Source organism: Plectrocnemia conspersa, unplaced genomic scaffold (assembly GCF_051122295.1).
Source record: "Plectrocnemia conspersa isolate PC_06_02 unplaced genomic scaffold, ASM5112229v1 ptg000011l, whole genome shotgun sequence".
NCBI classification, from domain to species: Eukaryota; Metazoa; Arthropoda; class Insecta; order Trichoptera; family Polycentropodidae; genus Plectrocnemia; species Plectrocnemia conspersa.
This window is the reverse complement of record NW_028277175.1, coordinates 27,689,464-27,833,642: the sequence shown is the minus strand read 5'-3', so window position 1 is coordinate 27,833,642 and position 144,179 is coordinate 27,689,464. Positions and strand designations below refer to the sequence as shown.

Below are 144,179 nucleotides of genomic sequence, written 5' to 3'. Positions count from 1 at the left end.
CTTAGCTTTAATATCTTGGGTGTCTGTCCATTTGACACAGTTTTGATGATCTCTCTTCCATTGGTTGCAATCTAATGCTTCACCGTATATGAAATACTGATGTAATCTGCCTCTCACGCTTGTACATTCTTTATATTCTTCTTTATATATTCTACACGGTCGTATCTAAAACCGTGTGTATTCATTTTCAACTTATAGGTTAAATGTTTTAGGTTAGTTTCAACAATTCAATTTATTTCAATGCATCAATACCATCCATTCCTTGTCTTCCGATGGTATCGTAACTCTATCAATAGCGTATCTTCTAGTAATTTTTTCATTTTCTTCAGTCGCCTTTTGCTCAGCTGTCATGATTTAAGAAACAATTTTGGTCTAAATACTATTATATTCGAGCATAACACGGAATGCAATTAAGTATACGCAATATTATTAATGTTTAATTGTGTATTTATTTCATATTAAATTCGAAAGAGAAACACGTAGTTTTAACCTATTTAGCTATTTTAAAATTTATTTTTTAATGATGTATATATTATGTCACTGGTTTTACGTAATTTTTTATACCCCCCCCCCACCCCCACTCTTCATCTATGTCACAAGTTTTCATTGAGCCAGATTCCTGTTTGTTTTACAAAGATTTAAAGGTATATCATGCATTCCCATTTTAATTTTATTTTAAACAACTTTTGTTGTTGTTGAAGTTTATAACGATAATACACATGAATAGCAAACGCATTTTAACCGTGTAATTAAACATATTTTGATTGCAAATGATATATTTGGTGCCATCTTATAGTCTTCGTATAGAAAGCAGGGACATAATTTCAGATATTTCCAACGGAAGACGAAAGTTGGCGAGTCAGTGGTAATTTTTTTAATATTTTCATTTCATTAAGATTCGTAGTATTTAATTAAATGACATGCATTTTCATAGCCAATTCATTAACCCCCCCCCCCCAAATGACGTCCCTGATAGAAAGTAGCGAATATGTGTTAGTAGCAATTACGCGCGAGTATTAACTTAAATAAAGTTGCTGGAAAGCAAAAAAGTAAAATGCCTTTTCCAAAAAGAAAATAATATCTTACAGTGTACCACAAGGGTCCAAATTAGAACCATTGTTGTCTATAATATATGTACATATTTTATTGATATGATTAATATTATAAAAAATATGTAAAATACATCTGTTGGCAGATGACACTTTAATTTGTTGCATAGGTGATAATAAGAAAGTTGTAGATAAATTAAATAATGAATTACATATAATAGAAACATGGTTAAAAAATAATGTACTTAAACAAAATGAGAATAAAACTAAATGCATGTTTATTAATTGTGAATATATGTCAGATAAGAATATAAAAATTGTTGATAATATAAAATATTTAGGAGTAAGTTTAGATAAAAAAAATTTGAAGGAGCATTGTAAATACAGAAAAATAGCTATATTATCTAGTATGAGAAATATGTTAAGTATAAATACAAAATAAATAATCTATTAAATTATTATATTGCACCACTTATATGCTTAATAAATTAGATAAGATAATTTAAAGATAGATAAGTATATGAAAACAAGTCCGTCAGGGAAATATTGTACGGAGGTGTGAACTTGTATAATTATATTCCTAGGACAATTCGCAAATATAAAAATGTAGCGGGTTTTAATGGAATAAAGAAACTCCTTCATGCATTAAGAAATCAATTATAATAATTAAGTGTCTTTTTATATTATATTTGTTAAGCGTATAAATAATTAGCTATATTAGCTAAATAAATTAATAAAATAATAAATAATGACAATGTTGCATTCATCATCACTACAACGTGTTCTATATCAACACATTATGTTTAAAAATAGATTTATTATGCATTATCATGGTGACACAAACTATATTTTTGAACTCAAGCGTAAAAACTAATCTATTACTTTTATCTTTATTTCAGATAGGTTTACTTTGCCTCATTTCTAAATAGTCTTCATTCTTATTCAACATGTGTATTCTATTCATCTATGTCGGAGGTGAAATGAATTGCAAATATAAATTGATCTTGGCTAGTAACAGGGATGAGCATTACAATCGCCCGGCATCCGTGGCTTCACGGTGGCTTGAAGATAAATCTGTAATTGGTGGTATGTCTATTTTGAGAAATATTTTCTCTTCACTATGTTCACCTAAATATTTTTTAGGAAGAGATATGGAACCGGGACATGAAGGTGGAACTTGGCTTGCTGCAAATACAACTAGAAAACGTGTAGGCGTTCTTTTAAATTTACCTGGTGTTCCATTCAATAAAGACGCATTAGGTAAATCAATTATTATATCAATAAACATATATTAAGAGTAATTATTATTGGTTTATCCATCATATAAAAGGTAGAGGAGCCGTTGTTTCTGATTATATCCTCGGAGAAATGCCCACTAGGGAATATCTGCAAAGATTCATAGATATTGAATACCGTCCGTTTAACTTAGTTACTCTAGAGTTAAAGTATGTATTATTAGGTATAATTACATTAAATTTATAAATGTTTTATTGTATTATATTTTGCAGTGGAAACTCTTGCGGAGTAAACTTCTTTTCAAACTTTGATAAGAAGTATTTAACTTACAATAAAGGTGTATTGGGATTCAGCAATAGTTTGCCCGATACTCCGTTGAAGAAAGTAACAGCAGGATGCAAAAGATTCGAAGATGTCATGAAAGAGTACGGCGATAGTTATAGCAAGAAAGACGATATGATAAACGAGCTATTGAATTTGCTGAAATGGGAAGAGTTGTATGTATTATTTAACACATTTACCACTAACTTGAAACAATAATTATTTATGTGTAGACCAGAGAACAGTGAGCCAGTCGGTAGTGTTTTTTTTTTAAATATTTTCACTTCATTCGGATTCATAGTATTTCATTAAATGAAAATTTTCTAGCAAAATTTAAGGGAATCCCTGATTAGAATATACGTCAAAAGCAATAAAATCGTGCCGTCGCCTTCGCAGTAGAAACGCTTCGTTATCTAGACTTTTTATAACATTATTACGACTTACAATAACTGAGAATCTAATGAAGCATATCTAAACAGACTTTTGACCAATAAGAGAGTGCAAAAAACAATTATCCCTTCTCAGAAGTCAAAAATTCACGTCAAAAGCAATAAAATCATAACGTTGCCGTCGCAGTGGTAACGCTCGGTAACGAGCGTTTCCACTGCGATGGCGGTTTCTAGCCCAAGTCGTGAAAAATACTTTTATTTGTAAAAAAAAATATAAAAATGAAGATATTATTTTCAGGCATTTACCAGATGAAGTATTGACGAATAGGAGTTCTTCAAATTCTAAAGAACTAGCGGCAGTGTTCGTTAAGTTGCCTGAAAAAGAATATGGAACAAGGTAGGATTTTTGCTTTATCAAGTATATATTTTAAACTAAGCATTTTTTAATTCAGAACTCATACAATAATTCTTATCGATATGGAAGACAATATGGAGTTTTGGGAATGGACAAAAATTCCAGAACAAACTGAATGGTTAAGTACTTATATTAAACAAGTATAATCGTTCTAGTAATTTTAAGATTTTCTAGTCTTGATAAAGACTGAAAAATATATTTTTTTATATTCTTTATTATTTTATTAGAGGGAATTTATGTAGTGTAATTAATAATACAATCAATCGTTGTTAATAAAGTTTATTTTATAAAAATGCTAACATTGCTGTTTCGATCCTAAAAAACATCATCAAATACAGTAGGTTTATTCAAATTAGTATCCGTATCAAACTCTAAAGCGAACCCGAGCAATTTAGGCACTGATAAAACAGTGCCTGATATGATCTTCAAGAAGAGAGTTTCTTGTCTATCTTTATAAGTAATCTGAAGCCTTTTACTTATATAATCATCGCTCACCGATACATTACCAATTTCTATGTAAGTTTTATGGAAAGGTGAATACATTTGAAAGCTCACCCTCAAACTTTCCCATTTGTATAGTTTATCTGCTGATACATAACATACTCTAAACGGATAATCGATCTGTTTATAAATATCTGTTACGTCAGATATAATTTTATCTAATTCTTTGTTTAAAACTGTATCATTATTGGCTACGGCTACGAATATTTCAATCGCTGATGCTTGACTGACTTCGAATAAACCTAATCGAGATTTTTCAGGCACTGGTTTGTATTGTCTGCCGAAAGAATAATACCGCAAAGGCAGTTGATTAAACGGTATTATGTTACGCATGAAATAAGCTGCATATGCGAATAAAGAACTTCCACCGGTCAAATGTAACCTTCGACTCTCTTTCATTGGTGAATTTTCATTATGATGCAATATAAAAACATCATCAGGATTCAAATGATCCGTACCGCATCCTTCGACTATAACACTTTTAACAAAATCAGGATTAGAAAATTGAACATAACCTTTATTTCTCAAATTATCGCTGAAGAAGAATTTTGCCTGTAATTCATATAAAGCGGCATCGTTCTTTAAGTAATAATTATAAGGACTTGTGAATGATATTAAATCAAGCTTAGTGCCAATATCTAAATGATTATATGATTTAATTGGATTAGAACTTTCCTTATGAGTAGTTATAATTGTTTCGCTATCGGACGTTCTAGGATGTAAAACATTGGGAAAAGAAAGCGCTTGTAACATTACATCTTCTTCGACCGACCAAAGTGCATGTTTTAAATTTTTACAATCTTCCCTAACAATCTGCAATTGTATTTTATATTTTTCAATGTTTTCAAGATCATTCGCATTTTGTAACTCGGCTATTGTATCATCGATTAAATTCTTACGCTCGATCAAATTGTTTTTAATATTATTTACCGTCAAGAAGAAGTTAGCCAAATCTTTAAACTGCTCAAGTTTAACATCACATTTACGCAGTTTAGTATTTTTACCAATGTTATCAATATCGTTTAAACAATGTTTTAAATCGATACTCGGTCTAACGGTGACACACGTATCAGTAGCTTTACTGCCGACTATAAACAACGCAGAGCAATAATTCCTACAATTAGACAGCAACAGTCTTTTAAATGCAACACCTTTATAAAGAACCATTTTTAAACGAATGATCACAGAGTCTCCTTCTCGGTCACTTCCTCCATCTTATTATCCTCATCTTTGGATTTAGATGGCTGCGTTTCAATCTTCCTCCTCTTGGCGAATACGAAATTTCCGTGTCCGGCGGCTTTCTCCGATTCTTCAATGCTATACGGCTCTAATTCCAAAGCTTTCAATCTTCTTTTGTGGACCTTGGTTTTGAAGTGATCGTCAAGGGCGTGCTGGTCGATAAAGTATCTCGCGCAATGTAAACAGTAAAACTGTGCGGCTCCAGTTTTTTCAACATCCACTTCTTGATTAAGCAATTTCTCTGCGGTATCTAAAACAAAATTTTAGGTTATGTCACGTCGATCTCGTGTCGGGAAAGTTTTATCGACCAAAACGACGATTAAATAGAAAAATGTGTTTATTTACCTTTTGCTAAGTCTTTATCTATTTGATCGAGGTCCTTAGTTCTGTTCTGGACCTTCCAGCGCTTTTTCAGATGAGTATCACCGAAGTGGTATTTCTTACGTTTATATGTCATGGCGGCGAGTTGACAAGTGCCCTAACAAACATTTTGTTGGCCATATGTAGACAAAAAACACGGATTTAAAGCAGTTTTTGACATTTTTAACCCTCCGATGGTCGCAAAACTAAATATAACACCTCGGGTCACAATGCATCTGACAGATACACTTTTAATTTTTAATATTATTCACTTATAAAAATAAAATCACAATTATTTACTATATGATTAACTTACAATCCTAAACTTAAAGAAAAAGAGAAACATAATTAAACTTTTGATAAAAACTAACTTGTACATTTTAACATTAGTCTATGAGCATTTAAAATATTTACACAAGTATTTTTATTTATTTTAATCAGAATCAATTTTATCTTTTAATTCAGAAACATTGTAGCAGATTTTGCAAGCATTAACAGTGTTTCAAGCACATAAATATACTACATTTTTTACATCTATATTTTGTCATTCGTGATATTTTATTTTTTTTGTATAAGGTATACAACATTTTTTTCTTACTTTCGGAAACATTTCGATCGTCTTTATTTTTAGTTTGCTTGCTGGTTGATGTAGAAGGATTTATTTTTTCTAATTTTAATTGGAGATTCGTCTGAATTCTAGTTTTAATCCACTTCGTCGTTGTAGATGACCTTTCGTTAACTCATTGGAAAGTTTTCTTACAAAATATATCTTCTACTTTTTACAAGCTGATTATTTCCAAAAGAAATATATTATAAGAAATAATATTTAATATTAAAAATTGAAAAAAAAACGCAAATCACAAACATATCACGAACGGTCGCACTGCATCTCACAGATGCTTTGCACTCAAATAACCCACGGGTGATCACGCAACGAAATCGCTATGATGACTAACAGATGTGTTATCCAGATCTAGGAAGCTATGAAAGAATGCAGTATCATAGGCAAAATAACATAAGGGTGGCAACGAAAACACATGCATGTATTGAATGCATTGCGATCATCGGAGGGGTAATTACAAAATTTTATTTATTCAAATATATAAAATAAGACATAACGATAATATAATCAGGGACGCCCCGTGGGTATTAGCAAGTAGGCTGACTAAGAGCGGCAAATTATAATAGAACAAGTTTTGAAAATGTTAAAATATTCTTAACTCACGAATTTAGTTTACAATATATTGCATCAAGTAACATGCATTTTTTTAGTCAAATTCATGGAGAAAAGAAAATTCCGTCACCGGTACCTTCTCCTTAAACGACGTCCCTGTTTAGAATTTATGGCAAAAGCAAGAAAATCGTTGTGTCGCAGTGGCTACATTCATATTAAGATTTTTTAAAACAATATTATGACTTACAATAAGTGAGAATCGAATGAAGCATATCTAAACTGAATTTCGACAAATAAGAAGGCGCAAAAAACAAATATCCACGTCAAAAGCAATCAAATCGTGCCGTCGCCGTTGCGGTGGAAGCTCTCAGTTATCTAGCATTCAAATAAAGACTTTTTATAACAATATAACGACTTATATTAAGTGAGAAACGAATAAAGCATATTTAAATCAAATTTTAACAAATAGAAGAGCGCAAAAAACAATTATCCTTTCTCAAAAGTCAAAAATATACATCAAAGGCAACAAAATCGTCCCTATCACAGTGGAAATGTTCGGTTATCTAGCGTTCATAATAATACTTTTATAGCAAAATTACAACTTACAATAAGTGAGAATGTAATGAAACATGAAGAGAATGTAATGAAACGAATTTTAACCAATAGCAGAGCGCAAAAACAATTTTACCTTTTCAGAAATCAAAAGCCCACATCAAAATCAATAAAATCGTGTCGTTGCCATAGCAGAAATAAACGCTTGTTATCTAGTTTTGATTTTAAGACATTTTATAACGATATTACGACTTCTGATCTTACGACTATATTACATTCCCCATACGACGCAGACGGCACGATTTTGTTGCTTGTGACGTGAATTTTTGACTTCTGAGAAGGTATAATTGTTTTTGCGCCCTCATATAGACCAAAATTTGGTTTGAATATATTTTAATTTGAAATGATTTTTTTTCAATTATTAAAGAAAAATAATAAAAGAGCATATTATTTTGATAATTTATTGATTATTTATACTACAAAAAACGCAAGTATAAATACAAAACAGGAATTGTATAATTATATTATATAAATAAGAATACATCTTATATTTTTGCTATGAAAAATAAGTTAAGGACGAATGGGTATATTTTCAATTTTCTTAGTGAATATTCCTGCCGTTGAGCATAATCACTTGCTTTCTTTTGATGTTGGCTTAATTGCGAGTTCATTCTCGTCTTTTCGTCGACTACATTTATTATTTATTACCGGAAAAATATGATGGGGTTCTATTAGTTGATTGTTTAATACATTTTCGATTGTAATATCATATTAATGAAATCGTTTTCAGGGTTTTCTTTATTAATTATTTTTGTATCAGATTCAAAACTATCTAAATTAGAAAAAAAACGTTCCAATAAATCTTGCTTATTATATAAATATAGTTTTTGGGAGCAACTTCATATATATTATAGGTTTTATTAGCAACGTAAATACAAATGAACCAAATAGAATAAAGCAAAACAAGAATTAGGTATCAGAAAACCACTGAAAAAAAATACAAAGCATACATATACTAGATATAGTGAACTCAAACTGGCAAAAAAACTACAAGACTATACAAATTAATCACAATTACACTACGAATAAAAACGTCATTTATGGATGGGAAGGAGGGGGCTTTTGTCCAAAAAAATGCATGTCATTTAATAAATCTTAAAGAAATTGAAACATTAAAAAAACTACCACTGACTGACTAAATTTTGCCCTCCCCCGGGAAAAAGCTGAAATGATGTCCCTGATTCTAAGCCGGAAATTCTCGGGTTATACTTTAAAGAAAATCTTAAAAAAACAGTCTCAAATCTAATCCGAAAATATTTTTAAAATATGTAATTTTATTTAAATCATACCAGAGTACATTTTCACCGGTAGAAATATATTTTCATCAGTGAAACTATAATTTATCTGGAAGGTGCTAGTAAAATTATATGATTTTAATCTTTTCATACGTAGTAATATTTACATTTACATACTTATTTATTTACGTGCGATTTATAAATGTTACAGTGAATGTGTATTTTTCAGTGAAATTATATTTTCACAATGAATTCATAGTGAAATCTAAATACATTTTCACCAGTAGATAAATATATATTTATACAAACGAAAATATAATTCAACTGATATGCTGCTCTAAAATTTCTATAAAACTCAATTTGAGTCGTAAAACATTCATTTGCTGTTCAAACCCAAACCAAACCTAATAAAAGTTCTAGAACTTTCATTAGATCAAGTATAAAATACAAACTATGCCAACTCATCTCTCAGGGGAAAATAAGCGGAAGAAGTACAGACAGACGCCTCTCTCTGGAAAAACTGAGATAACGTCCCTGACTACGAATTTATTATAATATTAAAATATGTAATAAAAAATATAATCTTTGTTCAATCTCTGTTCAAGTTTTTCATTACTTTTGTTTAAAGCGTTGATCAGGTTGTCCCATTTGTCTTTACGTATTTTTGTTACATTTACAAAAATGTATAACTAAATTAATGATAATTTCACTGTTCTTTCGATGTTTGTTAAAAGTAGTCACATCAATGATGCTATTTAGTAATGGGATATTTTTTATTTCGATGTTTTCAACCCTTCTGTATTCTTCAAACATTGCTCCAAACGACTATAATCTATTTAGTACCCTGCAACAGTTGTAGGGTGGAAAAAAATATTTATAAAAACGGATATAAAAAACGCCATCAAAGAATTCATTGAGTCCAAAAAATACATTATTTTTCGAATTAATTAACATGTTGAGAATACTTGTAGGAAAAGATGGAGAATATATAATTTAGTAAAAGTATTCAACGATTTAATTTTTTACTCATTTAACCTGCACCTTAAAAAACGCAAAGACTTATGGAACAAGTTGATACTTTACTTCTAGAGTATGTCTTTAGAGTACTGTTTTTTCGATACATTTGCCAGTGATTTATATTTGAGTGCTTTTTCACGTTCAAAATCACGAACAACACTATGAGTTTTCATATGGTTTGAAAGTTTGCATTTATGTTTGAAGGCTTTTCCACATTTATCACATTCAAAGTCACGAACATCGCTATGAGATTGAATATGTTTCGAAAATGAGGATTTATGTTTGAATGATTTCCCACATTGTTTACATTCAAAGTCACTAACATCGCTATGAGTTTTAAAATGTCCTAAAAGTGAGGATCTATAATTGAACGCTTTTCCACATTTGTCACATTCAAAGTTACGAAGATCATTATGACTTTTCATATGTACTGAAAATGAGGTTTTAATTTTGAACGCTTTTCCACATTTGTGACATTCAAAGTCACGAACATCACTATGGCTTGTCATATGTCGTGAGAGGTGGGCTTGACATTTGAATGCTTTTCCGCATTTGTCGCATTTAAAGTTACGAATATTACTATGAGTTTTCATATGTACTGTAAGGCGGGCTTGACATTTGAATGCTTTTCCACATCTCTCACAATCAAACCCACGAACGTCACAATGAGTTAGCATATGCATTGCAAGACTGTTTTTATACTTTAATGCTTTTCCGCATATCTCACATTTAAAATCACAAACATCTTTATGAATTACCATATGTCGCGAAAGAAAGATTTTATATTTGAATGCCTTTCCACATATTTCACATGCAAAGTTATAAATATCATTATGAGTATCCATATGTACTGAAAGCCGGTCTTGAGATTTGAATGATTTTCCACATTCTTCACATTCAAAGTGAGGAACATACCTATGAATTTTCATATGTACTGAAAGACGGGCTTGACATTTAAACGCTTTTCCACATTTCTCACAACCAAAATCACGAACATCGCAATGAGTCAGCATATGCACTGCAAGGCTGTTTTTATACTTCAGTGCCTTTCCGCATATATCGCATTTAAAGTTACGAACATCCACATGAGTTACCATATGTCTTGTGAAATTATTTTTTTGGTAGAATCCTTTTCCGCATTTTTCACATTTAAAGTCACGAACGTCGCTATGAGTTTTCATGTGTTGTGAAAGATGGTCTTGGCATTTGAATGCTTTTCCACATTTTTCACATCCAAAGTCACGAACATCGCTATGTGTTTGCATATGTCGCGTAATACACGTTTTTAAATTGAATGCTTTACCACATTTGTCACACTCATATTTACAAGAATCACTATGCGTAAGTTGAAATTTAGTACATTTTTTCTTTTTTGGTATCTAAAAATAAAATTTTATTAGATATGTTGTAAAAATCGAAATACATTGAATTCAATATCTATTAAATTATTACTTTAGTGGCGTTGTCAATTTGATGAGAAACGTTCACTTCAGTTGTATTCGACTTGAGCACGTCTTTAATATCGTGCATTTCTGAAATCATATAATAATTAATAATTTAAATGTATCGATATGCTGTGTTATTCTAACCGTATTCAAACATGTTGTCTACGTTATCTATGTGTGTATCTTCGCTGCTATCGTATTCGCGTTTTGCATTTGAGGGCTTGAAAAGGAAATATTATTTAAGATCACATGTGTTAGTTAACAATTGTTATAGAAACATATCATTACTTCGACTTTACACTGAATCGTGACAGTGGGAGCAGATGTTTCTTCGTCATTCTTCATGTCAACTTCTGCAAATACAAAGTTTAATACTTCAATTTTAATGATGAAAATATAATAGGTTTCATTCTAACTTTTATTACAACGAATTATAGAATGTAACGATTTATGGCTTTTGTATTTCTACTATAAATCTATCTAAAACATATTCAAAGAAGACAAAAATGGCTTTTGTTTTTTCACAAACTGACATGATTTTATTGTTCTTTAAAATGTAACTCCATCGTTTACTACAAAAATATAATTTTAGTCCTCAATTCGCAAGTTTGCGTTTCCTGAAGATATGTTATAAAATATCAAAAGAGGCAATTAAATAAAAAGGCCATATTGGAATTTTTGTTGGATGAAGATATCACGAAAGTCATCACGAAAATTGTTGTTCAATGAGGACAAAGGAAGACATTTTTATGAGGAAGACGTCTGATCACCAAGTTTAAGAAATAATAACCAAATTTGAAGTAAATGTAGAAATAAGAAAAAAAACATGTGGAATATAATAGTCCTTCTTGCGGCCAGCTGTGGGTTGATTCCATCAGAAAATCAAAACAAAGCAATTATTTACCAGTTTTGATAAACGCCATTATTATTAAACGTCAAGCTGACAGTACACGTCAACAATGTTTGATCCATAAACTACAAATTCTTGAGCATGACAAATATTAAGGATATAATGTGTTTCTATTTTTTAATTTATGAAAATACATTTATTGCAAGATATATTTTTTTATTTAAAAATACATATATAAAAGTGTGTTTTTCGAATTGGCTACATTCTTTCCAGCGACAGCCAATTTGACAGCTGACAGCTGGTTTGTGCGCATTTGGTTTGCCATTTTACCATGAATAGGCTTATGCCAGAACAATGCTTGCATATGGAGCAAATTTATTTCGAAAATCGTGGTTCAGTTCGCGAAACTTACTGCGCGCTACGTACATTTTACGGTCGACATAAACGTCCATACGAGCAAGTACTTCGTATAACCATGGATCGTTTTAGCACCACGCATACTCTAATTGATAATACGTATCCGCAGAGATGTCGTACAGTGCGCACAGTAGTTGTTTCTGATGTGGAGCGTAATATTGAGGAGGACCCGAATGAGTCCACAGAAATTGGATCTGTGTCCATCTATTTTATGTAAGATTTTATTTTCAGATTACAAGATCCAGCTCATGCAAGAATAGAAGCCACTTGACCATCGCTTGTACGTTCGGTGAATGGGCCGAAAACGAGATTTCTCTTGATTTTCATTTTCACCACAAAATTTTGTTCAGCGATTAGGCTTATTTTTGGTTGAATGGCTAAGTCAACAAGCAAAATTGAAGCATTTAGAGTGAAGCAAATCAACAAGCCATTATTAAGATGCCGTTAGCTCCACAAAAAGTCACTTTTTGGTGTAATCATTGGTCAATATTTCCTAAAAAAAATTATGCTAGTCAGAATGTTACAGTCATTAGAAAGCGCCGTAGATCCATAATTACTAATTTTTTCGTTTCCTAATTGAATAGCATTAACGTGATAGAGCTTTGGTTTTAACATACCACACAGTGCGCAACACAATCAATTTATTGAAGGAAAAATTTCGCGTAATGGACCTATGAAATGGCCTCGAAGATCGTATGACGTAACATATGTAAAAATAAATGTAAAAATAACCAAAATAATATTTTTTTAGCTGTCCCGGCTGTAGGGTATCATAAATATGGTAAGCCTATTTATGAGGATTTATGTTATTATCCTTTTCTTTTTCCCAGGGCTTTTTATTAAAAACTGTTATGAATATATGTTCTCGTAGAAAATTGTATAATGCCAAATAGTGGACAATCTTTTTACTTGTGAGCATTTCCAGTTACAGGTTCTGGAATATCATTGAGCAACCTGTTCAAAGCGGGTTTTTATGTCAGTTCCAGCAAAAACAAACGCAATTGCTATCTCGCTATATCAGTATCCTTCTAGTTAGTTTGATTAATTTTGTATTCTTTAAGTAGTTTTTTAATTTGAATAAAATATTTTATGCGTAATTGCGTTACTTTTGTTTTATATCATTTTAATGCATAGTGTGTAATCTGTATTTTAGTAAAACAGTTTTTTTTAATAAAACGATCGATTATTGAATTTAGCGAAAAAGTCATCACTCGTTAGCCTTGCGCGAACATACGAAATCCGACCTTACAATTTAGAGGTCAGTCGAGTCAAAGCTTTGGAGTTGTCGGTTCCTCTTCGTCTCTCTGCGATGGCTACTCACAAGATTGTTATGGTTCGCCACGGCGAAAGCCAATGGAATCAGAAGAACCTTTTCTGCGGATGGTTCGACGCTGACCTCAGCGACAAAGGTAACGAATTTACATCGAAAATCTTACAAATTCGCCGGTGAATGATCCTACATGCTATATTATTGCACTAAAAATAAACCTAAAACAACCGATATTTAAAGAAAATGTACGTGTCTATAATCAGTAATATATTATAATTCATCATCATACGTGTTTGACCCCAGAAGGTCACCGATATCATGTTTTTCATACACTTGTATGGAAATAGTTCAATGTTATTGATGGATAATAAAAATTTTATTTGATATATTTGAAATATATATATTTTTATGTACAACTAGTCATGAAATAGAAACATATAATATAATTTAATATAGCTATGTAGTTGAACTCTTAGAGGAGATTAAAAATATAAAGGTCATTATTGCTGCGAGAGCTAAAAAATGTCATTTCGAAAATTTTGTTCAAAGACTGAACATTTTTTGAGGAGAAGAAATTGTTATGGAAGCTCAAAAGAAGTTTTTTTTTGGAAATTGTTGTTCGAGGAGGACGTCTTGTCACCTTATATCATATAAGCGATAAGCGCAGTTAATGTGTTCTCTTCTTGCCAGTTATTTTAGTTTTAGTCATTTTTGAGTGAAACAAAGATTAATTTTAAAGAGCATACGAAACTTAGTCTAATCGATATTATAACTCCTTTTTGAGCATAGTGTTAGATAACTCTAGTCAAAACATAAGATTCTAAAATCAAAATGTCACTATTCGTCGACTAGATATCGGAATTTCAAATTTATTGTGTGTGCCTCAAACACACACTAACTCAAAATGCGGAAGACATATTTGATCTTGCCTTGTATTATTATTACCAATTTTTTTTTATACAAGTCAGTTTTATCACTGCCACCACCGAGATCGCACACGTTTACGAACACACATAATGACACAATTTGGCCCTTACATAAAATTCATCTTAACACTCAACGAACCGACGGGTGCTTTATTTGTGAAAGCTGCTGTTACTTGCTGAGAACCTTGTGCAACATAAGAGTTATTACAAAGAAATATGAAAATAAAATATGAAATATGAATTAAAAAACCAAAAAAATTTCATATACTAAAATTATTTTATCAGTAGTTTTCAATCTAATATTTAGAAATTCAAATAAATAAAATAAAAAAGATACTTATTAAGAATGTTGGCGCTATGCTCAGAAACCAATGAATATGAACTCTGCTGCGTTAGGCCCTAGGGCTACGAAAGTGACCACAAAGTTTTGCTACATAAGTATCTTAAAATTTAAACTGGTTAGGTGACAGTGAGCGAGTGTTGGTCAGAACATTTAAATTATTTGTGTAAGGTAAATTTTATTGTAAATTTTTATAATCCTCTTTTTAAGTAGATATGCTGCTGAGAGTTATTCACGGGGTGTTCACTGTTCTGGCCGGCGTTCGCTCACACTTAATTTGTTTAAATTTTAAAACCTCGGAAATGTGACGCAGCAGTTAATTGTGATTTTTAACCAATGTTTGGGGAATAAATATGCGCATGGCGATAAAACTGAGTTTTAAATTTTAAAATGTATTAATGTGGCAAAACGTTGTTGACCACCACAGGGTGATCTGTCAATAGAGAGTATTTAATTTAATTTTATATTATACAGGAATAGCCGAAGCTCACGCTGCTGGCAAAGCTTTGCTCGCCGAAGGAATCAAATTCGACATCGCCCACACCTCAGTCTTGAAGAGGGCTCAAATCACACTCCAGACAATTTTAGAAGAGTCTAACCAGACGGGCCTTCCCGTCAACCGCACGTGGCGTTTGAACGAGCGTCACTACGGTGGACTCACCGGTCTCGACAAGGCTCAGACGGCTGCAAAGTATGGAGAGGAACAAGTGCACATCTGGCGTCGCAGCTTCGACGTCCCCCCGCCAGCCATGACTTCCGAACACGAGTATTATGACACCATCGTTAAGGACGAACGCTATAAGGACTTGCAGCCTGAAGAGTTTCCCATGTTTGAGAGCTTGAAGCTGACGATTGCACGCACTCTGCCATATTGGAACGACGTGATCGTACCACAAGTGAGTATCCATTCTTGTTACTCTTTCTGAAACTAGTGGTTGATAGTTGATACACTTACAATACTCTCCATATCAAAAGTACCACTGTTAATGCAAAAAATACACGAATGACTAAGCTTAGTGAAAGACCGAAGAGTGAAGGAGTAGGGCAGTGATGGTTTGTTTAATAGGACAATTTAAATGAGCAGTATATAAAATAATTGTTCCATAAAACAAATTTAATAAAAAATAATAGATTGAACAACATTTTGTTTGTAGTGTGCACTAAAACGAATGATTTGTGCATTGGCGTTTAGTTATTAAACTCTTGTTACCAATTTATATAATCCTCTTTTTAAGTAGATTCGTTGCAGTTATTCATGGGGTGTTCACCATTTTGACCAACGCATCATAACTTGTCACGTTATGGCCAATGCCATCCAGTGTGTCACCCATCCAGTACTTACCATGCCCAATGGTGCTTAACTATGGTTGTTGGCTACACCAATGGAATGCTAATGCACAAATCATTCATTTTAGTGCACACTACAAATAAAATGTTGCTCGCTCTATTTTTTATTAAACATAGATACATTTATTTAATGCTCATTTTTTATTATTGTAATGCAGAAACAATTCGTTTTAAAGGATTTATTTAAATATACACATCTTTTAAAATAATTCTCTGTTAAATCACACCTTTGTATAATTTGTGCACACAGTTTGTTGTTCCTGACCTCTCTTTTAAATGCTATATTTATATATTCAGATCAAAGAAGGAAAGACTATCATCATTGCTGCTCACGGAAACAGTCTTAGAGGAATCGTCAAGCATTTAGATAGTGAGTATTTTATGTAATTTTTAAATAAATTTATTTACAAAGATTTTCTCTTTGACTTATTTATCTCTTATTTTTAGATATCTCCGACGCTGGAATCATGGAGCTGAATCTCCCGACTGGAATTCCATTCGTCTACGAATTAGACGATAACATGAAGCCCGTCGTTTCCATGAAGTTCCTGGGAGACGAAGAGACAGTCAAGAAGGCCATGGAAGCGGTCGCCGCTCAAGGAAAGGCCAAGTGAAGAATCTAAGTCATAAAATCAATTATATTAAATGTTGGCATTATAGAATTTAATTTATTTATAATGAAGAAGAAAAAAAAAACGCATTTGACATTCAAGTGTTTGCTTTATTTATTTGTAATAACGTTGAAATTTCGTTGTGAATAAATGTAATAATAAATATTACGCCTCCGGTAGATTTTCTTTCAAATCCACAATCATTTCTTCGTAATCCATCAGTTTGGTAGAATCCTTTGGCTTGTTTTCATCATTGAACTTCTTACCGGTGTATGCCGAATCTTTGAAACAACGTTGTTTCGAGTGACTGAAGTTGAAGTTGAAAGTTTTGGGTTTATCGTTGATATCGCTATTCAACGATTTTTCAGAGCTAACTGTACTTTTATGCGATAAATTCTTTTTTTTAAAATCTTTTTTATATCTGTGATCAAATCTGAAGTTATGCGGAAACTTATGCACTTTCAAGCAGTGATCTTTCCTCTCTGCCGGATTTGAAAATTTGATCTTGCAAGTTTCCAAGAAGCATGCATACTAAAAAAATGTTGTAAAATAAGTTTCAAGTAACATTGATCGTAAGATTAAACGTTAGGATACTTACGGAAGGTTGTTCTTCTGCGAGCACCGCAAAGAATGAATCGTGATTTTCAGCTATATGCAAATCAAGCAGATGTGATGTTGGTAAGCTCTTTTTACAAGTGCAACATTTATAACGATGAACTGAAATATAAATAAAGCTGTTATGAAATAACATATTGGTTTGGAAGAAGACGCTCATAATTTAAAAATATGAAACAAATGAAAAGTCAGTGTTTTAACGTTCAAGAGAGAAAACAATAATTTTCTGTATGTATATTTATATCCATATCTATCTGACGCTGCTTCACTTAACGAATAAGTTTAGATGATAAGACTTAAAATGAAAGATGCTGTCGTTTTGAATCAAAACAAATCCAGCAAAGGTATGTGACTCACCAGAATTGTAATGCGCATCAGAATCGTTCATGCTTTTAAATTCAAATAGACAACCAGGAACACTACATGTTATGCTCTCGCTAAAAAAATACAACATATTAATTGTTTGCAAGATTAAAATTATTCAAAATTTCTAATTACGACGTGTTGCTCTCCGCTCTATCAGTTTCGTATATTTCAAAAGTTTTCTTCATCTCGTCGAGCGTTTTGTTCGATTCGAAGAAAGGATCATCGTAAAATCTTCTACCAACTCCCAAATTAGATAATATTGTGCATACATCAGTCGGTACATTCATTTTTAACAACAATCTGGAATATAACCGGAATAAGTATTATAAAAGACTTCTTTCTTTGAAAAAGTATCGCCAGTTTTAGCTACATACCTGATTTCGACAGTGACAATAACTCGAGGTTATAATGACATTTGTAAGTTTAACGATAATGTTGCCATTAAAAATATATATGTGACGTTTGATTTTAACGAAAATATTAGGTGTGGCATAAAAAGTTTTATAAAAGGTATTATTTATTATTGAATATTATAATTGTAATTCACCTCTACAGTGATGTAATATCAAACTATTTATGTAACGAAATATTAGACTCAAATAATACGAACCAAACCAGCTCTTCGTATCTGACATTAAATGTATGGTTATTATCCGTTCTTATATATCAAGCATCAGAGCCTTCTTTTAGGAGCGTTGGGATACGATTCGCTGAGTTCTCGCAAAAAGTTGTGTATCGCTAAGCATTTCTTCAAACTACTAAAGCGTGCTGTCGACAATTTAGCTATTCTCAAGGAATTCCTGTTTTGGGTTTCAGAACGTTTTCGAGAATCGTGATTGTGTTTTTTTATAGCCGTTGGGGCTAGGACGTCCGCACTTGCAGACTCGCTTATGGCTGTCGCCATCCGGCTTCTAAATACGCTGACATTGCACATTGAGCTGTATAATGTCAGCTACGAGGAGCTGGTCCAGTTAATATAATTTAATTTTGATATTTTATGATACTTTTGGTTGCTTCTTTATATGTATTATTTGAATTACGTATATTTTTTGTGTATTGAAATAATACAATTATTGTTTTCGACCATTTTGACACATTGGGGTAGACTGTTAGGTTACAACGATCTTAATTTAATTTAAATAATTTAATGCAATGTGTACTAGTTATACATCACAGAAAAAGCAAGGTTTATGTTAAAAAGTATTAAAATTTAGAACATCATGGCCGTTTTTTGATTTGTTAATCTGTACAACTAGCATGTCCGTTTTTAATGGTGTTATTGCCATAATAGCACCTGTCAAAAGTCAGTGTCGTTGCTCAATAAAATTGCACAAAAATGCATTTCGAACAAATATGTAGAATATGCTTAGAAGTAGGCGAAATGAAGTCGATTTTCACTACAAATTGCACAAGACAACTTAAAATATCTTGCGCCGAAGCAATCATAAACATTTCGTCTGTCTCTGTAAATATTTTCTTTTATATTTATGTGATGTATATGTATATTATTGTTAAAATGTATTTATCAACGCAGGCGAAAGAAGACGACGGCCTACCGAAAAACATATGTAAAAAGTGTTTGAACAAATTGAAAGTAGCATATAAATTTAAAATTTTATGTGAAGAATCTTATGCTAAATTGACCAATGGAGTGCTTATAAAGTATGAACTAGATCTTAATGCGGATGTTAAAAATAATTCATCGGACGAAGCTGAATTTCCTATAAACGACCAAAGCGACTTTGAAAGCAATGAAAAGACTGAATACTCAAAAGCTAGCGATGGCGATAAAGAAGATATTTTAGAGAGAAAGTCGAAGAAGAAAAAGAAATTGAAAAGATTAAACAAAAATGACGAATCGTTGTCGGATAATATTAATTACTTTTGTAGAGTGTGCAGTAAATCGTTTGCTAACGATGCAACTTTAAAGAAACACGAATTGACACATTTACCGACAACTCCTTATTTTTGTGATATATGTCAAAAAAGTATGTTTTATTTAATATTATTTATGTGCTATTAGATTAAATTAATTTTATTTATGTATAGCTTTTCGTTCTGAGCTTAAGCACAAAGAGTTACATTCCAAAGATAAACAACTTCAATGTGAGATTTGCGCTAAGGTATTTTTGAGAGCTGCTGCTCTTCGGATGCACCTTTTGGCACACCGAAACGAGTTACCGTTTAAATGCACGTATCCTGATTGTGGAAAGTCGTTTCCGCAAAATAGCCGACTTCAGCTTCATTTGTTCGTATTCAAATTGATATTATATTATTAAGAATTTTTATTTATTATTTATAATATTTTTAGGAAAGTACATACCAATGAAAGAAACTTCATATGCCATTATTGTTCACACGCCGCTAGAGATAAACAACAGCTGACTGTTCACATAAGATATTTTCATACAAAAGAGAAGAACTTTCTTTGCGGAGATTGTGGAAAAGCTTTCGTATCTCCACAAGCTCGATACTATCACGCAAAGAGGCATCAGAACATACGTAATCATCATTGTCCACATTGTGATAAGAGTTTCATTTTTGCATTGTAAGTATAAACTTTATTGCGTCGTTATATTTTTCTATATATGGTATCGCTTTAGATTTCATTAATTTTGTTTGTGAAAATTGTGAAAAAAAATACAGCACAACAAAAATAAAACACCAATGAGTTACCCACTCTGTAATCATTTTCATAAAGCTTTTTAGAATTTAATGAGTGCTGGCGAACTTTCTGATCAATTTAATTCCCTAATAGCTCAATTAGATTTAAATCTGGCGATTGGGGTGGCCAAATTATATTTTATAATATGAGTTTTTCTTCTTTTATTTGTAAAAATCCCCTGCACAATTTAGGAGTGTGTTTAGGAGCAGTGCCCTGTTGGAAAATAAAAACTAACATGTTTAAATGTCTGCATATAGGTAGCACTTGCTATTCTAAAATTACTTTTTTGGCGACGGGTGGCAATTAGACATAGATTGAGTCGCTGCAGTAGTATTTCTTATTGACGATTTATAATTACAAGTTGTTTACAAATAAACGGGTTCGCAATGGCGTCTGAGCCCCCCGCAGTTGTCACGAGAAGAGTGTGTCCGTTACGCCAGTGTTACCAAAATGCCGCCAAGTTTTGGCCATAATGAAATTTAAATAAATATAAAAATAATTTTTTTTTACGTTCCGTACCTTTTCACAAGGTTTTCAACTCCCGCTGATGAAAAACAACTCCATATCATAACTCCACCTTCATTTTGCCTTATAGTTGGCACAATACGGTCAAGACTTATTTTTTCGCTGATGGTTCATCTAACAAATACTAAATCTGATTTGATCCAAACAATTCAAATTTTGTGCATGTCAAAACATGCACAAAATTTGAATTGTTTGAACACAAAAAAATCAAAACCAAATGATTCAGATTTTAGCGAAGATGCTATTTTCCGATTATAGCTCCCGTAAGTGGCAAAAAGGGAATCTTTATTTTATTTTAATTCCTCCACCAAAATTTTATTTGTTAATTGGATTTGCACCCAGGCAACGTGGACCTTTTTTGTATTTGTATTCGCCAAATAAATGTAATGGAAATAGCTGCATGTATTGCAGATCTTGTTCAAGGGAAGGCAGAAGAACTAGGGTTAAAAATTTTCGACCTTAAGAATGCTATTTTGCTAAAATCCTTAATATCAGAGGACTTCTGACAAAAAAGTTTCCATTTTTGAAAAAAGCGGCATATAAAATTAAATCATTTTTCGGTTCGACATATTTATGCGAATCATTGTTTTCAAACATGAATTTAATAAAATCGATATATAGATCTCGACTCACCGATGAGCATCTTTAAGATTGTTTGCCAACAGGATTATCGTCATACTCTCCAAATTATGAGGCACTGGCCAATGAAATACAATGCCAAAGATCACACTGACAGATTGATATATAAAATTATAAAAGTTTTCTTGGTATGTGTGTACTTTGTATGTCTTTTGTATGTACGTTTCTTTGTGTGTATGTAATTTGAACAATCGTTTTATTATTTTGAAATTATTTTTGTTTATTATTTATTACCCTTGTCCAATTATAAATATCCTTAGAAAAAATAGGTGGTGCCCGCCTCCCTGCCGATATTGTAAAATGCGATCTAGGATACAAAAAGGTTGGGAACCTCTGCTGTAGAGTAATGAAATAAATAGAGAAGGCGACACGTACTAAAAAATCGTGCAAAGAAAAATCTAATAAGCTAGTCTCTCGACCAGTCACCCACCGCATGATGGCCGTATATTTTTATGTATCGCCGAGTTCTGTTGTCCTGGTAAAAAGTGACAATTTCGCTTCTTTTTTCTGCCATATTGTAGCAAGAGATTTTTATTTTTAACGGCCATAACACCAATGCGTGTAAACAGCTCAATAAGACGAAACTAAATGAAAAAAGGGAACAAATTTTTTCCAGATTGTGATTTGTATAGTTTAGAACAGTGGTCTTCGACCTGTTAGTCCGCAAAAAATTAAATCAAATTTACTTGCAAAAAAGCAGCAGCAGATGTCGCACTAACCAAAAATTATAATTTTGAAACATTATTTTAAATAAATAATATTCTATCCAACATTGGTTTTTATTTTGTGTTGACGGCGGTCCGCGAAATATTTTTCCATTTTCGCCAGGCCGCGGATGTAAAAAGGTTGTAGAGCATTGGTTTAGAATACACGTAAATAAATGTGCATAGATACAAAATTAAAAGAGCTCTTGCTATCGCACATTTAACAGCTGGACTGGATTAGTCACGCTTGTCCCTTTTACGAAGAATAAGAAAGGGCAAGTCTACAAATAAATATGCTATAATATTATTATTATGGATAATACAGAAAATCATATATTCTTTAATTGGGTAACAATATTAACTTTTGACCGGTTATTAGAATAGTATTTTTATATATCTTAAATCCAGGATTCTTTCTGTGATATACTTACTTATCATATGCTTTTTAATTTTCCAGTGGTCTTCAAGAACATCTTGTGACACACACCGGAGAAAAACGTTTCGCCTGTTCATTATGCGATGCACGATTCAGTCGAAAAGCCCACAAAGAAAAACACGAGAGTAGATTACACGGAGTTAACAGAACCACTGGAAGAAAATCTCAATCTATTGAAATATCAACATAAACAAGACTTATTTTCATATACATTTTGTACAATATAATAATAATAAATAAAACTAACGATAGAATTCAATATAATTTTATTTTAAGTAAATATTGACACATTTTAGAAAAATACGTAAGACGCGCACAGCCATTCGGATATATTAAATAAGTTTCTAGCAAATCGGTTCAGTTCTTCGTTTATAACTTAGTAATTTTCCCAAAATCTCCCGCTTTACGAATACAAAAATATAAACTACTTTATATCCTAATTGAATAAATACGAGACTTAAAGCTAACATCACAACGATGGAAATTTGCATTGTCTATATAGTGATATAAAATTTTCTTGAATATATAAAATGGTGCAAAGCCACAGCAGCAGGTGTTTGGAACTATATTTTTTGTTGTTATGATAAGAATTACGAATGTTTAGCGCTTATGTCCCTTGCGTTTTTGTTGAGATTGAGGCATGACTTGCCCGTTTTGAAGCTCTTGGAAATCGGCTCGCTTTTCAATAGCCGAAGATGCTTCCACGAAGAACGTGAGATCACGGATCTGCTCGCGCAATTCTTGTATTTGAGCATCGGTGGTGATAGATTTGGCAGTTAGTTCTTCGCGAGCTAAGGCATTCGATTTAGCTATAATTTTTTCTTCACTTAATTCTGTTTGCAGATTATTCAATCTAAAATAGAGATGAAAATGTCAGATTTATTTATGTTTTACTAATCAAATTTGAAATGTATACATACTTTGCAGTCAAACTCGACAGCTTTTTAGTCAAATGATTACGTTGCTTTTCTGATTCTTGGAGCTTTTCTTCGAATGCTTTCATCTCAATCGCCGTCGCTTCTTTTTGCCTGAATAAAACAAGGTTTATATTATATTTATGTAGAATATGTAGTGTTTTATTTAAACTGCTCAGATTTCATAACGTCTTTTATAATGATTCCTTATTTATTTAATATAATATTCGTTTAGTTTTGAAGCGAGTCTAAATCCAAATGTAAGTTAAAAGATCAACCAATCGTTACTTATTAAGCAACTCCTCGTAGTGACGTCTCTGAGTATCGAGCTGCGTCGTCAATAGATGAGCGCATTCTAATTGTATCGAGTCCACCTTCTCTTGCTCGTCAGTTACACCGCACATTTCCGGATCGGCTGGTCCTCCCGTCGCCACTAACTTACCATCGCCTTTATTTTGCAACAATCTATGCACGAAATTATCGCCTGCAACATAAAAATATATATATATTAATATCAATACCAATCCTTATCTTACATTCTATTATAAAAAATGCATACCAGCATAATCCCACACGCGATTCGTGCCGAGCTGTAAGGCATAAGTATGATTGGTAGCTCGGAAATGCTGAGCTGCATGTCCCGCTTGGTAACGTCCACAACCGACGTGTCCACAAATAAGACAAATCCACAGAGCGCTTCCTTCGACGGCTCCGTCATCATGTTCTAAATAATGATGGTTTTAAAAAACAAAATAATATTGTGTCAATATGTTTTTATATAAACCTGATTCAGCACATTCGGCGCACTCGCTAGCAGCTGGTGGTTCTGGAGATTGAGCGCAACGACACACCGGACAGGAACCGTCTGTCCAGCCGCTCAAACAACCGGCATGGAAAGCGTGAGCGCATTGCACAGTGAGTAAACCTTCGACACTCTCGTCCATACGTTCTGAAACAATATTAATGTAGTTAAAAAACCTTTCCTAAAATTTTTGCTGGATTTCATTACATAATACTGTGAAGATTCTATATAAAAACATCATTTAAACAAAGGTGCTTTGAGTTTCAACCCTCGAGAGAAATCACAAGCAGTACCCAGAAGTGGAAATCGACATAAACTTTCAAAAATATTACCAAAGGATATTCACGAGACTATTCCAAAAGACATTACCATAAATCAAAAGCATGTTTAAGAATTTCTATGGCATTGTCATGCTCAATATTTTTCAGTCTATTGAACTGAGAGATCGGAATTAATGATTTATATCATTTATTTTCCTAAGTGTGATCCAAAAATAAAAATACAAACAATATTTTCATAATAAAGATTTGTCGCATCATGTCATGACATATAATTCCAGTGACGTAATAATTAATTTATTATAAAAATACTGCATTATCCTATTCTCTAGTAACCACTTTATTGTACTCCAATCCCTAGTAGGCTTACCATGTAACAGTTACTTTAGCCACCAAATAATACTCATTTACATTTACAGACTACCACCTGGTAGAAATATATAAGCGCTGGAATACAGGGGCGTTTATTAGGAGGCAGAGATTGACCATATGGTTAATTGGTAGAAATAAACCCGTTCACTATTCGTCAAAGTTAATCGCAGAAAACATTTAAAAATGTTTAACATCCACTTTGTTTAGATCTCTATTTGTTATTGTAGACAGTTTATTGCTGCTATAATACAATATGTATTATTTTGCTGGAATTAAATTGAATTTAAATTTTTGTCATAAGGATTTAAAAATCTGATTAAATATTAGATTATGCAGTTTCAATACTGTTATCCTTTCTTAGCATGTTGTAATAAATTTTATTTATAAAATTCTCATTCACAGAAAAATTGATTGTGATAATTTTGTTTTAAAATGATTTTAATACCTTAGCGTCGGGTAGAAATGATGTTAAAAATCCTACTGTAGCAGGACAGTTTCGCACTTACACGAGTATAAATGAAAGTAAAGTATGTTACTGTGGCGACCACACAAATAGGTCCAGATTTAAAAGGGTAATTGTCTCATTGTTGATGACCGTGACCAAAAACGTTCATTCATTAACAATGAGACAAATATCATGGCACAAGAGGGATTTCTTTTGACCGTACAGCACGAGTCGTTAAGAGAATCCTTTTTGGGACAAAACGGTACGAACGCAATCAATCACCACATCCTAAGCCCTTTCTGTAGAATTCGAATGTCTGGACATGCAAAAAATTCGCAATAGCGAATTTCAATAGAAAATGCAACATCCGATTTCTCGAGTTCTACGAAGCGACTGCAGCGATTGGCTAGGAGATAGATGCACAATCGCGATTGGCCAGAAAGCGTGCAACTCCTAAAGGATATAACTCCGATGAGGAGAGGGCAGACGGTCCACAGCACTTGAAGCAGACGGCTGAGGCACCAGACAAGAGACGGCCCAGACAGCAGAGCCAGCGAAGCAGACGACCAGAGAGCCAATATCTACCAGCACCGACAGACCTGAAGATCACACCTGACACTCGCCACACGCAGCCACAAGAACTCTGAGAATCATCTACTGGCATCACCACCTGCGCCACTTTCACCTTCATCGTGAGAAACGTCACGCCGTAATCGTCCATTTGCCACATGTAAATATCACTCAATAAAACAATCCATCTAGATTCATACAAGTCTCATTGGCCGCGAGGTCAACCACCCCTAGGGCTACGCCCTCTAAATTACTATAATATTTAAAATATTATTTTATTACTTTCCGTCATTTGCATATAAATATGAACGATAGTAAAATCGCTAAAAATACCTAAGCAAACCGGACAAGTAGGCAACTCAGTAGCAGCCGGAGGAGGAGGTAGAATTCCAGAGAGACAACATTCCAAACTCCTGACCCAAACAGCATGGCATATATCGCCAGGTTCTAAGCTGCTATAGGCTGTTCCACCAAACGTTTCACGGAACTCGTAAGCTGCACCTCGGCTACGAAAGCTGCAATTATATAAATTATTATATAGTAATAGCAAATTAGATTGCCATTAATTATTGATAGCTTACGTCAACAGAGCCATGTATTTATGAGGACTGGCATCACGCAAGATGCGAACGTGCTGTATTTCTTGCTGGCAAGCGGCCGTGAACGATAGTAAATCACGGCAACTAACAGTCGCCGGTACGGCTAAAAGACACAGCATCAAAGAAGGAGCTTCACCGCAAGCATCAGTGACTTCACTAAAAAAAATACATAAACATATTTATACCAAAAGAATTATTAAAAAGCATTTTATATGATTTAATTGCGATTGTATACATTTAACTAAGACTTAGAGAATTATCTAGTTCTTTTACAAAGAAGCTATTGAAATCTGCATTATTATAAAATCAAGGGTCAAGATCTGATGAGGAAGAATAACCATAAACTAATTATTACTTCTCTTTATAAAGATGAATTATTCCTTTGGTAATCTCGACTAGAGGATTGCCAAAGAAGAAGTCAATATCTTCAATCTCCTTCAGGTCGTTGCTGTCCTTTGCCTTTTTAGACGATTTATCTACTTCGCATTCTGGCGTTAAGACGTTTATTTTGCGAGTGTCCGTATATGACTTGTTGGTGTACGTCTCTACGGATATTTCTTGAGGTGGTCTCATGTCTTGATTCTTGGAAACTCTGTCACCATCTATAATTCAAATAACAAGATTATTAAAATAAATACACACAGTGTCATTTCAATTTTTTAATATTTCATTGAATGACATGCATTTTTCTGTACAAATTTTAGAATCCATTTCAAAAGCAATATAATCATGTCGTTGCATTGTTCATATAAAATTAAGAGTTTTTATAACAATATTACATGTACGGGGGTACAGATAATTATATATTTACATATATAACCGAAGAAATAATAAATTAAAAAACATTACATTTACACATTTTTTTAAATTTGATTTAATGTAAATGATTTTTATCGAAAATAAAACAAAAAAAATATAGAGTATGAAATAAATGAACATACCAAAAAATATTTGATGTTTATTTTATAAAAAATATTGACAGCCTCTGAATTGATATAAAAATGCTGTTTCATTTTTAAGGACCATATCGTACATAAAATCAAAGGTCAATAAAATAATCATACTAATTGATATTGTTGAAAGTGAAAGCTACAATTGATTTTCACATAAGCAATTTTTATATGACAATATTTATTTAAAATTGCACATTTATCGTTTGTTTTAGGTGATTGTTTGCTATAGATTACCTTTTCCAGAGTTTTCTTCGTGCATTTCAATACGAATTATGCAAAGGGATACACGATTTGACATTTAACATGAGCAAGTGCGAACAAAGACGTTCGCGCAGACATACAAGTTGACAATCGTTTAAGCAGTGCTGCCACATGCAAAAAACTATCTATCTAAAATCTATTCCTCCTTCTCTTTTACATATTTTAGTGTCGCTATTAATTATAAAAGCGTTTAACAACTAAATAAATATATTTTTTATATTTAAAAAAAATATTACTAATATTGTTTTTAAATTTATTTATTTTTAATATTGAAAATAAAATATTGACTATTTTGATTGTAATTGTAACAACAATATTAACGAATAATATTTAACAAATACACAAAAAATCAATTTAAAATAATATCAATAAACTGTTAACGAAAAGGTTTGATACTTTGCTATAAAGTTTTGCTTTACAATATTTTCAACACAACACGATAAAATAATGTAAAACACAAAATTTATATTTTCTCAGATTATAATTAATTATAGAAGAAAGCGAATTATAGGAAACTTGATAATATTATTTTGAATTTTTGAGTATTTATAAAGAGAATACATAGAAATATAACTAAATATATACCTTAGAAACATCTATAAACTAAAACTCTTTTTTGGTAATTAAAATCAAATAAATGTTTTCAGCATTGTGGATCACATTTCTCTTTTAATATCTTTCGGCGCATGTATAAATAAAATAAATATGACGATTAATGCGTTCCAAAAAATAAATAAATAATATGAATTAGTTGCTTATCATATAAAACGTGTAACCAGGGTGATCCAATTCGAGTTACCTATGTTGGCAGCACTGTAAATCAGACAGCTGTCAATAATCACGCGTTTTCAAAGTGCCAAATGTTAGTTTGCCACAACACATTTACGAAATAGATCTATTAATCGCTGCTCAATGAGTTAAAATTGCTCAATTGAGGCGTTCAGAGCACAAAGGTTGAACTCGACATCTTTAAATTTGTTTTTTGAGATTTTAGCCATATTCTTGTTGAGATTGTTTCTATTTTACAAGCAAAGGCAAGCTTTACAATATCTTTCTTTCTTGTACACACGCAACTAGGTGTTGTTAATCATAATGCGACAAACTAATCACCTCTACATTAAAAAAAGGCTAATAGAGTCAATAAAAAAATGAGTGGTGGGTAGGTTAGGTACGAGCTAGCGTTAGTCAGAATAGTGAACACTCCATAAATAAATATTTGCAATGAATCTATTTATATAATTTGGCAGAAATATTTACCTTGATAGTTTTAAATACCTATTACACAGCAGCAAAAATGGCAAATTTTCTGTTCTGTTTTTTTGAAGCAATGTTTAAAAAATGCCTCTGCAAATCCATCTATTTATATACACTAATTTGGAGTATATCTTAATATAACTAGTTTAATTATGTAGATTGTTACAAAGACGTCAAAAACGATGCTCTGGAATGTTTCGTTACAAATGAAATATTTTTTGCTTTTCAATTAGAGCGTAAACTTATTTTCCTATTTAACTGGAGCAATTCAATTTTGCTTGAGTTTTTAGCCTTTCAATTTCAATTTTTAAAGTAACATAAAATAGTTGAACTATCGTCTTAACGGTGTGCAATTTGATTGGCAGAAATGCGGACATATCAAATTCGATTGTTAATTAGACCATCGCATTCATGCAAACGAAACAAGTTCTAGTACTATGATGCAAATGCGATTGAAAATATGATTTTCATTGGAAATCATATATTATTTTAGGGAATGCATCTAATAATAACATTTTAAAATGTTTAAGCTGAATTTTATCAGATCACATTATGATTTTAATCTGATTCTTATCTTGTCTAATAAATATTTACGATTTCTTAAAATATAGCAATACAGGAAAATAAGTAGTTATGAGTTAAAACTAAAAAGCTAGGGTTCAATCGCAGAGCTCAATGCGTGAGTTTGGATGTACTATTTTGCATCCCATTTTAGAAATATAGTATTGTCTTAAACATATTTTTATTTTGTAAAGTGACAGTATAGGTACTTTATATGCGCTTTTATACGCTTGGTCTGCCTGGGGGAGGTTTTGTGCTCACTATATTTTAGTCGCATTTATTAATTGCATCTGAGAGTGTAACAAGATTTGTTTATTTTTATTATTAAAATTGGCGTTGAATGACATTTTTAAGTTTAAACAATTGGCAATTTAGCAACCACGCACTATTCGTTTCGCATTCCATTGTGTTGTATTTGTCAATATAGTACAATAGCACCTGCCTTTGTAAAGGAACATTGTGATGAATTAAGAGATGATTTTAATTAATCACTCTATTGCTCTAATTATGAATAAAGATAATAAATATGAATAAAGGCTTATGTCAAGCATTGGTATTGCACATTAAAAAACTAAAGCTAATCAGTTACACTTTTATGGTTAGATAGTTCGACAAAAAAGGTTGGCAAAATTAGTTGTACATTATTATGTTTGGTATTTCGCCATTAAAAGATTGAATATAATTCGATACAAAATATATTTCAACGCAGTTCTTAGTTCATTATAGTAATTTATTTAAAACTAGGTATATCAAGTATTCCACGTACAAAGTATAAGTAGAATTGTATGAGCGCTATGTATAAATTCGCGTACTGGTATACATACCTACATTATCTCGGCTCGTTATCTAATACATTACGATACTATAAATACGACTTAGACTATAATGAACCATAATCCATTTGACACCGCGTTTCGGTGACCATTTTTACTCCTGTCCGGTTCTGTTGTGCAACAATATAACACAGTCTCCGGACATTGCGGTAATAATATAAGTCGCCGTCGCTTTAGCGACCAAACTGGTATAGTATTGCAGCAAAGTTACAAAAAAAAAAAAATCACCTTCGCTTTGCAGATTTGCGGGGATTTAATGCTATAGTTTTTGCACTCGAACGCGACGATAAAAATGCGCAGTGAAAGGGTTGACAAGGTAGTGCAATGAATGGTTTGCTTTCAGGACAAATTGTCGTTTATTTACACTACCTTTAAAGTAGATACCTTAGATCTAATGAACTGGTTATATATACTATAAATATTTATTAAAAACTTCCAAATGGAACAATCTAGTAATATGATTTTTTATGAAACGCTTTACTTCGAATTTCTGAGTCGACGCAACTTTTTTTGAAATAATATTATGTGGGTAGCAACCAATGGCTACTTATAAATAAGTTTCTCAATTCAATAAATAAATACTTTTACTTAATTTACAAGATCAAGGACAAATAAAAAGCTACCAGTTAGATACAGCACAAAGCTAACCTGTAATTTTGGTAGCTCTGTTATACTGATAAATAATTTAGATCAATAAAAATTCAACCTTGATATGTTGCTAGTTGTGATCAGGGATGCCATATGTGCCGCAAAGCGAAGGACATTACCACACATTAGTAATTTGTCATGCGTCCCGCATTTAAATGTCCCGTAGATAAAAAATAACAGATTTTACATGTAAAATAATGCCATAAAAAGAGATGGATGCTGTTATTAATCGTTTTTTTATTGTATGTGCACACTAGAAATAAAAGGGCCATTTTGTAAATTTTTGTTTTGAGGAGGACAACATTTTTGAAGAAGACAATTTCACTCAAAGGAGGACAATCTGGTTACCGTAATTGCACGTTAATTGTCGCAGGACGCATTAGATGTGGGGAATCCTTGAACCACTCGAGGATTTTTAGACATAAGCATCTGCGTAAATCGGCGTATTTGTCCACGCAGTGTCCAAACGTTCAAAGTGTGCGCGCCGAAGCTTACAATATTCCCGTTGCACAATTCGACCTCGGATATTCATCAAGCAAATGTCACTTTCTAAAGGCGTATACACAGTGGCGTAGCTATGGGGGGGGAGGGGCGCCCCGGGCGGCATATTCGCGATGGAATCGTTTAGTGTGGTTCTTAGCCCTGAATAAACTACTATTTATGTAAATCTACGAATAGTAAGGGCTTAACATGGTATTAGCTTAGTATGGGGGGGCGGCAATTTTAAGGATTGCTCCAGGCGGCACATACCCTAGCTATGCTACTGCGTATACATATTTCGTTGTTCTAAGATGCAAGTGCAACGATTGGCTGGATGATCGCTGCATGATTGTGATTAGTCTGCAAGCTTTGCAGCTTTAAATACATAAGGCTGGTCTCTAACGAGGAGCAGGCAGACACAAGCAGACATTCGAAGACACTAGCAGATTAGGCCCACCCGCGGACAACATTTAGTTATGGACGCTCACATCTTAAGAGGGACTCAACCATACGAGCACCACAGCAGAGAAGAATCAACCTCCGCTATGCTACACACCAATTAGAATCTTCCACTGATATCATCCCACCGCTAGCTTTTCCACCACTGTTCGGAAAAAGCATCTCGCCCATAAATGTAACTTTAACGAATAAATTCTTACTAGTTTCCACCTGCGTCACACCCCAAATGTTTTTTTTAAATCCTGAAAGTATAAATAAAAATTAATTTTATTTATTTTTATTTCTCTCTATATTGGATACATTTTTAAATGGCTCAAATGAAGTTGAGAAATTAAAAATAATATTGTGAAAAATATTCTTGAGAAAAATCGCCGTCTATTTTTATTATTTTGTCCAGCGAGACCAATTTGAAATCTGGCAACCCTGATTGCGATGGAAATAAAAACTCAGACCTTTATAGATGAATATGTTATCATAGGATACCGATGCTTCTCTCTCCATTTGTGCTCTGTACTGCTTTGAAAAGTAAATAATATTCGTGTTTTTTACAAAAGATTTTTGTTGTGTCTTTGGGAATATTAGAAATTCAATAATATTTATTGTTATTCAATGTCGTAGATTTGTTTTTTTTATGTCAAATTAAAAGCACCGCAAATATGGACACCATTGTTTTGGCGTTGTGGCCTACTTTTCAGTATAATTTTATAATATACAAAAAAAAAACGTTTATGTAAAACATTTATGCAAGCTTTAATGCAGGACGCCGAAATTTATCTGGAAAGCCATTAAGTGACTTACTTATCCGTTTCACGCCGACAGTGCCAGGTCATACCGGTCACGAACCCGATATGGCCACGCGACCACGGTTGACCACTATGACATGTTGCCCAACCCGATTTGAACAGATGTCAATTGTCTCGCTGTCTGTGTCATTTCATTAAAAATATTTATATCGTTACATAATCGACTTTGAAAGTGCAACAGCTGTGCACCTAGCACCGCGTCTGGAAAATAAATATTCAGATTTTGCTCTATCCTGTATATTTACCAAACTATCGCCACCTGACTAACGGTGAAATGACAGTTTAGTGAGGTTCAAGTTGTCGTTCGGATATATGTTTTCTTAAATACATGTAATTGCAATATATTACATTATAATTTAAATAGCAAAATTATATAAAAATATAACATGCTAATGTCACTATAAATTTATTGTATTCCCTAGGTAGATTAAGTGTGCAAAAGCATACACACAGCGCCTAAAACGACACCTACAATCAATACACGAAAGTTCGTCCGAACTTTTATTTAGCAAAGCTACGCGAAGCATCGTTCGAGCTTAAAAGACCAAAGAAGCAGCCGCTTCCCTCTTCACGTCAACCATAAATTTATCAAAGAGAAAGTTAATCAACAATTTGGACTAAATATTTAATGAAAGGTTACAGGATAGGCTTAGCTAAAAGAGGTTTATTCGCTTGCAAGAGAAAGAGGTCAACAAAAGGATTCAGTAGTTTATACCAATTTTTCTAGTAGTGATTTTATTCATTATAATAATTATTTGACACAAGGTCAATTGTTTGATTCGCCAATGTTTCGCCCACCCATCGACTCGATCAAATTCAATTAGTAATCGAGCTAAATTATCTCTTTTAACCTTTTTACGTGATAGACAATCGTAAACCGTAAACGATCGATTTGCGGTCAATTGCGAAACGTCAAAAACGGACAATCCGCATACAATGGATTCATTATTCTAATCACCAATCGAAACGTTCGATTGTTTATTATCATTATAGGGTTTCGGAAGATTTTTACTTGTCGCGTGGGAAGATGGAATGCTTTAATGATACATTTAATGAAAGGATTCGAAAGCCAAGCATAAACAATAGGTCAGGGCTGCCAACCGATTGATTATTAATGGACACGTTACGATTATGCATTCTGTGGCTAATAATACATTATGAAATGTGTTAACGAGTTTCAGCTGCTGTTTTAGTAATGAAAAAGAGTAGGAAGTACAAAATGGGCATTTTAATATAATAAAAAAATGACATCACAATAAAATGGGGTTTCTATTTGACTTCGATTGAAGTATGAAAAAAGTATATATATATAAACGTGATCGCATTGGAGCGGTTTTCTAATATTGTAAAAAATTGTATAATTTTAGTATATATGTATGTTACAATTATTTGTGTGTATTAAATATATATATTTTAATTTTTATATGGTATGTATAGAGAAGCCTGGATGATTAGGTATATGGAGAACAGTCACATAGTATGTCATAGTTTACTAATGCTTTTAATAATGCGTAATATCTTAGTTCAATCATATCAGTGGCCTTTAGCATATAAATATGCCTGTTGAGTGTAACCATGCTTGAGAATGCGAGCATGGTTGCCTTCCCGTTCCTATCTTGAAAGAATAGGCAATGAAATGATCCCCTGAATGTTATGTGTTTATGCGTAAGGAACGCGGAAGAGTAGAGCAGCGACTCTCAACAGCAAAAGCTAAAGTACAGCTGCCCCCTGAATAAACGCGTTGAAGCGGATACCAGGGGGACATTCGCATTAGAAGTGAGGGTTTTGGTGAGTTACATTTGTATTGTCTATTAAAGATTCTACCCTCGCACGATAAAGTGGTGACCCATAAAGAGGATGTGTTATGGTAGTGATTATAATTTTATTGTTGGTCGAACTGTGGGTCAGTTTAGATAACCATAAATGTAGTCTTGTGACACCAAGGGGCGGTATTATCCTGCGTAGCAATTCCAAAGCCAGGAGAGCCTGTTGACGGGTTTTCTCAATGTCTCATAATGGCCATTATTTGTATGTATATTACTAATACAATTAAATATTAAGATAATACACATAAAATTAAATATTAAAATAATACACATTCTACATAGCACTGACGTACTAATCGCGACGGACAAGAATTAGGGACGCGATCGCGACTAAGCCAATCATTGACGGATTATCGACACTGCCCTTAACAACATCTAAAAGTGCTTAATTAATTATACGTCAAGTCGATGATGTAATGAATTATATCCTAACGCTCTTAGAAAAATGTACTAGGATAAAAATACGAATATTCAGAAATTCTCTTTGAACTATCTCTAACAACAAAAAGTACTACGCTTCACTTGAATTTCAGACAAAGAAGCTATATTCGATGATGCTACGAATTAGCGTATCATACAGAATGCCAAACGCTATTAAATTATTCAAATTACACATGCTCTGTTTAAGAAATAGAGCATCCTTAACGCCTTATCGCAAACTTTGGAAATGTTTTGTGAAATGAAGCACTTTTTTATATATTGATACGATGAAGAGGTTGTTAAACGTATCAGCTCTCATGCAGTTGGTAAAGATTCGATGTTTGCTGACTTTCGAGGTCGGTCGACGAGACGCTTACTCGTCGACCAATTAGTTTTAGATATTCAAATAAAATAATATATAAATCTGAAAACAAGTTATTTTAAGTTCTGCAATAATGTAACTAGTAACTTTTGCTCACAATCTCAGAACCATTCTCATCCTAGATAATTATTTTTATTTTTAAAAACACAAAACACATGTTTTGGTAAATATTTTAGACTTAAACTAGTCGTGTTGTTTTCTTAAAAAAACATTACAAGTATTTTAAATTAGGCGTGAAAAACGATTTGTATATAAACATAGAATTGGTTCCGAAAATTGCTTTATAAAACTTGGCCACTGAGATTTTTATTTATTTTCAAAATTGAATCTTATGTTTTAAACTTAGACGCGTAACGACAATTTAGTACAACTTATTATTTTATATAAAAAACGTTCTTTAAGCTTTTAAATGTCGCAAGGACGCTGGTGTCCGCTTACGAAGACGACATGAATGCCGTTAGGACGCGGGTGTCCGTCTCTAGTTTTTTTTATATATAAAATTATGAAATATTTTTTTCTATATTTTTTGTTTATTTACCTAAAAAAAATGGATTTAATTTTGTTCCTATAGTAAACAGTGGTTCACACAAAAAATGTGAAATTTCAGAACTATTTAAAAAAAATTATTTATAGAATCATATATATTTGCCAAAAAAATGTAAAAATGGCATTCTCCGCCTAATTTCACTTGGCACTAAAAAAGTTAAGGCCATGCGCTACAATAGTGTAAACATAATCAACAACTACTAAGTAAGTAATGAGACACCAGACCGAAATCAAAATATGTAACATAATACTATCTATTTTAATAATTATAAACTATTATAAAACCTTTAATCAAAATATGTTTTTATGCATGCACGATTTTATTTGTATTATTTATCACGATATTTAACCGCAAGATCAGGTAAATATAAGAAAACCTTATCTTAATTATAATTATATAATATTAGTTCTGATCTCACATGCGCAATAGGGTCCATCATTTATTTTATTTATTAGTCATCGACTTTAACCAATATCTTAAAACGCCATTAATTGAGTATTCTAAGTACAATTATTTAATTACATTTTCAAGTTGAAAATTCATTACTTCATCTGTAGATTTCTGCGAAACATGTGATGTAGAGCCCTGGGTTAGATATTATTTTTTTACTTTTACTTGGCATTAACATAGCAGAACCTTACGGAAACCCATGAAATCAGCATTTTACTAACTTAACCTTTGACTTGAAGGTAGGTCACGGTTTGGTCGAAACTAGATCATTCCAAACGACAATGAGATGTTGTACAAACTTGAAGGTCGACCACTGAACAAGTTGCGGTTCAGCTATAAAGCACCTATCGATCGATTGATAAAACACACTAGAGGTCCATATATCTATAGCTTAACCCATTTTCTCCTACCAGCCGTGATATGACCATGAATCGGACCAAAGAACTCTGCAATTGTATCGGCCTGACCTCAGATGCCTAGACATTTTAATTACAGGCCATACGACAAGGGGATATGACATTATTGGAAAGTAAAATATTTTAGTCCTTGAGAAGCTTAAACACATATATTTGTCATGCTTAACATTTGAACTTGACAAATGTCAGATCTAAAAAATTGAGATGAAACCTTTTCAGATCAGATTTTATCTCTGAGAATCGTTTGGAAATAACGGACGGTAAACGGTACGATTAAAATTTTAATACTGCTGTCTCAACAAGGTTATACCTTTTAATAATACAACGGCAAGAGTTTAATTGTGTTTTTATGTAGTAAGAGAGAGAGTGGATCAAGATTGGGGCAAATGATATATCAATAACTATATCTCAGCATTTAAAATAGTAAATCATGTATGAACAAATAGTTATACTTAACAATTGACCTAATCTAGGTGACAATATAGTTATTATAAAATTATAATACACACAATGTTTTAGAAACACTGGTAATATAATAACTCGAGCGTATACAAGTGAGATTCGCAGACATTAACATCATGATTTTTTTTAGTAATGCTATGCTATGTTATGCTACTGTTCATAATATGATATAACTGCCATTAAATTAATCAATGCATTCTTGGAGTAGCGTTTATTCAAATAAGCATTTTTAAATTTGCTAGGGGGCGGTGTCGACAACCCGACTTGGCGATTTTCAAGTGCGAGTGTCCTAGAAAGTCACGATCGCGTCCTTTATTATTGCCGCTATCAGCGATTGAGAACGCTTCTCTTGCAAAAGCCATTCAGCTTCTCACCGAGCTTGGCAAACACAAAGATGTTTTCGGCGATAGTTATGAGGAGCTGGAAAATATAATGTGGGATCGTGCTTATCTATTTTAGGTGTACACCATAACTGTTTTTTTAATGTTTAATTGTAAATATAATGGCCATTATGATATATCAAATATATATCATATTTGTAATAAAAAAATTCACATAAGCTAGATCATATGACTAACATGGCAAATATTAATTTACTTGGTTTAATGTGAGCGATTTTAAAAATTATTTTTGGTTATCTATGATCTCGACAATCTCGCGAGAATTCTCGCCTCGTTGGTCACGCCTTCAAGATAGATCATTATCGATCAAAGATCGACAACGCGTTAAATCGTGCGTGATCGCCATACATCTGGTTCAATTTCATTTATGTAAGGTTTTCACAGATCAATCAATATAATCGTGCACGAGCAAATAGCTCAAAAGCAAAACTATTAATTAAATCCTGCTCTCGCAGCTTTTTTATCGCTCAGTTAAACATGCTTCATATATATATCTTTAATATTATAAATCAGACTTCTGTGTCCGGGTAAATTCCGGTTAAGACACAATCAACGTTATTTTTTTATTATTTTATAATTGTTAATTTTTATTTATATAAATATATACAATATGAATGTTTTTTGTATTTTTTATATATATGTTATTTTACAAAAAAAATCGCGTGTTAATCTGTACTATATGCGAATTGGCCTCCGGACATTTTTATTACGCTATCGTATTACGTAGACCTATTATTATTTAGCAATAATTTATATTGTTTGAAAATTATAACATTATTTAAGATTTATGTAGTATTTTTCCTATATCGATAAAATTTAATATCATTATTATATAAAATTGTATTAATTGTATTGAATATTTTTTTATTTTATGATTTATTTATATGAAAGTTAATTATTTAAATTGATATTATCCGTATTGCAATAGATAATGGAACTAAAATAATGTTGAAGAACTTAGAGATTATTACTCTAGTAGTAATAAATGATTGATTGACAAGGATACAAAATCATTGGATTTTAAGAAAGCTTTCGAAACAATGGACCGAAGTATAGTGTTAAAGAAATTAGAGATTAAATGTATAAGTGAAATAATTTTAAGGTAGTTCAATAATTATTTTAAAATGAGAAATCAAAAGGTATAAAAAGATTATGATTAATTCAAAAAGTAAATATGTACCAAAGGGGTCCAAATTAGGACAATTGCTGTTTATAAAATAAGTATATATTAATGATATAATTAAAATTATAAAAAATGGTGAAATACATCTGTTGGCGAAAGACACTTTAATTTATTGAATAGTAGTTGCAGATAATTTAAATAATGAATTAAGTACAGGATGGGCCATAAAGATGATTGGTTTGAAATAAATTATTTAAAAAAAGTGTTTTTTCTTTAATTCACCTTGTGTAACATTTTATATGAGAAGAAAAATCTGTCCAACAGTGTACCTCAATAAGAAAAAAACGTCATAGGCAGAACATGGGAAATAACTTAAGGCGGCCACACACATTCCGGTAGATATTTTTTATGAGATCCGATACGCATACTCCCTAAATATATTCTATTTGACCCTAAACACTTATTAGTTAAATATCATCTCCCTAGGATAAAGTTAACCCGTGCCGAATTGACGACAACCAAAATTCGCACCTCTTCGAGGGCCTCTGCCCTCTGGAGTACCTAATGACATTCATTTACTGACTAACATATGTAACTGAAGAACATGGAACATGCCTTGCAAATTCTGATTGATAAATCACGCGTTTGCAATAAATCAGATATTCTATATGTCGTAACGATTTTTATCTTTCGTTGGACGTTCGCAGTGGGAACGCTCGATTATTTAGCGTTAATATCAGGATATTTTAAACGATATCAATACTGAGAATTGAATGAAGCATATCTAAACCAAATTTTGACCAATAGGAGAGCACAAAAAACAATTATCCCTTCTCAGAAGTCAAAAATCCACGTCAAAAGCAATAAAATCGTGCCGTCGCCGTCGCAGTGGGAACGCTCGTTACCGAGCGTTCCCACTGCGACGGCGCCGACACGATTTTATTGCTTTTAACGTGAATTTTTGACTTCTGAGAAGTGATAATTGTTTTTGTGCCCTCCTATTGACCAAAATTTGGTTTGAATATACTTTGATCAGCACTGTTATATTAGAAGTTCGTAGTAATATCGGAAAGGATAGCTATCATATTTAAAAAAAATAGTATAATAATTATTAAAGTGCAGACAAACTATGGAGCAATATGTGAGATGCGACGTCTGTTTTTAATTCTTCCTCCGCTCATTTTTCTCTGAAAGATGAGTTGTCTTAATTTGTACTTTGGACTTTTAAAACCAATTATAATCTTAGAACTTCCATTAGGTAAAGTTGGATTTGGTTAATTTGGTTAATTTAAACATATATATCTACCGGTAAAATTGTATTCCGATATGATTTCCCTGAAATGGCATATTTAAAAAAATTTTGGGATAGATTCGAGACTGTTTTTCTTTAAGGGATAACACGAGAATTCTTAATTTGGAATCAGAGATTCATATAAACTTTTTCCAAGGGAGGGGCATATTTAAAACAATATTTTTGGATAGATTCGAGACTGTTTTTAACAATTTTTCTTTAAGTGATAACCAACTAATTTGTGGTTTAGAATCATAAATGTCATTGCAATTTTTTTGGGGTGAAGGGGGGGGGGCAAAGTTATCCAGTAATTATTTGTTTTTATAATATTTCGATTTCAATAAAATTTATAGTATTTCATTAAATTACATGCATTTTGATAGATAAATTCAAGGGGGAGGGCAACTGCGCCTACATGCTACTGCGCCTCCCTTTTCAAATGACGGTCCTGTATATATAAAATGCTTTTGGGATAGATTTGAGACTGTCTTGCTTTGAGCTATTACTCAAGAATTTCTGATTTGGAATCAGGGATTAATTTAGTTTTTTTCAGGGGAGGGGCATATTTAAAAAAAATATTTTTTTGGATAGATTCGAGACTGTTTTTATTTACTTTTCTTTGAAGGATAACCAGAGAATTTTTGGCTTAGAATCATAAAAGTCACTTCAGATTTATTTTAGGGAGAGAAAGGGGGAGGGGGCAAAATTTAGAAAGTCATAATTCGTTTTTATAATAATTTGCTTTTAATAAAATTTATAGTATTTAATAAAATGACACGAATTTTGCTAGCCAACTTCAAGGGGGGGGGGGGCAACTGCGCCTACATGCTACTGCGCTCCCTTTCCAAATGACGTCCCTATATATATAAAATGCTTTTGGGATAGATTCGAGACTGCCTTGCTTTAAACTATTACTCGAGAATTTCTGGTTTAGAATCTGGGATTCATTTAAGCTTTTTTCAGGGGAGGGGCATATCTAAATAAATAGTTTTTATTAACTTTTATTTGAAGGATAAACAGAGAATTTCTGGTTTAGAATCATAAAAGACATTTCAGATTTTTTTTAGGGAGAGAAGGGGGGGGGGGGGTAGCAAAAGTTAGAAAGTCATTATTCATTTTTATGATAATTTGATTTTGATAAAATTTATAGTATTTAATAAAATGACGCGTATTTTGCTAGCCAATTTCAAGGGTGGGGGGCAACTGTGCCTACATGCTACTGCGCTCCCCTTTCAAATGACGTCCCTGTATATATAAAATGCTTTTGGGGTAGATTCAAGACTGTCTTGCTTTGAGCTATTACATGAAAATTTCTGGTTTAGAACCAGGGATTCATTTAAGCCTTCTTCAGGGGAGGGGCATATTTAAAAAATATTTATGGATTGATTTGAGACTGTTTTTACTAACTTTTCTTTGAAGGATAACAGAATCATAAACGTCATTTCAGATTTTTTATGTAGAGAAAGAGGGGGGGGGGAAAAGTTAGCCAGTCAATATTAGTTTTTATAATATATCGACTTTAATAAAATTTATAGTATTTAATAAAATTACATGAATTTTGCTAGCCATATTCAAAGGGGGGGGGGGGGCAACTGCGTCTACATGCTCCCCTGCACATACAAAATGTTTTCTGGTTAAAAATCAAAATTTCTGGTTTAGAATCAGGGACTCATTTAATTTTTTTCAGTGTAGGAGCATATTTTTGGAATAGATTCGAGACTGTTTTTATCAAATTTTCTTTGAGGGATAACCAGAGAATTTCTGATTTAGACTTATAAACGCCATTTAATTTTTTTTAATAGGGGGTGGGGGGTGGCAAAAATTAATCAGTCATTGGTCGTTTCTATAATATTTCAATTTTATTAAGATTTATAATATTTCATTAAATGAAATGGATTTATTTGGCTAAATTCAAAGGGGTAGGGGAAAGCGCCCCTTTATTAGTACACGTGTATTGTATTAAATATTTAGTATAGATATGGCGATTAAAATAAATAAAGGCCATTAACCAATCGTCACAACGACACACCGTCGTACTGGCTTCCACTATGTCAGCGCCCCCTTGAAGGGGAGGCGCATTTTAAATTAATTTATTTGATTAAGAAGAAAGAGGAAATTTTCGTCTACGTTTAGATATTTTTATGAAATAAAATAGGTATGTATTAAAATAAACAAATTTAATTTATTTTACCTGTGATTCAACAATAAGAGACCAAATAACAAACAGACTTGCGACCTGATTTATAACGGTAGTCACCCCTAAGTTGGAGTAACTTTTTTGTCTGTATACATGCACACAACCATAGCATAATTAAATTCATCCCAAAAATAAAAAAATAAATATGTATGAAATATATATAAATTATTTTTGAGGTCTCCCAAGATCTGGAGGTCTCCCAAGATCCGCTACTAGATACAGCTACTCAATACAAAGCATTATTAAGTTTTAAATATACTCCAGGACGCATTACTCAAATTGGCGGAACACTTTCGCCAATGGAAGATATTGAAGGCAAAACTAATATGAGCATCAGACTAGCTCAGAAAATAAATCTAGAGCTTATGGTTAATTTTTATATAAAATTAAATTTTTTTATTGTATAACTGAAAAATCGGTTAAAGATAAATTGCCTCTCAGATAGCTGCCAAGTATACATAAACAATTTCAAATGAGAGTGGAAGGCTTGGAACACTCTGATTTAGACGAATCGTTTCATTCTCTCGTTTTCAAGTTTCATCAACAACACTGATTCATATTATACAGTGCTTGAAACGAACTCGATCTTAGAAAAATAAAATGTTTTTTTTTAAGAATTTCAGTCAACACTGTGAAGAGGATTAATTGTAAGTATCCAAAACAAACAGAGATATCACCGGCCGCGTCGTGAGCCGCCGTTGAGAAACCAGCGGCGGCGTTCGGCTCACCTACTTATTCGCCGCGAGTATTGCGGAGTAAAAGTAACTTTTTAATAAGGTGGTCGGTTCAGTTTTGTCATAGGCGCCGGCCTGGCACGACGCGCGGGTTTCGCGCTCACGCGCGTCGACATCGCCGTCTCCCTAGTACAGTAGTTTCACGCTCGATCCAAGTGCGTGCGAAACGCACGTGTGTCAACGCACTCTTGTGTCTTTTCAGTGACTCGGACGTGTGACGGTATTTTTTTTTACCGGATATGCATCGATATATATGATCGGTGCGAGCGATTGACATTTGATTTTTGTCGACGCTTGACTATTGAGGAGAGAAAAAAAGAAAGGTAAAGAAGTGACGATTTCGCACAATATTGACGTATGCCTTGTTTGGCGTTGAATATGTGCATAATTGCATCTGCGTGATTTTTAATAATATTGTGTAATAAGATCTCTAAAATCAATATTTGATAGTTATATAATTTGTTTTATTGTAATTCACGATTGCTATAAAATATAAGTAAAAATATTTTTAAATGGACAATGAATATTTCCTTGAGAGATTGTGATATGATATGTATAAGGAACATTTGCTATAAAAACTGACGTTTCTGTATAAATAGCAATAGGTTTTCTACTACAAGTATGTAGGTGTTATCATATAAATTCAATAAATTTATTCGGTTTCCTTGAATTTGTTAATATTATACGTTTAAGTGACCTTCTTTTGATATACATATAAACTATATGTATACATATTTAGATTATTATTGAAATGTAAATATCTGATTCTTTAAAGTTCCTTGATTCAATTAAATAAACCGACATTAGAAACTAAATTGATTTCACATATTGAAATTTATTATAAAAAGCGTTTCCTCGTGTAATATTGTTTGCGCAATTGCTTTTTAATATTTATATTATAGATTGTAAAATAAAAACAATTACTTATTTTCATATTTATTTTACACTATTTACCATGAAGATGAGATAAATATGTTTAAAGGTAAAATAACAGTATAATCATTAAAAGTGTTTCTCTTTAAAATATCTCGTTTTTTATTTTTATTTTAGTTGCTTAAAACCCTGCTTCAATAAATTAATCAAAATTTTAGAATTTAATCAAAGCTAAGCTTTTCCTCTGAATTATAATTGTGTTGTTTATATTTAAATTTAAATTAATCAGTTTATGTTCATATTAAATTATGGTATATACATATCTTAACAGCTTAATGCCCGAGGACTCGTATACGAGTCTTGAAAGAACATGACTCAGGCACGAGTCCTGCGTCATGCGTTTTCTTTTATTAAAAAAATACTAGGATACCATCAAATTTGCCTCTATATGATAATCAGAGATGGTAGTATACTATTTATACGTACTATCAAATAAAAAATAAATTAAATTTTACTTCAATTTTTTGTAAATAGAGTCGTCATATACCATTTTGTGGCACGTGAATTTTTTTATGAAATGTATGAACCATAAATATTTATTTAGTATAAAAAATAATATTTTATGTTACACTTATTGAACAGAAATAAATTTCAGAGTCAAACTGTCTGGCTAGGTAAATATAAAACCAATCCAATCAAAAGAAATCGAAACATCCTGATAATAAATCAATTAAAAAATATTTTCAACCTGAAATTCTGTATGTTATTGCAAAATTAAAAAATAAAATCGTATTGGTATATGTAGATAAATTAGATAACACAGTAATCAAAGAACTTCCGAAAAATATCATCCATACGAACATTTTTACCGGGTGTTTGTTATTTTGAAATTTCTTCACTGATTTACAGATTAAGAAACCAAAGAAGAAAATCTACAATTCGGATGAATTATCGCCGTATTAGTTTATTGTAAAGTAATTTAAAAAAATATTATTACATTTAAAAGAATCATGAACGAATAAATATGTATTTTTTATTCCTAATATTTTGTGTAAATTAAAAATAGTTGCAATGATTACAAACCAGTTATTTAAAATTAAATAATATGTATGATTAAATGCTTCTATAATTTTTTGTATAAACGATTTATAAAAAATATCCGTTTAAAATATAATATAATTTGCACTCACCAATTTTTCTGCGTCCTTTTTCTGCTTACAACTGTCACGGACACATTTGTTTTCATCACTACACTATATTCCTATTTATATTAATTTTTATTATTTACACTTTTTTCTCTATTTTAATATTTTTTGATACGTATAAAAACATTAATCAATATGAAGAGGAATTTCACAATTTCTACACATGTATGGTGTATCCTTATTCCATGTGTAGTACAAACACGACATTTTCTTCTCCTATATTTCTCACCACGTTTTATTTTTATTGGCTGCTGATTTTTTAGCCTATCCGAAAGCATTTCTGGTGGATCAATAGCACGGGCACGGCAAGATGTGGTAGAAACTAATGAAATGTCTTCAGAATCGGTAGATTCCACTGAATTTTGCATCTATTATTTAATTTTGCTGTTACGATTCAAATTTTGATAGACACTGAACGAATAAAACAATGCGCATTGAAATAAATAAAAAACTACCTTTTTTGTTTATTCAATTGTTCTTCGAAATATTAGATAACTCATATATTTATTACAGTGCATTATACACTGGCTTACTAAAAATATTTGCCATTATTCTGCGAAATCGCCTGGCAATTAAGAAAAATTCGGTAAAAAAACCCGGGCGGTAAGCTGTTAATATATATTAAGTTATCTTATAATTTTAGCGAAATATTGTTGTATAATATTATTCCTAAATATTGTAGCTTTTAAAATAAAAGATTTAAATATAATAATAATTTTGCTTAATTATTGATTTTTTAAATTAGATCAAAATAGTTTGGGTATATTTCTATTAAATATTTACATCATTTTTTTGGCCTTGTTTATGACAAACATATAATTAATAATATTGATTATAAATAGTATAACAAATAAAAAATGCTTTTGAAATATGCATCACTTAATGACTTTAAATTTTTACTAATAATATTTCCAATATTGATATTTTTGTATTTAAATTTTTTTTTATGGAATACCAGTATTGATTTTTATTAAATTGTGATGAAAGTGAAAAATAAAAAAAGATGTTAAAACCATAAATAAAAGACATAATAAAATAATTATCTTTATTTGATAGAAAAACACAGAAAAGCTCTCCATATTTTTTGTTCAAAATTAGGTCTAGTGAAATTTCTTGCAAAAAAAAGACGTAACAAATATATATAAATGTATAGTAAATGCAATACAAGATATATACTATATTATATTATTTATATTATTTTGCCCAAATTTTCTCGTATAATATTATTATTTATTAATAAGCCCTTTTTTTTGATATGATGGTATTTTACAAATTTACTTCTGGAATACAAGTATTGATTATTTTTATAAATTATGATATAAGTGAAAATAAGTAGAAGTAATAAATACACATAGTTCACATAGTTATTATTAAAATATACCAAAAAATATTTAATTTTGATATTAAATGCAATATAAAAAACACATATTTTTTATTTTTCATTGTTTAAAATTAGGTCTAATGAAATTCTATGTAAGATAAAGATGCAATTTGTAGTAAGATGAAGATATATATATTTACTTATCTTAGCATTTTGCAAAATATTGTTGTATAATGTTATAAAAATGATTTTGATTGCTTATTAATTTAATTAATTTAGATCGTAAATAATTTTAATATTTTATATTTAATAATAAATTATTAGTATTGATTCGATTTTTAGTATCTTTTAGTATGTTTACTATCAAAAATATATTATTTTTGGTTTAATTTAGATAATGAAATTATTTATCAAAAAAAATCATTGATGATAAAATTAATTAGTATTGTTTTTATGAGTAAATATATAAAATTACACTTCATATAATATAATTATCATTAATTACGAAATCCATTTTTGGCGAAACATTTTGCAATTGATCTGTAAATATATTAAAAAAATATTTTTTCATCTTGTAAAAAAATCACACTATTTATAAAACAATCTTATTTATCTGGTAAATAAAAAAAGATTTTACTAAAATTATTGTTCAATAAAAACATATTTCAAATTCGACACCTTAAAAAAATAATACTATAAAATCGAGGCCATTTTAAAATATATAAACAAAATTAAAAAAATACATTTTTTATGGTTATCTATCAAATCTATTTAATCGATATTGTATAATAATCGCTGTTACGAAATATATTATTGAATTATAATAACATGTGTTTTTTAGTTACGTGTAAAATTGGAAAATATTTGTATTATTCTCTTAAATTTTCTCTCTTCTTATGTAAACTCAACACATGTGAATTCAAAGCAAGAAAAAATATAATAATAATAGAAAATTGTTTCGGATCGTTAACAGTAATTTGACAGTGACTGTACGTGTTCGATTTTTGCGTGGAAAGTTTTCAGAAGAATACAAAAAAAAATTAAACATAAAAAACGCGAAAGTATAACGGAAAAGATGCAATAATAAACATCAAATAAATTAGATAGACAATTTCGCAACAATTTTCACACATGTCATACATTTGCGACATTCTAGTTGACATTGCCAAACGTTCTAGAGACATTTCTAGATATCGATTAGCTAAAAATCGAATAATTGACGTTTGCGAAATCTCCATAACGATTATATTATTATAATAACATAATATATAGTCGCAGTTATTAAATCACCAGGCGACAATGGCCAATTTCAGTGTCGTGGAATTATGCCATTAATTATGGCAAATTGACAATGAAACGAAAAAAACACGTTATGTCATTCGGGTCGGAAAAATAGATCAATCTAAGTCACATGCGTTGTATCGCGTAAGTATATTAATTTTTATGTAATGGCAATTAGTGGAGATCTGATATGAAACTATTATACTATAATTTGATACACGGTGTTGTTGTAATTAATTTAAATACATGTGTAAGTATTAATTATTGAGTGCAATTAAGTGTAACATAAAGTAATATTGTGTAGACACGTATTTCTTGAAACTCTCGATTTTGACGCAATTCCTATTAATTTTGATAATTCAATTTACGATATTGTATAATTGTTTTGTGCTGATGAGTTGTAAAATACCTAACCAGAAAAATAATAAAATATGTAATAATATATAATTTAATAAAACGTGTGTATACATATGTATATAAAAGGCTAATGTTATATGTATGTGATCTAAGACAAATTTTAGTGACATAAATATAAAAATAAAATTTAGTGACACAAATACACAAAAAATATATAAATTATATTTAGTTATTAAATTGTGTCTGAAACTATTATTTATATATTTTATCTGTGTTTTTACATTTTATTGTTAAATTAAAAATATATTAAAAGCATGTTAAAGCAAGTTATGGAATTGTTGCGGAAAAAATACTATTTATAATACCGGAATTCGGGTATACTTTGAAAACTAGTGAGCTGCAAGATTATGTTTATCTAGGGTCCACTTTATATTCTTATAGAAATTGCAGTACATAATTATTTAAATGAAATGTGTGACCTTTTAGCACTAAGATTGTAAATATTTCCTATATATTTTTTTATCCTCCGTTCTTAGAATATATAAAGCATTTCAGATTGGTAAAAAAGGTTTAAAATATCATTATTGTTAGCTCATTAATTATTATTTTTAACCTTATTTAAATCAATAATGAACATTACATATAAAATAAAAGAGTCTATAAAATAGAATTCATTCGAAACCGAAACCCTTTCATACAAAATTCTCGCTAGCTTAGCGATCAAAGTTTGACATTTATAATACTGGTCCGCCGCATCCGTTCTCGATCGGTGTTGCCATGCGCGAAAATCCGTCGCGGAGTTAAAACAAACAAACAAAACGTTATGCCGTATTATAAAACGTTGTATAAGAACACCGCACACAAAACGCTGTCCATTCACACATATGACTATAGCGTCGGCGGAAACGCATTCTTCGGCTCCCACCTGTCTCCGCCATTGTCCCCCTCTTATGGCTTCGGACGTCTGTAATTTCCCCCCTCTTTTGATTAATTTTCTTGGTCACATTTTTTATTGTCACGGCCAGGTGGCAACGCGAAAGTGAAACTTGGTTTTTGTACGATACTTTGAGTTGCACCGCAACCTTCGAAAATATAAAAATTGCTAAAGGGTCGTTCACATTATAGCGTCGAAGGTTCGCGAGTCGCACTTAGGAGGCACTGACCTCAGATTACGATACGGAGCTAATGTTTAATGTCATTTTTATTTGATTAAAATTTTAAGATGATCACTATCGAAAAAATCTGGTTTGTAATGATATGCTAATTTTTATGGTTATATTAACCTTTACTAAAATAAGTTTTTTTATTGTATCACAGTTAATATGCAGCAGTAATGGTTGATGAAGGGTTGGAAAGTATTTTTGATATTTTCATATAATACATAAGATATTTAAATTTATTTATATTATTGTACTATGTTGTAATTATGAATTTTTAAGTAATATATAAACAATTATATTTTTATCATATGATTTTTATGTCATATAATCAGTTATTCTTTAATCCTGTACTCCACTAGTACATTAACTGTTATGGCCAAAATGTTCCGAATGTATTTTTTACGTGTTGTTTAGGTTAGGTTAATAATTAAAAATACAACCGTTTATTGTAATTATCCATCATCATATATACAATGCCGATTATTTTATAATAAATTATGAGCATTGTGTTTTAATTATTGATAATTTCATTTAAATACTGATTTATTTATTTCGTTATATACTTTTTTGTTATCATGGGGTCAAATTTATTCTTAAAAATATTTATTCATCTGTTTATACATTTTATTTATTTATATATTATACATTACTGCAAAACAACGTTTTGCTACGTAAATACACTTTAAAATTTAAACCAGTTAAGTGCGAACGAGCGGTAGCGAGTGAGCATTGTCCAAAACGGTAACCACCGCATGAATTACTCTCTACAAACCTTTATATTTTCTTACTTGATCATTTATGGAATTATTTACATATCAAATAACGAGTTGCTAATATAAAATTAATTGATCTCAATTGTCATGGTTCTGTTTTTCACTGTTCGATTTTTTGACATTTCTGATTCGACATGTTCTGTTTATTTATGGAACTGTTTTGATACACTATGACATAAAGCGCATGGGATGTTGGCTATCTCTTGATGAATGTTTGCCTTATTAAGTTGGGCTATTGTGGCTGGTTTATTAAAGTAAAGACAATTTTTGAGATAACCCCATAAAAACATCAAGAGGTGTCAAATCTAAGCTGCGTAGACATCACTAATACGTTTGTTAGGAAACATTTCCTTCATTACCGGTATGTTAGATGTATGACAGGTTGCTTAATTTTGGGCGAAGTTTCATGTTGGCAATGGCTTAGGTTCAAAAGTTTTTTTTATTATTATTATTTAAATTGTATCTTGATAAATATATATTTTATATGTGCAGCTGTGCTTCGAAATTCAAGCAGCGAAATGCATTTCTTAAGTAGCTTTAGCGGGATTTTTTTTATACACCCACTGTCATTACAATGTGTTATACTAATACTAATGTATATACAGCTGTTGGAACCAACAAATTAACTACGTATTATTTTATTAAAAATAAAATCACATAAATAAAATTATTAAAGACACTTGCTACAAATTAATTAAATTGTATGTAATGAATAATTCGCACGTGTTGTCATTATCGTTATACAAACTTGAATCAAATTAAATATTTACTATTAATAGTAAATATTTAATTTGATTCAAGTGTTCAATTAGAGAGTGTCGCTTGAACAGAATCGTTGTATTATTGCTAAAGCATCCGCCACCACAGCGTCCCACTGGAGGGCGGGTGCCAAAGTGGTGATCCACCGACGTGATCTGGACACAAAAATATAATTCGCACCTCACCGTTTCCTGGCTTCCATTAACACCCGGGCGCGAAACAGCTTTAAGTTAGCTACTGCTGTAACATAACAGGCGTTAAGAGCAGTGCTACAATAATCAATCAGATTCTGGTGCATGAATTGAACATAGTCTATGAAGTTATAAGTTTAAGCAATCTTTAATTTTATTAAACGTACTATCAAATCAACAAACTATGCAAATCTCAGTCACATAAAATTATGTATCATATGTACAATAACTATAAAAGCCTAAGGGGGTATATTTATAAATACACGGAGGCAAAAGTTTTCGTTTTCATTTCATAGTCATAAGCTATGACGCCAGCAAGCGTCGACGCCATCTCGACGTCACCTTCCATCGCTCGAAAGGGAAAACCGTTGATTATATTGAAACTCGCAGCGCACCATTGACTGGTCTTGTCTGGAGTTGCGCAACGGCTTTGTATATTGCGCTAATTTTCACGGAGCATCACGCACAGTGCACAAAACGAGACTATTCCGCGATGGGGAAAATCCGGTTGGTCGGATGCACCGCGAAATGGCAAATGACTCTCGTACCGATCCGAGATTGTCCCCATGGCAACCGGTCGGAGGAGCGACGACTCTTCTGCACGACCAGGGCCGGATCTGCAAATCTTGAACGGAATCTCAAGATAAAAACATACATACTTACGTAAATAGTAGACCCGGTCAATGCGCTTGAGATACTTCACCTTATGTGGACTGCTAGTAGTAGGACGTTGCTTAGACTAAGCAGGACTTTTATTTTGTAATTTTTTGCTATTTGATGCTTGCATTTCGTGCCATCAAAGGGTTATTAATTATCGGTGAGCATCCGATGGTCCGCACATCCGCAGTGCAGGTGTATCAAATATTTAAAATTTGTACAGGGAGCAACTCCATTGTTCTTAGCATAAATTTAACTATTTATATGTATCGTAAATTAAAAAAAATTAACGATGTATAATATGTATAAAAAAATTATAATACTCGTTATCATTGTGGCAAATTATCATTTGAATGTTATTAGGGCAAATCTGATCATAAAAAATTGAAGTTTTCCAAATTTATCTTAAACTGTTATTGAGAAGAATGTATTGATGTTTACTGAAAATCTCATTATTGATAGCTGCGAATAAATGTTTTTTATTTATTTATGTATGTAATGTTATGTTACATCTAAGTTATAACATTATACACAACTATGTAAAACACGTTGACCTTTTAAGATCACAGTTCGCCGTGCGCTTAACCCGCGTATTAATCATTAGCGTAATTTATTCACATAATCGCCTCTTCAAAGCGAGATTTATGGCCTGCCTTCAATTAACAAAATGTGTACACACACGTGACCTATCGGTGGATTAGGCGATAATCTCAGTCTCAACACCAAGGTGCAAGAGAAATCCTTAAGACGTGACTTAGGGGTATCGAAAATGGATGTCGAGGTCGTGGCACATGATATCACAATGATTTATCTCTTTTTTTTGAGCGTACATTTTCCGCATGCCGCATACTATCTTACGAGATAGTCCTATGGTCATTGAGAAGATGACTGCTTCGAAAGCCTTGACATTTGCTATGGAATTCCGAACTGAAATCATTGTGTGTGAAAAGTTGTTTGGTGTAATGGCGAATTGAACGGCAGCTCGTGTTACTGGTTTAGCTTGATTTGTATTCGTTGTTGTGTTTTATTTGGTCTTACCAGTTTTGGTTATTCGGTTAGATAACACGAAAGCGTTCAACGTGAACGACCTGTCGCCAATTGAGATCGCAAAGAATGTTTCATGGTTATTTTTAGTATTTTTTAAAGCCACAAAAGCTCAATGACGAATCAAATTGATTAAGTTAGCCCATTTTGAAGTTTTCGATCTTACAACATTGTGAATGAAAAAAAATATAAATCTATATACATATATATAGTTATTTACTAACGCAATGTTTTATCTTCTGATATAATAGAGGTTAGTACACTTAAATCATTTATATATATAAAAAAATCACTGTAGTGAAAAAATCTATTAAGAGTATTAGTCGTGATGGTTGTGCTGCATTTAATGAAATATTATGAATAAGATTCATAATATTTCATTAAATGACATGCATTTTTCTTATCGAATTTAAGGAGAAGGAGCAAATGCCCCCTCAAATAACCGCCTTGTTTATAATTTACATCAAAAGCAATAAAGTCGTGCCGTTGCCAATACAGTAGAAACGCTCGGTTATCTAGCATTCATATTAAGATTTTTTCTAACAATATTACGACTTATAGTAAATGAGAATCGAATGAAACATATCTAAACTGAATTATGACCAATAGGAGAGCGCAAAATAGACCTTTTAGATTCGTAATTGTCAAATAGACACTTTAGAACAGCATATAATTTCACTGGTAAAAATGTCTTATTTAAAAAATATTTTAGGGATAGATTCGACACCATTTTCTTGAGAGAACCTGAGAAATAGTATCTATTTAAATGAACGCCAAATTCAAGGGGCAAATGCTCCCTCCCCTCAAATGACGTCCCTGCCCTGGGGTCCTAAAAACACCACAAAAAATATTTTATTTTTGTATAAAACTGCGACATATTTTATTATTTTTGAGAAAATATATAACGATAATAATTTAACAATTATTTAAAAGGGTTTACACTAAAATTTAGTGCTACATTTTAAATTATATCATAGCAAAAGGATACAAATATTTTTTAGCTTTCCTAATAGTAAAGTGACTTGATAATAATCTCATGGTAACGATACATTTTACTCTCTTCATCTTATCGCATTACTTTTTTGTTAACTACCATCTTTATTCTTTGTTCTGTGGTTACCATGCAGTTGATTTCGCCGATGTTTTTTTGGCATTGTTCTGATATTTTTTAAGACTTTAATTCGTAAATTCAATAAATAATTATAATACGACAAGCAATCACTATCTAGTTAATTTTATTTACGTTAAATATTAAATGATTGTTAATCGCGATAAGAAAATTAATGAAGAAGGTTAATTTAAATATTATATTTTAATGATTATAATTGGATAGAATCGATCTGTATGCATCGCGTTTCTTCGCATTTGGCACCGACCTTTTAGTGCAATTGTTGAGTGGAGATATCTACGCTTCAACTCTATACATTGTTTTACTTGGATTCCAACACGATAGACCAGTGGTATAACAAGTGATTAAACCCTGAAAGACTTGGCTTTGAATCCCATATGAACCTTGTGTTTTTTTTTATTTCTGTTGTATTTAAAAGGTCGGAATTAGTGATTCTAATATAATTCAAATTCCGATTTTTTCACGGATAATATTGTGATGATTAATTAAAATAAAGCTAGGTCGTACAAAATAGGTACAAAAACTTTATCTTATAGAAAATATCAAATATATACTATATAAACATAAAATCAGTAAAAATGTTCCCACCGCATTCCTCTGCATTTGGTACTGACCTTTTATGGAACTTGTTCGGATACGATCCATGGTTTTTATAAATGTGCTTCTGTAAATGTTAATAGATATCTGCTCGGATGCGTAAAGTTGTTTGCTTACACCAACGAGAAGAAATTGAATTCTTTAGAATGCTGAAGGGACGGAAATTAATTAATTTTGTGATTCTTGTTAGAGGCAATACATTTGTTAGGGGAACGCCTCTAAAATAAAAATAAATACGTTTAAATTTGATCTTTGTAGCAAAAATATTAAAACGCTTAAGAGCCATAGCAAAAGTGCAGCGATTTTAAAGCGCCGAGTCATTTCATCAATACCGTTATATTTTTTTGTCAAGGTTGCCATTGTAAATATTTATATGGTCGTTGTTTTCGACGTCATGGCCAAGAGAACTTGACTCACATATTTAATACATTTCAGATCGGCGGACAATCATGACTTGTCAATTTCCCCACGATGTGTCCTCATGATCAGCGAATTGCAATTTCGCACGAAGAAAGCAACGCAACCTTGGCATTATCCGCGAAATCAGCTGACATGACGCAACTATTTTGGGCCGTAGCAAATCAAAAATTGACCATCGACGCGCCGCGTTTTAGATTTCCCCTCTTAAATCAATCGATTGGCGAAAACATAAATACGTTACCAAAAATAATTTATTGTCAATCGCACGTGGGTTTGTATTTTTAAAAGCGCTATTTGCGTGTGATTTACAATTATTGTATTTTGGATGAACATATTTTGTCATGTATATATTCTCACAAACTGTTTTTGGAATGGTGTTAATATTCAACACCTACAGCTTAACAATATATATGTATATATATACATTTTAATAGTAGGTGAAATGCTTAAATATACACTAATACGTATGAGTTATATTATTAATATTATGAATCTAGTGTTGCCATGCATCTGAAGGTATTTGTATGTTTCAATGTAGTTAGGGTGTTTTTTCATTTTCATTATAAAATTGATTGCAAAATGTAATAATAATTTATAATTAATAACATATTTGCAGAATTTGATTTCAGTTTGGTGTCTCACTACTTAGTAGTGGTTGATTGTGTTTAATTAAGGTAGGTTCGGGTAATAAAGCCTGTCGGGTAATAAGGCCTAAGTAATAAAAATACAATTTAAGCTTGTTTAAATCACTCAAGGTTACAAACATAAGTAGCTAACACTCAAAGATGGCCCTTCAAACGTGTCACGACAGGATAGCTCGCGCGATTTCGCCAGTGCGTCGTCGTTCATTGTGGGAAGCGGTTGCGCAACACGAATAACAAAAAATCGTCCGTTACAAACGTAAGTATTTTTTGAAATATTTCACATAATTATGTTATTTTACATTATAGATTTCTATCATTTCATACTTTTATGACCTTAGAAGTTTAAATTATAATATCATGATCCGAATCATATTATTTTTATTTTTCTTTACACATGTTGTCGGTGGTTATTAAGGCCTACAAAATTTGATCGTAGGCCTTATTATCCTCCTTTTTGTATCAATATCACAGCTTTAGTTAGTATCTTTTTTAAAATGCAAGGAGTGTTATAAAAAGTAATGACAACTGTTTATTGTTTTTTTTTAGTGACAGCAATCACAATGCCTCCCAAACGAGCATTGTGGTCTGAAAATGACTTGGTGTCGGCTGTTCGAGCGGTAGAAAGAGGAATACTGAGCACCTATAAAGCTGCTGAGAGGTATAAAGTACCCAGAAGAACCATTAGAAATCATCTTCAGACCGGCAGTTTAAAAAAAACACTAGGTCGAAAATCCATACTCAGTGACGACCAGGAAACTGAACTTGTAAGCAGAATCATAAGGTTCGCTGAAATTGGATTGCCTGTGACACCACTGATTCTCCGACGCTTGGTCTTTAAATTTTGCGAACTTAATAACATCAATCATAAGTTCAACCCATCTCATAAAGTTGCTGGTAAAGATTGGTTTAATGCATTCATGAAAAGACATCCAGAAATATCTAGAAGAAAAGCTCAATTCATAAACCCTGCCAGAGCTCAAAAGCTTAATAAATTTATTGTTGATGATCACTTCAAGCGACTGAGTGAAGTTTATGATAATTTGGACTTGAAAAGTCATCCTGAAAGAATTTACAATATGGATGAGAAAGGTTGCCGTCTAACGATCCATCATCAGCAAACTGTTTTAGCAAAGAAAGGAGCTAAAAGAGTGCACTTACAGTCTTCAGAACACGCTGAAAGTGTCACAATCGCCGGATGTATAAATGCACTTGGCATTGCAATACCACCAATGATCATTTTCAAAGGTAAACGACTGAAACCAGAGTTATATGACAACATTCCACCGGGAACATTAGTTCAAAAATCTACAAAGGGTTATATGACCAATGAACTTTTCAAAGATTTCTTGAAACACTTAGCCCGGTACAAAAGTACAGGAAAGTGCCTTTTAATATTTGATGGAGCAGCCTGTCACCTAGACCTATCCATAGTTGAAGTTGCCGATTCACTCGATATATCATTATACTGTTTACCATCAAACACCACTCATGAACTCCAACCGCTTGATAAAGCCGTCTTTCGATCATTTGAGCACCATTGGGATGCTGAAGTTTTAACATTTATGGAACAAAACCCAGATAAAAAACTCACTAAGGCAAGATTTAATATTATTCTCTCAAATGTGTGGTCGAAATCTATGACCCATAATAACATTATAAGCGGCTTCAGGGCAACTGGTTTGTATCCATTGAATCCACAGGCTATTCCAGAAACAGCTTTTGCACCATCTTTACTGACAGAGGCACCAGCTCCTCCTGTATCTGACGATGTTAACAAAGAAAATTCGCCATATCTCGTCTACCCTAGGCCACCAACATCGGGACCATCAACATCAAGAATTGGAGAAGAATTAATTGGTCGAACCCCAAACAAACGTCCTGGAAGGTTTTACCCTATGGTTTACGGTAGTTCTAGTTCGGACGATGATGAAGATCATGTGCCTCTCGCTGAAATAAAAAGAACAGTATTTAAGCCGCTTATGCCTACACCAGTCAAAAATACTGAAAAAACACCAATCGTTAGGAGAAAAGCCTTAAATTATAGGGGAACTCCAGTCACTAAAAATATGTTTGACAAAAACAAAGAAGAAAAGAAAATAATAAAGACATCGAATCTCAAAGGTAGAAGTGGTACTAAGCAGAAACAAGTGAGCTGGTATTGTCATGGTTGTGAAGAGGATAAGATGGCAGATATGAGGCAATGTGCTAAATGCGGCAAGTGGTATCACGAGGAGTGCGTTGGTTTGTCAGCAGATGATACGGACACTTTTGAGTGTCCTGATGGCTGTTAATCAAAGGAATTTGTTGCTTTTTTAAGACTTCATGCATGATTAATGCATATCTATGATTATTGATCATAATTACCAGATATAAGATGCATATTTTGATTATTATAGTATGTTAAAGCCTTAGGCCTTATTACCCGACCATAGTATAATAAGGCCTAAAGATAGAGTTTTACAAAATGTTTAATTTTGTTTTTGTTTACGGCAAAAGTTGCCATTTTTTGTTTTTATTTTATAGTAATGTATCTATAGGTATACTTTACATTAAAATTAGTTGATTTCGATATATAGTTTTTATTTTATTTCAAATCTCCCTTAGCTAGGCCTTAATGCCCGCACCTACCTTACTTAATTATAACGCATCGCATTAGCCCTTGTCATGTTGTAACCAAAGATTTAAAATAAATAAATATGTGGAATACACAGAAATACAAATAAATTAAAATAAAATTAAGTAATGTCACTGATTTATAGAGCTTGATTTCAATCTAATGTCTCACTATTTAAGTTTAAAAATAAATTAATTTATGATCTAAACTAAATTAACTTATTCTCTATATTAATACTCGATTATATTTTTCGTTTCGTTATATATTTATTTTATTTTTATGTATAAAACAAGTATAATATAGTATTTAACATGAGTTATGCGAACTTTCATAATTTATGGACATTTCAAGGGCGAATTAAAATTTATCACAAATAAAAATTGTGTTTGTTAAACAAATTTAACATAACAAAATATTTAGGTATTAGCTAATAAAAATACCTGTTAGCTATTTTAAAGTATTATCCATTTCGGTTAATAAAATTGTGAATTATAGAGCTATCAATTGACGATAATTAATTGAGCTAATAGACTCGGAAATATTTATATTTATAGTTGATCTGTAATTTCCCCTCTTCAATTTGCGAATTCGTTAAATTAAATATTATGAATCTTAATAGAATAGAAATAATAAAAAAACTGAAATGACATCCCTAATTCTCTCTCAAAAATATGATACTCCAAAATCTCTCAAAAATAATGGTGTCGAATTTATCACAATTAATATATTTTTTAAATTAGTCATATAATACATTTTCACTGGTAAATATGCAATTTTCCCAGTGAAAATATAATTTATCTGGCAGCTGCTAGTAAAATTATATTATTTCAACTTTTCCATTAATAATATATGCATTTATTTATTTACATGTGATGTACAGTAAATCTGTATTTTTCGTTGAAATTATTTTTTACTAGTAAGTTCAAATACATTTTCATTTTAATAAAAAAAAAGATTTTGCCCGAAAAATGTTAAATTCTAAATTCAAATAATTTATAAATTTTAACATGTTACACCCTGTGAGTGTAATTGTGAATAGTGGGAGTATTGACATGACGAGAGATGCATTTGCGTATAGTGCAGGAGTGTGAAGGGAATGAGCCGCATTCGGCCCACGGGCCGTGAGTTTGATAGAGGCACACCTAAAAATATTTGATACATTTTTGTGTTAACTTCTCTGATCCGAATGTAGATTTTTTATCTTTTATATAGAATTGGATCATTAAAAAAATATTGTTGGAAAGCAGTATATTAATTATGTAGTGTAGTTCTGGAATGCACACTTTGGAAAAAGCCTGCGTTATATTTTAGAATAAGTCTTCATTGATATATTTTAATAATTGTATAATGTTCATTTCTAAAGCCAAATTGATGATAAGCATCAATTATTGTATATAACAAGTAGAACCGTAACATTATGTCAAACTATACATCATACTGCTAAACTGTAAAGATTAGTAATCAAAGAAATCCACCAGTGTGAAATTTGTGCGATTCTCATTATCTTCACGCGTTCTGATCGTTCTTAATGACCGTTACTACATATTATGCGACTCGCGTTTTAGCGCTTCTCCCATCTGTCCATTTTAACAACCAAATTAGAAATGTGATACGGAAAATCGCGTCGGTTTTCTCGCGCGTTTTTTCGAAACGCCATGAATGTTTCATGAGCCTCTGAGAGATGCTAATTCTCGCTTTTGTTTTTTCTCCACGCACGCCCACTCGTATTCACTTCACTTTCTCGATCGGCCAGTGAGACGTATTTGCATTGGCAGAAAAGAAAATGGCATTCGAGAAACAGGTGCTGCGACTACTACTACCGTTCAGTCGACACTATATTACTGACCAACTGAGAAACGCTCATGACCGGTGTTATGAGACATTTCTTAGCGCGAGGTCAAAGAATTAAGAATGTCAGACTGTCTAGTTATGTTGTGACAAGTAAGGTTTCTGATTCTGGTCTTGTGATATTATTCAAAGATCATGATTCGAGATTGCCATCGGAGCAATGTTAGGGTTTGTGAAAAGTTTTTGGTTTTAGTACTAGGAAAATTTTAGAATTCTTATACTTAAAACGATACTTGATACCCAATACAATATAAAATGTAAAGTAGAGATCAGAAAAAATATAAATACATTATAAAATAATATCTATAATTTTATTATATTATTTCTTGTTTCTTGATTTATATGAATTTAATTTACAGAATACAGTTAAATTTAGAATTGCATTAGGGAAACAAAAAACAGAGGTTTAATAAAAAATATAAATCTGAAGAGAGGGGGAGGGGGTTATTAACTTCAACCGTCAAATTAAAATTTTGATTGAAATTAGTACTAGCGGACAAGAATATTGTTTGTAACAAAATCTGTTTTAAAATATTCGTAGAATAACGGATAAATTACCTAATAACTTATATTACACCTCATATAAAACTAATGTAATTTTATAAATTTGTATCTAAGAGAGATTTAATTTTAGTAATAATATCTAAATTTTAATGTCCACAGACAAGATTAAATTTTGTCATGAAACAAAAAAAAATGGCAAAAAAATATTTCAGAACCATTCCTGCTACACCAATTTTAATATATGTATTTTCTTATCGTAAAAACACGTAAGATGGCTCACTCGTCCCAATATATTGTAAATTGCATAAACGTGTTTTTACTACGAGTCAAAGTAGTGCCGACTATTATTAACTCTTACGGATTATAAACTTGAAAGCAACATAAAATTTTGAATGAAAATTTTATAATTTATTAATCACCAAACCGTACATTCAGATACTGCACTTTTCATAAAGTAAATAATAAATATTTGTTGTTACTTTTAAATCGATAATAAATATTCATTATCTAATCAAATAGTTTATTATGTGTAATTGGTATCAAAATTGCATTGGAGTATTAAAAAATCTGTTCATATCTCTTGCTAGAGAGCTAACGATCAACCAATGGATAACGAGCGACCGAGATTATACTTAAACTCTAATAAATCATTGATGGTAAATAATAAAAAATATATTTTAATACCGTTTTTTATGTACGGCCGTCCCCCGAGTATGACATGTGTATTTTTTGCAAATATTCATTTTTTTTTGTTGAACGACAAATGTTTAAGGATGTGTCATAAAACTTACATTATGAAATAGTACCTAGGGATTTCCTGTCTCTTTTCTTTATTGCGCTTTCACTACCCATTTAATCTCTAAATGGTTTTTGCGAAATAGAAGAATAGCCGGAGAATTTTGCATCTTGAAAATTATGTGATATATATTTCATTTAGAGAAATCAAATATTATATTGAAATTAAAATAGGTACCCGGGTTGAAAGCCCTCTTTTATTTTACCGTTATTTACAACTCATGGACTAGAAAATTTGCCAACGCTTTGTTGATCCCGGAACTAAATAGTGAAGATGGTATAAAAAAAATTTACAGCATCAACAATTACTAGATTTAAGGAATAGACACATGGATTGAAAAACGCTTTTAGATTGACATTTGCAATATGGGATTGTACATCGTTGCATATTGACCATGGACGTTATTTGGGGGAGGGGGGGGGGTATTACACTATGTTTTAAAAATATGATAGCAATCCTTACCGATAGTACAACGGACTTCTGATATGAGAGTATTGGTCGAAGTATATTCAAATCGAATTTTGGTCAATAGGAGGGCGCAAAAACAATTATCACTTCTCAGAAGTCAAAAATTCACGTCAAAAGCAATAAAATCGTGTAGGTGTCGTCGCAGTGGGAACGCTCGGTAACGAGCGTTCCCACTGCGACGGCGCCGACACGATTTTATTGCTTTTGACGTGAATTTTTGACTTCTGAGAAGGGATAATTGTTTTTTGCGCTCTTCTATTGGTCAAAATTCGGTTTAGATGTTCCTCATTCGATTCACACTTAATGTAAATCGTAATATTCTTAATATGAACGCTAGAGAATTTTATTATGATTTTATTACCTTTGATTCCCTTTGAATTTGGCCAGAAAAATGCATGTTAAAAAAAACGACCACTGACTAGCTCACTTTTGCTCCCCCCTGGAAAAAGCTGACGTCCTTAATATTGGCCCCATTGTCTTAGCCTTGACAATGAATATTTTAGATGAATAAGCCATACTGCCTCAAACAATTTTCGTTCCAGTCGTGTCCTTTATATTTATGAATTATATGAAACTTTTCCTAGTTTTCACGTTTGAGTTGCAAACTTTGGATTGTTTCTTAATATACACATATTGCACAACAATCATTACTTAAATGAAAAATACAAAGCATCTTTCATTATCACGATTTTGACAATCAATAAGATGACGTCTTGCTGGATATTGTTTTAAATGATGAGCGTTTTATATGATTTTTTTATTGACCGTTTAACGTGTTTCTTTATCACTGGATCATATTTAAAGAACCGCTTGATAATTTTAATAAATTTATCATTATTTTTGGTAAATAGTTAATAAGATGCAATATTTTCTAAGGGCATGTTTAAAATAATTGAAACGATTTCTTGAAGTATTTCACTTAAACGCAAGTCGACATAGACAATCGTATTTTTAGAACAATTCACTTTTTATAGCAATTAAAGTATTGTTTGCATATTTCACGTCTTTTAAATATAAGCGTCATACACTTATGTCCTCAACCATTTATTCCTGTTCTTGCTAAAGCAAATTTCTTAATGCTAAATATTTTGCAGCACAAACAAAACACTCGATATGATTTGAAGGATCTATCTATCAATTTTCTATTAACTTTTTTCTTTAAAAATGCATTTAGTTTATTGATCGCTACTTGTTAATGTTGGCACGGATTAGTCCTTTAAAAACTATTTTTTCTACTTCGAATTTCTGGGAATTTTCCGGCCAATCCACTATGTCAAAATTATAATTGCCAATCATCTCTACTGAGCAATTTACTACATCGTTATCTAAATATTCACAATCAGACAATTCGATATTTGCGATTTCAAGATTCTGCTCAGCAGTTTTTTAATATTTGTATTTGTAAGTTTCATTATTTTTAGTTCTAGTCTCTCTATCGATTATAATTTAATATATATTATAAAGTTAACCATGCTTTACTTGTAAAAAAGTTATCTAATTTCGGGTTTTCTGAAGATCTCATAAATCTATTCTCAAATTACTTGACCAATAGATATCAATTCGTCAAGTATAATAACTCTTTTTCAGAACGATATAAGACCCCTACTGGAGTACCTCAAGGATCCAATTTGGGTCCATTGTTGTTTTTATTGTTCATTAATGACATAGAAACAGCAATAGAGCATTCAGATTTTTTATTATATGCAGATGACTTGAAAATTTACAAGAAAATGCATTCGATTTCTGATTCCCTCGACCTACAGGAGGATCTCAACTCTATATGGAAATGGGCTTGCTATAACCAATTGCCTTTCAGTGTAAAGAAATGTCACACAATTTCATTTTCAAGGTCATTAACGCCGGCAAAATATTCATACCATCTAGGCGGATATTTTCTGGAAAGGTTTTCTTCAACTAAGGATTTAGGAGTGACTTTCGAAGAACGTTGGAAATTTAGCCAGCACATTGCAGAGACTCATAGCAAATCCTTAAAAATGCTCGGTTTTATCTTGAGAAATGCGCGTTACTTCAGGAATACTTTAGTATTGCGCACTCTTTATGATACTCTAGTCCGCAGCATACTATAAACTAGCTCCATCATTTGGACCCCAGGCGTAATGAATCAATGTAATGAATTGAAGCTGGAAAAAGTACAACGTAAATTTCTTCGATATTTATACTTGAAGGAATACGGGTATTATCCGTTCTTGTTTCCCAGTGCTTTTGTTTTGGGAGCCCTGGGATACGTTTCTTTGTCGACTCGCAGAAGTGTTTATGTAATTAAACACTTCTGGAAATTGCTCAAGGGCATCGTAGACAATCCTTCAATGCTCGAGCAGCTTCAAATGTGGGCTCCTGAAGGTGGTTATAGTTCTCGGTCGCGTCCACTATTCTTGCCTGTAAAGTCTAGAACTGGAGCAATTGCCAACTCTTCTCTGGCCAAGGCTATTTATTTGCTCAATTCTGTCCATAGAAATATTGACATTTTCTCTTGCACATATGGAGTTTTGGTTCAGTTCGTATAGGACAATGCACACCTGTTGAGGTGATTTGTGTCTGTTGTTTTGTCTTGTTTATATTTGTATGTATTATGATGTATTTGTACTTTTGACTATCGTGACGCATTGGGTTTGCCTGTCAGGTCACGATGGTTATAATTTTAATAAATAAATAGTAATAATAATAATAATAAATAATAATAATTTCACCATCATGTTCAATGTGAAATGATCCTTAAGATTTTTCATTGATTGCATTTAAAATGCAAGATCTCTAAGCTAATATTATTTTTCAACTCAAAATTAATTGACCTTGTATTGAAAATTTTTAAAAATGATCCTTATTCTTTTCTTTGAAAGATCCTCGACGGAACCTTATTTAAAGTTACGCTAAACAGGATCAATATCGCATGTAAGTTTCTTTATTATGTATTTTAAAAACTTGTTTTTACATATTTTTAAGATAAGCAATTATAATATATTTTTACAAAAAAATAATTAATTTTTTTGGCACACATACCATTTTTAAAGTGCAGCTCAAAATCTACTCTTTTGTTTCCCTTGAATAAATATTATATGTATAATAAAATTATAGTTCAAATTTAACCATCTTTTCTCACGATCCAATAAGACGTTCTTTAGGTACTTACCAGAATTGCTCCACTTGCCCCAGACATCTGCTTCGTTTGCGACACTGTACAAAATCGGAAAAAATTGAACTTCGATTCGTTTCGCCGCAAAGTGTTGTTTCGAAACGATGCGATCATCCCGAAGCATTTCGAAACTGCAGAACGGATTTAGGTACTAAGCCTTTTCTAAAAGCTCGGACGATCTTTCGCAACTGAATTTGACCGTGACAAATGACGCGAATCAAAGGTAAAGGTCGATTGAAACCAGAGACCTCTAGTTAACCTCTTATCTACAAATGTGCAAATCCGAAAATCGTGATCTAAAGCAGAATTTAGTCGACCTTGTAATATGACTGAATATCTCTGTTCCATTTAATAGTAATAATTAAAGCTATAAATATATTATAGCATAAAAAGTAAAAAAATATTTACATTCAATTTTTAATTATAGTGTAGCGCATGTGGTTTTTGAGGGCTATTTAATTAAAACGATATTTTTTGTAGAGGTGGCGGGGTTGCGGGGTAGACCGTAGTCAAGGCGAGAGAGGGGAAGAATGTATATATTACCAGTTGTTAAAAAAACACCCGCTTCACAAGTTGAGCGGTGGTGTGGCAACACTGGGAACTGTCAGAACGCCGCCACAATAGTATTAATAAAACTATAAAATTAATAATAATACTTTGCTCAAGATATTTGTGAATTAATCAATAAATTTAAATCTTTATCTATACTATAAAATTGTTTAGATTTGTGAAGGATATTCTTTGTACGTTAAAAGATTCATATTAACTGTATGTAATGTAGAATATAGACACTGATATTATGTAGAAGAACGAATGAAAGTACGATCTTCAGAAATGAGGTTCGTTTTGTTGCTATTCTAGGTATTCTTGGAGTGTTAACAAAGTAATTAAATGCAGATATATGTACATACTTATATGCAAGTATATGTATATCGTTCATTAGGTTTGTGGCTAATCGCCATTCCGCACGTGAAACGTTAGGCAATTTGTTTGACGTTATAGTCGTAATACATTTTTCCACATAATGCAACAGTGAAAGTGAATAAAGCGTATTTATGCAAATCGAAAACAGAAACTGTACAAAATTTGTTTTGAAACCGCTTCGATTCGGATAAAACGTATTCTTTACGCGTACCGTCACGGTTAATTGGATTGTGCTTTTCGAAAATGCGCGTAGAAAAAGAGCGACTGCAGATTATGTGGACAATGTTGGCTGATATGCCTCACTTCACTTTCGAGACTGACTTGTTACATTTCGTTAGATATCGTAACAATTTTAATAACTAGATTCTTATTTTTATTATATTATCGTAATGTTGGCAATCCAGCTACATTTATCTTGTATACAAATGTCCTAAATAGAAGATAGTACTTTTTTTAAGAAAAATTCCAAATCTAAAATGCTTATTTCTGATGAAATTTGATGTAAAGAATTTTAGAGCTATTTAAAAAAAATGTACTCCATTTTTTATACTTCTGCATAAGAAGGGATGGGCCCGTGCCAGATGTTTAAAAATATGCATGCTTTATCGATAGTATTTGAATGGAAAAATCTACTCTAATCGGTTTTATCTTTGCTTTGGTAATCTAATACTCACTTAAATAATCAGATACGAAAAAACCGTAATCAGCAGATTGCAAAAATATATGGGGGCAATGGGGGCTAGAATTCTCAATCAAAAATATTTGATTGAGAACCCTAGACATAAGCCTATAGCATACAACACATCATCTTTTTAGTCTTAAAAGCAAGTTGTTGTCCAAGCTTTATCTATCTGGCATTTTATCTCCAGTTTGTGGTCCCAGTCTTCGTTTAATGTGTTCAACAAATATAATAAATCTGACCATTATGACTTGACATGTTAATATTCATTATACAAACAAGTAATATTTAAAAAAAATCACATACACACACTTACGCTCATATACATACGTATCTATACACATACTATTTAACATACTTTTTTCTTAAAAATTTAAACGAAATCATAGTAATAAATATAAAACAAGAAAAGCTGAAGTTCTGGTCTCGTCTATCAAGAATAAGGGACGCAATCGCGGCTCTATATGGCACACTAAAGCTCACAGCTCAAAGTCGCCGAGCATTGACGGATTGTCGATACCACCCCTAAAGCGAATTTAAAAAGTGCTTAAAAAAATACGTATAGATATAAAGATATCTAAAAAAAATTTTCGATTTTTTTTCAACAATAAGCAAAATTTTGCTTCTCTAGGACTTCAGACAATGGAGTCAATTTTAAATCACTATTATCGTATCGTATAAAACGAAAATCGCTAATATTTTAGTGAAGTGATACGCGCTCCGCGTATGAAAGCCGAGCATCCTCGACGTCTTATTGTAAATTTTGGCGATACAAAATCTCCATCCCTGCTCGAAGGTTACAGTATTTATGCTTGAAACACTTTCGATTAGTATTAAAATAATTCCACCAGACAAGAAAATCTGAAAACTAACAACGCATTTTGTTGCACTCTCTTTTCGCGAATTTAGTCGTCTGGTGTTTTACTTTAGGCCTTATTCGCTGGCTCTAAGGTCAAGGGTGCCTCTCTCCGTGAATACAGTTCTAGAAGCTGCAGTTTCTGTGGGCGCCAATGGTGCATTCTCCTGAGGGCTGTGTAGTTCTGACCAATCGAAGGTGAATCTCTACAATAATAACATGCGTTGAAGATGAAGTTTTTGTGTCATATCGCAAGTCCATTTTCCTTTAAATTAAATTCTGGCAATAAACTAAGGTGATTTTTTATGTAATATTTTACGTGCATAGAATAATAAATAATGTTGGTTAATTATAGGAAAACAACTAAATAGAGATGTACTGAAATTTTTTTATGGCATAAAAAAAAAATATATGCCATAAAAAATTGATTTATTTGATATAAGGTCTTATATCATATGCCATAAATTTATTTTTGAATATGATTAGTTATTTTATCGTTTACTACTAAAAAAATACTATAATGGTATTTTTTCAATGCCTATGATAAAAACATAGTATTTTATATATCATTTATTATTTTAAGATTATAATAATATGTGGTATATATTATTATTATTTTTACGGCTACTAGTGACATGTATTTTTATATAAGGCATTTATATATATTTCTGTAATGAAATAAAAACAATAATTTCGCTTAATATATTAAAATATTGTATCGCATAAAATTAACATATAAAAATAATATAACAACACGACTTTATATGCTAAAAAAATGATTGACATAATATCAGAGCATAATTATATGTATAATACATATAATATTATCTGTCCGACGCTCACTATCGTGAGGTACCGCAGCTAATAATACGTATAATATATTAAGTTAATAATACAAATATAATAGTAACAGATATCTTAAGTCATTAAAACAACTATATTAAAATATATTATCAATATAAACTAACTTAAATCAATAAAAAATAAATAAAATTACAATAATAATAATTAAAAACTATGGTTTTAAAATATTTTATATTCATAATGTAAAGAAATTAATTGTATTATTTTATTTATTCTGATTTTAAGTATTATTATTATTGTTATTATAAAAAATCTTGTTTATAATACATATTCAAATTTATGTTTAGCGCATATTTGTATAAAAAAATCATCTATCATTTTACATTTTAATGTGAAACGGATTTTATAACATGCAATAATATTTAAATTCATTCCATATTGATAAAACATGTTTAAGATATAATAGCAAACTAATTGATTACGTAGATTTTATTAAAAAATTTTTTTTTATTTTTTTGCAGAAATCATCGGGATGCAAAGTGATTCGTGGTATTGGAGGCTGTAAACCAGTGAAAAGATGAAAGTACCTTATTTTTCCTACCTCCTTTGTGAAAAAAAACGTAATAGTTAATCAAAGATGTGTTCGAATACTTTGGATTGTGTTTTCGAGTGAGTGTATCAGTTAGAACAGTTCCAATTAAATCGGCGTAGATCATATTTAAAGGTGAGTGACAAACATGAATTATGATATAAGTGTAAATTGCGGTTATGTCATCGATTTTAACGATTGAGCGATCGCGTGAAAATATTTATAATATTTACACTGGAAATATTTTTTATTCATTATATAAACAAATTTTCGTTTTTTACTTATTATTATAATGCGCGTGAGTGTTAAAAAAATCGTTTTAAAACAGAGATGATGTGCGAATTAAATGAAAATCAATTTAACAAATGTCAATTTTGACAGCTGCGTTATAAACGATGCTATATATTAAATATTCTGATCTGAAATATTTGTTTATAATTCATTGCGTTTATTTTTTATACGTTTTGTTAATGTAACATTTATCAAAATAGACATTTCACAGAATTGTTATTAGTTTTTTTTATTATTATCTGCCAGATAGTTGTATTATATTATAAAAGTAAAGAAAAGATCATCTGGTTTTATTAACTAATTTTAATATAATAGTTCTGGTATTATTTATATTGGACAATATAATATATTTTATTATAGTTCGTTTAATTGTATAGTTAAGCTTTTATTTATGCCTATAAGTTTAAATAAATTCATAATTAGAATATCTTATTTTAAATATTGTACTTTTTAATTTACAATATTTATTTATTTCTATATATTTCATGCTCGTATCATCGTCTAAGAAAAATACTGTTCCAACAAAAAATTGCAATCGACTATTATGGATCACTTTTATCAAAAAGTATTTATCTGTTCATTAAAATTGATAAGTGATTAGCATCAGAGAGAATAATTTCAATATACAAATCATTTGTGAAATGCACTTTTATGTATAGTCTCCACTTTTCCTTCATCTCCTCTATGCTCACTGAACGTTGACCTTTGAATATTCTTTTTATGTACAAGAACGGAAAAAAATCCATTCAATACAGTAGCTGCAACATCACGACGGTGTTGTTTTTGAGCAAAATATCACGAATTAATATTGTAGTGTAAGTTAGTGCGTTATCTCAGCGAAAATTCAATAGTTTTTTGCCTAAGATTCTAATCGTTTTCTAAATGTTACATAACGCAAACGGTGTAGCACTGTAAATTAATACTCCTTATTGATTGCACGCCATATCTAAAAAAACCCAGTAAGAATAACCTTGACATTCGATCAAACTTGACGTGCTTTTGTGCTCTTTCAAGCTAAAAATGTAATTTATTTGCTTTGCTTGAACTTTGCAGACTTTTTTTAGCAATCTCCCTAAACTAAATTTTATAAAAAATAATGATTAAGCCCAATTTATAATATTTTATACATGTCCATCGGTGGCGTATGTGCAAAGTCGCTTATTTAACCCTTTAAGTGCTGAATTAATTTTTATAAAAAATCATCTATACAGTAAAAAATAAATTTAAAAAATAATTACGATTTTTTCTATGTTTATATTTATTCTATACTGCATCTATATTTACCTTCATAATTAAATTTTTAATTTTATTTTTGACTGTATAATTGACTAATTACCTGACTTTATGAAAATTAATTCGGCACGAAAAAAAATCGATTTTTTTTTTATTGAGCGTGGGATAGCCGTACACGGTGATTCGAATTTATCGGCACGTAGCACATACAGGGTTAATGTGTTATCTTAAACACTCTTGAAAACGTTTGGTTTAAGCCTAGCATCCTTTTTAAATCATTTAGTTGTCAAACACAATTTCAATTAAATATAAAATAATACTATTGTGAATGCATAGAAACATGATATTTTTTATTTGTATCGGTTTTTCTAATGGCTTAAAATGCTGTTGAGATATATTGAATACATTAAGATACAGTAAAGAATTATTAGATAAATATATACTAGATTTAATCTAGCACCGCCTTTCCACTTTTCGCAAATAAGTAGATAATACTCGTTTATCTAAAAATGGATCTGCCTATTTTGGTCTGCAATGCGGAAAATTCAATCGCGATCAATGTCGCGGATTTGTCGATAATCACCTAAGTCATTTAGAGAATTGGTGTCATTTGTCGAATACCAAGCGCCACGTGCCGTTACGTCGTGACATAATTAACGTTAATTAACAGACAAAAACGTAGCAGGTAGTGCACCTATCTACGTTTTTGTTACATTAATATTATATCGCGTGTTTAGCTTGCGAAACGCCTTTTTTATTATACGAAGGGGGAAATGAAAATGCAACGGTCTTACGTAAAGTCTGTATGGTAAATATAAATTGGAATGTTCTATATTAGGTTTATATTACATGTGTTATAATGGCAAATTAATACTTGTGGTAAAATTATGGCAACACTGTTGTGCGCTACAAATGTGTGTCTATAAAAGTTTTGTGTAATATTACTTTAGTGCTCTAGTGCTAGACTTTTATACTATATTCGCTGATAAGAGAGCAAAACTCCGCATACCTTCTTCTACCATCGTTAAAGAAGCCAATTATAATTAAAAAAGCATCCTAAATTATATTATATATATAAAACATATTAATGTACTGTAGCTCTAGCTCTTATTAATTTCACTTTATAGATTTAACCCTTCTACTTCCAGTCACATTAACCCTTTTACTCCTAACATAAAAATAGTGATACATATATTTTTTATTTATTTTATTAAATAAAATACAATTATTTAATTCCCTAAAAAATACGTAACACTCATTTACATTTAAAGAATATTTAATTTTGTAGTTTTTTAATTGAGTTTTATGTAGATTTGATTAAAACTACGGCAGTTTTGTTTTCAAATTTCAATATATCCCTCATTTTAACTTATCTGATATATTATATTTAATTCAAAATCATGTATTAAATATTATATATCAGATTAAAATTGAAGTTTGGTAACGCACTTATATTGCCATAATCGGTAGGCAAAGTTGTGCGCACAAATAAATATTTTTTTAACGCTTGAGCTACTGTGAACATTTTCAATATTATCAAAAATATTAAGTAGATTGCGGGATAAATTTTTAAAAGCAATTTGAAATGATCCTCAGATTTAATCTTATGTTAATATGAAGGTCTTAAAAGCAAGTGAAAAACTATCGTATTATTAAAATTATTGTTATCTAAGACGATCCTCAAATTTTACCTAATGTAAATTGGAAGGTCAATCATATATGTTTATTCAATCAACACTCCTTGATTCCATGATGCATATTCTAAAATAATACCATGAAACCTTCAACGTTAAAAAAATACAAAATAAAAATTCACGCATAGTTGTAGATCTATCGATAAACTCGGTTTTAGAACGCATAAAGCACTCGTGTTTACCTCTCATGTATGACCGGCAGGTAAAAAAATAAATCATCTCAAGCGACTTATGAAGGTTGTGGAGAGAAAAAATGCACGATCGACATACCAACAGTTTCGCTACTGTAAAAAATGAAATAAAACCCGCTAGGCGTGTTGTGCACGACATTCAAGGTCGACCGAAATTAACGGTTTCGCTTTTGAACTCTTCGGACCCGATCTTTGAAGAATCGTGGGAATTCCGACTGGAACGACGGGTTTTTTCTTAATATCAAATGTCACGACGACTCCATCGATAATCACTGGGTGAATGAAATGACCAGGTGATGTTCTGGTAAGATGTATAAATAGCTTCTTGAGATATTCCACATATATCGATCTTCTTCTATGGCCGTTTATATAAATATATGTTAATTAAAGAATGCGGCCTTCTTGATGATACTTTTCCATCTGAATTCAGTCAAGAATTTGTCTTTTGCCAAGTTTTTTTTTTTTTTTTGGTTGTATTAGAATATCTCACCACAAAAATACACTTCTATAAAACTGTTTATCCAGTTCTTCGAACTATCTTACAAAAGTTTAAACAATAGTATTCTTGGATTTCGTTCATCAGACTGAAATAGTACTAATTGTATTTCCTTCTCTTCTTTTAATATCAAAGTTCCAATGTAGAAGAAGCTAATTAAGAGATTCGAAAGTGTACTCATTCATTTTTATGTATGTTGAATACTATTCATGTTGAGTTACAACAGACATATGTTCTGTTTTTTTGTTCGTTATTGATTCAATATTCCCAATAGTAATTTAAAGACAAGTAGCAACGATTAGTTGGTTATGTTATAAATCTGTATCTTGATATAGAAACATTTTCTTAGAGCAGGTCTGTCGAGAGGGGGTAGGGAATAAATTACTGGGGCCCGTTCTCCTTAAGAAACCCGATTCTGGAAAAAATCATAGCAAGTATATAAGTATAAGCGGGGGGGTAGGATATTACACTATGTTTAAAAAATATGATAGCTATTCTTACTGATAGTATAACGGACTTCTGATATGAGAGTATTGGTCGAAGTATATTCAAATCGAATTTTGGTCAATAGGAGGGCGCAAAAACAATTATCACTTCTCAGACGTCAAAAATTCACGTCAAAAGCAATAAAATCGTGTAGGTGTCGTCGCAGTGGGAACGCTCGGTAACGAGCGTTCCCACTGCGACGGCACCGACACGATTTTATTGCTTTTGACGTGGATTTTTGACTTCTGAGAAGGGATAATTGTTTTTTGCGCTCTCCTATTGGGCAAAATTTGGTTTAGTTGTGCTTTATTTGATTCTCACTCGTATTATTAATTTAAAAAGTCTTAATATAAACGCCTTTTTTTTGCTTTTGACCTGGACTGGCAATTATTTATTGAAGAAATTATATTAGGATGTTAAAAATATATAAAATGCCATTTTTGCCATGAGGCCCGGAATCATTGTTTTTACAGGGTTCGGGTTTGCTCTCGGCCGCTCTGACAAGAAGATATTATTACTCATTTGCAATGTCCTTCGTCTTCAAAATAGTTTGCAATATGTTAATTTTATTACAAATATCGAATCTCATTGCAAGTGACGAAATCTGTGAAATTCGGTATTCAGATTTAAAAGCAAAATAAGTAGATTGCACAAGAAGCCTTGGCGATAATCCAGATGCATTATCTTAAATCGATGAATCATGACGATCCTCCTATTTTATATAATCACCCATCAGTCGAAGCTTGTGCCATCAAATGTGAGATTTTACTTGTCACCGCTTCTGTGTCTAGAAAGTCATTTTGTAGCAAGTTTCCACAGTCCACTTTTTCTACATAAAATGTAGGTAAACGGGTATTCTTAATGGAGATATTCGTGATAAATGCATTATTGGGAAAGGCGCGCTGTGAAAAACGCGGCTCTCGCCGAAGAAAACTCGCAACTGCAGCACTAAGATATTGAAAGCGAAATTCACAAAGAATTGAAAAAACCACTCATCAATTATTATGATACTATAAAAGTGTTTCTATAGTAAAAAAATATATAAAAGAATATTACTCTAACTATACAAATAACTGCAGATTTTATTTAAAAAAAATTTGCTTTGACAAAATCTTTATTTTAATTTTAGTAATATTTATATGATTGATTACAATATGAAAAATAGTTACGCATTTAATATGTGTGTCTTATTAATTTATGATTTAGCTCATTTATGAGCATTTTGTTGTATATTCAAATGTTATTTATCGATTTTTTGTAGCAAGTATTAGTTTAATAACACTTATTTCACTGATCTTAGCATATAAAACATTAATAACTTACCGTTTGTATGCATTAACTACCTAAACATATATTAATAAGCGAACCGTCCGAGAAGCTTAATGACCTGCATTCAGGTGTCTACTACTGTGACACATGCACATTCCCGGATAATGTAGGGGCGCCAAATCCGCACAAGAGTTATCCACCGCTAGCTCCGGAACATTTAACCAACAATGCTAGCAATATCAGAATCAAGTTTTGTCTTGTGTGATGAAGACGTCGCGATAGTAAAGAACATATCATGAAAAAAGCGCGTGAGCATAAGGTGTGCTTTCTTCAGCATATTAATGCTAAAACAGTAATATCAATAAATGATTCTGGAAACACCAGACAAGTGTAAATGTGTATTTTTCTATATTCTTGGATCCAGTAACCCTAAGAAATAGTTTTCTACAACCCTCAGGAATCCTTCCTGATATTTTCTTTACTAATTATTATGTATTCCCTCTACTTGCAAACTTCTGGGTTTCACAAGCGGTATTGTCCACCTCGTCGAACCTTTCCGAGTGCTTCCTGACTGTGGGCGACATTCTAAAAGGACATTACGCCACTTACATTATGGCGACCGGTCTAATTGTGGAGCCCGTCTGAGGTGTCACGTGTCGTTCAGGCTCCACAGTCACGTAATGTAGCATTACAGTTATGCATATTCGTAAAAGGACGGTCCACTTTTATTTTTTTTAATTATTACACGCGCGATGCGACCTCAGTGTCGTCATTTCTGTACTCTTCCGTTAGCCGAGCTATTGAATAATATAGTTACATACATTAAAGTTCTCAAAAATGGCAATGGAGATGATGAAACTCTTGAAAGTTTGCTATGTACATGCTAGTTAGCACGGCGCCACGCTCAAAAACCATCAGTTGTTACTTCATGCTGTTCAAACCCAAACCTAACCCAAACAAATTACCTTTAATACCGTTATTATATTAATTTTGGTTAGCTTTTGGTTTGAACAGCAAATGGACGTCAAATTTTAACACATATTTTCATTATTATTTCCGTTTCATATAATAAATTAATAAACACGCAGACGCTGATTGGCTAACAGTTGCACGCAAAAAGATGTGAGACTACGCAGTAGGGAGTATCAATTAGTGGTTTTTGAGTATGGATCCGTGCCGTCTAATAAGTACCGAAAAGTGATTGGGCTAGTCCTAAATTCTAATGTTGTTCACTATTATAGGCAATATTTTGGCCAACTGTTAATATTAAAAAAATATTAATAGAGCGGTGTGTTGTAATATTTGCTTGTAGACCTAATTTTTCAAGATACGTCACTGGTCACTAGATATTAAATAAAAGAGTTCCTTTATTTATATGGATGCATTTTAAATGGTTTCTGTATATGGTATCATAAATATTAAAATTATTAATAATTAAATCATGATTCATGAAAAGTGTAATTGCATATAACCTCATACAAGTTGTTTTGACGTTTGTCGATTAATTATAAAAAAACCATTTGGCCTTGACAGCGAATCGAACGCGTCCATGACTAAACGATGTTTATAATACAAACAATCAATCCCAATATTATATTTACATTAGTCTTGTTTGATATGTTATCAAACATTATTTTCGCCTTGATTGATTTTAAGCATTCAGTGCTTTTTAATACGCGTTATCGCTATATTCTCCGCCCGAAGCGAACATCTCGCGGTTGTTCGTTGTGCAATGGCCGCACTTGTTGCTTTTTAGTGCAAAAAAAGTATACGATCGAATCTACATGTCGAAATCGCGTTCAATTGAAACCGCTACTGCTGCCGCTGCTTTTAAAACAAAAGTTAATAAGGCTGTAAAAAAGTTAATAGGACTATTGAGATTACGGCTTCCGCTCGCTATCAATTATAAAACGTTACAGCCATCTTTTTTATTGTATATTTATCGTGTCAGTTTTTATTACGACTTCAGTTACGTCAAAATATATTCAATAGTAAAAAGCTGTTTTTTATTGTTGAAAATTAACATTAATCTATCACGAGCGTGATATTTCACATTTGATAGATTGTGCTTTAAAGTAAAAGTGATTTTTGTGTGACAATGAAACTATGAAAACTATAAATAAACCATTAAATTCAATTGACATTTATAAATTTAAGTAGGTCAAAATGATACTTAAAGGGTTAATTTAAAAAATGATAAGTTTGACTTTGCGAGCGGATATTTATTTAATACCATTGTGGAAGTAATATTAAACTCTGTTGGTTATGCACAATTTTCGCCGTGTTATGGTCATTTATGATTTTAATACTTCACTCTGCCGTGTAAAACGTGTGGACTTAACAGCAAATATTTTGCCCATTAATCATAATATAACTGAAAAATAAATTTAACAAGTAAGCAATATATATATATATATATATATATATATATATATATATATATATATATATATATATATATATATATATATATATATATATATATATATATATATATATATATATATATATATATATATATATATATATATATATATAATATATATATATATAAATGTTTATAATTTTTATAATAAGAGTAGAATAAAAATATACTTACATATTGCATAACAGTAATAAAAAAGACAAAAAAATAAATAAATAAAAAAAAAGTAATATGTGACGTGCAATTTCTTTACAACAAAACATTGCTTGTTATATACATAACATATTGAAAATTAACTTTTTCATAATCAATATTGATTATAGCTTTTAATGAAACGCTGTGTTTCAACTGTAACAAAATTAGTAAAAATCTGTATCATTAGGCTGTAATAAGTTTTTAATAATTTAAAAACGTGTTTCTCTAAAATAATAATATATTCGTAGTGAGCATTGAATTTTTTAAGACTTTTTTACTGCTACACAAAAGTGTATTTAAAAAAATGCACCTACATATATATTGGTTCATATTTTTATTTCAATGCGGAAATATTTTTTATTTAGTTTTTTCAATAGAAATGTAATGAGTTTCTTTGCTTTATGTTTTTAGAAACATCGAGTGAATTTGAACTAAAAAATCGCAAGGCAAAAAAATAATAGTTAAACTATGAAAATAAAAATGAAACTAAAAAACTCATTTATTTAAATAGATAATTTAAAGTAGGTCAAAATGTCACTTAAAAGGGGTAATATCAAGGGTTAATTTAAAAATGATAGGTTGGACTTGAAAGATTTATTTTACGAACGGATATTTAATAAAGATAAGGAGAACAGATTTTGAAAATAAGAAATGTTTTTTTGATTTTTCTTGCTCATTTGGGGATGTTGTGGGGGTTAAAAAAATGTCACCTTGAACATTTTTGGTCGAGGATGACACAAAAGACAAAAGGAGAATAAAAGAGGACATTTTTCATCAAAGAAACCTTAGTTTACATCAAAGAAACCTTAGTTTTCATCAAAGAAACCTTAATTAAGACAATTTTGGGTGTAATATTGAACGCGGTTGAATATGCGCTATTTTCGTGGTGTTATGCTCATTTATGACGATATGATTTTAACAACTAAACTTAACAGCAAATATTTTGTCCATTAATCATAATATAACTGTAACCTAAAAACAAATTTTACAAGAGAGCAAAAAATAGATAAATGTCGACATTCAATATAAATAATAATAAGAGTAGAATAAAAATACGACTTATAGAATGTATGAGAATAATAATAATAATAAAAGCAACTAGAACCTCGATCGTTCTGGAGCTAATATATGACATGCTTTGTATTGATAGTAAAAAATGTTTTAAAAAATATACAATGGCATATTATATAGATAACTCATTGAAAAATTGACTTTTTCATAATAAATACATATATGTATACCCGATATAAAATAAGTAGAATTATGTGTCATTAGGCCGTAATAAGTTTTTTTCAATAAAAAATGTGTTGTTCTGAAATAATAATAGCTTCGCTGAGCATTGAAGATTTAAAAACTTTTTTGTTGTTACACAAAAATAATGTAAAAATCACCGCCAATTCTCTATTTACGACTCATGCATTTATAAAATGCACCTACGAATATATTAGTTCATATTTTTATTTCAATGCGGAAATATTTTTTATTTAGTTTTTTCAATATAAATGTAATACACAACTGACTTAGCAAGTTTCTTTGCTTAATTCAATTAAAAAATTGCAACACATAAGAAAATAATAGTATTAATGCTACTACTGCATCCTTAATGCAATAGCAAAGTAAAGCTCATAGCACATATATTTATACATATCTGTAAATCACCTTTTTGTTTAATTGATTTTCTGATATGCATTTTTTTATATTTTAAAATATTAAAAAAAATGAATGTTTATTAAAATATATATATATAATAGTACTATGTTTTATATAAAAAGTTTCACACAGTTTTCGTATTTATAATACTAAAATAAAAATAATTTGGCACAGAATGTTAGGGCGGGGGGTAATATCGAACGATATGCTCAAATTTTATCGGGTTATGAATATAATATTTTTTACTCGTCATTTATTCGTGTTGTGCAGCGTAACGGTAAGTGTGTCGATTATTAATTAAATTAAAATAAAAACGCCAAGGTACGTGGGAATCATGAACGCTCATTATAATTCTCGGTCAATTTCGAATCGTTCGCAAATCGCCCGCTGTATTTTTTAAAGTCTTGCCAAACGATCGCCATTTGCATTTATTACTGTAATTTGTACCTTTTCCTATTGCGATATTATAGCGAAATATCGAATTGTTAACATAAACGCGATAACACGATATTTTTTCAATATACACATATAAGCAGCAATGGTTTGTCGGGTTACAATGTAATCAGTGTTACCACTCGGAAAAAATAAAATTCAATTCTATATTCTATAATCATAAGCATTAAATTTCTTAATCGATAATTGTTATTTATACATTTCCGCGCATGCGGGTCACAATAATAAATCGCCCCACATTATATCTATGTACAATAATTTTGTTGTAAAATCACGAAACGTTTAACGACGTTGTATTTTGTGTCTAATGCCTAGTTACTGTGCAAACGCATAAATAATTTCGACCTATAAAGTCAATTGCATAACTAGACTATAGATAATAATCGAATTATAGTTTGTTTCACAAACGAATTTCACTTTCGTCGGTGCAAGTACAACAAGTACTATAAGATAGGAAGTAAATTCGATCAGTATCAGAATGCAGCGGTAAACAACCATCTGTAATTAATCACACGTGACGTTGAGTACCGTGTTGTTGAACGCTTTGTCTCGTTATAAAACCTTATCGAACGCCTGTTAAATATCTAATAGTGGCACTCCTTAAATTTCTAACAATCAAATTAAACAGAGAGCCGTTTAAACTATTCTGCAATTTATATACATATCGTCATATTTTGCTCTCATTTTGCATAAACGGTTTGCTACCTCTGCGCACTTCCTACACAATTAACTCGGTTCTTTCGCGTGCACTTTGCATCGGTTCCATGTTGCATTTCCCGTCTCATTAGATCGCATTGTTCGTCAGAGCGGAACTAGACAAAGATACGCAATCGATCTTCGAGATCTCGAGGGAAACAAAAGCAGAAGTGTCATTCTAGAGCGAGAGTCAAGAAAAATTAGCTAGAATTCGTTCAGGCTTTCTCGCATTTGCATATAAGGCTTTACGGACCGATAAAAAAGAAATCATGTGCGGATCCCCAATCCGGTTCTGGTTTCTAATCGAGGCTTTTCTTTTCAATTTATTACTGAAAAGCATCGAGTGCGCTTATTTATCGACTATTATGTTTGTGTATTTGTGAATTTATGTATGCTATCATTTATACATCAGTGATAACATTAACCTAAAAAATCGAAATAAAATAATTTAAAAAAAATTGTATTTACATCAATTATTATATTATTGGAAAATTATATCTATGGTGTTTACCGAAAAAAAAAATTAGCTTATATCTTGATAAAAAACTAATGCAGTGAACAAAAGTTTCTTATTAGATTGGATCTAATCAAATAAAAATGTAATGCCATCTTCTAGTCCCGACACTAAAAATTGCGTTTTTATCTATATTTACTTTTAATCATGATAAGCTAAAACGGAAAATTTGATTTTTGATATGGAATGAGTAACGTACCGTGCGTTCATATTTTGAGTTTTGCGGTTAAAATTTTGAGCTTCACGCTCATAATTTCGCGATTAGCGCCCTTAGTTGCTTGCTCAAGAATGTATTTGATTGTCAATAAACGTTTTTATTGCTAATATAAATTGCCTACTTAAGAGAAAAATCAATTTTTTTAAAATATTAAATTTAAATTTCGGAGCTACTTTTTTTTCGAAAAAAGGTAATTTGTTCATTTAAAATAAAAAAAAATATGGATAAGTGCTTTGAATTTTATGAGGCATATCAATTAATATGACCTTTCAACAAAAAGGTAAATATTATTGAAAAATATTACCACCAAATATTTGTAAAATAAATATAATATTTAAAGGATAATATTAAATTAATAAAAAAATATTTGTTCATCTGCTAGTAAATAGAGACAAGAAATCTGTCTTTATCTACCTATACATTACCTCTTACTGCCTATTTACTACTACTCTCTAGTTAGGTTAACATTGTCGGCATTAAAGTTCATTGACAATTTAAAAAATACTAGTTCTACCTAACCCATAATATAGGAAACCGCAATAAAATATAATGAGAAAGCATCACTCTCATTTGCGGTCAGCAGTTTTATCTACGATAATGCAATATGTGCCGCGTATCGTTATCGTCGTAAAATATGATTTTAAATATTTATCATTCTAGTCAATCACATTCACGTCAGATATATTATTCTAATTAAGACATAATTACAAAACTTAAAAAATTTTAAATACAAATTTTATAGTAGTTTTATATTTTACGTATAGTGTCATGTCATAATACTATCTTTTTACGATGTTGAGTGCAGTATTGTGTGTGACGACGCTGCACTTATTAAATTATAAAACAAGGTTAAAATAAAATATATTCAATGTTCTTACCAATTTACTTTTATGTCGCTTGTCATTTAATTCAAATTTAAAATATTTAAATGACTCAATAAAGTTACGATCGACGAGTCACCCCTTATCTATTTTCTCTTTAAGTGATTTTGGTTGCAAATGAAGATTTACATTCAATGACAATGATCTTGCATTCAATTGGATTACATTTTATTAATACATTATTTAAATTCTCCAAAAAAAATGTGTATAAATTACTTAAATGTTTTACTTCTCTTCGTGTTATTTTTTTTAATTAGATATATCTTAAAATTACATCTAATTATTACTTGTTTTTGGCAGTTTTCAAGTAATTTTCCAAGTGGCATGGATTAGTGATTATTTAGGGAGAGAGGGGAGATACATTTAGTTTTTGTCTAGGGTGCTAAATAAGCTAGAGCCGGTCCTCAAATTTATATACTCTCCATCGGCATTACATTCTTTAATAATGGTTTAAAATGTGCTCGAAGATTTTGTTTATATTATATCATAATTAGCACTTATAAGTCAGTAACTTATTACTGAAAAATCTAGGTTCAAATCCTAAGTAGGATTTGAACCTAGATCATTAACAAGTCACGAGTCAGTCAATCTTTGTTATCAAGTTATTTAAGTATTTAAAAAAATTAAGGAGTCTAATGAAAGTCTTTTAGTGACGTTATCATACTGAAGCAGTAATATATTCTTAAAATAACTAGAGATTAAAATGATTTTACTTTTGTTGATCTCGTAGATTAATCAAGTCTGGATTTGATAGTCGTTAGATTGTCATTAATATCTTCATTGTTACAATTCATTACATTAACTAATCTAGTTGTAATAGCTTCATTAGTTTCTTGAAAGTAATTATAAGAAAAAAAATACCTACCTTTCAGACTACAAATCTTTAAAATTTGATCTAGTGCGTTCCAAATACATATTATTTTTTTCGCAAAAATATTTTAATGTTGTTTCCCCTTCTTTATTAATTGACCTATTGCCTGATTTATTATTTTTATTATAAAATACCACCAGTTATACTTTTTACGATCTCAATAAAAATATAGCTTTTAAAATATATATTGACTTTTAAAATTATACGAAAGTCGTGAACCGTCTATTTTTTTATTATTAGAATCAGTTTTTGTTTAGTATTTTTTTAAAGAACTTATGTTGCTTATAGATATTAAAATATTTAGATACTTCAATTTTAAATATCTGGCGTTTAAATAAATGACTACCCATACATTTTAATCATTTGCTTATTTAATTTCTCTGTTATTTTCTTTCACTTCTCGACGGTCATTAGCGACTTGCGATTTCACTGACGCGAAAATCGATCGTTACTATAATTCATAAATATGGAAAATTATAGGTGGCTTGTTTTAACTGGATACGTAACAACAAACTACACAACTAGATATTACACAAAACAAAACATTTTGTTCGATTTCAATCACGGATAGCGAATCAAGACCCAAAGGAAACAAGCGCCAGTGCTAAAATCGTGTCCCGTAGTTGTAAGTTATAGCACAACTTTTGCACAATCCGTTATAGCATCTCTCACGTGTAATAACCGACGTTTAGCTCGATTAGTTTACATAGGATAATATTATTGTTTATGTAACGGATGAGCAGTTTTCTTTATGAGTTCAACGCCACAACCTTTGTGTGATAACCGTAGTTGTTAACTAAGTTGGCATATATTATAACAGTTAACACGTTTGTTATATAAGAATTTTCTAATGAATTAATTTTATAATAAAACTGAAAGTGATCACATCTGGTTTATTGCTAAAGATGTGCGTAAATTATTAGATTAAGTGACATTGAAAGCGAATGACTGAATTTTAATATTTTCACTTTGTGTAGTATCTATTTAATATTAGCATTTTCAATAATTTATGTAAATAAGGCTTATATCGATCCAATTATTATTAACAAGTATTTAAATAAAGCTTTCTTTATTTATTATCCATGGAAAGTATGCTTTATGTACACTTAATTTAATTTAAAAAAATATGTTTTAATCTTAACAGCTTACCGCCCGGGTTTTTTTTTGCCGAACTTTGCTTGGTGGCCGGGCGATTTCGCAGAATAATAGCAAACACTTATCTTTTTTAGTAAATTCCCTATAACTTATAAACTAATTAAGATATTTTATTGAAATTAAATATGTAGCTTCCTTATGATTTTTCGCATAAATGCTTTTATAAAAAATTATCGTATATGACACACCTCGAATTCAGGAATTCCACACAGATAAAAAAATGCATTTTATAATCAAAGGAATGCAGTATATTTAGTCTCTTCTGAACTATTGACCGAAACGTATCGCGAAAATTGCTTTACTCTCAGTGATTTTTTGTGATGAAATACTTTTAATCCCCCCAAAATTGACGAAAGAGATGAAACCTTTTTGGAAAAAAATTTAAGACGCGTTGTCAACGCCCTCAGTGATTGTGAATATAGTGATATGTGCAAAAGTGTACGTGAGCATAGACCGCGTGTGATGAATTTACTTTTATACCGTGATAGTGATATTATCCTAAAAGACTAAAGTGATTTTGATCCAACAAGCGATAATCAAGATTTCGAAGGTTTTTCCCAATAATAGTGAAAACACCTAAGAAGTGGACAATTTATTTATTAGCGATAATTTGCTCGAAATAATAGTTTCGGAAACAAATTTATATCATCGGCAACATCTCACAAATACAAAAATATATAAAACGCAAAACAGTATGGTGCGTCGAGACGCCAATATTTCGAAAAACTATATCAAGAAATAAATTTAGACAAATTTAAACTTTTTTGCATTTTGTTAGAAATGCAACAATGTGTTAGATAATATTTCAAAAAACAAAAGAATAAATAAAAATGTTTGTTTTTTATTTATTTCAATGCGCATTGTTTTATTCGTTCAGTGTCTATCAAAATTTGAATCGTAACAGCAGAATTAAAGTCAAAGATTTTATTTTGAGTAAGGCTAAAGAATCGATGCAGAATTCAGTGGAATCTATCGATTCTAAAGACATTTCACCAGTTTCTACAACATCTTGCAGTGACCGTGCTATCGATCCACTAGGAAGGCTTTCGGATAAGCTAAAAAACCATCAGCTAATAAAAATAAAAAGTGCGGGAAAATATGTGAAATTTGTTTTGAACACGAAATAAAGAAAGATACCGCATACATGTGCAAGAGTTGTGTCTTTTTATACATATAAAAAAATATTGAAATAAATAAAAAAAGTGTAAATAATAAAAATAAATATAAATAGTGATGAAGTGTGGTTTATATGTGTAGTGATAAAAATACATGTGTTCGTGACAGTGTTGTAAGCAGATAAAGGACACCGAAAAATTTGGTGAGTGCAAATTACATTATATTATAAACGGATATCTTTTATAAATCGTTTATACAAAAAATTATAGAAGCATTTAATCGTTCATATTAATAAATTATAAATAACTAGTTTGTTACCATAGGAACAATTTTCAATTTACACAAAATATTAGGAATGAAAAATTTATATTTATTTAATCGTTCATGATTTAACTTCCCATAGATTCTTTCAATATTCAAGTGCAATAATATTATTTTTTTAAATTATTTTACAATTAACTAATTTGATTACTGTGTTATCTAATTTATCTACATATATCGTAACGATTTAACTGTTTAATTTTACGATAACATACAGAATTTTTAGTTGAAAAACTTTATTAATTGATGTACTATCAACCGATTTCGTTTGATTGGGTTGGTTTCGTGTTTACCTAGCCAGGCAGCTTCCCCCTGAAATTTATTTCTGTTCAAGAAGTGTAACTTAAATTTTATTTTTTTATAAAAGAAATAATTATGCTTCATACATTTCATAAGAAAATCACGTCCCCTAAAAAGGCGACGTCTCATTGCATTGCTTCACAATGGGATTAGACGACTCTTTTTACAAAAAAATCTAAGTAAAATATAATTTATTTTTCATTAAATAGTACGTAGAAATAGTATACTACCATCTCTGATTATAATATAAAGGCAAATTTTATGGTATCCTAGTATTTTTTTAATGAAAGAAAGCGCATGACGCAGGACTTATGTCTGAGTTCAAGGTCAGTAAACAATATTCTTTCAAGACTCGTATAAGAGTCCTCGGGCGTTAAGCTGTTAAACATTAATGCATTAAACGCCTTTCCAAACAGAGAGCGAAGTGAAGACGTGGCTAGGCGTTTTTATTTTGTAATACACCGAGTCCTTCGAGTCTCGTCACACAGAAAGCGAAGCGTGCCGGTTGTGATTGTTAACAAACTATTCGTTAGACATAAAAAAATAAGTGTAAAATCGGTCTTCATAAGATTCAATTATGGAGCCTATGATACTCTCCATAGTCTTACCGGGTTTTATTTATGTCGTGTACCCAAATTCTTTGCCCTTTTTTTTATTTTTTAATAATAAAATAGGCAAAAATAAAATATCGTCACGCTTTCGCCACGACTTCGCTTCGCATGTCATAGCGAAGCGAAGGCGCGACGATATTTTATTTTTGACTTAGTTTTTCTCCCGAGCGCTCAGAGACTGGCTCTCGTTGCGTCGCCGATCTTCTGGATAGCGTAGCTCTCGCTAATCTCCGTGGATTCAGCTTTATGCTTTGAATTCTATGATAATTCAAAAGGGTCAGACTAAGGGCAAAGCCCCGGCGGTAGGCCACCTACGGGGTTAGCGTTTTATTTCCGAAGGAAATAAAACGATAACCTTCTTTGTGTTGCGCCTTTCTTACGTCCGTCCTCGGCAACGAATTAGCTACGAATATACTGATTGTCATGGATGATAGCTATCGTCTATCTATGCGGTATGATGAGAAAGGATTGCAATAATACCGGTATTACTGGGAGAATATTTTATATATAACCTATATTTTTTTATTTAAAAATTATTATAACCATATATATTAAAGAATACATTAATTATAATTAAATTCTAGTTTTTGGTTTATAAGTTTTTATAATGAAAAAAAGCAAAATAATATGTAATAAATATTTAGTTAAATTAGGAAAAACTGTTCAAATCATTTACAAAATCTAAAAATACATAAATGAATATATGCCTATTAGCAATTTAAGGACCCAAAATCTGCATAAATTATTATTAAAATATTATTATTTTTTTACATACATTAGCAGTCGCTTTTAGTGTTGTTCTGCACCCCACCACTATTTTACTAGAGCTATTGAGAATTATGCAAAGATATGCAAATATTTAAAAAAAAATTAAGACAATCTATTGCTGTAACCTAATATGTATGACGCTGATACGTTAACAGCGCGCGTTTAATAATATTTAGGCAGAAAACTAAATTAAAAGTTCAGTGTCTTTTACTTGTTTTTCAATGGTAAATTCAATGTTGTTTATCGATAATATATTGAATGTACTTCCTGCTTTAATTTATTTGAGTCATGGTCATTAAAAATGATGTTATGGCCAAGAAAAGTTTGGCCCAAGCAGTGTGGAAGTCTCCTACCTGGTCATCCTTGTACTACTGGCTTCCGTACTGCACGGATGTGGTGGTGAGTCTATATATATAAATACGACGTGAAATACAACAAACAAAATTATGTAAAATTTATATTTTTTGTCTTTCGACTTGAACTGAACCGAACTGTTTTCTGTTTTATCTTTTTTTTAGAAGTTACAAGTTCAGACTTTTAATAATGTGCTGTGGCTATTGTATGTATAGATTCTAAGTGATTTGTATATTTTTTAAATGTAAAAGAATATTTTAAAAGTAACATAATATTGTTTATCATATGCATAATGTCATATGAGAAGAATAAATATTTTTTACTACTTTACTTTTCTACTATACTGTTACGAAGTTATTAAAAATTTCTAAGATCAGTTTGCCTTTATTTTATTTAAAGTAATGAATGCATTTTTAATTTTGTTAGACTAAAAATACAGATGCTCCTTTTATTATATAGACTGAAGCAACCATCAAAGTGGAAATGTCTAATATTAATTCTAGACGTAACATATGTAGCTGGCTATGTTGCCCTCTAACTTTGCATGCCAAAAGTCATGTCCATCGTCCAGACGATCGCTCGTTAAGCATTCCACATAAACGTGACCCGAATGGTGACTCTATGATCTGGAGCAATAAATTTGCACAAACTCATCAGTTATGTCCAACGTTCGGCGACTGCTTGTCCATTTCTGATGAATCCAACCATTGCATTTTAGCAGCAATTAAGAAAACACACATTTGAGCGATCGTGATCGCACGGATGCTTCGGTATTTATGGCTTTTTTACCTTCGTTTCCACCTTTCTGACGGCCTCGCATTCCACTCGTTAAAATTAGATTTACATGATGCAGTATAGATGTTGCTCAACAATTGTGCCATTGAAGATCATCGTGTAGTAAGTAGCCTCTGTGACCATTGACCGATCGCACGTAGTATCTAGATCTTCTTTAGAAAGGCAACCAGTTGACATTCGCAAATGTTAGAATGAGCCAATCGGCGCTTCCCAGAAGTTACAATTGCGCTTTGATCTCACTAAGGAATTAGCTAAATGCATTATTGATGTATTTTATATACACAAGAGTTATTCACTAGTGATTTTATTTAATTTCTCAACTATTCTGGGGCATAGATTATTTTGAAAAAAATATTTTGATCCACAGATCTATACGAAATAGAGTCTGTCGCGGAATTGACGCTGATTCGGGCACTTGCTAAATTAGTCAGCATGTATCACCGTACTTAACCTTCATTATCTTAAATAAAAAAAAGGGATTAAAATCATAATTACTACTTTTGAGTTTGTTAGTGGTATATTCGAGAATTTATATTCACTAATCTTCTAAAAATGCATCTGAATTTGATTTTAGATGTTTTTATTTTATGTTATGTGGATTTTTTAAAACTATAGTAAAACTGGCAATTTAAATAAATATTTCGATAATAATACTACATAAATGTATTGCTTTTACAGCATTGAAAAAAAATATAAAAGACGATCGTTGTCTGTAATAAGTTTTTGATGAAAAACCATAAAAGTTGTCACTACGCTACCTAATAAAATCATGAAGTGAATTTATGACATATGACATCTTAAATCATAAATGCAATTTTAAATTGCAAAACATTTATAAATGTTTTTTAAACGTAACACGTGATTTTTTTAACATAATTTAAAAAATAGTACTGTTTCTTGCGTATTAAGATGTATTAATAAAATATCTAAAACTCACTATATATCGTTAACGTCGTTAATGTAAAAAAATATACGTATTCTGTGATAGTGGACAATTTTTTTCGAGTTGGATGAATTACCAATCGTTCACACTATGACATAATTTCGATAAAAATAATTAAACACCCTTACTTGTTTGAGTCGTCAGTATTATATAAATATATACTTGACCACCTTCCGATAACTTATTTTAGTGGATTTAAAGTCCTTTTATGGTCCATTAAAGTGGATCAGAACTAAAGACAGTCAGTGCCAATACAGAATAATACAATGCAATATACAGTATGCACGTATTTTTAAGCTCACTTATATTTTTGAAACATTACTCTGAGAGACCAAAATAAGTTATTATAATATAGTTATAATTTTGTTTCATTATCACATATTAGATTTTTCTGGATGTTCTTAATCTCACTAAATATAAAATTGAGCTAGGTCGCGCATAATGATATATATGAATAGTTTATTTACATACAGTAGACTCCCCAATAACACGGTAAAATGGAGACGTGTTATTTGGGTGCGTGTAGTTGGGGGACTAGAAAATACGTAGGTACGTACGAATCAGGCGTGTGTGGTCACCGAAATAGCACGTCCCCAAATTACCGTGTTATTGTGGGGTCTATTGTATATTGATTTTATTCTTGTAACGCATTGGGGTAACGCCTGTTATGTTTGTAAATGCAAAGGAAAACTTGCAATAGCAAGTTTATTTATTTTAATGTTTGTGATAAATTAGCACAAATCTTTGCTTATAGAGTAAATTGACCACTAACAAGGCACGAGTCAGTCGCATCTCTTTTTAATCACATTACCAAATTACTTTTTATTACTATCATATCTGGGATACCAAAATAAGTGACTATTATTTAATTCTGTTCCATCATCACATATTAAGTTTTCTTGGATGATATTTTTTTAAAAGCCAGATAGAATTAATTAATTTATTTAATTTACAAAAAAGTAGTATTTATATATATATATATATTTTTATTTAATAATAATTACAAAAAAAATTATATTTAAATAAAAATATTGAATCACCAAATATGTGTAATACTTATATATAATCACAAGTAGCAAATAAATATTGAAATGAAGAAATACTTGTAATAAAAAAGTTTGCGAAATATATTTAGCACAAATTATTAAAATACTTCAGTTTTACTATTAGACCATGAAATAATGGTGATTGATAACAAATTATGTTAAAAAACATATTAAATTGACACAAAATCATTGAAGCTTGGTGTGTTTTGTAATTTTCAATGCTAAACCATTTATTGTATATAGACAATTGGTCATTCTATGTTATACTGTCTAGTTATATAGGTTTAAACTTTATCTAAATGTCAGATATATCAATTACAATTCAAATTTGCACTGCCATAGATATACGACGGTCAAAATGTCAATATTCACTTTCGAAACATCCTGTGCCGCCAACTCACGACGTATTCTTCGAATTGAACGAGGATTGCGTGAAAGGAAGATTTATCGCACAATTATCGCACATCCATTGTGGTGTGTTGTCTCAGTAAGAATCTTTTTCCAACAGTCAAGACTATGGTCATAATGAGCGAGAGCTCCATAATTTTATAAAATAGGAGTTTAAGTTTTAATTATTCTTTATCTATATTTATTTTAATAGTTAGCAACTAATAAAATCAATTGTTAGAATAATTAAAACGTAATATAAATTAACAGCTGACATAAACGACTTATAACTACTTCATTATTAGTGTTTAATTAAATTAACGTACATATATGTATCGCTTTCTTTATATTATACATTAAAAAGTAATCATGAATAATGATATTATTGTTACATACTTTCTTGCTATGTAAAGTTGAATTTATTTTTTATATTGAATACAATTTATTCAGTTGAGGTATTTCCAATATCCGAATTGCGATAAATATACATATTTTTAAAATAGTATGCATTTTGTATTTCCGTTTCAGTTACACCACGTCCTGAATTCAATCCATGTTTACTTTCGTTAACAATGAGAACCAGTTGCTTTCAATTGGATTACAAAATAAATTAATTGCGCCAATTGTCGGCGTCGTGTAAGGCAATGAAATGAGCGATTGAGATATTGAATTGAGATTAATAGACCCGTTGATATTAATCGCGCACGTACTATAATATTGTGCGCACTTTGATTAATATATACGTGCAGGTGATTAACTGTTATGTACATAAAACGATTAACGTATTAAAAAAATATTTTATCTATTAATATATTAAAAATATCACCAAATATTATTTTAGAATATTAAAGAATGTGATGTCCCTTGAACACTACTGATTTTAAAACTGTCAAAAACGTATTTTCCTTGAGCTAAACAAATTATCTAATTATTTCAATCTCGAGCGTCACAAACAGTGCAATTTGGAAAATTTGTCTCGACCTATGCGACCCAACCTAGATTTGTTCTATTCGGTTCAATTGTATTATACGTGTCTAGGAGCAATTTGATCGCAAACAATATCAAATAGTTAACCTCGGTATTGATCTACCTGTGCAATCTTCGGTCATGATATCATTCCTATGAATATTAAACAGAACTAGATCGTAGATCAGGAGAGTCATAATCTCAGCACAATGTGGTTTTGCCGAAGTCGTTATTTATTATTATAATCATCGTATCCGCATTCTATATATGTAAATAATATATATGATATAGTAAACATTCTATTAAAAAGTGACGTTATTACCAACTTAATAAAGTTGCCAACATTACCTTTGTGTTTGTTTTTAGTTGCTGTAAACAATTTTAATGATTCATAAACATTTTAAATGCCATAAATGATATTTACGTGTTATTAACACCGATCCTTATTCTAAATATAAAAATGTTATTATAAAACAAGATATTCATAACTAACTTTTATTAACCTTTTGCACGCGGATACTAAATGTGTTATAATGTCATAGATCTTACGAATGAGGTCATATTACATCACTTTTGCGACAATAGCTCTTCGATCTTAATCGTTAAGTATGTTTTATTATAGTATTAGTTGTTATAAAGACTTTTTTTCATTACGAAATTAAATAATGTTGCTATTTAAATATAAAATTGATTGGCGAGCGTGCATGCAATTGCGTGCACACGATTAGAGACCACTGAGAATTATTCCGTAGAACAAATAGACGATACATATGTAAAGTACTTATAGATTATTTTTGACAAAATATATGTAACTTTATGGCAGAGACTTTTTTCTGAGAAGAGGGGGGGGGGGGAAATATAGCTAGTAAATTGTCGTTTTTTTATATTATTTTTATTTAATTAAGATTCATAGTATTTCATTAAATGAATATTTTTAGCTAATCCCTGTTTAGAATCCACGACAAAGGCAATAAACTCGTGCCGTCGCCATCGCAGTGAAAACGTACGGTTATCTAGCGTTCATATTTAAACTTTTTGTAACAATATTACAACTGAATCGAATAAAGCATATCTAAACCGAATTTTGATGAATAGGAGAACGTAAAAATTTACGTCAAAAGCAATAAAATCGTTACCGTGCGTTTATATTATTTTTTTACAATAATATTACGACTTACGTGACGCATGTCTAAGCCGAATTTGAACTAATAGGAGACAGCGAAAAATAATTATCACTTCTCAGAAGTCAAAAATTTACGTCAAAAGCAATAGAGTTAAGACATCGCTATTATATATATTTTAGCATGAGGTACCATTAGCTAGAGTAGTAAAAAAAGTTGTCTAATAAAGATATCTCTTAGAATTTTGTTTTTACTTTGATCCCAAAAGAGTTAAGTGAAGTTGAATTTAAAAATATTTTGAACTATTGATTATCAACCAAGTCACATTCATGTTTGTTATATTAATATATTATATACGTATATGTACATACATATATGAACAAAACATTTTAGTAGCACAGATATTGGGATCAACAGTAGCTTTGAACCTTCTCTAAAATAAATTTATGTATTGTACATAATAGTGAAGAAAGGCAATCTATTTTTAAAGTAATCACTGTCTTATAGAGAGCACAAAAACTGAGCTTATGGATTATTATTATTGCTTTAAAGCCAATTTGTTAAAGTCATTCGCAAGAATACTGTTGCATAAATACACAATTAAACTTTCTAACTACATTAAAAAATCACGATTAATGGTTTTTGGTCACTTGCAGTGTCTTGAACATATGTCAAAGATCAAAGGTTCGATTGTAACATTTCATGGAAGAAATTTATTTATGGACAATTGATCATTCGTTAGTAGTTATAACATAACCGAGAATGATAAATGTAATGCTACCAAAAACAAATGTTAATGGCGACCTAAAAATATTTTTTCCTTAGTATTGCATTAATGAAATCGAAAGGAGTCGTGTTGCATTTCATATTTCGGTAAGTATTACCGTAATGATTTTCTGCACGAATGAACGTTAACAATGAGTTTTTGTTATTATTTCATTGCGTGTATGGGGCGCTTTAGTTTTCGGCGATAATACACGATAATACCAATACGTTGCGATATATTTGATTACGTTTTTTTTTCTATTTATTCAAAGATACACTTTCAAATAAATAGGCTGAATGATTGTATTGAATGTTTAGAGATTTTTTTCACGATTTTTTATTCTATTTTTTTATATCGAACGTGTATTAAATATCGATATTGTTATATGTGTATTTATTTCTCCATTATCTACAATATATAATACAAATATGTAAATTAAATAACTTGCTTGATAGAAATCGATACGTAAAAATAATTGATTATAGATATATAAAATATTAAAATCATATCTTTTATTGGACAACAATTGCTTATTAAGACAACACTTTTACGATGTAATGGTAGTAAAATTATATATACTCGTTTATGATTATGTAAGTATCATTGCAAAATGTTAGCTCTTTAATTATTTTAACCTATTGCCTATTTAATTGATAATTTATGAATAGTTTTTTATGGTTAAATTATAATATTTCATTAATATTCACGCCAATGCTCGGCGACATTCGGCTGCGAATTTTAGAGTACCCTAGAGAGTTGCGATCGCGTCCCTTATTCTAAATGTGGGATGTTGTTTATCTATTTCATGTGTGTATCATAACTGTTTTTTTATTTTTTTAAATGTTTAATTGTATATAAATCATTATGGCAAACTTGAATAACCTGTGAAGTCATGATTTGTGTTAAAAAATATATCAAGTCCAATTTGTACGTACATATGCTTATACATAATATCAGATAAGTCCATAGTTTATGATACTTTGCTTTTTATTTCATGATAAAATTTATTTATAGTATTGCTTCACTTCAAATGTATATTTGTCTGAGTAAAAAAATAATATAGTTAACAATAACCTTTGGCATTTTTAATTTACTAATTTATATTATTTTATTAATATTGTATATATGTAAAGTTAGAGTTAAACATTTACGTATAATACTAAGAATATAAATATGCTTAAAATCAATACTAGATAAGTTTATTGTTTATGGCTTTTAGCTATGTTTTATAATATATGCTAAGATAAAAAAACGGATCGGATTAGTCTTCTAATACGTAACAAATTTAACATCACCTTTCGAAAATATAAATTTAATGTTTGGCTTCAGTTCAGTACAAAATTATGGTAGTGTGAATTATTTAATGGCAATTTCAATTGCCAATTTTATGTTCTAATTTATATGCTTGATTTTATTATTATTATTCGTATAAAGTTTCATGATGTAATAGAAAGTCATTTTTGCCCATATTCATATAATTTAAATAGTAATAAATTAACCACAATCGAGTTATTGAATAGACTGAAATAAAATATTTGCGTCTTAAAACAACAATAGTACAACCTAATTTGAATTTCATATAAATTTGTGACGCGCGCCTATTTTTGAGATAATCATTAAACGATAATAACGGGTGGGCCTTTTCATATTTTTTTTTCGTTTACTGAATGAATTCTACGTATTTCGGCAATAGTAGACACCACCAATAAACATTTTATTCACAAATGTTTTTCGAAGGCCCAATTTTTTTTTACAATACAATACAAAATAAAAGAACATAAAGGATCGTGAATTAGTCATTTGGGTATATTAAAAGATTTCTAAGGTTTTTTTTTAAATTGAATTCTATATAAACGAATATTCGATCAAATCGGGAAGAAATTCCATTGGAAACCTTATGTGAAACACATACACGTATGACTCCAAGCCTTCTCAATCCCTTTAATGTGTCTAGGTACTGTTGAACCAGACTGGATTAGTTTATCGACCAGATAATGGACGGCTTAATTTTCTACCATTCCTGCAGCTTAGACATCATCGTTTATTTTTGTTTGAATTTTTTTAAACCATCTTTGAAATTTAAGCATATTTAATGAATCACCTAACACTTTTTTTAAAGAAATTCATATAACATGCGATCGTAAATTTTGAGGCCCAATTTTAAAAATCAAAATATGTACCTACACATATTTAACAAAATACGTAATCAGATATCAATAGAAAAAGCAAAACTAACAAAAATAAAATACATATATTTAGTGATTCCCTAATATTATATAAGTTTTATTAGGGATAGATTCAAACATATCTTTTGTGCATTATACATAATTTTATTCATCCTGTTATTAAACATTTGTTTTAATACTTTGCTATACACAATATTTTTAGTCTTCATGTATTGCAGTAGCACGTAATCGGTCATCAGCGTCCGTTGTTCAGTTCATCTTTTAACTTTCAATTTAAAAGTTGAATATAGCGCAGTTGACCTAGAGATGACACGTGTAAGTGTCACGTCACTATTATACACCATTTTTGAGGAGTTATTGTGACAGTTCAATTTTAATTTAATTTTAAATTAACCGCTACTTATAGAAGCTCATAATTGTTCTATATGAATAAATTAATGAAAACTGTGAACTATTAAATTGTTTTTTATGTGTGGTTAGAACAGAGTCATTAAAATTGAATTGTATTATATTATAACATAATTAATCTTGATAGTTTTCTGCATTGAATTCATTAAAAAAATTAATTATGTATAGCTCATTAGTTTACTATTATATATAACCCTGATTTTTTCAATAATCCTTAAAACATTGAGTCCACACACGTTCGGCATTTTTGTGCAACGTTTGCTATATGATCAATTGTGAAAGTTTTCCACGTGCTTTATCACGATTCGGCGACCTTATTGAACGTGTTATTAAAACCCATGCGAACGGTTATAATTAACTGTTACAAAATGTTTAAATCGAATTTTTCGATATGTACACACACACATAAACATATAACTATTAGACACACAATGGCGATAGGAAGCATTTCCAAAAACGCCGATCTTTATCTTAACTGCCAACCGGAGAAAATATAACACTTTCATGCAACGGAAAGTTTTATTTATGACTATTTTTAATTATCGTTTAGTCAAATACTGCGTTTAAAAATAACTTCAGTATTATTACAATAAAACAAAGTTTAATTACAACAACTTTATAGTTAAAAAAAATATATTTTTTTAGCTCTTAGAGGCAGAAACCAATAAGCATTAGAATCATGTATAAATTAACTCAAAATCAGATAAGTTTTGTTGTGACGTTATTATAGCCTACGTGCGATATGGTGATTGAATTATTTATGATTAGGAATCTCAACAGTCATCTTAAGATTGTATTGTGTGTATATTCGCATTATGTCTATATGCGTTTTTTTAATATGACATCTTCGCAATTCACCTATGACATTATTACCGCAAAAAATCCAAACATTGACGAAATCATCTCATGACTAGAAAGTGTCGATTTGCACGTTGCTCGTCGTGTCATCGCCTAAATCAATAACATTTTGATGAGAAAACAATTGCGAAACGGTCAGACGGTCATGAGGTATGAAAAAATGTGTAGGTACATCTAGGCACACATTTTTGATCATTTTTTTAATACGCTCATTATGCATTGCTCATGTCTCAAGCTAGATGAGCAATTGCATCAATCAAATGGATTTGATTCAAAAGTCAAATATGAGCAGTTTCTTAATGTTGATGTAGAAAAAAATAAATCACATTCCACTTATCTTATATTAAAATATTAACCTATGCATAAAGCAATATAGATTAAAATTGTAAAGAGCCAAATATGCCACCTAATAGTAGTTCATACACGATCAATAAATTAATATTGAACGCAAGCCGATAGTTGTGTTGTAAATCAATTAATTAAACACACATACAACATATCATGCATTGTTTTTTTTTACTGATATGACTAAATAACCTTTGGCAAAATAAAAAAAAATGATCACGATTTTAGCACACATATCGCACTCATGTGTCACGGTTACTTGTCTTGTCCGACTTTTTTTCAATTTTTACTCTCCTTGTGGTCCAAGATATGATTTATTATTATAGTAATTAAAATATTGGCATAAACGATTTTTTTATACTCACAATCTCTTTATATTTTATAATACAATACTTAAAATATATTATATATACAAATATAAATAATACATTATATTAAAAATTAATTTATTCCAGTATTTGCAAGCTTGTTAAGAAGCTTTATGGCTTGCGAAAGAGGAGCGTTCTCAAGCGCTGACGTCTTGTCTGCAACGGGCAAGAATTAGGGACGCGATAGTGATACTCTAAGGCTTAACTTATCGTGCTGGTTTATTAACCATATTGTTCCTGAATGGGTTGCAAAATTGTCCCAATTTTTTTTTTGCAAATGGTGTTAATAATTTAAAATTAGAATTTTAAGATTTTTTTTAAACATTCCAAATTATATTAAAATTAAATAAAAATATAGACGCAGAACTTATATGTTATTAATTTTATGATCGCACTTTGGTATCACTGAATTGTTGAAAACTAGGAAGAACGCTCAAAAATCAGTGGAAATATAAATTAAGAGAATTACTTGCACGTAATATTGTATTTATACAAAAATTCGAATGGGGGCAATTTGTACCCCGCTCCGCAAAATAATGTGTTTTTTTGGTTGTATGTGCTATTTTTTTTCATTTAATGAATGCTTTGAAAAAACTGAGCAATCTAATGAATGTGTACAATTATCAGAAATATGACTTTTTTTCTGTACGGCCAAATTATCATTATATAGTAGTTTTATATCAAAATATTTTGAATAAGCAAATTAGTGAGATTCCTATTATCAGAAACGTATTATTAAAACAAAAAATAATTTAGTGAAATTGAACACTGCGGTCTATCTGGTCATTAATGGATTTGCAAAATTCTAAGCTTTTTTTAAAATAAAACCATGTGTTGACAAAACTATTTTATTTCACTTAAGTATACACATTTAAGAATCATTTGCTTTTGATTGTTTATGTTTTTGTTGACCGATTACCAGCTTGAACCCTTATTATCCTCTATTGCCTGCACTACACTCTCTGGAAGTTGGCCAAGGTTGGCCAAGGACGGAGAATATAGTAAGTTACTTCGGTCGAGTTCGGTTCTGCCCGCTCTAAAATCTTTCGGAAGTTGTCCGAGGTTACCGAGAACGGGATGTAAAGTGGGAGTAATTTAGTCTACTTGGCCAGCTTCGAGCGCTTCCGAACATTGTCGGAAAAGGACCGCAGTCGGAGCTGCTCTTTCAAGCGCGAGCGGTGAGATACTTCCTCTTTCGCTCTCTCGCGTGTTAAGTGACGAGAGTGAGAGAGATAATGATATGGTGTTTCGCAAACTGAAATATAACGAGTAACTCGCTTCAATTTCAGTATGCGCGTAGGTGTCCTATGGTTAACACGCATGTCGAGCGCTGCATCGTGGTCACGTGGCCAAGTTATAATACCACATGCTTATCGGGACTTCAACAGACTCTTACTGACATATTTGAATATTTTAGGGCATCAAAAGGGATTAATTATATTTTGGATAGTATATTATTTTAACAGAAATTGTTATTATATGTTTTTCATATAAAATTAAATAATTAAAAAATAATTAGTGGTACTTGATTTTGTTAAAAAAATCGTTTTGAATATACTTATGTATTTTTCTAGATCGGTTTATATAAATGTCACACCATAACGAATTTTTATTTAGAATCGATGGCGACAAATTCTAGAATAGTCACAGATGTGGCGTTCGCATTTTGAAGTAGCATTTTTATGCCTTATGGCATTATGCAAAAGCCGACAAAGATTTTGCGTATATTGAATATTTACGACCCAAAAGTTTTCACTGATATTGTATTGATGAGTGCCCACACAAACTTTTATAATTATCAGTAGCGTAATTTTAATAATATGACAATTTAAAAATTGCGATTATTTGCCACATTTTTCGATCGCGCTCAAATATGCCAGCTGTACGTGACAGAAGCCGCCGTCCGGACGTCATTCACGACCGCCGTCCAGACGGCATATGAAATTTGCGGCAGTGTGGTCGCTTACTCGAAGTCGACTTCAGTTGTAACTTCGGTTCGGACAACTTCCAGAGAGTGTAGTGCAGGCATATGAACCAAGAGATTATTTAAATTGCTTCTCTACTGAACAAAATATGCAAATCCGACTATTACGACTATTTGGAAGCGGTCAAAGTAAAAAACCCAAAATAATGGTTAGCATAAATCAGCTTTTTTTATTATATTATACATATATTTTTATAGTAATTATAGGATGTTTATCATTTCAATTACTTCACCTTTTATCAAGAATAACGTTAGGCACGGTATTAAAAATTATTTATGCACTTAAGAGTAATTAAAATCTGAATAAACCACTGATTAGTTAGGCGCCATTAAAAGATCGTTCATCAGATGTCCTTGGCTGTTGAAACATACATAGAGCGCATCTCTCGCTCACCGGATCCGACGGTTTCCATTCCAAGGTATCCACTTCCATGTCAAATCCAAGGTGAAGATGTTCAATTAAGATCCTGAAAAAAAACACCCGCCTTGTATAACTTAATTAAAAAAAGTATAACCAATCGGTTAATTGACAATCGGACTTTCAAGGCTCCGATCGCTCGGTTGTGACAGCGGATGTACAGTTAAATATGATGGTTAGCAAATATTTTTACTGCTCCCTGTGAATTTGGTTTAATTTATTAATTATTGGAAATTTATTGGTCGGTAGCAAGTTTGCGTAAAAATTTAAGAAACTATTTTAATGCCTTCCTATTGCGGTGTTTGGATACTTTGAATATTTTGGTCTAGTAAGCGCACAGTAGCTCAATAGTTTGCATTTTTACTCGGAGCTAAAAATAAAATCTATGTGTTTGAGCCATTTACCTTTAATTGTAAATTATATAAGTATTATAAATAGTTGTGAAGGCTTAGAACAAGGTCTGAATTCAACACTGAAATTTGGCGATTCTTCTCAGTTTCCAGGTTAAAATTTATTAGTTTCAGCAACTCCAGCTTCCAGTCTTATACATAAACCTATTGAAATTATTATTGTTACAAGTTTATTGCAATTCAGGAATGCTATGGCAATGTCTCATAACAAAAAATATTTCTAGTCCTATTAGATAAAAATAATATAGAGCGTTTGTAGCACAAATTAGTGAGTGAGTGAGTGACCTTTGATTAAGTCTATTATATAACAAAATAAATACTTAAATCCGTATGCAATGTGTGAAGTGGCGAGTGAAATAAAAAATTCTGTTTTAACGGTTTTATTTTAAGTTATGTTTATTTAGAAAATATTTTAAATTTATTTATAGATATCTACATATATTTCATAATGGATCTTAATGGAAAAATACCATACTGTCTACTTCTATAAAATACAACCTTATTTTTTGAAGCAAAACATTTTCATTGGTTATAAATATATTATTTCTAATATATGATTATTAATTTAAATTTATGATAAAATAATTTATTCATAAAAAACTGCCACTTATGTGTACTAAAAAAAGGTTTTTGTCACAATGATAAGATATATACATAAAATTAAATTTTATTATAAATATAATTCGCAATATTTAAATTGTCTAAAAAAATTAATTTTTCTAATAAATTTAAATAAAATAAATTAAGTGGCACATTTAAGAGTAGCCCAGACTGTGGACAAATTTTACAGCTTCATCCGTTGATAATTTCTGTTTTATTTTATTGTTTATTTTATTTTAAATAATATTTTATCCCCCTATGCTTCAAAAATAACGAATTTCTGTTTAAAATATTTGTGTGAAATCTACAAGAAGCTTAAATCTATTCACAAAAAACTCACATAAAACAACTGTTGATATAAGTATAAAAAAAGGTTTTTGTCACAATGATAAGATGTATATGTAAAATTATTCTTCGTTGTAAATATATAATACTAAGAAATTTAACAGCTTTTTAATATTTTTGCTTTTAACTGAAATCAACTAAAATTAAATTATTTAAGTGGCTCAGTTAAAAGCTGCCCAAGATGGTAAAAAAAATACAGCTTGGTTCGTTATTATTTTTTATTTTATTTTATTATTTTCTTAACTTAAAATAATATTTCATCCTCGTTGTTGCGAATGCTGCAAAAATAATGAATTTCTGTAGAAAATCTTTGTGTGAAGTTCACAATCATTCTCAGCTATTCTAAATAAATAAAATGCTCAATGACAGTGTGAACCTTGTTTCATATAATCTTTGTCACTTCTCTGCTATGATTTGAAAAATAATTCAGCTGACAATAATTCATAAAAACAATAACAGCACTAGGATGTAAAAATATATTACACTATTTTGTATTTCTTTAAAGCTAATGATTTTTTTAATATGCAGTTAATTAAGCCGAGCAATGTTTTTTTTTGTTGTAAAATATTAAAATGAGGTTGATATCTAATAAAATTTTAATTAAATCAATGAGCTATTGTCTGAAAAAATGTTATCTTTTCAAACATGAATCTATAAAGTCGTATCGACGCGTATACCTATGAAAGCTTTTATTAGATTTTAAGGATTCTAGAATAATTATTTTATTTGGTAGTTTACGTTACTAGATATAGTCTGCAATACAACTTAAAATTCTGAGGTTAAAATTTACTCTAAAATACTTTTTAACTATCTGATTGTGTTTATCCGGTTCATCCGGTAGCTCACAGTTGATAGCCGATTTTAAATATTTTAATTTTAAGTACTTTTACTTAATCAATGATAAATTAAGTTGAGCTTCCGATCGACTTAAAACATTTAAACTTTTAAATGTTTTAGTCAACTAATTATTACAAATCTGACCAACATGACTTTACAGGCTTTTCTAATACGTTACAATTGCCATTATACTAACAATAAATATATTGTACTATTAGGCATTAAAAAATAAATAAATAAAATAGATAAGCACCATCCCACATAATTTTTTCCAGCTTGTCATAGTTATAGCCAAAAACATTATTGTGTTTGGCAAGCTCGTTGAGAAGCTGAATGGCTAGTGCATTAGGAGCTTTTTCAAGGGCTGACGTACTAGCTGCAACAAGGAAGAATAAGGGACGCGATCGCTACACTCTAGGGCACTCTAAAACTCGCAATCGAAAGTCACTGGGTATTGATGGATTGTCAACACTGATCCTTAGCTACTTTAAAAGGTTATTTATTGAGTACATGCTACACCGAGTATGCAGCACTTCTAGTAAAAACTATTATAATACAAATACTTTGCTTCATTTGGACTCCAGATAATGGAGCCATATTTTAAGACGCTATAAACTACCATATGGTACAGAACGCGAATTGGCAATAAATTATTAAAGTAACACGCGCTCCGTATAACGAAGAAGAGCATCATCGCAAATGTTGTCGATGTGCATACGAAATCCCCATCACTGTTTGATAGTTTAAATAATTGCTATACTTCCAAAAATAATACATCATTTAACTATAAACACCAATCATAATATTTTTCAACTGCCTTTAAATAATCATTGATCGAAATGTCAAAGCGACTATTTGCCGCTTAACCTCTCGCTCTTTTGGCCAGAGCAAAATGCCATTAAGAAAATATTTTTCTTCAGAAAAAAAACTATGAAGTCACTATTTTAGATTTGATCGACCGGACGCGTTGTTGTGAAATTCAGAAGATTAATTAATTAATCATATCTTTGGTGCGTTGGAGCTATATGGGAACTAAATGACCTATGCTTGAGATTTTGCAACCGAAATATAATAAAAATATATAAAAGCGATTGTCGCTTTAGCCAAATGACCACACTTATTATCTATAAAGATGTTTAGTAATATAAATTATTCCTATAAGTTAGATCTGAGGTTAGATAAGCGATTCCATTCACGATTTTCAATCCGTTGCTCAATTGCCCTGTCACTATTAGTGGAGTATCGTTAACGTATTATTCTCTCGGTGAATGCAGGAGGTCTGATTATCTTATGGTTAATTATAGTAATTATGCGTTCGCAATTGAACCGAGTCATTGATGGTATTTTTAACGCGGCGTTAGTTGTATCGCTTTTGTGTGATACGTCAATGTGTTAATCGGGTTTAGTGTGTTACGAAACGATAGTTTAATTAACTAGATCAGGTGTCGCTATTAGATTTTATCTATTGTATAATTTAGTTTTAAATAAATAATCATTAAAATTATTATTCAATTTAATTTACATTGCAATACCATAATCATTGTTCCAATATTACTAATGATTATTACATCGTATCAATGGTTAACTAACTCGACTGAATAACTATTAAAATAATTACATTGAATACACAAATAAAAGCGACTGGTTTTTCGGACTTCTAAAGTTCCTTTTGGTGTGAGTTCAGCTGGGCTCAAAACTAAAAAAAAAAGAAGGGGTAGATAAAGTGTCTAAAAAAAAGTAATTCAGTACGTAAGTTTTTCAGCTTGAATACCCTTGAGGAAAAGTCCAGCGTATCTTTCAGTCCTGGTTCATCGGACCAATTTCAATAGTTAGGGGGAGACCAGACTCTTTGTTATTGCCAAAATATATCTTATCAGACTATTTAACTGCATAATGGTGATTTAAAATCGGTAAAATTAGCAACGGGAATATTTTTGTACATGTTTGCACCGCATTCCACCGTATTAGGCATCGACCATTATGCTTTGAAACTGTTAATGAACCCTAATATTAAAACAATGTTTTTTAAAAGAACCAATAGACAAAATTAAATTGGTTTTATAAGACTTATTTAAGCAATTACTTTGCTAATTTCACCGCAATGATTATGGGTTGTCATGATAAATTAAAAAGTATTCATATTTGATTCATATAAAAAGTATATAAAGTATTCATATTCATATATTTCCGCTCATCCGGCCCTTAAAAGCTTTGGTTGGTCTCGTAGGGTCCTATTACCGGTAACGGCAGTGGTTCTTGCAATGGAAAACGTAGTAATGCTCTAGTCCTCGTTTATCGGACTAATTTTAATAGTTAAGGGGGAGACCAGACTCTTTGTTATTGCCAAAATATATCTTATCAGACTATAAAACTGCATAATGGTGATTTGAAATCGGTAAAATTAGCAACGGGAATATTTTTGTACATGTTTGCACCGCATTCCACCGTATTAGGCATCGACCATTATGCTTTGAAACTGTTAATGAACGCTAAGATACGTAATATTAAAACATTGTTTCTTAGAAGAACCAATAGACACAATTAAATTAATTTTATGAGACTTATTTTAGCAAATACTTTGCTAATTTCGCCGCAACAATTATGGGTTGTCGTGATAAAACGTGAAAAGTATTCATATTTGATTATTTTAATACTAATAATCAAAGTCAAGATTTAAATATACTAAAAATAAAATAAATAATCAATAAGTTGCCAATTCTACAGTTTTTATAGTTTTATCGTAGGATCGTTGTGCTTCATTGTGTTTAAAATTGCCGCGTCAATTCTAAATATGTTAGACTAAAAACGGTTGCTAAATTTTAATGACAATACAGGTAAAATGTTATTGTGAAGTAATAAGAAAATGCCATTCATTGTCACTGATGAACTTTATTACAAATTTATTTCTTTATTTATATTTTAAATTTAAAATATAATTTTTAATATATTTTTGACATTACAGAAAAACTGTAAATTTTATTTTTTAGGTGTAGAGGAATAACTCTTAGCTGCTAAGAATTGTCCAGGTTATTATATCAAATACAGAGCACTAAACAGTTGTCTTCTTTTATGTATATTCTATATTGCAATTTGCTTAATAGCTTCATTTTTGTCCAACCATTGTGCAGATCTACTTATTGTCGCATGATCCAATACCACCAGAAATAATTAGAACAACCTAGATTTCAAATCATGCGGCACTCATTTATCAGTCTTTTATGATTTTTATAGTTGTTTAAGATGATTTAGAACTAATTAGCTCTCGAATTTTTGTGGGTATTTTGATTTAACTGACACATTCGGTTATTCTTTATCATTCAAAGAAGGACACTCACGACCTTTTTCATCTTCAAAGATTTCGTCAAAAGCATTATTTTTAAGAACCAAAAGCATTGTTTTGCTAGCGAGTTGTTATTACTGCTTTTCCACATATTTTATAAGGTCTTGTACAATTTTTTACAAAATAAATATAAAAATTAGTTTCACTATTGATTTTATTATATTATGTATTAATACATATACACGATTAAGAATTACAATTTCCATTAAATCAAATTTAATAGTTCTCGCTCAAGAAAAGTATATCGCAATATTTATTGATTTAATTACATAAAATTTTATATCACCACCTGTTTGTTTTATTATAATATAAAAAAGTCGTCAATTTAGCGCCTAATGAGTCGCTCCACATCCATATACAATCGCATTAATCCAAATTGCATAATTCACTGTGAAACGAGTTTCTGCTCGGTTATTGAACGAAAGCCAGCGGTCGTAAACAGTTTTTTTCAGTCAAAAAGTGATAAAACCGCGGATCGAATTGGGCGGCAGTTTTAAATTCGAAAGCAATGTTACATGACATGACATTTCGGAACAATGAAAATGAAAAATCGCTGGAAAGTCTCTCACATTTTATCGATCTGCTGGTCCATTGTTATGAAAAGTGACCCTGTCGAGGTCTCAAATTGATTTTTTTATCTACGGTTACATCTAGTGTGGGAAATTTAATTGACCTTAAAAGTGAAATACACGATTATGTATCTTTGCGATATTTTTCTTGATACATATATAACTTTTGTATAGGAACTGTGAATACAAACATAGCAATTTAATAATTAAAATTAGGATTATCGTGATCTAAAAAGTAACTCTAAAAAAGCCGAGAATCTTAAACAAAAAAATCGCAGACGTCATTTACGCGTAGAGAGAATCATCACATGCTGTAAAAATAAATTCTGATATATTTAATAGTAAGTTTATTTAGTCAGAATACTATCACCATGATTATATAAATATTCTGATTGTATATGGGATTTAGGAAAATTATATATGGCATTTTCTGACACTAAAAGTCAGACGGTTGACGATTTTCCATCTCCACAGAAATTCTATCACTCACTATCACTGTAAAGAAAAAGAGTGTATTAATCTAAAGGTTAAAATAACTTCATAATAAAATACAACAATACAAATCAATAGTTATATATTTAAAAAAATAAATATAAATTAGTTTAAAAATAAATTACGAAATAACTTTTGTAAGAAACTGTATCATAATTTCATTTCTTGGTTGATAAATATAATAAATATTTTTTTGACATTTAAAATTACACCACTAAATCAATGTAGGCATCATGACGAAAATTTGCGAAATAAGCCCATTTTCTCCACTATATATCAAATTAGCAACGGCAACCGGAAAATTGTCCAAAAAATATGTTTATAAAACTTATCATTTTGCAAATTTGTTCCGTTGTGTGTTTACTATTGTAATAAATGTTATATATTTTTTCAGTCAGTTGCTCAATTTGATTTATCGTCATTTCGTCGCTCTTTAAAAACGCGATCGTGTCACCGATTTGCATACATCCTAAAAATGGTGTTCCGAACTGTGTGCCTTATGAAAGTGCTAGGGAATCATTTTTTTGAGTTATGGCTCTTGATGAACCATTTTTGGGTCATCTGTGTGGCGAAAGAACCGGCTTTTTAATATTCATATAATATTTCAGTTTAAAAAGTGTTTATTTTATTGCTTATAGAACAAACGGATTTGTTGCGAAAGTAATTAATTTAAGCAATATTATAATTATCTACCACATTTTTTATTGCCAATTTATTATTTACACCTTCTAAAAATATTTCGGTTGAAGAGATAAAATCTCATCTAAGACCCATGACCTGTTCTATAAAATTATGATATATAAGTATGGATATTATGAAGGATGTTGCAAAGCTTTCTGTAATGTAATATAGCATTACAGTAATGAAAAAAAATCTTACTGTTAAATAAGTGCGCCTGATTTTAATCAATGCCATATTAAAATTATTCATTGTTTTTATCTCATTTAAAAATGTGTGGGGGAGGGGCGATTTATTTGGTTAGCCGCGAGATAATTGGCAACACTTGCCAGAGCAAGATTTCTGATTTACTTATTAAAATTTAAATAAAAGCAACTGTAGCATTAATAATCTGCGTCTAATTGACACTTATCTATTCAAAAAAATATATTATTATATTCACCTACCCTTATTTTGTGTATTTTCTTTATGGTTAAAAGAGGCTCACATTCACAGTTACAATGAGATACTAGAATAGTTTATTAATACAGATTAAAAATAAATCCATATTCACGTATATGTCGTAAACCATTTTATTGGGAAATTAATTGCGAGTTTTCTTGAGTTCAGTCAAAGCTCTGAATGGATTTGAATAAGCGCGTTTTTAAATATTATATCAATAAATTAAAAATATGACTATTCAATTCGTGTAATATAAATATTTTTACACTCTATTTGCGTTAACACAGTCAGTTACCTACCCTTATTTTGTGTATTTTCTTTATGGTTAAAAGAGGCTCACATTCACAGTTACAATGAGATACTAGAATAGTTTATTAATACAGATTAAAAATAAATCCATATTCACGTATATGTCGTAAACCATTTTATTGGGAAATTAATTGCGAGTTTTCTTGAGTTCAGTCAAAGCTCTGAATGGATTTGAATAAGCGCGTTTTTAAATATTATATCAATAAATTAAAAATATGACTATTCAATTCATGTAATATAAATATTTTTACACTCTATTTGCGTTAACACAGTCAGTTAGAGAGCTATCTATTTCATCATTATTCTTAATTTGAAAAAAGAGATGAAAATTTTGGGTTTTTGTGTTCAAAGAGAGATTTTGTCACCGTTTTGTTAAAAATAGGTTAAAAATTTTATGTAGAAAAAATATAAATATTCAGACTAAAAAAGCGTGTAAATAATTAATTAAAATTTTTACACAGTCATTCTTGATAGAGTATAATAAATAAAAGCATAAAAATTAAATCTTATTAAGATCTTCTTTTTTTTAAATACAAGTCTAAAAATGTATAAAAATAATTTATAAATTAAAAAATCTATTATTTGACTCAATAGTAGCAGATTAAAAAAATATAATGATTTATTTATCTCTTGGAAATTTATATAAATTTTTATTATAGTGGTATTTACAGTAAATATATTTATTTGTACTTCTATATTTCAATATAATCAATACACGAAAAAGCTTAAATACCATTTATAATTTTAATTTACTATTATTAAAAATAATCTAAAAATTTAATATAAAATCTTTTTACAAATTGCTTTCTCGCATATGGCAATCTTAAATTAGAAAATAAAGCCAGTGTTGCCAGCGTGAAAGCGACGCACTCAATTACCGAATTTGATCGTACACTTTTTTTTATTTACACAATACGTATCGTAATTGCACGAAACTCGATAGAAAATGAAGTTTTGCTCTGATGAGCGCACAATTAGTTTTTCTGCGATCTAATGTTAGAAAACTGCAAACTGAATATATACTTTTTTTACTTACGTTAATAAATACGCATCTACTTAAATTTAATATGATAAAAATTATATGCAAGTAATTATTTAAAATTATTTTTAATAATTAATTATGATAACATCAATAATGTTCATATATAAAATTGAAGCGCAGAAAGTCATCGAATGACTTAGGCATATGTATATATGGTTTAGAAAACTTCCATTATATTTAAATTTCTATTTTATTATGAATGATATTTAGTTAAACTATTGATTAGCCATATAAGACGCGTAGTTTGTTTCTTACATTCAAATATTTCCGACGCATTTTGACACGCTATTTTAAAATTGACGTAACAAAGGATGTACAACCGTTATTTTATTTTTCGATTTATTATGACTACTCTTTTTTTAATACACGTTTATTTCGATAGTATAAATAATTTTATAAACATAATTATAAATATTACACATGTTACTAATTTATAATCATTTTCATGCGTACAATTTATTTGCTATAATTTGATAAAAAAATTAAAACATAAATCAAAACATTGGTAGTTATAATTATAAGAAAAAAATTAAAAAACCTTTTACAATTGAAATGAAATAAAAATAAAAATATAGAATATAAAATAAATAATACATTAAATGATAATTAGTCACCGATACACGAGATTAGTGTGGTTTCGCTAAATATTTTTATAATTTTTTCTGGTGTTCTTTAATTGTTAGTATTGGAAGGTTGATATGCACTTTTTTAAGATTAATAAAAAATGTGTATTATTTATTATTTTTATGGTATTACTGCTCCACACGCAATGACGGCAAGCCCTTTAGAACGAAGTTTCATAATATGTTTATAGTCCATGTGTATTACTATGTATATACCGGTTAATTTTTATTTTACAATACTGCGTTCATTGGAAAGTTTTTATTTGTTTGTGTTTTGTGGAAATAATTAGCTTTGTTTTAATTCGGTTGATTTTAATTTTTCACATCTCAAAATATTTTTGTAATTTATTCGCGGTAGGTAATCACTTGTTAAAATAGCTGTATCGTTAGTGTACATAGAAAAAATGCGTATTTTTATATTTTTGGGACATCATTCGTATACAAGTGAAGAGAATCGGCCCGAGTAAACTTCCCTGGGGAGCTCATGCTGGAATTTTACGCGGTATCGAGTGTTCATTATTTAGTGAAACAACTTAGCTTCTACTTATCAGGTATGAGCGTAGTCAGGGGTTTTGTATTTGTACAATTTATTAATCATGCGGAAAGCTTTTTCTATATCAAACATTAAAATAATCATATTAAAATTAGCGTACATATGATCTGTCATATGTTCGTTAATACTTTTATTCCCTAAAGATTCTTTTAAGCGTATAAGGATTATTTTTATAAATATTTTACTAAATGTGGGGAGGTTTTCTACGACTATGACGTTATAGTTATCTACGAATTTTACCACCAGATCTTACGATCAATAAGCAGTATGATATAATGTATCAGAATAGTATGATAAGATTGCCTATCTATAGTCGCTTTCATCCTAAATAAGAGTTAGTAATCCATATTAAAGTCTATAGATATATGTAAAATTAAACTAAACTTGTTATTTAGCATTCGATATATTGGTATACATACTTTGATATACCAAGACTAGCATTATATGATAATATTGAAATACTGGTAATGAAAGCCCTAATTTTATGAGATTTGAGATTTCTAGTGATCACTTTTTTCAGTGAATCTTATCTATCTTTGTTTGTTGGCGTGATGGAATTTCACACACGTGGCATTTTGTGCACATGCTCGACGCCAATAATTTCCCATGGGTACCCTCCGAGGGCCCCATCGGCGTGCTAAAGATGATGCAGATCTCGTGATCGGTGAAAACAAATAATTGTGCACATTCGTGATGAATATAACGTGTAATCTGTGTCTATTGAGAGTTCATTCAGCGCACACACTGACACTAGTTACTTAACGTTCGCTCGCTAAAATAGTGACACAATCTTGCAAAAAAGTAACTACGTACTGTTACGTATATTTATCGATGAGATTCGTGATATTTATTTTGGAAAATTATTGTGTGAATTTGTATAATAGATAACTTTAGCGACGGTTGAAACTTTCTGACCTAAAAACGTAATTGGAGCTATAGGAGATTTTTAATAATGGCCATTGATACTAATTACTAGTCTGTTTGGAATTTATATTTAATATCCTGAGAATTTTAATCAAACTAGAACATTTTGCAATCGAAGGAAGGTTGTTTACGTTTTAACTATTGAGTTACTGTACGGAAATATTTATTTATAATAACTATAAGGCAATATCTATGCTACAAAGTAAACATTACTAGATTGATCTTATTTTGTTTGCTATTTTTAATTGTGTGATTATGTTTTCTCTAAAAGATCTTCTTTTTATATTTTGACGAATTTTTGCAAAAAATATTGTCTACCATTTTATTTTAATACTTGAAAAAATAAATTTATTTGTATTTTTAAAATTGATTATATTACAAAAAGATATTTAGATTTATAGACATTTTATTATGGGATTTACATAATAATTATTTTTCAACCCCATTCATTTAAAATAATAGTCATAAATATAATAATATCATTTTATAATTGGTTATAATAAACTATGATACTTACAGATCAGATATCAGCTCTGTGTAATAAAAATTACTTTTTTTAATAGATCTCCTTTGTATTTATCTTCAATTTTTTACAAAATTTATTATTTTTAATTTAACCATTTTTAATTTATACTTTAAAATACATTTTAATAATGAGCTATAATGTGCAGTATATTTAAATTAATTTATAGTTTACTTGACTCAATATAATATAAATGTTTTTTTATACCCCTTTCCTTTAAAAAAAGACTTATATTTATAATAAAATATTTTTTAATATTATTATAATATTTTATTATATACTTGGTACATATAATATAATTCATTTTAGGCTCCTTTTTATTTTTTAATTACATTTTGTAATTCGTTATAGTATATTACTATAACTATAATACGTAGTGTAATTATAAAAACTTGTTTACAAATTTTTGTTTAAATCTATAGTCGATTTTTTGCTAAATTCCTTGTTTTCAACTCATTTATTTATAAAAATACTAAAAAATATTTTTAAATGCACTTTTTAAAATTTATTATACTTAAAGTAAAATAAAATAAATACAAATTTAAATATACACGTAGTATATTTATATTTGTTTATATTTTATTTTGTGGTTTAATATAAAATACATGATTTTTTATATATCTCGTTTGTATATCGTTTTTAACTTATTTTCTTAAAAATATATATAAATACCATTTTTAAAATTGATTTTAAAAACATATACCTGGTATTTTAAAATTTTTTAACAGCATATTTTTGCGCTATAAATAATAAATATGATTACTTAAAAGATATCGTCGATTTAAAATAATTTAACAAGAATATTTTTAATTTGGATTCTTATAATTGGGTAAATTAGACAATTATATGCAGTATATCTAAATTAATTTTCAGTATACTTTTGAGTTCTATACAATATGTATAATAAATTTACTAAAAAATAGTACATAAAAATATTATTTAAGCTTATTTTTATAGTTAGTTGAATCAGATAATAAAATAATTTTCAGTTGACTCTTGGGTTCTATATAATATATAAAATATATTTATTCAATAAAATTACCCAAAAATATGCTTTATTTGCATTTTTATAATTGGTTTAAATAAAAAACTATTTGCAGTATATTAAAATTAATTTACAGTTGACTTTTGGGTGCTATTATATATATTATATTATTTTTCTTAAAAACTATTTTTGTATCGATTCAACGTTTTTAACCCATTCCCTTAAAAAACATGCAAAATTAGTTTTATGTTGATTATTTAAATTTACTTACATTTTATTTTATGACTTTATATTAAAAATACGATTTTTTTAAATATTTTATTGTATGTATGTTTAATCGATTTTTATTGCTAAATTCGTCGTTTTTAAATCCGTTCCTTAGAAATTTACTCAAAAATATTTTTTATAGCACTTTTATAATTAAGTATAGAAAACAGGTGCGTACGTTGAGATACTTTCCCTTCCGCTCGCTCGCGTGTTAAGTGACAAGAGTGAGTGAGAGATACGATCGTGCGTTCCGCACGCCTTTATCTCTCACTCACTCTCGTCACTTAGCACGTGAGCGAGCAAAAGGGAAAAATATTTCACCGTACGAGCCTGTAGACAACTATGATACTATATTCAAATTTGTTACCAGCTTACTCTTGGGCTCTATATAAAAAATATGATTACTTAAATTCATCGTTGTCAACTTACTAAAATTTATTAAAAAAACACACAAAAATAATTAATTGCATTTTTATAATTGCTTGAAGTAATCAATAATATGCAGTATTTTTAAATTCACTTAAAGTTTACTTTTGCGTTCAATTGTATATCATATATATATATATATATTTTTTTTAATATCTCGTTTATATCTATAGTTGATTTTTTGCTAAAAAAAAGCATTTCCTAGAAAAATTTAAACAATATATATTTAAATAGCATTTAAATAAGTAGTTCTAGTCAACGGTGATACTTAGTACATATATTTAAATTTGTTTATAGCTTAGTTAAGAGCTTTAAAAAATTCATTTGAATAATAATAATAGTTATTAACATATTTATTTTTTAACTTAATTTTTTAGCTTAACATAATAAATATGATTTTCTTAAGTAGAAAATTAAAATATACACTTTAATTTATGATATTCGATCTTGAATTGAATCAACACCAAGTAATTAATTCACGCCAGACTAAGCTATAAATAAACAAATAGATTTAATTTACAGTGGATTTAGCAAAGTTAATCCACAAACTTTATTTATAAAAAAATTTAAAATGGTATAGTGATAAATATTCTACAATCTAGGACCTAGATGGACCTAGATTCTAGGTGATTAAAAAGTAATTTAATTGGGATAGCTATTGCTGTAAAAATTATTGATAGTGTATAGTATTATTTAAATGCTATAGAACCGCAAAAATCTTATTTTAGTATTTTTAAACGCACGGTAGCTATTTTTAAATACGTTAAAATTTTACGTTTTGCTAATATTTTATAGTTACTGCTAAGGTAGATAATTGGTAGTGTCTATACTAAAATCTAAATAAACTTTCTTGTTGTTGTTTATGTAAAATATTAAAGTACACCTAATTATAACTGCCAGCTGTGATTTCACGCTCATAAATTTGTGGTTTGCGCTTGAAACCTTTCTTTATCGGTAGTTTAACTCATTATTTACTAAAAATATTTTTAATGATTTCCATTCATAAGTGAACTTTAAGCGTCTGATTTTAAAAATACAACAATATTGATTTATTACACCAGAATTGATTAAACGAATAAATTCAATCAATCAATTACTATATTTATTTCCTTTCTATTTGACTTTATTACCGACTCTCTAAATAAACAGTGTAAATAAAGTGTCATCTTAAAATGTTTTTACTTTGTTAGCCGCATTAATATTTGGCAAAATTTATGCAACATCTATAGCGAAAATATACTCAGGCGAAAGTCAATGCGTTACAACGGGCAAATCTGTACCTGTAAGTCTGGGAATTACTGCAGCAGAGGCCGTTTTTTTTAATAATATCGCATTTTTATAAATAAAAATTCGAGTGTCGCTGCCGGGATTCGAACCCCAACCTCAGGGCTACTAGTATGAGACGCTATGGACTACGCTATTCCGTCCTTATGTTATAGCTCTATCTAACGAATCAAATATGTTTAGATCAAAAGTTACAACACTATCAATTCTTTCATCTCAATAAAATACGCATCGAAGCGGAAGACATACATAACATAACAAACAACACAGACGTATAATAAATGTTCTTTTAATGCACGAGTTATCGAACGGCGCGAGACAAACACTTTCACCAAATTCACCAAATATCACAATGCCGCAATATGGCGTCGATATGAGAATGATGAGCACTAGTTACACAACCATGATTTCCTTTATCTAGAATACTGGACATCATGTAGCCCAGAGCCTTTCAATGTTATTTTTTTCTAAGTTTTTTCGGCATGTATCGAAAACATTAGATGTAGTATATATTGGCTTGAGAATCCCTGCTTTAATACAATAAGATATAGAAGTTGCACCAACAGAAGATAGGATTGATACGCACCATTAATACACATCAAAATGCTCTTCCGGTTCCAGTGGCTCGAAACATTGCGTAACTGATCGATGACACGCGATCGGTCCATTCGTTCGCATAGGATAATTAGACTAATTAAGTCTTTTGTCGAAGATTGGATTGTGAGCTACATACATCAGTTTCTTTATGAAGAATTCGATTATGTGTGTAGCGTGAGATCTTGAAGGCGAAAGTGTTACGGATAAGCTGTTATATTGTTTTTTTTTTTATGGATGTTTCGGATATGTGATGTAAGATACTCAATAGGTTATTACTGGAGTTGCCAAAACGTTTTTTTTTTTTGAAAATGTGATCTCTTATATTATTAGTTTACATCCTGCGATAGAAGTTATACGACCAATAAATGTGTTAAATATGTAGTGCGAAAGTTTTGCGATTAGCCCGTCGGTAAGGTATGCGTCACGACAATATTCGTCTCACGGGAAGCTTGCGGCAAATAATGAACCCCACAGATCACACATGTGATTCTCAACTTTTTTTATGACATGGGTAGCAACATTTTACCTCTTTATTTAACTCTTTTAATAAACATATATATTTTAGTTAAATAAAATGGCATTACAATTTGTAAAAAGTTAAAAATTGTTTTTTTTTGTATTTAAAATAACACAGGGTATATTTTTATCTAAATATTTGAAGTTATCGTAAACAAAATATTAAGATACGTTTGGTCGCAGTTTTTATTTTGGCTGTTCTTAGCTAAGTGCTTGTGTTTACAGTCGCTCATCAGCAACTGTTTTGAATCTGTTTATTTCTCCGGCCTTTCGGCCTTCATATATTGCAGTGGGAGCTGCCGGCTTCCCATACCAATAGCCGGACAGGTGTGAAATCTCTCGTACCCTTTTCATCCCGATTAATTTAAGAAATACGAAAACAATTTTTCAGAACTACTTTTTAAATCACTTCAACGCTCGTATGGAACTTTTTTAAATTAAAGCGTCGAATAAAATTAATTTTCAAAAAATAAATACATTATATGTTTATCAAATAGAGAAAATAAATTAAAAAATATAGTTTTTGTTCATTCCCCCCCCCCCATGCTACTGATGTACACGTATATATCATATATACTACATATACATATAGTCCATCCAAGATGTTTGCGCTCATCATCGTTGTGTTGGAAATAAGGGTGCGTGTACGCATGCATGCATACATACACAGTTTTCCGCGAATTTGTTTACACCGATAGAAGAACGTTACCAATACTAAATCAGGGCTGTTTTAAGGGTAGGGTGACGATATGTTAGAAAATGAATTTAAAATTATAATGTGTTATGTTTTTATTATAAATTATTGTCATGTTGTGGTATTTTGTAATCAATAAAAAAAAATCTGTAATATTCTATTGGTATTTTTAAAAATATTATATTGAACAGATATTCAACCTGGAGAGTGATACTAAAACTGCTCTCATATGTTTGAGTTAAATATGTATATAAATAAACAAAATAAGTAAGAAAGTAATTTTTTACACTTTCCTCAACAAATAAAATTAAAAAAGTAAATATTAATTGCGCTTGTAATTTCACATGGACACCATATTATATTTTTTCACCAATACTGTGACGATGAGCGTTCATATCTTGGACGGACTGTACATATAAAATGTATGTATATATGAAATATACATATCTATTTAGGAAATAACAATTTTTGTATACACTATAATTGTCGTAGTTATAATCAGGGCTGTGGAGTCGTGGTGTTTTGGCCGGAGTTGGAGTCGGAGTCGGAGTCGTGAAAAATGAGCGACTCAGAGCATTTTTTTAAATTATGAAATTTATGAAATTTTATTTGCGTAATAATGAATGTGTTTGGCTTATGAATATTAAACACGTAGAAGAACACCAAAAATACCTGTAAAATTAAACTTTTTTGAGTCGAAGTCGAAGTCGGAGTCGGAGTGGAGTCGTGTTGTTGGTAAATATCAGAATCGGAGTCGGAGTCAGAGTCGTGTTTTTTTTTAACGACTCCACAGCCCTGGTTATAATCGATTCGACAATTTTCAAAAGCTATTCTGAAAGATAATATCTTATAAATATGCTAGCTAAGCTAATATAATTCGACAATTTCATAATCGCAAACAATTAAAATCACAACTGTTTAAAAAAAATAAAAGTAATAAGGGTAGAAAAAAATGAAGAGTGCAAAAATGTTTTATAATAAAAAAAATAGCTGTAAAATTTTTTTCAATGGAACAATATTTTTTTAAACGAATTGCCGTTGGTTGCTAAGACAGGTCAGAAACTGTCCCTTTGTGGATAAACCCGAATGATTGGTTTAGCTTTTCTCAAGGTGGAGGATATAATAATTTAAGACACGTATCTTGTGACTTAATCCTTAAAAAGGTTTCTCACTGTGTTTTTTCAAAAGAAACCCATTTTTTCCTAAACAGTTAAAATGCTAGAAACACAAGCCAAACTGGTCCTTTTTTGACTTCCTTATAATTATGAATAGAGGCGTGGTTCAATTGAACCCGAAAAGGATAATAAAAAATATATACTATAATTTCTGTTATTTTAACTATTTTTTTCTAAAACTTATCTAAAAAAAAAATGTGTGTGTCTATTTAATGATTATTAAATTATTTAATTCCAAATATTAATATAATAATAGTTAAAATAATATGTTTAAAAATTAATTTAATTAAAGATAATTTAGTTCTATATAAAAAATAATTTAATAAAATAAAAATAATAATTATAATATTATTAATTTGTGTCATATTAGTCATAAATGCATTACACGGGATATAACGATTTTTGTGGACACAATAACTGCTGTAATTTAAATTAGATTTTAAAGAAAATGGATGATGCTTCAAAAAATAAATTAAATCTCTAATAAAATAGGCAAGAGGTCAAACATGTTTTATAATTTAAAACATTAAAATAACAATAACCACTGACACATTTATATTACTACAGTCTTGTATTGAATAAAATAGGCTTATTTTTATGGAACACAGGTTGAAGACCTCTTATTTATAGTACTTCTCAGAACCTTCTTGAAAGTCTGCATTAATTTATAATTGCATTCGAACTATTGAACATATATATCTGATTGTATTAAATTGAAATTGAATTTTCTATTAAATTAACTTTCTTCTACCCATCTACTTATAAGAAGAAAGTTTATTGGCAGTACAGAAATGTGTATTATAGCAATATTTTGAATCAACATATTTTTATGTATATAGGTTAATTGGTATAAAGGTATTCAAATGAGTTCACTGCGGATTTTTTCGCTGACGTAATAGCCTTATCAGGACCTAAAACGGTCTCCTATCACATTTCAACATCTTGGTGTCACGTTCACTGTCACCACTTATCGTCTCGCCGGACCTTGAACGACATTTTTCTCATTGTATACTTACGCTCGAAACAGTTACACACCATTTTGTTATAATAAATATCGTTATATATTTTTCTACACTTTTTTATTCTTCTCTCACTTGCAAAAAATAACACTTTCACTCTATTACGATATGATGAAATACATTTTCCAGCATTGCGTTTTCGATTTGCATGTCAATTAAATATTCATGACTTTGTGAAAACGCTTCCATTGTGAGTTAAATCGCTAGAAAGAAGTGGCAAGTTTTCCGACTTATTTTTATACGTCTACAAATGACTTATCGTTTAAATTTATTATAATTATACAATGAAATGAGGTTTGAAAGAAGATATTTTAATAGGCTAATAATATTATTTTATACTAAAATTGCGGTCAAAATAAAACATACTTTTTTGGTTACGAAACGATTTAAGAGATATCAACGCGCGGGTTTTCGACAAACTTTTGAATGAAAATCAATAGCATATAAAACCTCTTATTGTTGCGTCTATGTTTTCATCTAGACATCTAGACAAAGCTCAATAAATATTTTATAATTGTTTCAACCCTTACTTCCGGAAGAGTAGTATTTAATTTCAGACATAATAAGTTGTCTAAATTCCATGACGCCAGAGCTATCTGTTCAAACTATGAATTCTTGCTGCCTACAAATAATATAAATATCTCACAATTGATCTTAATATATATGTATTTAAACAATGTAATTAATATTAACCACTTAACACCTATGCGGCGCCACGTGGTTGACTCGAGTCTCAATATAGAGTTGCACAATGTCATATAACCGTATCTTCGCGGTTACCGACACCATAACATTACTGAAACGAAAAGACCACAATGGCATACGACATAAAGGCACGAGCCGCACAAATTATATTATTCATTCGACATTCTCAAGAATATAATAATATGAAGTAGGTTTAGCCAATCGTTTATGTTGCGCAATAGTATTAAAAAACTGTTTCTTTAAACGTTTCCCCATTGTGTCGCAAGTGAATTGTTCGCAATCAAGGTCGAAAGGAAGGAATGCCTCATGAACGAATTTACCTTGAACGTATGATATGTTGTTATTATAATTTTTGTATGAATGTATTTTAACTGATAATATCTGATTTATGGAAAACTTTTATGAAATACCAATTCTAATGATTAAATTCTATCTATGTAACATACACTCTTCCGGTTGAATAGTATATTTATATACATATATTTATATTTACATAAGCTCAATGTTTATTGAATATAAAAAAACTAGATATCTAAAATATAATATACTGAAAATATTAAAGGACTTGCAGACACTGGGAATGTCAAAAGAACAAGAGGAAAATAATATAGCTACAGGTCTACTATAAATAAAATCATTTAAATATATAGTGTTGAAAGAGCTAGAGAATAATAATAATAATAACATTTATCTAAGTGTTGATTTTAGGTCACGGTCATCATCATGAGAAAGAATTCATGCTTACGCAGGTTTCATACACCATGCGTCGAAATCTCTTCATATAAAAAACATCTTTCAACAAGTATTTTTGTCGAACCTTATTTAAACGTTAAATAGTACACTGTTTACTAATATTTTGTGTCGATATGAGTGGTTAAACTTTATATTTATCAAGAATATAGTAGGAACAAAAAAATTAGGTATATGCGTAAACACTACTCTTATGACTCGTAACCCAACACTAGATATTTGCAATTCCTTTCAAAAAATTTGCCATCATAATATATTTATGTAATTTTCCGGTTTGTAATAATTAAAAAACTGTGCAACAATTATGTTTTCGTTTTTTCCACAAAGATAGAATTACTTGTTTAATATGCAATTGTATCATTTATTTATTTTTATATAAAATCTTAATTTGGTTTTTATGTGATTTTCATCAAATTTGAATTATTCGTTACTTTTTCGTATTTAATTTTTTTTATGCTTTATAATCTAAAAAATATAGTATATTAATTTATTCATGAAATTTGTACTCTAGTAGAATATTATGGATTATTATTAACAAAAAAATCTTCGTACAAAATATTACTGTTCCTAGTTATATATAAATATTTTCCTTGCTCTTTCAGGTATACATGTAAACACGACACTAAAGATTCGTGATCCAACATCGCAAATATTTGCAATTTCTGTCAAAAAATATTTTTATAGTAATAAAAATAATAATTTTTATCGTATTTTTGTATTTATTATGATATTTTATATTTATACAATTAGCTATATTAGCTTATATATATTTTATTAGCTTAATCATAAAATTTGCACTTAGTAGATAAAAATTATTATGGATTTTTTTATAACAAAAATGGCTTGTACAACATATGGCTGTTCCTATTTGTGTGAAAATCCCCTTCTCACTCTTTAAGACATACACATAAACACTACTATGAAGATTCGTGACCCAATATTCCAAAAAAAAATTTAAATATTATATTATATATAAAAACTTTTATAATTACATTACTGAAAAAGATTTTTGTGTTTTTTTTTGCCACGAATATGAAATACCTACTTAAATATGCAACTATTACCATTATATATTTTTATTTAAAAAATCTTGTTAAGTAAGTTTATATATGATTTTTACCTGATTCGAATCTATCATTATTTTTATAATTAGCTCTCGTTTTTAGCTTTGACAAATTATTATGTTTTGACAAAATAATTGTCATTGTATTTTTAGTATTGCTTATGCTATAATACAGGCATGGCGAACCTTTTTGGGTTCGAGTGCCAAAAATCCTCAAATATTATTCCTCGATTGTGTGGCGTGCCCAAGGAGTAAAAAATTTACCAAAATAGAAAAAATAAATAAATAATTATTTTTTTAAAACGATTGTCGTTTATCTTAGAAAATATTTGATAATTAATAAAATTAAATAAATTAATAATTCACAGATTATTTAATCAAGATTTTTTGAACTTGGAAATCGTTCACGTGCAATCCAAATTCTCAAACGTGCCACCTCGGGCACGCGTGCCCTAGGTTCGCCATGCCTGCTATAATATAATCCATAATAAGTATTAAATTAATTTAAGTTTATAATTCGACCTCTATATTAAAATTATATTGGGTTTTAAGTAACTTAAATATTGTTTTGTGCAAAAATATTGAAGTTTGCTAAAAAAAATTTCTTTTACTGTTTTAGATAAAGATTCGTAATCCAACATTCTAAGTGATTGAAAATTCAGTCCAAAAAATACGTACCGTAATATTTAAGGCTCCTCTTTAAATTAATAATAAAAGCTACATTTTTTTAACTAATTTTTGCCACAAAGATAACTTAAATTATTTTGAATTATACACTTATTTTGATAAAATAAATACACATTTACTCTAAAATGTCTTATTATTGTGATTTTTTTTGGATTGTGTCTCGTGTTTTAGTTTTAACATTTTTTTGCTTTCCTAAAAACTGTACAATAGTTTTATTCGTATTTCTAGTAATGCTTAGCCCATAACCCTAACATTACCCATAGTAAATATTGCATTCATTAAAGTTGTTATATAAAAATATCTGAGATAAGAAAAAAAAATCTTTTGCTTTTATGGGTATGCACGTAGACACGACTCTAAAAATTCATAATGCAACATTTTAAATATTGGCAAATTCAGTTTAAAAATGATGTATTGTAATATGTGAAGCTCTTCTTCAAGTTTCTAATGTGTGCAACACTAACTTTTGCCACAAATATAAATTTAAGTATATGTAGTGCAATGTTAATTTAAATTAAATAATTAGATTTTTACTTATAGTTTATATTTAAGTCTTATTGTTGTGATATCTATATGATTCAAATCTATCTCTAGTTTTCTAGCCTTGATAAAAACTGCACAACTACTTTCCTGGTATTATTAGTATTAATTATAATAAGCAATGGTACATTGTACATATTGCATTAATTTGAAATGGGTTTGAAATTTTTGCTCTAGAAAACAATTATTATAGATTTTTTAATATCAAAAAATCATTTAAATTTGCATCATTGCTGCTTGCAAAAATCATTTTATAGATTTTTCGCTATACGCGTAAACACAACTCAAAGAATTCATGACCCAGAATTAAGCATTTTGAAAATAATTTCAATTTAATATCATAATATTTTAATGTATATTTTGTGTTTACAATGATTAAAAAAATTTGCAATAATTTTTTGCCACAAAGATAGAATAATAGGATTATTTATTTACAATGCAACAACATGATTTCAATTGTGCTACTAGTTTATTTTCGTTAATTTGGGTTTTATGTGACTTTTACCTTACTAACACATTGAATACCGTATGCACAAATTTGTGCGTTTTGATATTACAACTTCATGCGAAAGAAAACAAACGTATTTACTATACCGAATTAATTTAATAATTTATGTTTTTATGTAATAAACACACTTATTATCCCGTCATCATGCATCAGCCTTCATACGCTCATTCATCAATCTTCAACAAATTTTAGAGTTTTTTTTACTAGTATTTGGCTCTGTTTAAATATAATTTGTTCTATGTTAATTTTGTATAAATATTTACATATAAATATATATTTTTAAATTTTAAAATCTAATATATTATATAAATAAATAATCTAGAGCTCAAAACTACACTTTGTAACATAATTAATTACACGTAGTTACAAGTATTTTGTAATAGACAAAATTTCGAAAATGAAATGTATGGTTTCCAAGCTAAGTTTTTATAGTATCATAAAAACTGATTTTTGATAATGATTTTCATTAATGCGTAAGATATAAGGAAGAGACTCAGAGGTCATTTTCTATTTATTTATATAGACGTTATGATTGCTTTCATTCACCAGAGAAACAAACTCAATAACTGAAATGAGACTCAAACGACCTTCTTCTACCACGCCTAATCGCGTGATCTTATTTAATTTAGAACAACATTATCTAACACCCGCTGGCGAAAGTGTTTCGTCACTTTTTCCTTCCATTACATTTCCGAGCGTTAACATAATCTGATACCTGTAAATTAATAGTTTGATATCTATATCGATAACGCATGCGCGATACATTGATACATTACGCAGTAACGTAATATAAAGTTTACTTTAACTGTTCTAATTAATTAGTGACCTGTTTTGAATTTTAAATGCTTGTGTACACATATTTTGAACTATTTTATTAAATAAAAAATGTATATCCGGTATTTGAAAAACCGGAAATTTATAAAAGGTCGTCGACTGCGGATGAGCAACACGACAAGAATTTCCACGCACTGCTACCATATAAACAAGCTCGACAATTGCACCATTAATGGCGAAATTTTGCATACTCCACCTACATTTGCATTCTTCCAACGTTGCTCACTTTGTATTATGTGTATAATAAGCACACTGAAGATTCCCACAAGAGTTGCGCAACTCACCACGTGTGTATCCTTGAAAATAAAGGTTGAGATTTTATGTTTATTATGCGGCAAATCAGACTTAAATTATGTGCAAAAATATTAACAACTGTGTATTAAATAATATATAAAATTAATATCAAATATATTTTTTCTAGACCTCTTTACGAAAAGCTGTAAAATTCGTTTCATTTCCGCTCGAAGCGTCGATTAAATAATATATGTAAATACATAGTGTTTCATAATTACTATTATATTTAACGATCGTTCATCTGATCTTCATATAATCGTATTTGTTACCATCGTTTCGTAACCATCTCTCCGTCGATTATGACCGAATCATGACCGAGAGAACGATGATCGGCAAAATTGGCATGTCAATGTCGTGAGAATTCGTGATCTGTCATCCTTTGCTGCTTTCCAATTCATTCGTTAACGTTTGGCTTTTTTATCATTGTTGCAGATGCGGTACAAAAAGCTGAGTTTGGGAATTAAATTCCTAGGACCGAGAGTAATGTCGGCACTGCAAAGTAAGTATGGATTCCCTAGAGAATTCTTTTCATAAACAAATTGTAAACTAAATAAAAGTAATGATTAATTGGTAAAGTAAAACATTTTAAAAATGTCTGATATTTGGTTTATCTATTCTCAGTTTATTATTTCAGATTGCTTAGATATTTATTATTTATTTTTTACGTTACGATGTCCATTATACAAACGTTAATTAATAAATTAAACATTAAAAACAAATAGTATAGTTTATTAAAATATATTTTTGGTATATATATATATTTATTTATTATTTATAACTCATATATGCAAAACAGCATTTGTAAAATAAAAGTATATGTTTTATTTTTTCTAGGCAAAATATATTTAGAGACAAATCAGATAATCCGTTTCTATTCTTCGTAGTGAAATTTTCTGAGTAGATAATACTTGCTAGCTTTCCGTTGATGTTAGCTTAACTATGAGTAAATATTTTGATTTAGATATTTAGGTTATATATTATTTCTTTGTTTAATTTGAGTTATATAATTTATAAAAATCGTTTATTTAAATATATTTTAGGAAGCAACTTTAAAAATAATTTTCACTATATTTTTTGTATTTACATTTAGCATATGTATTCAAAAAATAACTTAAAGTTAATTATGAACCTATCCAGTTTACTAATAAGTATGTAGTGAGAGGTCAAAGTGCTAACTGAAAACAAGGAAAATCTGCACTTCTCGTGATCAGATAATTATATCCAATATAGCTCATCTCGGTACCAATAAACTTAACGCTGTGATTAAATTGCAACTAGAATAGGGTCACGAATTGAACTTTGATCTCAGATTATGCAAAACGTCTTCTTCTAACACAATGATCACATCAGGAAGTAAAATCTCTCAATGCAGATTAACGAACGTTAATAGTTGAGATACAGATGCAACTATAGGTTGAGATTACTTATAAATGCGCCGTTAACTAACTTGATTTGAATGTACCACAGTCTTTCTTTCAATCAAAAAAACATATATCAAATGCCTTTCTTAGTCTTATAGTCTTCATCTCATCTATGATTGCAAAACGTTGTCCTTTCAATGTACTCTTTTACTTTAAGATGATGATTGCTTTTTTATTGATGTAATAATTCGATATAATCGAATAAGCAGTATCGAGAACCTTGTCATTCGACCGAACTTGACGTGCAATTTTTAGATTTTTTAATACATATATAAATGATTTTGAGATACACAAAAATATATTGTACTCTATATTTATAGAGTTAATAATAAAATAATTAGCTATTATTTAAAATTGTGAAATGATTAATAATAATAGTTAATGATAATATCTTTAAGTATTCTCCAAACATGTTACATACCCAAGTGATTTTATCTCATTTCTCAATCATACATTAACAACCGTAATAAGCTTTTTAACTTTTGTAACGTTTAATTTGACAACCTCGACAGACATATGTATGTACATTCTTTAAGATTATTATAATCAGTTTGGTACTTAACCACTCGACGGTTATATAAAACATTTTTTATATTTGATTAGTACGCACCGCAAATAATTAAAAGACACGAACGACAACGTCTCGTTTCGGTGAAATCGTGTGATTGATAATACGCATGCCACTGCGTAAGTCGAGACATATTTCAGACCAATTAAATTGCGTTACAAAAAGGGTTGGAAATCGCTCGAAAGTCTCGCATGGTAATCGAGCTTTTGTGCCCGTCGAGATTTATCTTTTGAAAGCAAGAAATCAACGTCAAACTTTCAAGAAAGAAAGAAAGATTAACACATACACACAAGAAATAAAAATACATAAGCTGACGAAGGAACGCTGTGTATTATAGATTATAATAATCTGATTGCGTCTGTTATTTAATCGGTCATGTAAGTAAATAAAATAAGAGGACATTAATATAACTTGACAGCGTGTAACATTAAACATTAATTCTATCAATTACTTTAAATGCATCCCAATTTGGTCTCCCTTTATTATAAACATGTTTTTTTGAAGACATCGAAGGTTCTGTGGCGATCATCCGGAATTATCGCGTTGTAAATAATGAGCCAATCGCCTGAAATAATGACACTAAAATTTATTTTCCAGCGAAAATATGAGCTGGCACGGTACAAAAAAGATTTTTCCTGAGAAACACGAAAAGTATCTGTTTCGACGTGTATGTTCCATATTTAAACGCAGCTGGTTTTACGCAAATATTCAGACGTAATGCACTTATTAACGGCTAGAACAGCTTATGTATAAAACTGAGTTGATAAACCGCCAAAATAACCATGGTTAAAGCTGGCCTGAGAGACTCGTTGATCTCCTCCCATTTCCCTGTCAATATATTGGCTAGAACGCCATGGTAGAAAAACACTTTCCACTTATTTCCGACTTAAAAATACTCGAAAATTCGCTACCAGTGGAGCTCACGCCAAATCGACACAGACGACTCATTACGAGCTTAAATTCTCAGACCTGTCTAATTCTAGTTAATCAAAAGTAGAGGAAGATTTACATTTCAATTTAATAAAGGATCTGTTCATTGGACAAGACAGGACAGGACAAATAATTTTGAGTTGTTATTACGATTGAATTTTCGGGTTCGAGATGCTCGTGATTTTAATTAAATGTAATGTATATAGTTGACACACATTTTTTAATAGATTTATCTCAGTAATGTATCAGAATGTTGTCACCATAACATACACGTGTAGCACATCAATCAAATTATCGTTATATACACATATCATGCATTCATCGAATTATATGTAATTATAATTATATAAGTGTAGCACATTATGTAAACGTATAACGCATTAACTATATATACAAAATAATTAAATTAATAAATAAGCAATTAGTAGCTAGAACCACAGGATCAAACAGTCATATTATTCACGGAGCATCCTTACTCCTCTTGCTGTTTAATAACATTCGTCCATCGGAGACATGGCGCTACAGAATTTATTTACTAAAATAAATTAAAACATCCGAAAGCCGATTCAAAAGTTGTATTTGTAAGTTAATGAGACGCTTCATGAATCTAGTATTTATCAGATAAATCAATTAAATACAGATGCATCGAATGAATGAGTTTTTAGTCTAAAGTCTAAACCACAAAAATGTTAAGCGTCACTCAAACTAAAGCGTTTCAGTATTTTTTTATATGATTGTTGGCCAAATAAGAGATCCATGGTGTAGTACGCTTCTGGACCAAAATTACTATATATTATTTCATTAAAGAGTCATTAATTTAATCATTAAATATAATAAATTATAATATAAATATTTATTTAATATCCCAAAAATACATATATGTACAATAAAAAGTGTATTTGAATGATGCTTTAATAATATTTATATAAAAATGTATAATGAATCTTTTTTATATTTCAGTTTGGCTATGGCTGCTTCTGTTCATCTTTCAGAACACATTTCGCTTATCTTATTCAGCTGAACCAGGGGTATATATCTATCAATTTATAAAATATATTATATAACACAGTCTAAATTATTTATTTATATTTTTCAGTATTTAGATTTCGATAACCTACCGGAAACAAATTTTTCCTGCGTGGGCAAAGTCATCGGTGGCTACTATGCCGATTTAGAAACAGACTGCCAGATGTTCCACGTCTGCACCATAGGACAATTAGAAGAACCTATGGACATTAAGTTCCTATGCCTGAATGGCACTGTATTTGACCAAGTAAGAATAATAGATTTATACTTTGATTATTATATAAAAATAATTTAAATAATGTTTATAGGAAACCAGAGTGTGCGAACGAGTCGACGAAGTCGACTGCAGTAGATCAGAGCATTTCTACAGTTTGAATCTAGAACTGTATGGAAATACTGCACCTCCTATTATCAAGGCTGAATCGATTGAGAGTAAGATTTGATTGTATATATTGATTTTTAAATAAATGGGGGTTTATATTGAATTTTATATATTTAGATACTGCTGAAGGCGATGAAGATGAAGAAGAGTATGACGACTTAGAAGACGTCTATGAAGAACCATCTACTACAGCCAGGACTACTACAACTACCACAACAACGACGACTACGACTACGACTCAAAAACCGACTACAACTACTCACAATTATATAACGACACCGAAAGTTACGTACTATCAGACGACTCTAAAAGCATATCAAAACCATGACGATGATGATGATGATGAATTGTACGACTTAATCGAAGACAATATCAATATTGATAACTCAAATAGAACGACGCAGCTATCTAAGCCGCAATACAACGGCTTTAACTCGCAGATAGCTAAACCTCAAAAGTTCGGCATATCAAATAATCAAGATCCGACAAAGACTACTAAGATCAATGACAACTCTCAGATATTCAGTCCTCAGGAGTTTATATATCATCATAATAAACATAACATCAAATCTCCGGCCATATCGTTCCAACAACATTCTTATTCGAGCGACGGTCAAAACTCCCATGTGACAGTGACGACCCACACGGGTAGAACAAATTTCAATCCTGATTCTAAATTGTCTAATACAAGAACAGAGAATTCGCCTATAAACAGACAGTATCTATCTAGCTCAACTTCTAAACCTGAAATTAAGAATTATTCGGATAAAACGACATCTTTCAATAGTAATTTCCCGACATTTAATACTCCGCAAAGAATACCGCTAATACCACCGAGCTCGCAAATTCAAGCGCCAACAGGCCATCCTGGATTGGCGGTCCCTAAGCATAAAGAAACACAATTTTTCAACTATAAGACGCCTCAAGGGTTCAAACCGAGTCAGAGTCAAATACAGGATCAGAATCAAAAGTCTAGCCAAGTGAAAGTGAATCAGAATTATCAACCGTCTGAACGGCACGAAGTGTCCGTTGAAAGAGAATATGACTTTACTAAGCTAGAACAAGAGTATCCATATCAAGACTTTACAAATTATCATTTTGATCATAAACGAAGTCAAGATTCTGTTAAATATGATGCTGAAAAGACAACAGAATCAAAAACTGATTCGACAACATCGTCAACGCCGTATTTTAACTCTTGGGTTACGAGAAATAATAACTATACGAAAAGTTTACCGAGGGTTATTGTAACGGCTAGTGCTTCAGTGAGCGATAGTAATGGTAAAAAGTTGAATTATACAGTCGGTAATATAGTACATGCTGTTAAGCCACTGGTTTCTACGAATTATGATGATTATAAAGAATCTGATGTATTGTTAGATCCGTTCTTTTTGGATGTACCGAAGTTGAAAAAAGGACGCACTAAACGTAGCTCGAAGCAAAGAAAGAAGAGACAGACCATTATTAAGGTGTATAAATATGACGTTGCTTCTAAAGCTGAAGGCTTAATAACGCCACTGATTGAAGATCCGTTGTCGTCCGATGTTAAAGTTACTACTGTGCAAGCGGATTCAAAGTGGATTCCTCCCGATTACGTGGACGATAACTATGAACCTGTAGTGTATCACGAAACAGAAGTTCCTGATATAAAAACACAAGTTAGTAAAACGTCCGATGCGCCAAACCCTACAATTACTACTAAATTTAAGAATCATACTAAAGCGATTGATAAGAAAGTGTTCTTCACGACGGAGAACAGTGCTGCAAAGACCACGTTAGACGTTGTAAAGATCGAAACGACTACAGAGTCATTCTTATCAAGCAACGCGATATCCAAACAGAAGGATTACAAGTATAAACTGTTGTCAGTGAACGTAGTGAATTTAAATCATAGTAAAATTGTCTTGTGCACCGATAAAAAGTATTATAAGTTATATCCGGACAAAACGAACTGTAGGACGTTTCACGTGTGCTCCCCCGGAAAAGGGTCCGGCCAAGTGATAGAAATGATATTTATTTGTGATGTAAATATGTATTTTAGCGTCGACGAAGGCTTCTGCGCTGCGAGTAAACCAAACGACTGCAAATAATAATGTATTGCTAACTTACCGAGATTGTATTTTTGTAAATGTATGATTTTTTGTCTTTATTAATGTATATGCTCTCTTTTATGACGATTCTTTTTTGTATTCTCTAGTATTACATATACAAATCATATTATTTATGGTAAACGAATTTTATAAATAAAATATACAAGTTTTATTTTATCGTTATGTGTATATATCTGAGTGTACAATTGAGTTGATTAACTGGTTGACTCGAACAATGTAAAATTTGTGCGAATGGAAAATTTGGGGTTTAAAAAATAATAAAATAAAACAGCAATAATTGAGAATTAATAAAAAAACTGTTATTTTTGTTGATAATAAAATTTGAAACTGAATTAAATATTGTTTTAATTCATTATCATCTTCTACTGTCGCATAAGTAACCAGACTTTTACTCCCTGCAGACGACTTGCTACTGATATTATTAATAGTCGTCTACCAATAAAGGAATCGCGAGATATATCCAATATTGCTTGATACAAATATGAGTAATAAATCTTATTCTAGTTTATTTGATAGCTTAATCAAAAGTCTAATGGTTTTCAGATTTAAACCAGTAGTTTGTTTTGACAGAAGTTTTAGCACGAGATATATGTATCATACTAATAATTTCGCGGTCGATTGGTCGATCATGATCGACGCTATTGATTGCACGAGATTGCCTTTTTGTTTAAGGTGCATTTCTCTTCTAACCTAACTGGAGAAAATTAACCCACACGTGATCTATCTAGAATTTCTGAAACCAAACGTATTTAAAACTTTAGGGGCTGTGATGATGGCAGTTGGCAATGAGACACAGATTGAGCCGCTGCAGTAATATTTATTTAAGGTTACAGTGATTACATTACAAGAATGGGGCGGACGCGCGACGGCACGCGTCCGAACCCTTACAAGCTTGCCGGAAGAGAGAGAGCCGTCACAACACCGCTATTTCTGCGCCGACCAGTTTTGGCCATAACAAATCTATATTGGCCCCCATACGGCTCCGGCCCTAGCAATTTACAATTGCGAACTATAACCAGGGGGAGGTATGGGGGCCTTGGCGCTGCTGTTGAATTAAATGCTGGCGGCGCAAAAGTAGCAAAGTCGTGACGTATGGTGTGGCGGCGTGGCCTCCAGTGACGCGCGGCGTGCTTCGCTCCAAGCCGAGTGGAACACGTGTAGACCCGGGCGGCGCGTAGGGCTCCAGGGGGCGCGAGAAGAACGGGCATGTCCGGGAGCACCTTTCGGGGCCCTGTGGTGCGTCGGTGCAGCTACACAGGGCGCGCGCGTGACGGGCCCCGAACATGCGGTTCGAGCTCGGAGTCGCGGGGGCGTAGCCCTACGGGTGCGTGACGGGTCACGCGTGGTCCACTCGAGCCTGGTCTACGGCAGCACTTCGGTGGCTTCTCGCTGGAGGCGCGTGGTGGCGCCGGCTGCTTCCTGGGTCACGTGGTCGGCGGCGGCGGCGGCGGCTGACGATGGCGGCTCATGGTCGGAGGCGCAGGCCCATCGTCTTGGTGGTCCGCCAGCTCGAGTCCGGATCCAGGGAAGCTCCGGCGGGGTGGCAGCAAGTGGGTTTGCAGCGGCTCGGCTTTTTGTACTGCAGCGGCGTCTGTGTCTGCCATTTTTCGTCTGACTCCATATGTGTGCTCAGGATCACGTCGGCGTCAACAGTTTAGGGGCTGTGATGGTGACGGGTGGCAATGAGACACAGATTGAGCCGCTGCAGTAGTATATTTATTTATAACCTATATGCTATCTACTACAACATGATTTATAAGAAATACATTAATACGATTAATTGAAAAGTTGTTTTATTAATAATATTTAAAGTGTAATTTCAAAACTTTGATGATAATTTATTGATAATTCTTTCAATCTTGGATACGTATTCATCAATCATATTGTCATATTGAGATGGTATTTCTTCAGTATATGATTTCATTATTTTTTTATACTGCTCATAATATTTAACATTAGCCGCTTGCAAATCGTCTATTTTGTTTTGATATTCTGTCGAAGTTGTTTTGCATTTATTGTATTCTTTTGTTAGCATTTCTTCTTCCTTGGACAATTTTGCTAGTTCATTATCAGCAGAATTTTTTATTTTCTTTATCTCCTCGGACAGTTGCTCGTCCATTTGTTGCAATTCCGCAACTTTCTTTTCTAAATTAACAGCGGTTTTCTGATAACTGCACAGTTCTCTTTCCTCGCTGTGCGTAGACATGCTCACACTTTTAATTTCCCTAATTTTGTGATAAACTCCATCTAAGACGTCAAACATGGTATCGCACTCAGACATACATACTATATTCTTTTCTAGCGTATTAATGCTGGTTTCTTTGGTCAAAATCGTATTATGTTTGTCGTCGATCTCTTGTTGCTGTTCTTGTTCTAACTTTAATAATAATCTCTTTTGACTGTTCATTTCTTCTATCTCGCCATCCGTCACTATCAGTGATCTTAGTCTTTTTATTTCTTCAATCATTCTGTCATGATTTTTCAGTTCTTTCTCTATATCGGCTTCAATGTTTTCGTTTTCCGTTTTGATGAAGTCAAGTTCGCTATTTAGTTCGTTGACTTCTTTCTCACGTTCTAAGTTGTGCTCTTTATACTTGGTAATATCGTTATTCATCTTTTTAATTTCCTGCTCCGATTTAATGATTTCCAACTGTAGATCGTCTATTTCGATTTTATATTTGTCTTTCTCCATGATCATTTTGTTCATCTGTTGCGCTTTTTCCTCTGTATCTTCTTCCTTCTCCACTATACCGGCTCTGCGCTCTTGAACGAACAGAATGAAATTATTGAATAGACAAAACACAATCTCCACCATTGATTTTGTGGGATTTATTAAATCGGCCAAAGTGGTGTTTTCGTTTTTCTCGTAAATCTCCAGCCTTAGATAGTTTATCGCCTCGGCCAAATTGAGCAAAGGCAATAAATCGTAAAATGCCTCCAAATTCTCTTGATGGCTCACGATTGGCTTGAACTTTATTAACGATTCCGTTTGAACATCCATCGATTCGAAAAGTTTTAGCATCACTTCGATGAAAAACGTGGGTTTCGGTTTCAGAAAATCATCATTAGTGATTTGATAATTCAGCATTAAAGAGTTCCAATCTAAGCTATCCATGTTTATTTTAGAACGTGAAATTGACTTATGAGCCGAATTCGATGAGCGACCGTTGGGCAATGCAATCTCAGTATTGCCAGTGTCGATATATATAAATACCTCAGTATGCGTCATATTTATACGTGGCGCTAAAATAAGCTTTTATAAATGACATCCTCTTTTTTTGATAGTTTGGCGTAGCACTGCGGGGGGCGCAGCCCTACAGGATGCGGTGCCGATGGGGCGCGGTGCTGCGGGGGGCGCAGCCCTACAGGATGCGGCGCCGATGGGGCGCGGTGCTGCGGGGGGCGCAGCCCTACAGGATGCGGCTCCGGTGGAGGCGCGGTGCTGCGGGGGGCGCAGCCCTACAGGATGCGGCGCCGATGGGGCGCAGTGCTGCGGGGGGCGCAGCCCTACAGGATGCGGCTCCGGTGGAGGCGCGGTGCGGCGGGGGGCGCAGCCCTACAGGATGCGGCGCCGATGGGGCGCGGTGCTGCGGGGGGCGCAGCCCTACAGGATGCGGCGCCGAAGGGGGCGCGGCGTGTCAACTTTGAGGTTATGATAGGCCGCGACCACGTGCGTGGTTCTCCGGGCGCCGGTGGGTGCGCGGTGGGGCTGCGGGGGGCATCTAACGGCGCTGTGATGTCGCTCCAGCGGGCGTTGGGCTTCGACCGGCGCCTATGGGGGCGCGCGGCGGGGCTCCTGTGGTCATCGGGCAATCGCGGCGTCTCTCCGGCGTGTCCAGGACTCTAGCGGGTGCTCGGGGGCTCGCGACGGCGCTCCGGCGGAATTAGGCCCAAAACTCTACCTCGTAATGTCTGGGGGCTCTGGCTGTGAAAGTCTCGACGGTCGGCAGGATTTCGCCCGGTCAGATGGGGGCTCCGGCGGCGCTGCGAGGCGATGGGAGCGGATTCGGACAGCGTCCCCACGCCCGTCCGCCGAAAGCAGCGCTTTCGGCACGTCCTCTCAGCTTCGGGTCCCGTTCGGAATAGGCCGAGCTTTTGCGTCCCCAAGCGCGTTAAGGGATGGTTTTGGTCTTAACGCCGTGGTCGGTGAGCAGCGATCGGCGCTAGGGGTGCAACGCCTTTCCGGCCCGATTCCTTGTTATGTGTAGCACTAGGTCGCTACAAAACCTTTTGGGATAGTCAGATCCAGGACTTCGAGAGGTGGGAATTTATATCCCGGATATACAAACTCATTATATGGCATTGCGTAACTTTTTTGAATCTGTCAAAGCTCAAATCAAATACCTGATTCCAAGTTTAAGTCAAATTACAAATGATCATCTTAGGATAATATGTGGGCTTTTATTTCTAAGATATCTGCAGGGAGGAGAACTCCCTGCAGATATCTTAGAAATAAAGTAATTTTCTTATTGTAACGGTCTGATGAATGATTTTAGTCTGATGTCTCATTATTGTCAGTCGTCGTGCCAGTTGAGGTTGCCAGGCACTGGATGCCGGCGACTAGCGCAGTGTAAACGCTTAACGCTAGTCACTGGAGAAGTCAATGCCCCACTGGTACGCCAGTAGCTGGCAGCTCCAGCAGAACAAATATTTTTGTTTTACTGACGCACAAGCTCCCCCTTCTACTACACTACCGTGCTAGCGCAAGGTGAGTGGCGCTTTTTTCAACAATGGTTCTTCGAGTTACTGGCACTCGTATTTTTCGGGTCAGAATTTTAAGATGGTTTTGGTCAGAATTTATATTAAATGGTCAGAATAAATATTAGATTGTCATAATTTATATGAATTGGTCAGAATTGAAATAGGATCAGTCAGAATTAATATTAAATGGTAAGATTTATGTTGACACATGGTCAGATTCGATTTTTTCAGTTGGCAATAGTGTTATCGTTTAAGATTGGTACAACTGTTCGACGGCGTCTGTCGTTCACATCTTGACAGTTCTGACGCGCCAACGCTGAATCAACAGCTCTTGTCAACGCCTACTATTAGACCTTCGCCACGACCACCACTACGATGAATGATAATCAAAGTGTAACATTCTAAAATAAAACAAAATTAATTTTATAACATGGTTTTTATTTATTAATAATTACAAATTTATATAGGAAAAGGGAGGAGTCTCGCTTCCGCTCGCGTTGACTTTCACTGTAGAGCCAAACAACCTAACCTTTTTCTTAATGATATTGTATTGATTTGTTCTCATTTCGATATATCTTGTAATTGTCCAGCATCATCCAATCTATGACTAACTGTTTAAAAAGCGAAGACGCATATGCGAGTACCAAAATTGGAATGAGATAATAAAATAGCTTAACTTCAAGTTTCCTGCTTAAAATATGTGACTATGGCAGCAAGTTACTTTATTATGACCATGTGTTATTTTTATTCTGACCGTTTATTATTTTTATTCTGGCCATTTATTATCCATTCTGACCATTATGCTGATATAATTCTGACCGAAAATTGATTTTTATTCTGAGCAAAATTTGATTTAAATTCTGACCATTTAATTACAAGTCATATTATTATTGCCACAAAAAGCGCTATTATGGCCAAAATTTAAGAACGTTTTATGTTCAATTTTTACGCTGGCAACACCGCGCCGGCTGTCACTGGCGCGCTGTCAACATGTCCTCGTTGTTTCGTATTTCGCTCCAACAGAAACAGCAAACGAAAGCGATTCGCTCTCCGTTGGCTAGGATAGCCGCTGGAAAGTTAAGATGCAACTTGTGCTCTACTGTGGTTGCTCGGGGGGCCTCAGCCGCCGGGGCTCTAGCTGTGGCAGCTTGGGACGCTCACGAAAAATCCAAAGAGCACCTCTTCCAAGCCGAAGCAGTAAAAGCTCAAGTTAAAAATAAAAGATCGGCGCCGAAATCTAATGCGGGGCCTGTTAATCCGCCGAAGATGCCGAAAGGTATTCTTAAAAATGCACCGAAACCGCCTCCAGTACCAGTGGAAAAGATGGAAGAAAATGGATCGAACGAAGAAGTTCCTATAGGTATTTGTTGTTTTTGTTTGTTCAGTATCTATATTTGGGTATTATATTTCGTTGCGAATAATATTTTTTATAAGAAATTATTTTAAGTTATTATTTTATTTTTATAGAAAAAGTAGAGACACCTCAAAAAAACGATAAAAAGTCATCGAAAAAAACACATAAAAATGCTAAAATGTCCGAAACAGATGAAGCAATACCCGAAGGATTCTTCGATGACCCAATTAAGGATGCTAAGGTTAGTTTATTGCTGTTATATAACCTTATCAGAATTGTTGTTATAAAAGTAAATATTCTTTGTTATTCTTAACCGAATCTGAACTATAGAACACCGCTTGGGATATTAGCTTTAATTGTCACTGTTGTCGTGAGAAGAAAAGCTTCTTTGTTTATTCATCGATTTTTCGACAAATGGTGTTAGATGTTATTCCATGTTTGTGAACATCTTTCTTATTAGAATTTATTTGGGCGTAGAATTTAGTTAGGTATATATTAAAAAGACAATGATTTAAGATAACATAAAATAGTTTATTTTTACATATTATACATATAAAAATTTATCATTTTTTTAGATTTTACATACACTGATTCGAAACATAGTTTTCCTTTAAATTTTATTAAAAATGAGATTTATATTAGGATACTTAATTTTGGGTTTTTCAAGTATACACTAACACTTGACAGACGGGTCGTTTTTTCACTGCATGATGTGTTTTGCCATAATTTTGCGCAACACAGAGATATAACAAAAAAATATGATAACTTTTGAATTTAAAAACAAAAATTTATCAAATGTTCTGAATTGTTTTGAAATTTGTTTTATTTCTAGTTTACAAAAATATATTCAAACAAACTAATTATCTTAAAATTTAATATAAATAAAATAAAAGAAAAAAGGCTGGTTTTGAGCATTAGTTGTCGAAATATGTTGATTTTGTTTCCACGAAAAATGTGAATCTGCATCGAATATAAACTTAAGTAAAATTCATTTTATCTGAACAACCAATAAAAAACTTGGAAGAACACTAAGGACACTATCGAACTACGTTAATTATCATGTATCAAATTATATTTCAATCTTCCATGGGTTCAAATTTTTATGTAGCTTTGTCACATATTCTTAAAGAAGAATATGTGACAAATATATATACTTTATAGCTTTGTCACATATTCTTATAGAATAATAATTTATAATCAAATTATACTATCATCTCATGTTTAAACAATGAGCTCTTTGACGTATTTTTTTCTTAAAGTATAAACATTGATTTATAGATAGCAGCACAATGCTTTAGTTTTTGCGGGTAGATACTACAGAACCTGTTGTTAAACATGAGAAGTCGTAAAGGTAGTCACTACCTGTCCAGTGGATTAACAGCAGCGGACAAAGTGTTAATATGTATTTAGGTAAAACTTTTAATACTTGGGATAAATAAATATTTCTTAAGAATATTAAAAAAAATGACAAAAATACCTTCGTTTCTAATATAAATTTAAGCCTTCAGGCTCGTATGCCTAAAACAGATTTTCAGTCCCAGGGATGTCATGTTTTTTTTAATGGAGATAAAGATAAAATTCATATTAATATTTGAGGTTTTTCAAAAAATTGTCTACTTCATGGCGCTCTTGTTCTTCAACATCAGTTTCACTCGATTTACAATATCTGAATCTGAATCGTGATCTTTTGATGATTCTAATAGTGGTCTTTTCGAATAAGATGCCATTTTGAAGATGCCATACATATGTATAAAAATCCGAAAAAAATATTACTTAAAATACCCTAATAAACATCATTCTTTATGGGACTTGAATGTGTCAAAATCTGAAATCCTTTGTGTATGCCGACAAGTTGGGGTCCTAGTTTTGAAAAAAAACGATAAATTGAACATTTTTTCGAATAAATTTTTTTTTTACATCTAAAGCTTAATCCATTTTTTATAGTCTTCAAGTTATTTGAACGAAACTATTGTTCTTATAAGTAGATGATAAAACAGGACACTATTTTCTTCTGTCCATATGTGTGGGATTTTTGATGGGCGTGCGGTGCACGTTATACGTGCTTGACGGATTTCTTCTGCGCGTGCGGTGCACGTCATACGTCCCTGTAGGTGGTTTTGATCCGCATGCGGTGCACGTCATACGTGCTTGAAGGGTTAAAAACTGGATTTTATATGGTATTTTTGACAAATTGACTGAAGCTTTTACAAATGTTAGATGAATGCGATTTATAACTCTGACTCTACTGAATGAAATATAGCATGATGTTTAAATAAGCTTTAATATTTTAATGGACCAAACATTGAATTATACGATGAGTTGATGACCGAACTTGTCGAAGTCTTACAACGGAATGATTGCAGGAAATAAATATAGTGCATTAAAAAAATAAACTAAGAGCTTCAAGTTTCAATAGATATATTATTTTATTAATTTTTTAGAATACACGACTTTTTTACAAATTGTTTTATGGCTCTCGAAATTGTCATAAAATTTAAGTACAACCCTTTTATATCGTTGCACATTTCCAGAAATTGACAGTTTGTTCCTCTTACTCGCACAATACCTTTGCCCTTTTACTTATTTTTGAGATTTAAACAAATAATAACATAACGAAACATTTTTCATGATTTAAAAAAAACATTTTTTTTTTATTTTTTTATACAGTGAAATCAACAAAATACGATTTATAAATTGTATCATTTGCTTTTATAACACACTTCAGTAGGTATTTTGGCCGATGGATTTTTCGTTAATTCTTCAAAAGCTTCATGAATTTTGGTAATCATATCCGTACACACCATACTCCTTCCTTTCTCGTTGAAACCAATTTCGTTGCATTTCCTAGTAAGAAAACCTGCCGCGTAACTCGCAACAGCTGCCGGCATCATCGTATCGTTTCCGTATTTTGTGAGCGACCAATGAAAGAACGTTGCCATTGAACCGGATAACAAATCTCCTTGTCCTCCGCAGCGTCTCAAAGAACCTCCTACGCTATTCGTCCATTTCGTATCTCTATCAAAGCAAAACGTCTCATCTTTGTTGCCTTTCTTCATAATCAAAACATTTTTGCCTAACTTATCATAATCGATCTTTGAATTGCTATCAGTATCTTTGATCACGCTGTACAAACGATCAAATTCAACTTTATTCGGCGTCAGTATGACACCAGGTAATGGATAATCATTGATCAGGTTTATATTTTGCGTGATCAGAAACAGTCCATCGGCGTCGATTATTAGCGGCTTTTTCATGTCTTTACAATATGTTATGATATTGGAAGTCGTTCTTAAAACTATAGCGTCTCTTCCTAATCCGGGACCTATGACGACTATGTGGATCCTTTCGAGCCACGTTTTTATACGTTCGAAGGGTCCATCATCTAATATCGGATGAACGATCAATTCCGGACTGTAGGATTTGATCACTGGTGCTGCTTCCTTCGTGCATATGACGTGCGCCAAATCAGCTCCTACCTGAAATATATTTTAAATATTGCTATTCAATCTCATAAATGTATTTTCAATTTGAATTCTGTGAGAAGTCTCAATAATTTCTGATAGATGGTGATTTACTCTCCGAGGTCTAAAATTGAACCTTGGAGAACACCACGATTTGACTTAATTTAAATATATTGCTTGTGTGCTAAGCTCAATGTTTACATTTTTAACTAGATATAGAAATAAATAAAATATTTAAAAATTATTTGATATTGTATAATTGTTTTAGGAATGGGATTTAAGAATCTTTTGTAAATTGTTTCAACATTTTTTTTGAGGGAGTTGCAAAATAATCTAATTTGTTTTTCTATATTTGTTTTAAAATGTTTCTCCTTGTATTTTCGTTATAAATTATAAAAACACAAGTAAACTTTCAAATGTCTATGTCAGTTAACATTTTGATAATGCTGCTTATTTAATTTTTATTTAAAGTATGTAAAAATATACTTTGAGTGCAGCTATAGCCGAGAAGTATGGGGCTCCAGTGTAGTCCATGGAGCCTCCGATGATGGCGATCCGCCCCGCCTGTCCCTTGTGGCCCCCGAGAGGGGGCACACAATTCAAAACGCGCTGAAGCCAAATCGACATTATGTACTATGAATAATGACAGTTCGTCTGACGTTTGCCCTTTTATACTGCGCTCGTTATTTGCGGCGACTCGAAGTAACGAGTACTTTAAGCAAAATTTTAAATAAATGTATTTTATTTTTTTCATGCCAAAATATATTTAAAAAAATATTTTCTGGAATTTTAAATGAAGGTATGCGTAAAATATATATTTTCACGCTTTATTAGTAATTGGATCTCGACGCTTTCTATACGGAAAATGACAGAAAAATGTGAAATATTAAAAAAATAAGTTCCGCTAAAAAAATCTTTATTTTTCATACAAGGAGAGAGGGGAGGGGGTTTGAAGTCACGTGATTGCTATCACGATCAAAATATATACGAATTTATTAGTAGCTACGGATTATATATTAGAAATATAACTCGCGTATTTCAATTGGCAATCTTCTATTCGCGTCAGTTCATGATCCGTTGCTTATAACCCTTTGAGCGGTATCGCCGTACATGTACGGTGATCGATCATTCACTGTTTTGAGGTACCCCAGATTGTTATATATTGTATACAATTCATTACTCAAAGAATTAACAGGAAAGCTATTTTATCAGACTCGAAGGACCAGTGAAACACTTGGATTGCAGTTTGAATATTTTATTCTACCTTTCTACATACTTAACACTATATACCGGGCTTTTCCGTTAAAAATCTCGTGGGCTTGTATTTTGTTTTTGCATTTTTAAGGTTTTCACGTTGTCCCTAAATATAAGCACATGGGCTTCTTAACGGAAGATAATATTTGTTTGATTCTGCATCTTGGCCATAACAAAAGTTTAATCCAAATGAATCAAAACATGATATTTAAAAGATTCTTTTATATTATTTTATCTATTATTAGCTTACTATTTTTATTATCTATCCTCTTTTATTATATCTATCTCTTTATTTCAATCAAGTCCTCAATTATAGACATTGTCGATTTTTTTTACTTAAGCTCCGAATATTATTGTGTTTGATATATATAAATTTTTATATTGTTTTCAAAATTAGAAAAAAAATACATGCACTTTAGATTAACGGTGCACGTTAATAATTGGAACCTGAGAGGCTTAGGTTCTAACCCTATTTGAACTCAATTTTATTTATTTATTTTTATATGTATTTTTTCAAATTATATTTACCAAGCTTTTCCTAATCTCATAAATGAATATTGTGCTTATTAATTGAAATTTATTAATAAAAATTACTTAATAAAAAGCTACATTGAGTTTATAGAGAATATCACATAAGTAAATAAAAAATAAATATACTATCCTCCTATTCTATGTCAATGGTCTTACTTGTCTGATTCATTATTATTCTTGTATGATACCACTTAAAATTAGTTGTCGCTGATCATTCCATCGATTTTATTGCATATGTTGTATTTAGAGAGAAATTCGGGATCTAGTATGTGATTTATTTATTTATTTATATTAAATGGGTCATGATGGTCGAAAACAATACATTGTATTATTTCAATACACAAAAAATATATAATTAAAATAATATATAGAAAGAAGCAACAAAAAAAATCATACAATATTAATAATGTGATGTGTATGAAGTAGTCAGGGAGTCGCGTCATTTAGGTGCTGCCTTCTGTCGAAAGGATCGACTGGTCAAGGGCGAAGCCCTGGTGGCGAACCCAAGGACGCAGACCCTGTGTAATGCTTACTTCTACACCCGTCTGCAGCGACGTGGAGAGCGTAGAAGTATGCACCTGGAGTCACAACCATTCTCACTTTGCTTGGAATTTTTTTGTCTATGTCACAAACGAAACAACATTAATTTCCAGTTTATAGATTTTGCTTATTAATGTTTCGTGGTTTTTATGTCATTGAATTGCATAAAAATATTTATTTGGTATTTTGTTATTGTGCTTATTGTGGTTATTTTGCAGTGATGTAATTGTAAATATTGTTTTGTTATAGGCTAGAAACATTCAATACAAAGATCCGATCGAAGAGGAATGGGACAAGTTTCAAAAGGAGATGAAGGAAGAAACCAACCTGTCGGCTGCAATCGTAGCCGGAGAACGTGAAGAAGCCGCTGCTGAACGCCAGATAGACGAAATAGAGGAACAAATACGAAACTTATCAAAGTAAGTTTACGTGTAATGAATTACAATATACTATTTTTTATTAATACCTCTTCCAAGTCTTCCAATTTTTTCAATATATGTGTGTTACACACACTTACTCAGAACATGACAGATATCTCAACGTTCATATTGCTTTTTATAATTTAAGCTAGATCATCTTTATAAATAATTAATTTATCATATTTCAGAGTATTAGATTTGAACAAAAAGAAAGAAGAAGTGGCAAAACAGAAAGCTTTGGAAGAAACTAGTGCTATGGATGCGGAAGAAGAGAGTTCAGAAGAAGATGACAATTTTGAGGAATACTTAGATTGGAGAGCGAAGAAGTCTTACAGATAATGAATATTAAATCGTATTGTACCAATTATTTTTATATCATATAATATGTATGTTTTTTTTTTGTAAATAAAAATGCATTTCGTACAATTAAGAATTTTATTGAAAGTATTTTTTTGCACTTGATTTTTATTATTGTGATAATATCAGACAAATTTGCAGTAATAAATAGGTCATTGGTATAAAGAAAAGTTGAAAATTATACAATTGTATATAGTAAGAAAGACAGAATTTGACTTCTGTAAATATTCTGCGGTAGGCTAGTCGGTACTCTGTCGGGTTTTAATAAAAGGCATATTTTAATTTCTTCCCCAAAATTCAAATATGTCGTTTATTAAAAAATCAGTTTACAAGATGTATGTATATCGATGAAGAATGTTCGAGTATAAAAATCGTGGAAGCATTCGACGTTCCTTTTGCGTACACACAGGGAAAACGACTATTTTAGAATACCAAATACATATATATTTTTAACCATTTGCATTAATACAAACACCTACAAATATACACGTCTATATGGATATGCATAAATTCTATATAAATACAGAAATTTATGCATAAACATTCAAGTAAATTGCTTACGATGTATAATAATAATAATAATAATAAAATTGAAACTACCGTCTTTAATTTTACTTAACAATAGAAATCCGTAAGAGAATATCTAAGAATTTATAAACTTAGATTCTAAAATAGTTATTTTTTTTCATATATATAATAATTGTTACTCACGAAAAGCTAGTATAACTTACTGCGATTCTTTTTAGCATCAAAAAATTTATAGATTACACATTATGTATATATATAAAAAATGTAGAATTTGGACGTATAACTGAGCATTGAAAGGTACAGATACGTTTTGTAGAGAAAACACTATGATCTTGATTTTTAAAACGGACGATATCTTCCCCTTATATCGTCCGCTTTAAAAATTAAGCGAATCACTTACTTGAAGATCGCTTCAGCTTATTAAGTGCTCACAATTTATCATTTTATAATTATCGTTTGCGGACGTGTACATTTTGAGTCCTTAACCGTAAAACACCGAAATTTGCACATTTATTTTTTTTCAGCTGTAAAAAGGCATATCAAATATACATTGTCACACATTTCAATGAAATATTATAGCCTTACAATAGACATAGATTATACGTATATATAGTTACATAAAAAACTGAGATCAATCAAAAAGTTTGCGATCAAACGATTGAAAAATAAGGCTTCAGTGCTAATCTTAGAGCGAAATATACAAGTGTTAATTAATTTATTTTAATCTTAAGAGTTAATTATTTGCGCTTTTTTTGTTTAACTTATACAATAGAGAAACCATTCAGTGCGAATTATAAATTTTGTGATCACAATCAAATACGTTGTATAGTATGTATTGTGTTAGAAGTTATAATACATTTCATTATTGATTATCAAGCAATAAATTTTGCTTATATATATATATATATATATATATATATATATATATATATGTATATTAAACACTCCGTCACTCCAAG

At 31.0% G+C, this 144,179-nt stretch overlaps 13 protein-coding genes across 14 annotated transcripts in view; 6 read left to right on the top strand and 7 right to left on the bottom strand.

The window, feature by feature from the left end:
- Positions 1-412, bottom strand: part of LOC148230153 (synaptic plasticity regulator PANTS) — a 762-nt gene extending 350 nt beyond the window's left edge. The window contains exons 1-2 of the mRNA XM_088196714.1: positions 253-412; positions 1-165 (exon numbers count right to left, since the gene is read on the bottom strand). Coding sequence (XP_088052840.1) covers positions 1-165; positions 253-351 — 264 coding nt within the window. The 5' untranslated portion in view covers positions 352-412. The remainder of the gene's footprint in view (positions 166-252) is intronic.
- Positions 1-3,709, top strand: part of Tango2 (transport and golgi organization 2) — a 4,337-nt gene extending 628 nt beyond the window's left edge. Inside the window, exons 2-7 of the mRNA XM_088196712.1 lie at positions 1,949-2,135; positions 2,193-2,309; positions 2,380-2,494; positions 2,558-2,782; positions 3,294-3,392; positions 3,448-3,709. Of these exons, the coding sequence (XP_088052838.1) occupies positions 1,997-2,135; positions 2,193-2,309; positions 2,380-2,494; positions 2,558-2,782; positions 3,294-3,392; positions 3,448-3,556 (804 nt within the window). The 5' untranslated portion in view covers positions 1,949-1,996 and the 3' untranslated portion in view covers positions 3,557-3,709. The remainder of the gene's footprint in view (positions 1-1,948; positions 2,136-2,192; positions 2,310-2,379; positions 2,495-2,557; positions 2,783-3,293; positions 3,393-3,447) is intronic.
- On the bottom strand, positions 3,674-5,078 carry Slimp (Seryl-tRNA synthetase-like insect mitochondrial protein). Its single transcript, XM_088196706.1, has one exon. It carries the CDS (start codon positions 5,076-5,078, stop codon positions 3,726-3,728), a length of 1,353 nt encoding a protein of 450 aa, XP_088052832.1. The 3' UTR covers positions 3,674-3,725.
- On the bottom strand, positions 3,674-5,625 carry LOC148230150 (zinc finger protein 593 homolog). Its single transcript, XM_088196716.1, has 2 exons — positions 5,496-5,625; positions 3,674-5,400 (listed from the first exon to the last, which is right to left on the bottom strand). Exons 1-2 carry the CDS (start codon positions 5,605-5,607, stop codon positions 5,093-5,095), a joined length of 420 nt encoding a protein of 139 aa, XP_088052842.1. The 5' UTR covers positions 5,608-5,625; the 3' UTR covers positions 3,674-5,092.
- A 2,058-nt stretch (positions 5,626-7,683) lies between these two features.
- Positions 7,684-11,958, bottom strand: LOC148230149 (uncharacterized). The gene is made up of 5 exons (XM_088196702.1): positions 11,898-11,958; positions 11,282-11,346; positions 11,138-11,213; positions 11,001-11,080; positions 7,684-10,927 (listed from the first exon to the last, which is right to left on the bottom strand). The coding sequence occupies exons 1-5, from the start codon at positions 11,914-11,916 to the stop codon at positions 9,617-9,619; spliced, it is 1,551 nt and encodes a 516-aa protein (XP_088052828.1). The 5' UTR covers positions 11,917-11,958; the 3' UTR covers positions 7,684-9,616.
- Positions 11,959-13,521: 1,563 nt separating this feature from the next.
- On the top strand, positions 13,522-16,920 carry Pglym78 (phosphoglyceromutase 78). The gene is made up of 4 exons (XM_088196682.1): positions 13,522-13,669; positions 15,271-15,692; positions 16,441-16,513; positions 16,591-16,920. Exons 1-4 carry the CDS (start codon positions 13,570-13,572, stop codon positions 16,755-16,757), a joined length of 762 nt encoding a protein of 253 aa, XP_088052808.1. The 5' UTR covers positions 13,522-13,569; the 3' UTR covers positions 16,758-16,920.
- Positions 16,844-18,192, bottom strand: l(2)k10201 (zinc finger protein 511 lethal (2) k10201). Of its 2 annotated transcripts, none has more exons than XM_088196683.1 (5): positions 18,110-18,192; positions 17,868-18,035; positions 17,727-17,806; positions 17,353-17,471; positions 16,844-17,285 (listed from the first exon to the last, which is right to left on the bottom strand). In XM_088196683.1, exons 2-5 carry the CDS (start codon positions 18,020-18,022, stop codon positions 16,920-16,922), a joined length of 720 nt encoding a protein of 239 aa, XP_088052809.1. In that variant the 5' UTR covers positions 18,023-18,035; positions 18,110-18,192; the 3' UTR covers positions 16,844-16,919. The 2 variants fall into 2 exon arrangements, with proteins under 2 accessions (XP_088052809.1, XP_088052810.1); XM_088196684.1 differs by having other exon boundaries at positions 17,871-18,035; positions 18,110-18,180.
- Positions 18,193-18,996: 804 nt separating this feature from the next.
- Positions 18,997-22,963, top strand: LOC148230146 (uncharacterized). Its single transcript, XM_088198623.1, has 5 exons — positions 18,997-19,200; positions 19,270-19,723; positions 19,785-19,983; positions 20,047-20,283; positions 22,726-22,963. The coding sequence occupies exons 1-5, from the start codon at positions 19,072-19,074 to the stop codon at positions 22,892-22,894; spliced, it is 1,188 nt and encodes a 395-aa protein (XP_088054749.1). The 5' UTR covers positions 18,997-19,071; the 3' UTR covers positions 22,895-22,963.
- Positions 22,954-28,001, bottom strand: LOC148230145 (BRCA1-associated protein). The gene is made up of 9 exons (XM_088198622.1): positions 27,872-28,001; positions 27,040-27,286; positions 26,667-26,840; positions 26,419-26,600; positions 24,403-24,567; positions 24,178-24,342; positions 23,907-24,102; positions 23,625-23,732; positions 22,954-23,557 (listed from the first exon to the last, which is right to left on the bottom strand). The coding sequence occupies exons 1-9, from the start codon at positions 27,933-27,935 to the stop codon at positions 23,305-23,307; spliced, it is 1,554 nt and encodes a 517-aa protein (XP_088054748.1). The 5' UTR covers positions 27,936-28,001; the 3' UTR covers positions 22,954-23,304.
- Positions 28,002-43,239: 15,238 nt separating this feature from the next.
- Positions 43,240-130,407, top strand: LOC148230143 (uncharacterized). Its single transcript, XM_088198621.1, has 7 exons — positions 43,240-43,508; positions 68,762-68,964; positions 124,070-124,136; positions 127,517-127,584; positions 127,653-127,829; positions 127,891-128,014; positions 128,082-130,407. Exons 3-7 carry the CDS (start codon positions 124,070-124,072, stop codon positions 130,052-130,054), a joined length of 2,409 nt encoding a protein of 802 aa, XP_088054747.1. The 5' UTR covers positions 43,240-43,508; positions 68,762-68,964; the 3' UTR covers positions 130,055-130,407.
- Positions 55,712-58,167, top strand: LOC148230144 (uncharacterized). The gene is made up of 2 exons (XM_088197101.1): positions 55,712-55,852; positions 56,143-58,167. The coding sequence occupies exon 2, from the start codon at positions 56,157-56,159 to the stop codon at positions 57,885-57,887; it is 1,731 nt and encodes a 576-aa protein (XP_088053227.1). The 5' UTR covers positions 55,712-55,852; positions 56,143-56,156; the 3' UTR covers positions 57,888-58,167.
- Positions 130,408-135,707: 5,300 nt separating the features above from the next.
- Positions 135,708-142,761, top strand: LOC148230141 (uncharacterized). Its single transcript, XM_088197058.1, has 4 exons — positions 135,708-136,136; positions 136,244-136,371; positions 142,166-142,335; positions 142,524-142,761. The coding sequence occupies exons 1-4, from the start codon at positions 135,767-135,769 to the stop codon at positions 142,672-142,674; spliced, it is 819 nt and encodes a 272-aa protein (XP_088053184.1). The 5' UTR covers positions 135,708-135,766; the 3' UTR covers positions 142,675-142,761.
- Positions 138,532-140,247, bottom strand: LOC148230142 (ATP-dependent (S)-NAD(P)H-hydrate dehydratase-like). Its single transcript, XM_088197057.1, has 2 exons — positions 140,078-140,247; positions 138,532-139,606 (listed from the first exon to the last, which is right to left on the bottom strand). The coding sequence occupies exons 1-2, from the start codon at positions 140,216-140,218 to the stop codon at positions 138,830-138,832; spliced, it is 918 nt and encodes a 305-aa protein (XP_088053183.1). The 5' UTR covers positions 140,219-140,247; the 3' UTR covers positions 138,532-138,829.
- Positions 142,762-144,179: the final 1,418 nt, after the last annotated feature.

Bases quoted from the DNA above. Each gene is read 5' to 3' on its own strand.
- LOC148230150 (XM_088196716.1), bottom strand. From the start codon at position 5,607: ATGACATATAAACGTAAGAAATACCACTTCGGTGATACTCATCTGAAA. The intron at 5,401-5,495 runs GTAAATAAACAC...ATTTTGTTTTAG, and splicing joins AGATAAAGACTTAGCAAAAG to ATACCGCAGAGAAATTGCTT.
- LOC148230145 (XM_088198622.1), bottom strand. From the start codon at position 27,935: ATGTCAAATCGTGTATCCCTTTGCATAATTCGTATTGAAATGCACGAA. The intron at 23,733-23,906 runs GTAACGATTGGT...TGTTTTATTCAG, and splicing joins TACGAGGAGTTGCTTAATAA to GCAAAAAGAAGCGACGGCGA. The intron at 23,558-23,624 runs GTATGTATACAT...TCTCTATTTTAG, and splicing joins CTGTCGAGTTTGACTGCAAA to ATTGAATAATCTGCAAACAG.
- LOC148230143 (XM_088198621.1), top strand. From the start codon at position 124,070: ATGCGGTACAAAAAGCTGAGTTTGGGAATTAAATTCCTAGGACCGAGA. The intron at 124,137-127,516 runs GTAAGTATGGAT...TTTATATTTCAG, and splicing joins AGTAATGTCGGCACTGCAAA to TTTGGCTATGGCTGCTTCTG. The intron at 128,015-128,081 runs GTAAGATTTGAT...TTATATATTTAG, and splicing joins CAAGGCTGAATCGATTGAGA to ATACTGCTGAAGGCGATGAA.
- LOC148230146 (XM_088198623.1), top strand. From the start codon at position 19,072: ATGCATTTCGAACAAATATGTAGAATATGCTTAGAAGTAGGCGAAATG. The intron at 19,724-19,784 runs GTATGTTTTATT...ATTTATGTATAG, and splicing joins TTGTGATATATGTCAAAAAA to CTTTTCGTTCTGAGCTTAAG. The intron at 19,984-20,046 runs GTTCGTATTCAA...TAATATTTTTAG, and splicing joins AGCCGACTTCAGCTTCATTT to GAAAGTACATACCAATGAAA.
- Pglym78 (XM_088196682.1), top strand. From the start codon at position 13,570: ATGGCTACTCACAAGATTGTTATGGTTCGCCACGGCGAAAGCCAATGG. The intron at 13,670-15,270 runs GTAACGAATTTA...TATATTATACAG, and splicing joins CGCTGACCTCAGCGACAAAG to GAATAGCCGAAGCTCACGCT. The intron at 15,693-16,440 runs GTGAGTATCCAT...TTATATATTCAG, and splicing joins ACGACGTGATCGTACCACAA to ATCAAAGAAGGAAAGACTAT.
- LOC148230144 (XM_088197101.1), top strand. From the start codon at position 56,157: ATGCCTCCCAAACGAGCATTGTGGTCTGAAAATGACTTGGTGTCGGCT.
- LOC148230149 (XM_088196702.1), bottom strand. The intron at 11,081-11,137 runs GTTAGAATAACA...ATATGATTTCAG, and splicing joins AGACAACATGTTTGAATACG to AAATGCACGATATTAAAGAC. The intron at 10,928-11,000 runs GTAATAATTTAA...TTTTATTTTTAG, and splicing joins AAATTGACAACGCCACTAAA to ATACCAAAAAAGAAAAAATG.
- LOC148230142 (XM_088197057.1), bottom strand. From the start codon at position 140,218: ATGTCGATTTGGCTTCAGCGCGTTTTGAATTGTGTGCCCCCTCTCGGG. The intron at 139,607-140,077 runs GTATATTTTTAC...AATATATTTCAG, and splicing joins CGGCTATAGCTGCACTCAAA to GTAGGAGCTGATTTGGCGCA.
- Slimp (XM_088196706.1), bottom strand. From the start codon at position 5,078: ATGGTTCTTTATAAAGGTGTTGCATTTAAAAGACTGTTGCTGTCTAAT.
- LOC148230141 (XM_088197058.1), top strand. From the start codon at position 135,767: ATGTCCTCGTTGTTTCGTATTTCGCTCCAACAGAAACAGCAAACGAAA. The intron at 136,137-136,243 runs GTATTTGTTGTT...TTATTTTTATAG, and splicing joins GAACGAAGAAGTTCCTATAG to AAAAAGTAGAGACACCTCAA. The intron at 136,372-142,165 runs GTTAGTTTATTG...GTTTTGTTATAG, and splicing joins ACCCAATTAAGGATGCTAAG to GCTAGAAACATTCAATACAA.